We start from the raw sequence: 144,179 nt of genomic DNA, 5'->3' as shown, positions 1-144,179 counted from the left end.
TTCACATTTACATCAAACCAGTAATGGCTGTAAGTGATAAACTGCTTTAAAATAAAATGCAACAATGAATATAAGCAAACATCTAGAGAATCTATATTGCAACCAAACATACCAGAGTATAAAGCAATCCGGGTTCTCTATGGGGTCTAGATATGAGCATGAACCTGAGAACAACACAGAACCCCATCAGACCTTATAAAGAGTTACTTCATGATACAGTAGAATAGAAAAAGATGAAAAATGAGTATGTTACCCTCTGCGTTTCCCTGTTGACTGGTCAATGCTGTCCATGGCTTCCCAAAGAAGTTTAAGAGGAACCCAATGAGGAGGATACTTGAAACGGGCAACATCAAGAATCAAAGCCATGTCTCTTTCAGCGTTATAGCCACCAATTGGTGAAAAGTGACCAGACCCAGTCTGCAATAAGAGTTTGTTACAATCCTGATCAACACGGTAGGATCGCTAAAGAAACTAACGTTTCACAGCTATGCTTCAGAAGTTACCTGCTTAAATACTCCTCTGTCATATGATGAGATCAAATGGCAATTCTCAGAAGAAGAGCATTTGATAACGAAGTTGCGGAAATCGGCAATGGTGGTCTGATTTGTGCGGAAAGCTTCCACTTTGGCTCCAGTACAATGGGCCAAACAGACAACTTTTCCAAAGGAAATGCCCTTGGCCTTGACTACTTCCAGGGGCTCGCAGCAGTCCAGCATCGATTCATCAAACCACCTCCAAGGCCCTATTGGAAGAAACAAACCTCAAAACTCTCATGTAGACAAGGAAGTATTTGCTACTCTTATGATACTAAAAATAGTATACCTTTCCATTTACGTCCAGGATCAATAGAAAGAGCGTTCAAGACAACTGAAAGGCTAGCCAAGCCACAATACGCAGGTTCGGACTGCGTCTGGAAATAAGAAATCAACCTGAAAAATCCTTCCATTGTGCCTTTCTGAAGCGCTTCACTGAATATTTTCTGCACAGATCAGATGAAACAGAACAGAACAGAACATATGTTTTTAGTAACTAAAGCAACACATATAGCAAGAACAAAGACTATCCCTCTGTAATGAAAGTATAAAACCAACAAGGCGACTACTTCTGAACAAACAGTAAGATCTCACTGCTCATAAACCTAGAAGACCTAATTTTTCATTGGAATCCATGGATCAAAAACTTGATCCGTACGACCGTACCTTGCCTTCGGCAGAAGAAAAGTCAATGGCCGGAGGAGAAGGAAGAGATCTCCGGTAGAGACCCGCCGTAGCCATTACCACAGGTTTCTTTCTTTCGTATAAGTAAACTTTGAACTTTGGGCGTGATGAGATTTGAATATGTGAAGGCGATATGTATTATAGTAGAGACTCTCACAGGTCAACGCTCTCGCTTTTTCTCTCTCTCCTCTCTCTTCCTCGCTCAAGTCAAACGTGTAAACCACGACGAAACGCCGTTAATTACATCCGGCCCGGTTCGTCTTCGATTTGTTTTACTACAAATATGGTTCTGTTACGGTTTAGAATTGGGATGAGCAAACGGAACTGACGTCGTGTGGACACCGTTAGTCTTTGGTCAAAGTTGGCGTGATATTCTTCTTAAACCACTTGGGTCCTCTATCAGGTCAACGGTGCAGTGCAGCTCCTGCATAGACCGTGGTATACGATACTGAAAGTGAATTTCAACTTTCAAAAATTCTTGAATGATAATATTGAAATACTAGGGGGTGTCCGCGCGGAATATTGTTTTATTGTTAATAAGTATGAGTTTTCTGGATGATATAATTATGTAGCCGTCTTTATTTGTTAAAAGTATTATTTGTATTTTTACTGTATTATGTAGTAGTAAGTGATATGTTAATATATTTTGTGTTTGTTTTTTCAATAATGTGTTGTCGTGTATATAATAGTATTTGTTAGTTGTGACGTGAGCCTCTCATATAAAGCATATTTAATTTTAATAACTTTGTATTTATATATTTGTTGATTCTAAGATTAGCCATTTCAAAGTCAAAATTATATTTTATTGTATTTTCAAAATTTTGAACATTATTTTTTTAAGATGTTTTTAGCCATATCTCTATATTTTGACCTTACCTATCACCATCTTTGTATTTCGTTTACCTCACCGGTGCTTCTCCGAGGAATGATTGTTATGTTTTGGAGTAGAGTTCTTATTGTCCTTCTTGTCCTGTGAGATTATCTCATATTTGTTGTGGGTCGGATATATGAGTTACAAGTTGTGCGGTTGTTTCTCACTGCATTGTAGGTTGTTTCGATCAATATTGATTGCTCCTCTTCTTCCTTAAATTTTGGCTGATGTTGGAGACTGCATCTTCTTGGGTTGGGTCAGAGTTTAGGCGTCGTTGATGTTTTTTCCTTGTCGTTGGATTGACGTCGATGGTCCCTGCTCGTCTTGGTTTTAAAATTTTGTTTTTTCGTGATCTAACTTCTTTTATCTCTTTCATAGCTTGAGTACGGCTCTACGGTTTGCTAATTTCATTTTGTTTTCCATTCCCTCGCTGTTCTCTCATCTCGTTGCAGTTTTCATTGCTGCTCGCATCTCTAGTAGCTCTCATTTCTGCCATGTTTGCCACTCTAGGTTTGGATAGTGTTTTCCTCCGTGTATGCTCGGTGGGCTTGGAAGGTTGTTTATGGTATCAAGCTTGAGCTCTGGTTTCTTGATGGTTGGCTTCCATTCTCGCTCCCTCAGGTTGTTTCTTTTCTTTCCATGTTTCCCATGGTATAGGCGTACGGAGTTAATCTCATGGAGATTTGGTCTTTTTTATCTAGAGTTTTGTGGTTCTTCGCCGGCATGGACGTCTTGCTTTAGTTTGTGAGGTGCTTCTTACCTCTTAGCTGGTGGCTGAACTTTTGGGGCTTTAGGCATGTGCCTTCCTACTTCGTGCTGACTTTGGCAATTTGGTCATTATTTTTCTTCTGACTTGCTTTTTTGTTCTTTGCGTTGGTACTCTATCACACACATTTGTGTTCGGAGGATTGTTTTGTCTCAGATTTTATTTTTTTGCTTTTTTTCTGACTTCTGATTATTTTAGCTAAAACACTCTGTAGTAAGATGAGGTAATTTAGTCTTCATTCTTAATCTCTTTTCAGTTTCGGACCTTTATTGAGTTAGTATTATTATGGAATTTTATCTTTTTTTTGTGGTTGCGGAGGTTTTAGGTTTAGACCATATGTTGTGCTCTAGTTTCTTCTTTTTAGTTTAGTTATTTTATGATTTTTAATATTGAAATAAATATTTAATTTATAAATTAAAAAAATAGAAAATAGTAAAAATTAATAAATAGTGAAAGTTAATATTATTTTTACTTGTTCATAAATTAAATATTTAAAATTATTTATATTATTTTACTTATTTCTTTATTCATCTTGAATTTTAATGACCAATAAAATAATTATCAAATTTCATATAATGATTCTTTGTGCGAGAATGATTAGATAACTAAAATTCTCAGAAATTCTATCAGAATCGAAAATTTCTCTTTCTTTTGTTATTTGTTTATTTATTCTAATTTTCTTAGTTTTTACATTATTCAAGTTCCATCGGTAATTTTTTAATATAACAAACATTTGAATTTTGATGAAAAAATAAAAGAGGACACATGGCAGCAAACCCCCCTGCCACTTGTCAGAAGAAGGAAAAATGTCTACTTTATATATATAGATAGATTGTATTTTCTACGTGGATTCAATAACCGTCCTAAGGTTTAGACTGGTCAAAAACAATTTTTGTGGCCCAGCAGTGCCAAAAATGTCACTTCACGATTGGACAAAAAAATATTCATTGGCTAGGCATATTTCTTTTGATTTTAATTTTCATCCAATAATTCGAAAGAATTTATTAAATGATAAAACTTTTTTAAAAAAATATCAAAATTATATTAAAAAATTAAGATTTTTTAATCTATAAATAGAGACTACACTCATTTTATGTGTCATTTTCATTATAATCAACTATTTTAATATTTTAAACTTTTTCTGTACCAGATTGTTTTCAATTAGTGAAGATGGTATCAGAAATATAAGAATAACCATCTTTTACGAGTTATTTGGAAGATCACAAGATCCTGAAAGAAAGTTTCCTCAGCTCGGAGATCATTCATTTATGCAAAATTCAAAGGCGGACAGTCTAGCACGCAGTGTTAGGAAACAATCGTCTTTCGTCGTTCACATGGATGTGGAGCTCCCATTTTGGTTTACAGAGTAAGTATGAATCTGTTAAGTTGATGACAAAAAAAACTTTTTTTTTTGTTAAATAGATCTCAATAATAATCCTTATATGTTATTTTAGTTTTCAAGTTAATTACAATCAAATTATTAATATATAATGATTATGTTCTAAAAAAATAAATATATAAGTTAAAAATGATGGGGTAGGGTGTTGAAATTTTTTAAACAAACCATTGTAAAGGGTTAACATGATGTAGAAGTTGAATAAACGAGGTGGAAGAAAGAGAAGATGATGTGAAATGTTAATAAGAGAAAAAGAGGGTATTGATAATGAAATGAGTGTTGAACCATTATACATGGTCGTGTATAAAACAATATGTACAAATGTCAGAATTTTTCAACACCCTTAAATTACACTTTTCATATTCCACTTCATCTATTTTTCCATATAATAATTCAACAACTATCTAATTTTTTTTTACCTAGATTGGTTTTATTTAATAAAATTCGACACTCTATCCCACTATTTTATTACATATTTTTATCTTCTTTTAATTGTTAACAACAACATATTAAAATATATTTAAAATTTAATATTTTAAAATTAAAATTTTAAATTATTTGAGTATTTTATATTTTAAAACAATAAATAAAATTTTAAAAATAACTTAAAATAATATTTTCGATTATGATTAAATTTACAAAAAAAATTACATAGCTTTAAATAATTTTTGTTTATTTCGTATTTATATTCTTAACTATTTTTATATAATACAAAACTAATATTGCTAAAAAATTAAGAAACTTTAAGTAAATGATGCAACGCAGAAAAACAAAAAATAAAAAAAAACACATAACTTAATTAGTACAATAGACTCAACTCACAATTAAATAAATTAAAATCAATAGAAATTAAGTACTTTTTAAAATAAGTTTAAATAATAATTCAAAATGTTTAAAAGTTTAAATAAAAGTTCATTGGTATGATTATTGGAAAATTATTTTGAGAAAAAGATTTTTTCCTATATGCAAATCAAATGAAACAAATGTCTATTTATAGAGTATAAGAATTTATGAATTTTGATCTAAAAATCTTAAAATAAGAAATTAATTTATTATAAATATTTTATGTTAAAAAAAATTAGGGTGAAATAAGAAAATTAAAATTCTCAAACATCCAATACAAAATAGACGCCTAATTTTGTAGGACCCATTTATTTTGGTTTCAACATGCTAATACATTCAACTAGCTAATACATTAAACTAGCCAAATGTCATGTCATTGTTTAATTTTATTCAACACTCTTATTGTAAAGATTAAAGGGTTTTTTTCAAAAATAACCTAAAATTTGTAGTTAAACAAAAAAATGACCTATGTTTTTTTTGAAACTTTCTCTTGCCCTATTCATCCTAGAAGTTCGATTTATTCACGAAATGCCGTTAACATTTTTTTTTTTTGAAAATGTCTTACTTTATTATCATCTTCATCTTCACCAAGTATTTACAATATTGTCATTGTCATCAATACACCAACCACCATGAACAACCATTTTGAAAGTGTTAATGCACTAAAGTTTCAAACTTTTCTCATTCTGTCTCATTTCTTATGCACACAAATCACATCTCTTTCACTATCTCTCCAAATTCGTCCAAGAAACTGAAGATTTTGATTCCAAATTGTGCAAGGTTCATAGAGACATTGAAGGTCATGATTCTTGGTCATTCACGAGTTGGTAGCTTTTGTGGTGAAGTTTTGGATGATTGGAGAAACCAAGTAAGTCATCTCACGGGTTGAAGGTATGAAATTGTTATTTTTTCAGATCATCTAGAAGTCTTCTTCGTCGAGAAGTCTTCTTGTCAATGCTTAGGTAAGTTTTACAATTGACCTTTTGTGTATTTTTCAAAGAAGTACTCCCTAGAAGTCTTCTAACTTTCCTTTGTTAAAATTTTTTTTTCGAAAATCCCAGAGAAGACTTCTCGAGAAGTCTTCTCGGCTAAACAAGTTAGTTTTGCAATTGACCGTAGTTCGTCAGAAATTTGACTTTTTATAGAAGATTTCTCCGGAAGTCTTCTTGGAGAAAACTTTTAAAGAAGTCTTTTGAACGTCTTCTCGAAGTCTTCTCGCTGTCAAAAGAACTCTGCGTGAGCTACTTCTGGACGTTCTTTAGAAGTTTTCTCAAATTTTATTCCGCGTTTTGGTCAAACCTTTGGCTGGGAGAGAAGACTTCTTTTGAAGTCTTCCGACAGGGAGATACTTTTGAAGTCTCCTCTGGAAAAGTCAAATATAGACAATTGCAAAAGTAACGCAGTAGACTTCGTGCAACACTGAGTAGACTTCAGAAAGACTTTGAGAAGACTTATATAGAAAGTCAAATTTCTAACAAACTTCGGTCAATTGCAAAACTAACATGTTTATCCGAGAAAACTTCCTTGGAAGTCATCCCTAACATTTTCGAAAAAAATTCTAATTCAAAAGTAATCCAATATTTGCAAAGGAAGACTTATCAAGATGTCTTCTGTAGAGTAGATTCTTTAGAAAGACTTTTTTCGTAAATTTGCAATTGCAAAAATGACCTAAATGGAAGACTTCTTAAGCAGTCTTCTACGTAAATATTTATTAAACTTCAATTTTCTCCTAACTTAAAATGAATTTTTAATATTTTCTTGTTAATTCATGTTAATTAGTCAATATTGTGACTCCCGAGTGGAATTCATAACTTAATTGGTGGTAATTATGAGGTTACAAACATTTATGTTTAATATTGTTCTTAAGAAGTCTTCCATGAGAAGACTTACAGAAGAGAGTCTTCTGCGATTTTTTATTTATTTATCAGATGTTCTATATTTGCTAATGTGTTTTAATCAGATTGTTTTTTGCAGATTATTTGTCAGTTACCTATAGTCTATGTAGAATGGTTGTTCATAGATAATTTTTGGGATTTTGTGGTGGATAATATCAAGGGAGCGAGAATGTTCTTTTTGAGTGATAGTTCTACACATGCCGAACTTGTTGAAATGGCTCAAGAAGCTTACAACCTTGACATGAACAGAGAGGTTATGAATTTAATTTACTTGTTACCAGACGAAATGATGCAATAGATGGCTCATGATACTCTTTCTATTCATGTTACAAGTGATAGACAAGTTTGAAACTTGATCGAGATAAGTAAAACACATGTTGTACATCTTTGTGTATCAAGCCGAGGCAGGACGAGGATTATTGGTGATGCCAACATTGATGGAAACCAAGACGGTGAAGATGTTGATGAAGTTTCATATGAAGAGGAAGAACAAGATTACGAAGATGTTAATGAAGTTAAAAATGAAGGGGAGGAGGATGCTAATTTCTCCGATGCTGCTGAAGTAGATGATGAGTTTGCATATTACAATGTGTATGGAAATGTTAAAGATGAGGATAAGGATGAGGAAGAGGCAGATGATATTTGTTTTGAGGGTTTCAAAGAGACATATGCTAGTGAAGGAGGAAGCTCAAATGGGACATCATTTGACTATATATATGTCAACTAGAGTTTTGTTAATAGAGATGCACTGGTTTCAGAGCTGCGGTTGTCAGCGGTGAAGCGAAAATTCTCCTTCAAAATATACAAGGCTACTAAAACTCTACTTGTGGCAAGATGTCGTGTTGCAAGGTGTGGATGGAAGGTTAGAGCGAGTGTGAAACATGGAACAAACACGTTTTAGGTAACCAAGTATCTGAAAACATATACATGTTCTGTGTTTGACCGATTGGCACAACGGAAACATTGTACTCCGAAGTATGTTGGGAAGCTTTTCATAGATCGCGTTGGAATCATTGATGGGTTAAATTTGAAGCATATCCAAGATGCAACGAAGAACATGTTTGGCATGAAGCTAGATTACACCACTTCATACAGAGCATTGTTATATGCACAAGAATTGGTAAGAAGAACAACAGAAGATGGGTATGAAAGGCTGTCTTCATATTTGGAGCAAATCAAGTTGGCAAATCCGGATTCTATCACTAGTATAGAACTTGATGATAAGGATAGCTTTAAGTATCTATTTCTATCAGTTGGAGCTTCTATTGCTGGTTTTCAGTATTAGAGAAGGGTCATCGTGGTGGATGGGACTCACCTAAGCGAGAAGTATGGAGGTGTTATGTTAGTTGTAGCTGCACAAGATGGTAATTTTTAGATATTTACATTGGCTTTTGGAATTGTATATGGTGAAAATGATCATTCTTATGAATGGTTTTTCAAAAAATTGAGAAGATGTGTCTCTGATCAGCATGCTTTGGTGATAGTCTCCGACCGGCACACATCCATTAAAAGTGCATGTGATAAAATGTTTCCTTGGGAAACCCGAGGTATATGCTATTATCACCTACAACAGAACATTGTCCAAAAGTATAAATGGAAACATCTCTTGTACTTGGTTAAAAGCGCTGCTTATGCTCATACAGATTACAACTTTGACTAGTACATGGACGAGATTTAGAGTGCTAACCCGGAGCTTGCAACATATTTTAAGGAAGCAGGCATGAGACTATGGTCACGGGTTCATTGTCATGGAGAAATGTACAATCTGAAAACAAGCAACATATCTGAATCTATTAACTCCGCACTGAAGCCAGCAAGAGGATTTCCCATAACATTTCTTTTGGAGTTCATAAGAGAGAAGCTGGGAAGATGGTATTGGAAAAGGCGAGAAGATGATATGAATCTCACAACTGAACATAGTCGGGGAGTTGAATACTTATTGGAGATCCGTTCAGAGATAGCAGATACGATGAGTGTCCAACCAATTGATGGATGTCGATTCTTTGTAACAAGTGGCAGACAGGACAGTGTTGTTGATTTGGAACATGTCAAGTGTGATTGTGGTGTCTATGGAATCGAGAAAATACCTTGCTCACATGCTATAGCAGCTGGATCATTTGCTAATTTGAATATCGCCACACTTGTGTTCCCACTATACTCAACGGCGTATTTGTATGTAGGATACTCATAGAATATATATATCCTTTTGTTGGAGTAGTTGAGGCACACAAATGTCTTTCTCCGGAAGAAAAGCGAGGTCCGGGGCGACAAAAGAAGTCAAGATGGCAATCTTGGTTGGAGCTGTCCAGGATGAGAGGACACAAACCGCGGAAGCTACACACGGATTATAGCTGCTCAAACTGCAGACAACCTGGTCAGACACGTCCAAACTGCAACCAACCTGATATGTAAGTCTTCAGTAAGACTTCTATAAGTCTTCCAAAGGTCTTCTATACATCTTCTAAGTCTTTTGTAAGTCTTTTGCAAGTCGATTTCTCTTAGTAAGTCTTCAGTAAGTCTTCTGGAGGTCTTCTGTACGTCTTCTAAGTCTTCTTCTCTGTGAGTTTTCAGTAAGTCTTCTGGAGGTCTCATGTACGTCTTGTGAAAGTCTACTTCTCTAGGAAGTCTTCCACCTATCTATCTATCTATTGTGTTATGACTTCTCTATTGTGTTATGAATTATCTATTGTCTTATGACTTCTCTATTGTCTTATGAATTATCTATTGTGTTATGACTTCTCTATTTTGTTATGAATGATCTATTGTGTTATGAATTATCTACTGTGTTATGATTTATGAATTAGTCTCAGACATTAGAAAAAAAAAGTTAATCCTACCAAACCAGTTGTACAAGGCTAGTTTGGTACGAGGATAGGTTACAAAAAGGTCAATCTTATCCTCTACCCTTTTAACGTACTTCATGGTTACAAAAGCGGACAAAAGCATCAAGGTTCTTGTACAAACTACAAAAGCGGACAAAAGCATCATTGTGGTTCGTACATATTTTGGAGCTAGGCATGAATAAAGATTATACGACCCGACAGGGAGCCTTCTTCCTAAACCGTTGTAACCTGGCTCTGAGGTCTTAAATTCTCCATACTTGTTAACCCACATCTATCCAAAATGATGATCAAGCAAGCAAAGCCTATCGGTCCTAAAATGCTTTGGATTTTTGGAAAACCGAAGCCTCGGTAAATTGATAAAACAAATCAACATGCTGCATTGAAAACATAACAAGTCAGACAGATTCTTCAAAAGAAATTGGGAAGACTTCCATAAGACTACGTGAAGGACCCTAAGATCGGCTCACTCGAATGGATCAGATCTGGATATGAACTCTGAATGGAGAACTAGATGGATTGAAGGGTCGCACGAAGGTTGCGGAATGGCCTTCGATATTCCCGACTTCAGATGGTGCTTGATATGACTCACAAGTCCACCTAAAGAAGAATCTCGAACCGTTGCTTGATATGACTCACAAGACCAACGAGTTTGAGAGATATTTGCTTGGATATGACTCACCAAGTAACAAGACAAGTTCTAAACAAAGAACAAAGAGTTTAACTCAAAAGCTTTAGACAAAAATCGATTATCCTTATTTCATAGAAGAGTTTTCATACTTATAGAGTTTTGTAGATCTAGAGATTAAATAGAAATGTAGGAAAACAAGGAAAAACATTAAATAAACTTGACTAGATCTGGTCAAGGCACGAAAATAAAGAGAAGACTAGTCAAACGGACCGATCGGCTTCCGTCCAAATGCATCCGAACCTGCCAAGTCCAAAGCGGTAAGGATCAGCACATAGGCGGGACGATCATCAAGGGCCGCGGGACGTTCTGATCGGAAAAGTTGCGCTCCAACAAAGCCCAAGTCTTCTGATAGCTTAAGGATCCTTGCCTTAGAGAAATATCCAAAGGAAATGTCCATGATCGGATCGAACAAGGTAGAAAGATCATCAGCACGGTCGTCGGTACATGCGGTACGAGCCAATCGAGCCAAAAGAGAGAAGCCATGGTCTGAATCGGAATTGGGTCGAGCTAAGTTGGTTCTGGCTTGACCATCAGTCTTGGCTTGACGAATTGGCCGGGAGAGACGGGCTTCAGTTCGGTCAATTCGAGCATCTGATCGAGGATCTAGACGAAGCTCCAATCTGGACGTTCGCGGGTCGAGCCGATACATGGCCCGGTCAGTCTGTCTGATCTGATCGGTAGGATGAACCTAAACTGGAACGTCTGGAACGTTCTGATCAATCTGGTCCGTGGACCGGGGCACATCATTCCCTCCTTCTTTGGATTTGTCGACAAATCTGGATCATCTACAAGAAAAGGAGAAAGATCAAACACATTAAAGCTTGAAGAAATATCATACTTACCTTGCAAATCAAGCTGATAGGCATTGTCATTGATCTTTCTAAGGATCTGAAATGGACCATCGACCCGAGGTCTAAGTTTAGACTTTCTTTCTTCTGAAACCATTCTTTCCTCAAGTGAACCCAAACAAGATCACCCTCTTTAAAGATCACCTCCTTTCTCTTCTTGTTGGCATATCTTTTGTACCCTTCGGTTTTGGCTTCAATGTTTGCACGAATCTTCTCATGTAACTTCTTGATAGTGTCTGCTTTCCTTTTGCCATCTGTGCTAACTCTTTCACTCAAAGGCAAAGGCAAAAGATCAAGTGGAGATAAAGGATTAAAGCCATAAACGACTTCAAAAGGTGAAAACTTAGTAGCAGAATGCATAGCATGATTATAAGCAAACTCAACATGAGGCAAGCATTCGTCCCAAAGTTTAAGGTTCTTCTTAACCAATGATCTAAACAATACGGATAAAGTTCTATTCACTACTTCAGTTTGACCATCAATTTGTTGGTGACAAGTTGGAGAGAACATCAATCTTGTTCCTAATTTAGACCACAAAGTTTTCCAGAAATAGCTAAGGAACTTAGCATCACGATCAGAGACAATGGTCTTAGGCATTCCATGCAATCTAACAATTTCTCTAAAGGACAATTCAGCAACTTGCACAGCATCATCAGTTTTATGACATGGAATGAAATGAGCCATTTTCGAAAATCTATCAACAACCACAAAGATGGAGTCTCAGCCAGATTTAGTCCTAGGCAAACCAAGAACAAAATCCATAGAAATATCTACCCAAGGATGAGAAGGAATGGGTAGAGCCGAATACAAACCGTGATTGGACGCCTTGGTTTTGGACTTCTTGCAAACCACACATCGGCCACAAATCCTCTCAACGTCCTTCATCAAGCTTGGCCAGTAGAAGTGATCATAAACCGTCTTGTATGTCTTCTTGACTCTAAAATGTCTCATAAGACCTCCTCCATGAGATTCCCTGAGAAACAACTCCCTCAAAGAACATTGGGGCACACACAAACGGTTATCAAAGAATATAAATCCAGAATTTTGAAAATACTTTCCGTAAGCCACTTTGGAACACTTCTGAAATATTTCTTTGAAATCCGGATCAGTCACATACAAGTCCTTAATAAATTCAAAACCAAGTAGTTTTGTTTCAAGGGCTGAAAGAAGGGTGTACCTTCGGGACAAGGCATCAGTTACAATATTTTCTTTACCTTGCTTGTACTTGATGACATAAGGAAATGTCTCAATGAACTCAACCCAACGTGCGTGTCTCTTGTTCAGCTTCTGTTGACCCTTAAGATGTCTCAAAGACTGGTGGTCCGTGTGGATAACAAACTCCTTAGGCCAAAGATAGTGTTGCCACGTTTGGAGAGCTCTCACCAAAGCATATAGCTCCTGGTCGTAGGTGGGGTAGTTGAGTGTGGCGCCTCCAAGCTTCTCACTAAAGTAAGCAATGGGTTTCCTATCCTGCATTAAGACAGCACCAATCCCAACTCCGGAAGCATCACATTCAATCTCAAAGGTTTTAGAAAAATCAGGAAGTACAAGTAAAGGAGCATGAGTCAACTTCAATTTTAACATCTGAAAAGCTTCTTCTTGGGCTTGTTCCCATTTGAAACCGGCATTCTTCTTGATCACTTCAGTCAACGGAGCAGCAATGGAAATGAAGTCTGGAACAAACCGTCTATAGAAACTGGCCAGACCATGAAAGCTCCGTACCTCGCCCACAGTCGATGGACTCGGCCAGTCTCGGATGGCTTTGATCTTCTCCTCGTCTACTCCAAGCCCATCAGCACCTACAACAAAACCTAAGAACACCACGTGATCTGTTCCAAAAGAGTATTTACCAAGATTGGTAAAGAGTTTTTCTTTTCTAAGAACTTTAAGAACAGATTTTAGATGCATCCTATGATCTTCAATGTTTTTGCTATAGACAAGAATGTCATCAAAGTAGACAACAACAAAATGACCAATGAAAGACCTCAAGACATGATTCATCAAACGCATGAAAGTGCTAGGTGCATTAGGAAGACCAAATGGCATAACAAGCCATTCATACAATCCTAACTTGGTTTTAAATGCGGTTTTCCACTCATCACCTTCTTTCATCCTAATCTGGTGAGAGCCACTTTTCAAATCAATTTTAGAAAAGACACATGATCCATGCAACTCATTAAGCATGTCGTCTAGCCTAGGGATGGGATGCCTATACTTTACCGTGATGTTGTTGATGGCACGGCAGTCCACACACATGCGCCAAGAACCATCCTTTTTGGGCACGAGAAGGACAGTAACAACACAAGGACTGAGGCTTTCCCGGATGTAGCCTTTCTCAAGAAGGTCACCAATCTGCTTCTGAAGATCCTTGGTCTCCACCGGATTGGTACAGTAAGCTGGCTGGTTTGGTAGAGACGCGCCTGGAACAAGGTCTATCTGATGTTCAATGCCTCGTACTGGTGGCAATCCCTTAGAATTCTCATCTGGGAAAAACATCAGCATACTTCTGCAAAACATCTAAAAGTTCACTCGGAATCTCCGGTGCAAGGTCAGAAGAAGAAGCCATAAGAGATTCTTTGTACACAAGTAAAAGAAATGGCTTTTCAGAGTAAAGAGATCTCTTGACCTGACTTTGCTTGATATAGAAATTGGAGTTCCGTTGGGATGATTCAGGCACATCTTGCTTGGGTTCTTTGTCACGGCTCCTCTTGAGCTGGATCTGATCTTGATGAACCTCCAAAGGTGTCAAAGGAACAAGCGTGATCTTCTTTCCTTTATGATCAAAAGAGTGTCGGTTTGTGAAGCCATCATGCACGGCTCTCTTATCAAATTGCCATGGCCGGCCCAATAGAATGTGGCATGCGTCCATAGGAAGGACGTTGCAAACGACCTCGTCCTCATATCGGGCAATGGTAATAGGGACAGTAACTTGCTCTTTCACATACTGTTCTCCAACCTCGTTTAGCCATTCCAACCTGAAAGGACGAGAGAGAGGCCGAGTAGCAAGTCCTCGTTTCCTGACAAGAGTGTCACTAGCAACATTAGTACAACTCCCACCATCAATAATCAAAGAACGAACCTTATCAGAAACTAAGCAACGAGAATGAATTCTCCCTTTGTTCATTTTAATTGGTTTTGGGTTGGACACTCAGAGATCTTCTTGTGACAAGTAGAGGACCATGAACTGGATAGTCGAAGCAAGCCTCCTCATCATAGATCGGATCGGACTTATCATAAAAGGCTGGATCGGAAACATCGACCAAGCGGCCGTCCATTTCATCGAAGATAGACTCGACCATGCCTTTCCTAGCAACAAGTAGTGGCCCGTGATGTGGATATCCAAAGGATTCGTCCTCTTCATCAAGGATCGGACCAAGATCTTCTTTGTCCTCCAGTTCAACCTCAGATTCAACTTCTCCATTCTCCATGAGAATCATCACTCGTTGGTTCGGACAATTTTTGGCAAAATGTCCTAGACCTTGACATTTGAAACACCTAATGTCTCTTGCTCGGCCAGAAGCCTCCACTGTCTTTCCTTTGTCATCATGAGCAGGAACATCAGTCTTAAAAGTATTATGTGTTGTGGAAGAAGACTTACCTTTGTCTTGGTAGTTTGGCTTAGGAGCAAAGGCCGGTTTAGGAGAGTACGCCGGTTTAGAGGTAATGGCAGGTTTTCAGAAACTCTTCCTTTTAAGTTGTTGCTCGATCAAGATGGCCTTGTGTAGCATCTGTTCTACACTACCATTCTCTTGAAGCTCCATACGGTCTTGGATGTTACGGTTGAGGCCTGAAAGAAAGCGAGCCATGGTGGCGTCCAAAGGCTCATCTGTGTCCGTTTTGGTCATCAAGACCTCCATCTCTTGGTAATAATCTTCCACAGACTTGGTTCCCTGAAGCAAGCGTCTTAGCTTCTGGTGGAGATCGCGGTGATAGTGGGCTGGCACGAAACGTTTCCTCATCAACACAGTAAGCTCATCCCATGTCTCAATCGGCCGTTCACCTGTTCTCCTCATGTAGGTAAACACTTGATAATACCAATTAATAGCATAGCCAGAGAATTCAGTGGCAGAAAGCCTTACTTTTCTAAGTTCAGAATAGTTTTGACAATCAAATACATGCTCAATTTTCCTTTCCCACTCAAGAAAAGCATCAGGATCATTTTTACCATCAAAAGGTGGAATTTTCAGTTTCAATCCGTTCAAACTATCATCAGTACGACCAGTTCTAGCAAATGGATTGACATCACCTAGATCTCGGGTTCTAGGACCTCTTCTTGAACGGAATGCAGATCTGGCTTCGTCCTCTTGGTCGTCCTCCTCTCGGTTCTCATCATCGGACCGGTTGTTCCTACGCGGACGGTCTCTTCTTGCTCCGGCTCTAGGAGGAGCTTGGCTGGCCTGAAGCTCATCAAGCCTCTGATGGATCTGATCTAAACATGCGTTCAACATATTAGACATAGAATCATTCAAGGCACGCATTTGAAGGTTAGACAATCCAGCAACTGAGTTTCCGGGACGGTTCCGTTCATCATCACTACTCATGGCTCCTGAAATTTCTTAAACACAAAACGTTAGATAAAAATCCTCACTCTCTAAAGTGTTTGATCCTCACCCACACACGTGTTTCTCTCGGAATTTGGATGGTCACACAACAAGTTTTCACTCAAAGTTCTAAGAAGAACAAATCAAGAAACTCAATGGACAAAATCCAAGCAAACACAAGGGAAGCTTTTAAAGAGAGAAAGATATGAGATTTTGGTTTTGGGAATCCGTTTTAACCACCTCAAAGGCTGGATTTCTCCTCAGCCAGCAGGTTTTCTCTTCCACCACCAATCCCCCAAATGAAATCTTTTCGAATTCCTTTTTTTTTTATAGATCGATTTTTTTTTATATAGGTAGAGGTTGGTAATGAGGGGCCCGGATTCAAGATAGATAGAAAAGAAGTGTTTATGATTTAGAAATGGAAGATGAGAAAGATGAAATGATTTAGAAGATACTAAACGAGTGGCTCTGATACCACTTGAAGGACCCTAAGATCGGCTCACTCGAATGGATCAGATCTGGATATGAACTCCGAATGGAGAACTAGATGGATTGAAGGATAGCACAAAGGTTGCGGAATGGCCTTCGATATTCCCGACTTCAGATGGTGCTTGATATGACTCACAAGTCCACCAAAAGAAGAATCTTGAACCGTTGCTTGATATGACTCACAAGACCAACGAGTTTGAGAGATGTTTGCTTGGATATGACTCACCAAGAAACAAGACAAGTTCTAAACAAAGAACAAAGAGTTTAACTCAAAAGCTTTAGACAAAAATCGATTATCCTTATTCCATAGAAGACTTTTCATACTTATAGAGTTTTGTACATCTAGACATTAAATAGAAATGTAGGAAAACAAGGCAAAACATTAAATAAACTTGAGTAGATCTGGTCAAGGCACGAAATAAAGAGAAGACTAGTCAAAGGGACCGATCGGCTTCCGTCCAGATGCATCCGAACCGGCTAAGTCGAAAGTGGTAAGGATCAGCACATAGGCGGGACGATCAGCAAGGGCCGCGGGACGTTCTGATCGGACAAGTTGCGCTCCAACAAAGCCCAAGTCTTCTGATAGCTTAAGGATCCTTGCCTTAGAGAAATATCCAAAGGAAAATTCCATGATCGGATCGAACAAGGTAGAAAGATCATCAGCACGGTCGTCGGTACATGCGGTACGAGCCAATCGAGCCAAAAGAAAGAAGCCATGGTCTGAATCGGAATTGGGTCGAGCTAAGTTGGTTATGGCTTGACCATCAGTCTTGGGTTGACGAGTAACGATGGCTCCATGGACATCAGCTACGATGGATACGGTGGTGATCGGTTGGTAATGAACATAGAAGATAAAGAGAACGCCTCTTCCCTTCACACACGGTCATAGAAAGCATGAAGGAATGAAGCAATGGAAAAGAAGATAATGATAATAGAGGAGGAAGAATGAGAACGTAAGAAGAAGGAATGGAGTGAGAGATAAATAAATTAATGGAGGGCTATCGTTCTTTTGACGAAGGAGGAGATACACATATATATAATTAGGTATAGAAATCTATATACATGATTATTAATAAAAATAAATATAACTCGGCTTGGTTTTATAGATAATTAATTATAATTTGAATTAAACCAATACCGGTTTAAAGAGAAGCCGAGTCACGGTCGTTACAATTCTTCTCCACTAAACCGGAATTTGTCCTGAATTTTAAAAAGAAATCGAAAAGAACTTCAACGACTACGAAAGAAAGAAGAACACAAGATAAATCAAACAATGGAAACAAATTGAAACATGGTCTTCTCCTACAAAAATTAAGGAGTTAGAGACACTATCAAAGATACTGGACATAAGGGTATCATTTTTTTTAACTCCCAATCACGAAACCTTGAAAATAATTGTAATCCAAGTCCCATAAATCGCCGTCCCGGGTCAGAGCCGGGACAGAACCACGCTCTGATACCAAATTGTAACACCCGTCTCCTCCTCTCTCGAGAACGACGTATTACTACCGGTAAAATATCGAATTAAACGAGCTATTTGAAACCGAATAAAATATCAAACCTTTTAATAAAATAAATCTAAAATAAAACGAGTTTATCATTTAAAATCAAATACATTGAATCGAAAATTCATGTCAACATTAATAAAAATCGAAATAAAATACGATGATCCCAAGACACTAAACCGTCCAGATATCCAACTACTCGTCATGCTCACCTGCAAGGAAATAGGAGGGGTGAGTAACAGAGGAGTCGTTCAGTGAGGTATGGGATGCTAAACACGCAAACCACTGACTTGAGTGAATAACTCCCACTATGGAAATTTAACTCTAACATGAACAAACAAGACGCCTAAAGCATCACACATAACAACCAATGCGCTGATAGTGCATAGCTAAACCACACATCCCGCATCTCCTCATACGGATATATATACATGGTGTCGCTAGTACAGTCTGTCTCTGTACTCCCGCCCTCCAAAGCTTCGTCGCATGCAAACGTCTCTGCACCACGCCCCACTTAATATGCGTTGATAGCCCAGATGTCTTTGAGTCCCCGCACTCTATAGTAGCATCGCTAGTTCAGACATCTCTGAACCCCCGCCCTCGCACATAGTCTCTACTCATAACTATGTATACATATATATAATATATAGCATCTCTTAACATCACACAACTCAATCAACAGGTGAATCTTCTAGGCCTCTAGTTTCAGTTTACAATGAATGAAATAGCTAACAATCAAGACTCAAACAGACGGATCATGATGCGAAATCTAAACTAACATAGGGAAAATTCTACACTGATACGGGTTTTACTGAATAGACTCTCACCTTTGCTACGGGAACCGGAAAGGGATTAGAGAATAAACCAACGGGTCTCGGCTTCTCACCATCATCACGTGAGGAACATAATAAAAATGTGCATGCATAATAATAAACACTAGATTAAGACCCGCGCAATTGCGCAGAATGAAAGTTATATATATAAATAATTTTTTATCTATTATTATTTATTTTTGTTCATTTAGGTATTATATATATTTGATTAAGCACATAAATCATAACAATACATCTTTTTTATTTACGATATTTTTTGGTAAATAAATTAATACAATTTTTTTATTTATTTAATACAGTATATAACTAAGTTTCAATGATATGGACGATATATACATCGTATATTTGAATATAAATATTTATTATTGAGAATTCATACTCATATGATAAACAAAAAATTTCTAATGTGCGATTTTTCAATGAAAATTTCAAAATTAAAATACTAAGGTTTCAATACTTTTTCAGTACAAATTTATAAATTTAACATATTTATGTATTTTTTATGTTATATAGTTTAATTTTAAACTATATTAATATATAATATGAATTTCTATTATATGAGATTTTATATTCATACGATTTATGATCATTTGTATCTTGCTATTACAAAAAAAAATTAAATCATTGATCACAAAATTTTAGTATGAAACATTTAACGTTTTTACTTTTTAGTAATTTATAGTCATTTTAAAAATTCAAAATATAACATATAAGAAAAAAAATAATTTTTATTATATAGTTAATGTGATTGTTTAATATATTTTAATAACATAAAATTAAACAAAAAACTAAGATACAAAAATTGTTATCAAATATATATTATTCATAATCATTAATGTCATATATACGTTATTCATATTAGGTAATTACGTAGCTTTTATTTAACGAAAATGTGAGAATATTGTTTTATATACTATTTATTAATTTAATAAAAAATATAATATAAGTTAAGATGGACCAACTTTATTTTCGAATAATTCTGAATTTCATTATATGGTAACACGTGTCTACAGAATAATGTTGTAATGTTTCTCAATTAATATATAAGGGTTGTAATGTTTATCAATTAATATATAAGGGATAAACATAAAGTAAGTTCACGGTTGAGAACTCAGGTGGCAGGCGATTAATCAAAAGGAAGAGAGGAACATTGGAACGCAAGAAAGAGGTAAATCTTACCCTAAATCTCACGCTTCTCCTTGGTTAACCACACGACGTAATCTTCGACAACACGGCAACGTCTCCGGTGACATGGGATGCACCACCGGTGGGCCACAACTGATGGTCATGTGGATCAGTGACGGTGAGACACGGCGTCGGTGGTGATGAGATGCGGTAGCTCCGTCGCTCGTCTCTACTCCACGTCTCAGCTCAACTCCGCTACACAACACCAACAAGAGCAACGATGGCTCCATGGACATCAGCTACGATGGATACGGTGGTGATCGATTGGTAATGAACAGGAAGATAAAGAGAACGCCTCTTCCCTTCACACACGGTCATAGAAAGCATGAAGGAATGAAGCAATGGAAAAGAAGAGAATGATAATAGAAGAGGAAGAATGAGAACGTAAGAAGAAGGTATGGAGTGAGAGATAAATAAATTAATGGAGGCGCGGCTCACGTTCTTTTGACGAAGGAGGAGATACACAAATATATATAATTAAGTAGAGAAACCTATTTTACCAAAAAAAGTATAGAAACCTATATATAATTTTCAACTGAGTTTGTTTCGGGTAACTAAGTATTTAACGAAAAAACCCTCAAACTAATTTTATTTAATGAATTAAATCCTAACATGTCATAATTAACATTATTACAGGTAAATCTTTAGTTTAAGAATTTTTATATTAAGTAAACATAAGTAAGGAGTTTTACCATTAAAAAAATATATCAAAATTTATAATATTATCTAAAAAGTTGTAACTTAAATTTTCAAAATTAGCATTTTTAATGTAACATTATATATGTATAAATTAAAAATGTAAAAACCCATAAAATATAATAAAAACTATCTAAAGATCTTCTGTCAGTACTGATCCTAGATCCATCTGATCTCTTTGCCCCATTCAGTCTTCTCTTCGTATCCACAGCTAATGACATATATTGCTTCTTTGATCAGTGAGCTCGTGTTCGTCGCCTCTGGCAACCCTCGCTTCTCCATCAACGTCGATGAAATGAACACATGGGACATCCCAAATCTCTTCTCGAAGTTTTTCTAGCGACATGAGAGACGATTTATCGTGCTCGTCGTACCCTTCAAGCCCTTCTTCGATGTCTTCCAGATAGAAAATTGCTTCCGTCGTCGATCGTTTTCCCCAACACTTCAAATCAAATCACACAGAAGCTAGTCTCAAATTTTTTCTCTTAGTTTTATATGCATGTATAAATCACGAATAATATACAGTATAACCTCTTTAAATTAATAATGTTGGGACTTTGAAATTTTATTAATTTATAGAGATATTAATTTACAAAAGTTTTCATATTTAGATTTATTATTTTAAGATATATTTATTCCAAGATAAAAAAAATATTTGATTTTTGTGTATACACATTAATTGTTATTTTTTGAAATTTGACATTTATATTAATTTTCTTATATTATTTGGTGTATATAATATATATCGCATAGAACTTAAATGTGATTTTAAATATAATATTACTAAATCTCATCAAAAATATATTAAGTGTTAAGAAAATATAAAGATACTTTCATTGTGAATATAGAACAATCAATATAATAATATGTTCTCACTTATATAAAATATGTATACATATAAATTATTAATTTATAATTTTAATGGGACCATAAATTTTCATACAATTTTCTAAAAAATTATTATCTTATTATTTTATTGATTTGTGTCATATTTTGAACCGACCTAAGTTGGGACCGGCAAAATTTATTAATTTATAGAGATTATTAATTTATAGGGGTTATACTGTATATGTGTATGTCTACCACTTCCGGTGGAAGAAAAGGCTCGGCCATTTTGACGTCGTTGCTGCTTACTTTTTTTTTTTTTTTTTTTTGTTAACCAGGATGGGTTCGGGCATTCGGCCTTAATCCCCCCTGAACTCGGAACCAGCCTGCGTCTATACCCACCAGGGGGCCTAAGTCATTCCGTGGCTGAGTCTCGAACTCGTGATGGCGGGCACCTCAGCCGAGGTTCCTATACCACTAGACCACGAGGCCCGGTTTGCTGCTTAGTATTGTAGTCTCCATTTTCCTACAATAGCCAGAAAATATTCAGAATATTGATTCGAGATGGGGGAAGACAGCCAATGACCAAGTAGAGGAGGTCCTATATTTTATTTTATGTTTGGAAAGAGTCATAAACAAGTAGCATTGTATTTTCTTTTGAATCAAATTTAACATTTTTCAAAAAAAAAAGAAAGATAGTTAATGAAGACTAAACATCGAACAGTCATAAGTTACCGATCCATAGGCAAAATTCTGGTGAATGGAGGAAGCATCCTTGCGATTCTTGATATCCAATTCACCATCTGAATCAACCGGACCATTGTTTTCTTCTTCTTCATCTCCTGAAATTCTTGGAGAGCCGTTTTAAAAAAAAAAACAAATAACAAACGTAAGTGGCAAGCTAGGTAAGGATTTGTTAGACCAAAACAGAGGTCTAGTTAAGTTTACCTTTGTTGGGTTTGTAGGGAGTGTTGCATTGAGGGCAACAATTTTCACCGTTGCGACGCTCGTACTCATAACAAGGTTTGCAAACGGGGAATGCACACACGTGGCACGCCACGAATGTCTGGCCATTGTCCCCGTCTTTGACCTCATAGCTACAGATTCTACAGATCTTTGACGAGAAGGAGGAATGACGATGCTGCATCAGCAAAAAAGTAATTATTTTGAGGTTTCTACGCAAACCCATATGAAAAATAAAACGCAGGAAACAAGTGTCCATATTTGTTACTCTTATTACCCTATCGTCGAAGCTGGTCATGGTGTTTGGTTCCATGGTGACGCAAGCTAAGCTCGAAAGCAGAGCAGGAGAGATAGAGGAATGTATGAGACTATGTGTTTTGATATTTGCCAGTAAGATAAGGGGAAATTTTTAGAAATTGCTGTGGAGGAAACGAAGGTTGTACCAAACTGTAAGGTGAGGTTTGTGTCATAAGAAAGCTTCAAGAGACAGCAAAAATATTTGGTGGAAGGAGACACTTCAGTTTAGTTAGATTTTATTTTATATTTTTTTTTTGTTTGAGAGCTTCCAACTTCTTCTTCCTCTTAATTCTTTAGAGTTTGTATAACTTAGCTTACCTTTCAAGTTATTATGTTTCTAGCTCAAGTCTTGCTGACTACTTTTTTTGTCTTGCTGAATACTTGGTATCTGAAATTCACCGAATCATTCTTGAATCTCATCAGATAGAGAGAGGGAGGATTTATTCAACAAAAGCCCAAAGTCAATTTCACAAAGGCCCAAAATGGTAATACAAAAAAAAAACAGTGAATTCAACAGAAACAAAGATGATCATGGTTCATATATCACTCATCATAAGCATTTGAGTTGGTTACATAAACCAGGTGCACAAAAAAAAAGAGTTGGTTATAATAACCAGAAATGGGAAAACAAAAAGAGGATACCATCAAACGACTCAAGAATCAGATCTGAAACTCTGATCTTATTTTCTTTGGTTAGATCAGTAATATATGATTTGATCAAGCGATATAGTAGATGGAGTTAGGGAGCTTGAAGGTTCTCTTGGGAACTGGACAGCCTGCGAAGCTGTTCCATTGTGCACCCATAACTCCCCAAACTTTGTATCCAAGACTTGTAAGCCATGTCCTTACATCTGCCTTGTATTGGGTCACACTCTTCTTCTCTTCCTCTTCTCCCCTGCAATTTTTAGGTTTGACAATTTTATTATATCCAGATCAAACTATAATACTTTGAGAGCTCAAAATGTTGGTTGCTCATATATTTATATGGATTAGGACATATAATCTAGCTAGTGGTTTGTACTAGTGTTGTTCTAAGACAACTGTTGAGACTTGAGACTCGAAGGAACAGAGGAACAATATATACCTGAGGAGGAGGTTAGACCAGCCGTGGTAACCGGCTTCAATAAGGTTCTCGACGGTGGCGGACCTGAGGTACTCTTTTCGAGAAGAAACCAAAAAGATCTTGAAACCTCTCTCTCTGATTTCATGGAACAGCTTCACCATGTTTGGAACCGCTGGTGCCTTTCCCCAACTTTGCCATTCCTCAAACTTGGTCGTGTTTAGTTGCTCACCACTGATTCAAATCAATGTAAAATTATAATCCCAAAATGTAATTATTTATATGAAGCTAATATATTGTAACTAACTCATATTACTTTTCACTGGAAACCAACCAAATTTAAGACAAAATTAATGTAACCGAGCTGAGAAAATAAATAAATAACTATATATATAAATGGGTTAAATATAAATTACTGATATTTAACTAATATTATATAAATGTAAAATTATTAAAAATAAAAATCATTATCTCCACCAAAAAAAACTAAAATTGTGACAATTCGAACCAAACATAATCAACATGGTTAACTCAATTTCTTACCCGAAGCAGCCGTTGCTCTTGTGGTAAGGAATGGTGGAGAGAAGAGTGTCATCAATGTCAAAGATCCAAGCATCCATGCCATCACATTTCTTCTTCTCGCAACAAGTTTTTCCGAGGTAGAGGATAGCTTCATCAACGGCTCTCTCCACGTCATCCTCGTACTAAGATGATGTCATGTACTTTTGGACGAACCACACGCACTCCTGTGGCACCACCGTGAAGTCTCTGATGTTGTGAAGCTCCACGTTGATTCTCCAGCTCTCGCAGTATCCGGTTAGGTTTGGATCTTTCAATGTGGCGACCCCCTTTTGGCTGGTGGTGGTTTTGGTAGGCTTGAGTCCTTTGAACTGGTTTAGGATGTTCCAGTCACGAGCTGAGACCATTCCGATGAAAAGGAATGCGAGTGTTAGCGAGAGCACCAAGGATTTAGCCATACTGTCGATGATGGAATCAAAAGATGAAGAAGATTACTTGTGTTTGGAGATCTCTCTGTAATATGGTAATGTGTATAAATAGATGTAGAAGTATAGATGTCAACATTACAAGAAAAAAAGAAGTTGATAATTGTTTTTAGATATAGCACTGATTTGTCTTAAGTGATGTTACCGTGACATTTTCAAATCGAACTTCTTATTTAATTTTCTTATGTAAAGATGATTTTAACTTTTCGTTACACTATGTCAGTTTGTGTATATTCGAGTCGGTTTCATTTTATCAATAAAAACAAAAGAAAGAGTTAGAATATATTATAGTTATACATTTTGTGTCCAAGTGTTGTTCAATATATACAGTCTTACAGATTAAATTTATCATGTTGACGTGATCATATACATACAGTATATACATTAAATTATTTTTTGGGATGAATGTAAACGACAGCACATTTTTACATAGATAATATTATCGCTATACATATAATATAGTGGAAGGAAAGTGGGCACCATGTCTTGATGTGAAATAGGCAACTTGAAGAAAATAAAGTGAAAAACATCTATCCAGCTCATGCAATTTAATATAATCAACCGTCGTGGTCGTCTGAATAAATGTGTTCTTACTAATATATTTTCAGGATATAATCGAAAAGGTTGCACCTATACGTAATCAACTGATCCGAACTCCGAACACAAAACGCAATATTCGCACTGCTGTTGTATCGTAATCGGGATATAAATCCGATGGTACGTATGTAAGTTGCAAACACACAAAAAATAAGCATACCTATACAGATAATAAACCGACCAAAGTTGTAGAGCATGAGGTCCATGACCATTATAAGAAAATGTCTCACCATTATACGTACTTGGTCCCACATTTTTATCGTAGTATGTTATTTGATTTTTTTTTTGAGAAAGGGCTGTGTTTAATTAATTTGATACAAGCTGGAACCATTTAGATTTAAATCGTGAACTATATGCATCTTTTAATATATTAAATAGTATTTAAAACAAGTTCACATGATGAACTATTGTTTTGCACTATAAGATTTGTTAATGATCCTAGTGTCTAATTTGGAATTTTATGTTGTGAAGTTTACAGATCGAATGATTATTACGTTGAACTTTTATGAAAGACGTGTTACACTCTACATTTTCTTTTCAAAATTTTAAAATTGTCTTCACAAATTTTCTTTAAAAATTTGTAATAGATTTCTAGTGATACAGTTTTATGTTATCCTAATTTAAAACTACACCATACTCGGTATAAATGCATTCAAGTCTCTTAATATGTCAAGAAGATCGATGAAAAGGGTTTCGAGAACATCTAGTGCTAAAATTACCTACAGTATACGTTGATTGTCTTATTCTTTTGTTTTTTTACACGAACGAACAACTATTACATTATTCAAACTTGAAGTGGTCTATGTAACAATAACATAACAACCAATAAAACCAATTTTCTTACTCTTTTGTCAACCACTTTTATTATTGTTTAACCATATTTTGGTTGTATAAACGGGTCTATATTGCTAAAAGCCTAATCCTCACACGTGCAGTCGTGTCGGATATAGTTATAATTGGTATGTAACTTTTCATTTTACACTATTTGATTTTTTATCCATGTTTTTTCAAAAGTTTTTTCTTAATAACCAGGAGCTGTCCGGACCTTTGGCCAAATAATCTTCCCAGGTTTGGGACTCAGCCAGCGCTAATACTAATTATGGCGCAAAGCATCCTTCCCACGGTGCACTGAACCCAAGAATACAAGAACACCGACACTTGCGCTTAAACCAACTGATGGCACATCCGTGGTATTTTTTTCCAAGTTGTACTATAGTGTAGCATATTTGATCGAGTATGGTCATGCTGATACTCGGATTGAATATTCGTTGATAGTAGTTTTTTGTTACAACAATCTTTATATATCTAATCTTTTTCTAGCAGATTAAGGCGAACATCTGCACAAATCTTTTTGTGTATGCTGAACAAGTCTTATAGGTATATCTTCCACGTCCTTAATTAAGCTAATCACTGAAATCAAGTTTGTAAATAGCTGAAGAATTCATGCGTAATTGTTGACCTAACCCTTTTATTTGTTCTCATTATTACAATATCTCACACGTTCTCATTTTTTTTTTCTATTTAATATGACCCTCCTTCATCGAGAGATTTATTAGTTTGTACAATATAAAATTCTTGACAAGTCATTCAGTTCTTGATCAGTCTGGATTCACATACTTTATATAGGCGATAGGAATGCTTTTCTTGAACTACTGTTTTTCAACTTTCTGTTTAAAATTATCAAAAATGTTAGAGATGGATTGCATCCCTCCACGCAAAACCTATAAAATAGAGGATTTGGTCCGACAAGCCGGCCAAGGACATCAGCTCCGCTAAGCGGTCCCCAGTTAGGACTGCTTTATTTGACTACACAAAGCAAGCACGCCAGCTCGGCTCAAAAGCCTGATTGCTTGGCCCAGTTGCTCGGCCTGATCAAGACCAAGCTCATTATGGCAAGACGACTTAGGGTGAAGGTAAAGTGAGGTTATCTATATAAGGAGGAGGAGGACCAACGAAGGGGATCCCGCACATTTACACTCACACTTGGTGGCTAGAAACTAGGGTTTTACTCACTGTATTCTTGCCAACTTGTACTTTCCTATCCAGATCTCCGAGCATCGGCTTTCTTTTATGTTCACTCTTTCCAATCTCTAACCATTTACTCTTTTCCGATCTAATAAAACGCCTTTGAACTAACTAACCGACGAGTTATGTCCTACTGTATGAGTCCCGACCAAACTCAGATCAAACAGTTTGCGTCCACCGTGGAGCAGAATGAAGTAGCGTTAACAACGATCATGACTCACGGAAAGTCGAGTTCTGGCGAGGAGCCGGAACCCACCCCAGTGGTAGCAGCACCGACCGTGTCCGACTTCATGGATACCATCATGGCACGCTTCTCTCAACAGAAAGAGGCGCAAAAAGCGACTAACGAACAGCTCACCGCCTGGCCGCTGCTATCACTCTTCCAGCCAGACACACCAGCAACCATCCGACCATTTGAAGACAAAATCGATTTAGTTGAAAACTCTGAGATTTTCTTGGAAATAATCATCTAACTGTTACATCACACCATTATTTGAGTTATTGATTGCAGATTGTACAATATGGAAAAGCCAAGCGTGATTGTTCTGCCAATAACGTCCATGCTTGTGAGGGTGTATTAAGAATCCAAAGCTGACCTCCAACATTAATCTACATGAATCTCTTCTTTTGGGCCTTGGTATACACTTGATCGGATTCCTCGTCCAGGTTTGAAAAGACTAGTCTGTGTAAGTATAATTCTACATAGATAGAGGTAAGAAAGAAGTGAATCAGGTGCTTCATGACAACCATCATTTATGCTTGTATTTCATGGAAGTTTTTCTAATAAACTCAGTCGATAGAAAAAGTAAAATGATACTTTGCAAGATAGGGAAAAATCTACTGGGTGAAGCGAGAAAAGAGAGAGGAAATGAACCAGAGTAAGATTGTCTATGGGGTCAGAAACTTGAATGGGTAAGAGTCCATGTGTATTGTGGCAATTTAGCTTTTAAATGAGGTCAGTGGTGGTGAGTTTGAATATCTCGTATGAACTGTGGGATGAAAATGGTTTGGTTGCTAAGCAGAGATTAAATACATGGAAGTACTTTCTAAGTTTAGTACTAATTAATGTCGCTTGCAACAAGTAGTGGTGAAAGTGGTGTTCTAAAGGATATGTGAGTTCCTACGTTTTCAAACCTTTTTCATAGGTATAGTCCTCTGTTTTGCTTGAGGGCAAACAAAAGTTAAGTTTAAAGGAGTTGATATATCATGGTTTTATGGGGTTTTGACAATGATATAAGTCATGTTTTAGAGTCTTAATTGTATATTTCGAGTTTTATCAACTCATTTTAGGTTCATGTATGTTTTTGACAAGATTGGAGATTCTCGAGCACTTTGGAGCATGGAGAGAGTCACAGATGAAGAGAGCAAGTTGATGACCATAGTTTGGCATGGTGTCGATCGACATCCATCATACACAAATCCCGACGAGTTTTTTTGCAAGTTTCATGAATTGAAGAAAGACCCAAAAGTTTCCAGTATTTGCAAGAAATTTCCTAACATGTTATAGACATATATTTACTCTAAAGCCATTTTTATGCTACACTTCATTTTTTTATCTATGAAAATTTTTTGGAGAGACAGATTAGAACTCATCAGAGAGATGATTTCAAACACTTTTATCTTTTTATTCGATTTATGTATGCAATTTATTTAGAATATGATTTGGGTTCCCTTGATCACATCTGAGTAATTCATATGTTAGATTTAGGGTTCCAAAAAAATTAGATGAATTTTTAGATTGAATTGTTAGAGTTATCTTTTATTCTTCATCTGGAGTGTTTTTAATGCTACTTTTTTTTATTGACAACCTGAAATCTAGATTTTACGATAATTGGTGGACATGAAAGTGTAATTGATTGCCTGAATTAATTTAGATCAATTACCTATCTACAAAAAAATTAATTTAGGGATTTAATGAGCTTATCAAACTTGCTCTTAATGCTTATCTAGAATAATTGAATTTGGAAAGAGATTTGAAATTCTAGGATTTCGACATAGATAATCTCTCGAGTGAAAGTTGTTTGATTTGATTGCTGTGATTTGAGTTCAAGAATTGATTTACTTGCGAATTTCCTGAGTCTATCGTCTTTCACATCGTTTTCAACATCTTAGTTAATGTCTTTTATTAAATAACATCTCTTACTGTTTAGCTTAATTCAAATACTGATATCTATTGAGTGATTAAGAGTTTTGTGGATTCAATCCCTAAATACTGAACTGCACCTCTGAAATTACAAAGTAGCTCATTGGACTAATTTTAGCGTATCAACCTGGTGGTAGATAGTAGCCCATAGGTTCTCGAGGCAGGGGCGGCCGTGGTTCTTTTGGAGGACGAGGATGAGGTTAAGAGAATGTTGCTCAAAGAACGTATTCAAACGCATCACCTTTCCCTGAATTCTCTTCTTATCAATGGACTATTCTGAGCCAGATGATTCATGAAAAAGCTGGAACTAATGCTTCAGACAAGCTTTCTAGTAAAATATTATTTGGCGATGTAATTTTTGATACATGAGTTTCTCACCATGTGACCGGATATTACAAAAAATTGAGAATATATCGCCATGTTCAGTCTCGCTTTTCAGAAGGATATAATCCATTTGCTACATCCATTGGATAGTTACCACTCCCAACAAAAATAACTCTTGAACAAGTTCTTTAGGAGCCAGATATAAATTGCACAATGGTTTCAGTTGAAAAATTATTAAAACAGACAAACTGGATAGCGACTTACAAATATGATTTGCATTTTGAATGACTGCTTCATTAATATGTGTATTACTTCACGGATATAATATCAGCAAGGAATCATCGGACTGTTGGTAGTTTGGATCAGACCTTGTGGCATTGACTTTTGGAATATCCATCTTTTTGAGTACTTTCGGATATTTCTTTTCTTTCTTATGTTTCTAAATCAGCTTGCTCTAGTCCATGCAACATTTGTTTTAGAGTTAAGAAAAATCGTGAAGTTTTTAATTCTCCCTTGGATAAAACAAATGATTGTTTTTCTTTAATTCATGTGGATGTATGTGAACCATATAAAATTTCTTCTTCATGTGGGGATTTTTATTTTCTAACAATCGTGGATGATTTCTCACGAGCCATATGTTTCTCCGACTCAAAAAATCTGAAGTTAAAATTGTTCTGAAAAACTTCATTGTCTACAATGACAAGCAGTTTAACAAGGTAGCCAAGACAGTTTGTAGCGACAACATGGCTTAGTTCATGGTACTTACATTCTTCTTCAAAGAGCACATAATAGTTCATGGTACTTACATTCTTCTTCAAAGAGCACATAATAGTTCACCAGACTTTTTAGACCATCTCCAATGGGGGTTCTTCCCATTGGAGTTCTTAATATATGTATTATGTATATATTATATATGTGTAAATAATTGTGGGGTCCACAATTATTGTGGAAATCCATAAATAAGGGTTCTTAGGGATTCTTAAAACCATGTTTTAAGAACCCTTGCCTATGGGGTTCCACAAAAATTGTGGACCCCACAATTACTTATACATATATAATATATACATACATATATATATATATACATAACACATATATTAAGAACTCCAAGGGAAAGAACCCCCGTTGGAGGTGCTCTTACATAAACAAACCGCATCAGAATGAAAGGGTGGGAAGAAAACACAGAAATATACATAATGTCTCTCAAACTCTTATTTCAAGCATAATTTCCAGTCAAATTTTTGGGAGAAGCAATACTGATAGCTGCTTATTTGATTAATCGTACTCCTATGCAGATTTGTTGTGATCAAAACAGGTCATGGCAAAATCAACAGCTAAAATCCTCCCAGAAATGGTGCCTTAAGCAAATATGAGCTGGAAATTTCAAAGAAATTATATTTCATAAGCCAAACTTATTTGCATAATGATACAAGAACAAACTTCGTATATTTCATCCCGGACAAGAAATGAAAGAGTTTTTATCCAAACATGAAAAGATCGGAAAAACGTTCTTGTTGAAGGTGTTTATGATAAATGACGAATCTGATGAAACAATCTTCCGTTAAACGAAAGATCAGAAAGTTTACACCGAAGAACATCATAGGAAAGTTTGTGAGATAATCTTCCGCAAAACAACTTTCGGGAAATTTTTGCGGAAAACTTGTGTAAACAAACTAAATAGTTCCAAAAGCCTACGGAAGGAATAAGAATGGAAGAAAGGCATCACCACCCCTCATGAACTCAGTGTCACCCAACAGCCTTCTCTCACTCCTCCATCTCACCACACTGCTTCTATCTCTCAACCATCTTGCCACACAGCTTCTCTCTCTATATGTCGCCACACTGCACTCTCCCCGCACCTCCATGTGGCCACACAGCTTCTCTCACTCCTCCATGTCTCCACACAGCTTTCCTCTCTCCTCTATATCGCCTCAAAGCTTATCTCACTCCTCCATGTCGCCACACAGCTTCTCTCACTCCTCCATGTCGCTACACATGGTCCTCTCTCTCTCTCTCTCTCTATGTCGCCAAGCATCTATCTCCTTGGATCCATGTCGCCCAACACTATCTCTCCTTGGTCAATGTTGCCAAACAGGCTTCCTTATCGCCCAATAAGGCCCTCATCATGTTATCCTTTGGATCTCAATCGAATTGTATTTCATTTCGTAGCAATCAGAGTTTAGGTTGAGATTTTACAAAGAAAACAAGCATGATGTTGTTTTCTCGTAAAAAATTAAGTCAAACGTCAAGACGATACTGATTAATTTAGCACCATTGTATCCTTGACTAAATGAATTGATTTTTATCAGTTCATAAGACCAACGACATAAAGAAACATACATAGGAAGAATCAATGTTTTTCGGAGAAAAACCATAAAAACGCACAAGTCGTAAAACAATCCAAAATAACCTAAACCACGACAAAATCTCATTATGGTTTAAAACGAGAACATGCCAATTTGCAATGACGGTTTAATCTACTTGGATAAATAAAAATGGAGAAGATGATAAATGTGAAGTTCCAAGATAAACATGGACTTTGAGAATATAAGGAAATATCTCCGCAAAAGGATAAACTCGAAGCAAGGGCGGAGAAGGAAACATAGGAGACTTTGGAGGCATGTATAAGAACATCCGGGGCAGAGAAGAGAGGGTACGATTCTACGCTTTTAGAGCTCTGTGCACTTATAAACTTTAGGCATTATTCTCGACATGCTTACTTTTCTATGGTTTTCACTCGATTACAAGACGAACTCGCAAAGGAAATTCGATCTCTTGTTCAAACTCTGAACTATGTTCTGCTTGATCCTCGAAATGGGTACGTAGGCAGGCCTTTCATAAGGTTCAGTTCAAAATCTATACAACATTTTTCGCATCTTTCTTTTGTCTTTTTTCTAGACGAGCTGCGGCTAACATAGGTCTTCTAGACATAGGTGGTTATGCTAGTGAACTTATTTAGGTTTTACTGCCTATGTTATTTGATTTCCGTTGTAATCCCATTTTCAGACAAACTTCATGTATGTTTTCGTCTCTGGAACCCTCATACGCGAGTTTGAAGTAAAGATCTACTCTTTTATAAATTCATTTTCATGTCTTCTTTATTTTCTGCATTTATTTGGTCACTTATCGTTGGCTCTCATCGAGAATTCAGACCTTAAGGAAAGCTAAGCTTTCTTCCGCTAACAAATTTTGACAGTGCAAAATTCAGTTCCCACAGTTTGGCGCTAAAATGAAGGAGGGGTCAGATTACTTCTACTCACGGATTACTTAGAGCATTTTCATGTTGTGATGATATTACACTTAGGCTGATACATCAACAAACCATGTTTCTCTCCCACAAATCATAATTCTTGTACTCTCTTGTCGCCAAAATACAACCAAACTTGTCTTGATAAACATGACACGTCGCCTAACTCCTTTAGCTAGGAAGGCTATCGATACCAAATTGTAGTATAATATGTTGCATAACAACATTCAAAGACATACCTCATGAATCATGATGTACAAATGCCTTCAGCTTCTAGACCACAGGATCCTTCTTCAATGTCTGAAGATCTTATTCACTAAGATTCAATTCAGCAGAAAACTCCACGTGTTACATAAAACACAAATCTCCTTAAAACACATGAATTTTCGCTACTTCCGTCTTGTCAAGAGCTTACACTTCTTAAAACAAGACCTTGGACACTTCTTTGTATACACTCAACCTCACAATAGCTAAACATTCAGTGTATCCCCTCTAAAAGATAGCAATGAAAACTGAGTGTTTTACCTTTTCAACAGAACATTTTCGGACCACAACAAAAGCACAATTATCGTTGCATTCCCTCTAAAAATAGCAATGAAAAACTGAGTGTTGCATCTTCTATTCAACAAAACATTTTCAGACCACAACAAAATCACAATTATCATTGTATTCCCTTTGAAAATAGCAAGCTTCAAATTCTATATAACCCACCAATTGTAGACTGTCATATTCACAAGAAACTGATAGCTAACACCCTGAGATAAAACCTGCAGCAAGAAACCCCATCCAACACTCAAAAGCCACTCAAATTTCCACAACTGTTTCTTTCTTTGACAAAACATAAAACATGTCCTACTCCGTAACCATTATGCATACTCATTTAAACTGATCCAAGAATATCTTTATTGATACTTCTACAGCCATAAAAACACTCATCAAATCCAAGGTCTTAACATCCCTGAACTTTATGAGTTTTCGGACTGGAAGAAAATAGCTAAAACACCACTTGCAACTGACTTCTACAAACTGATTCAACAAAAGAATACCTTGAAAAACCATCACTGAATCTTGGTAAATCCAATGCAAAACCATTACAAAATCATTGTGGTCCAACAAGCTTCCAATCCTAATAGAAATGTAGAACTTTAGCAAACTTGGAACTTCAACACAAAGCATCACAAACACCTTGTGACTCCAGCAGAATCAAACATTAAGTCTCCCAAAACTTGAGTCTTGAAGTTAGTGATGAGTCTTTCCATCAATATTCTTATTTCAACTCTTTGAAATTTTGGAAGATGAAGATATCTGATTTTGGACTCCGTGTCTTAGTCTACCAAAAACAATGATCTCCAGCTAAAATCATTAAAAAAAAGCTGCAGATGAAATATTATTGTTCATTGTTGGAAGGTCTCCTTTAAACGAGGTATGCTATATCATGTAGACCATAGTTCAGGCTTTTACTAAAAATTGTCGCACACCTTTTCGGTTTAGTGAAAAAAAAACCATAAATCCTTTACGCACATGTGGTTTACATATCTCTATAATATTATTTTAAAATTCAGCTTCTTATGTGTCGCTCTCATGTTAACTCTTACGATGATTGATTATACTGGTACCCTTAATGAATTAAAAATATTGCATTTAAAATACTATTATTATTTTTATTTAGTTTCCTTTTTAAAATTTTCCAAAAACATTTACATACAATAAAATATTAAATTTTTTATATATTTTAAAAATGAATTGAAAAACAAAAATATATGTATATATAATATGATTTCATAAAAAATGGAAAAGTTCACAAAGTAGAAATATTAAATTTAAAAAAAAAATATTTTTGAATAACATAAATATACTTTTGAAGTGATAAAATACTTTCTTTATATCTATACTTTTTTAGATGAAAAATATAAATTTGTATGTGATTTCATTAAAAATAATTTACACAGATAATCTTAATATTAGAAAAAAAAATATTATTTATTTTAAAACATAATTTTAAAAAATACAAAAAGTTTCAAAGTAATAGAAATATTTTTATATATCTATCTATTTTCTTAGATGATTACATAAATTAATTAAGTAACATAAACTGATATATGTTTAATTGACTAAAAATAGTTTATAATTAGTATTACTGAAATGCTTTATTTATTTTTCATATATTTAGTTGACTATAATATCTTTCAATTACACCAAAAAAAATCGATAAATTATATTTTACTGATATAATATTATTTTCAAATACAATCACAATTTTGTTTACTGTTTATTTTTAAGAGATATTAAAAAATATTAAAATAAACATTGTTTGATCAAATAGTTACAAAATAGTTTAATGAGGTAGATATACTATATTTTATCATTATTACAGTTATTTGTTTTCTTAATATTAAATTTCCTTTTAGATTTTATGTTTTTATGTTTGTGGAACTTAATATAACCATAATCAAAATATCAAAGCAAATCTGAATCTTCATTTTTAAGATTATTTAAGTAAATTTCAGTTTCTATTCAATAAACAAAGGCATATAGTTATTTAGAATTTATAAAAAATATTTAAATTATTATAAATATTGATATGTGTTCATGAGCTTGCAAAAATGTATCAGCTATTTATGCATGTAACTTCTTATTGATCATCGCCTTATTTTCTAATATTTTTTTTAAAAAAACATCAACATATAATTTGATAAATATTATGAACTGCCATTTAAAAGATAAATAAAATTGATATGATTTGACTTAACTATAATAAAAAAAAATTATACTTCATTTTGAATTTGAAAGAATATATATAACTCAATATACTCACAGCATGAGTGACTCGACTAATCCAACTTATATCTAAAATTATAGATTTAACTACAATAAGAATATATAGTTTTATAAGAATGGTAATTTCTTCTATAAATATAAATCATAAGACAACTCAAAACATATTAAAAATTAAAATAAAATGTTAACCAACTGTTACAATTTATTTCTTTTGTAAGATTTATATATATGCATGAGACTTCACAATATTATCGATATATTAATTCATGTAATTTGAAATCAGACACTTTCGTTTATTTTTTATTTCATTCTAAGTACAATATATCTTAAGTTATACATAATTTTCATAAAATATATTTACATATCTAAGATAACAACCACCTAGATGTAAATAAGAAATTAATTAAAATTTTAATATATTTAGAATAAAAAATATTACTGTTGAATTCAAAGATACAATCCAATTTATCCAAATGAAAACTAAATCGACTGTAAAAACAACAAAACCGATTAGATATAACATATATAAAATCATATGTATAATTAAAGTAATATAATATTATTGATATAAATGATACATACAAATTATAAATTAATTTAAAATTAAAAATAAATAGCAATCAGTTATTATAGTATATTTACTTTAAAAATATTTATACCCGTGTATGAGCACGGAAAAATCACCTAGTATATATATATTTATCATATCTGTAGATAGTTGTTGCAATCGAGAAGGAAGCTCTCTCTTTGATATAAGATTTGTCCAAATGTGGATATTTACTCTGGACTAATAATATACATGTTAGTCTTTGAATCTCATATTCAATGTTCATCACTTCCTCTCATCCAAATATGGAGTAACTAAACAGGTAATGAGATTTCCACCCGAATTTTAAATGGTCTTATTTGCTATACCTTGGCTGGATACTTACCGTATTGGAAAGAGATTGGATAAGCCTGAAACCAATATCATGAGATCACGATAAGTTGGTTTATTTCCGGAAAAAAACTCACATTTTTACAGAGAAATGTGTTTGTTTTGAGCAGTTTGAAACATGGATGGCTCATGGATATGGATTGCATGCATGCAGATGTACATTAATGTGTGCTTAAGGCATTACACACCGGTGAAAGAGAGACATGGTATATGAATCGAAGGAGGCATATCAATTTGGTGAATTCAAGTACAACACACCTTAAAGAACAAAAGGGATTGGTCAAAACCAAAGAACGCCTTTATTCTTGACTTTGAATCTACTCTAAATTAAGTTTTTTTTTTTTGTTAAAAAATGTTATTCCCGATTTGATTCTCCTAACTGGTGGAGAAAGAGTTATGTAAAGATTTCAATAAGCAATTATATTTGACCCGATCCATCTTTTTAGGTGAGATAATAAGAAATGTTAATACCCTTTTTCTGCCTTAACATCTTCAGATCTATTAATATCATGCAGCTCCAAAATGACATTAATTTAATCATTAGAGTTTTTATTACAAAGAATCATTAAAACTGCAAACCAACGTAAAGGAAAGAGTAAAGTTTTTGAGACGAGGCCAAAATTTTTAATTTGGATAGTCATTGTTGGTTTGAGTTATTTAAATATTAAGTTTTGGTGATGATTTGCTTAAAAAGTTTGTTATCTAATTTGGTTTGGTCTGTTTTATTTATTTTTTATTTATAATCTGCTTTCATGAACTGGTGCAGAGAATAATATAATTTTAAGTATGGATTGATTTTGATTCAATCTGAGTTAATTGGTTTTGGAACACAATGATTCTACTCAAAACAAAGTTTAGATCAGTTTGTAAATTTTACTATTGCTTTATACAAACCTTAAAAATAAGAAAAAAAATTAAATCATAATTAAGTTTAATTAATTTTTAATCCATCTTTCTTATCATCCTATATATGATTTCCAGAAAAAAAAAATTGTGAGTTCTAATTATTTTTAATTCGTTAGTCACAAGATAACACAAACCATTTTTAATTTTCTACCAAATTGATAGTTTAAAATCGATTGCAATATGTATACACAATTTATATTCATATACAAATGCAAAATATATAAGAGAATCATTTGCAATATGTATACACAATTTATATTCATATATAAATGAAAAAAATATATAAGAACCCGGCCTTAGCCCGGAAAAATCCCTAGTATTTGGAAATGCCTCGTTGTCAGCTTTCCAGATCATCTTTTGAGATCGACAAACCGAGGTACGGTTAAGAGGTTATGGCTATTTTAGTTTTGGATATCAAATCTGAAAATCATAAACCTAGTCTTCTAATTCGGAAAGCATAAGTATAATTTAGGAAAAAAAATTATTTATAAAGTTTCCATTTTGAAATTTCCAATTTTACGAAAGTTTCTATTTCATGAGTTGTTCCAATTATGGAAGTTACCATTTTAGAAAATTTCCATTTTTGGAAACTTTTTTTACGAAACATGGAATCAAAACATTTAGGGGGTTATTGGAACTAGAATTTGGAAAGAATTTAGTGATTTTAAAAGTTGACAGATTTTTAAAAGTTTTGTAGATTTAACAAATATTCTCCACATATCTATCAAATATTTTGTATTGATTTCGGGAGATTGTTATTGAGTATCATGGATTTGCACAATATATTTTTTTGGAAAAAGTTTCTCTTTCTAAGGTAATATACAAAAATATTTCTTGAAATTTCCTAAAAAGAATCTCGATGATAAAAAATATTTCTCGTTCATTATATAAGACACAAATTTTCTCGTCCTGCTACATACATGTACTCTACTTCTTCTTACCATTAGTTTATAGGCTATTTGTATATTCAGTTGCATAAGATTGTTTTCTAGCCACCATTGTTGACCATATACGATAGATTATTATTCTCTATGTTGCTTCATGCTTATGCTTGACTTCTGCTTGATTTCTCTTTATAATTACATTCAGAAAGCATTGAAGGAAGAACCAGAACACTTCTGATCTTTATATCGTATGTATCCAAGCTCATTTCTCAAGCTGTGTGATCTTATTAGGGTGAAAACATGTGTGCGAGATACCCGCAATATATGCATTGAAGAGATGGTGCTACATTTCTCCTAACTATTTGTCAGAGTTTAAAATATTGTTACACAATAGATACGTTCAAGAGATCAGTATTTGCCACTAGTGAGAACTTTCATAAGGTTCTAAAATCACTGAATACTTTAGCGTCTGACCTGATTGCGAAGCCCGGAGTGACAAAATGTGCAAAGATAAGAGAGAGCACAAGGTTTTATCCTTACTTCAAGGTACATAGTTCTGATTTTGTCTACGTATTATAATAAAAAAAATTTCAGTAGGTTTTTTATTTGACATCTTAATTTTTTTATCCTTACAAGATTTCATCGGAAAAATAGATGGCACGCATATATTTTCAATGGTGCCAAAATGTGATGTGCCAAGCTATGGTAATCGTAAAAGATTTGTATCACAAAATGTTCTTGCAACTTGCAATTTTGATCTAGAATTTATGTATGTTATTCGTGGGTGGGAAGGCTCAGCTCATGATTCAAAAATTTAAGTGATGCTCTAACAAGAAGCACATGCAAACTAGAAGATCCAGAAGGTATGGGTGACAAATTAAATTCATATTATGAAAATATTATATGTATATACAACTGATCTTGCGATGTTTAAATTATGCAAGAAATTTTTATTTAGCAGATTGTGGGTTTGCCAACCGTCGAAATTTTTTAGCTCCATTTAGAAGTACTCGTTATCATCTACAAGAATTTATGGGCGAAGGTCGTGATCCCAGCAACCATAACGAGTTATTCAATTTGCGTCATGCGTCTTTAAGAAATGTGATCGAAAGAATATTTGGTATCTTTAAATCTCGGTTTCTAATTTTTAAATCTGTGCCTCCTTTCTCTTTTAAGACACAAGCGGAGTTAGTGTTGGCATGTGCTGGATTGAAGAAGAAGAAGAAGAAGAAGAAGAAGAAGAAGAAGAAGAAGAAGAAGAAGAAGAAGAAGAGTATGCTAATAATTGGAGAAACATGATAGCTTCCAATATGTGGACCGAAGCAGTAGGAAATGGAACTCAGCGGTGATGGTGAGACAGATTACTTATATTTATATTATGGGTTGGTGTGTTCACGTAGACAAATACATTTTATGGCATTAGTTTTTTGTGTACTTTGGTGTGTTCCCGTTCTTTGTGTTTGGTTTCTTCACCATTATTGAGTTTGGTTTGGTGTACTTCGATATCTTTGAAACAACATTCTAGTTATTGAATCAAACGCTTGTTATGATGTGAGTTTGGTTTCTTTACCATTATTGAGTTTGGTTTGGTGTGTTCACGTAAACAAATAGGCAGTACGTATGTTTTATTATTACAAATATTTCAAAAATCTTATGAGTATAGATGATATTTTCAAAGTTCATTCTTATTAGTAAAAACATAAAAAATTCACCTCCCAATAACAATAGAATTTAATAGAATAGTAAAATCAACAATAACTCAACTTTATTTATTGTGTTGCAGTTGACCACTTAATCTGTCAATTATTCCGACCAGTGGCTAAGGTGAGGGCTATTCCGTTTAAATCACATACTAGTTTAGTACTACTATTATGGAAAGTTTAGTTTCGAAACATGTTTTATCTCTATGAGTTGAGACTGACTGGAATCTTGTTTGTATTTATTTTACTTTTGTTTAAATCGGAGATAGGGAATTAGATGATTCAATTGTTTATTGATTTATTTTGACTTTAAAAGACAGTTATATATAAGTGTATGTATAGTATGGATTGGTTACCCGGATACAAGGAAGTACTTATGTATCGGCCGATTTGTGTGGAGATTATGGAGCATCATGGAAGCACTTTGTACGACGTATGAGCTGCGGGAGTACAGAGAAGCATTTATGTACTACGTTACAATTGCTTGTGTGGAAATTGCGGGGCATCCAATCAGGGGCGGTCCTGTGATAAATGGGGTCACAAGCAAAAAAAAATGGAGGCTCTTAAAAAAACAGAAAAACAGAGAAAAATTAGAAGAAATTCGAACGAAGATAGACAAAATTAATTTTTTTTCATGGGTCCCACTAAGATGATGATATTTTTGTTTGGAAAATTTTCCAACTTTCTTCGTTCGGCAACTCTTTTTGTACCATAAAGACTTATTAAAAAAAATTAAAGTGGGGCCCTAAAGACTTGGGGGCCCAAGGCTTATGCTTCAATTTGCTGTGTTCAGGGACGCTTATGCATATAATGAAGCACTTGTGTACGAGCTGCGGAAGTATAAAGTACAGGGAAACACTTTTGTACTGCACTTACTTTTGTTATACATAAATATATATATATATCCACACGAGGAGAATGTCAAGCGTAAAAATATCTATATACTATAAGAAATTTGCATTGGTATATATATATGAATATATATCTGTATCCCCTTTTGGTATACATGAATATATATCTGGTTTGAGAAATTTATTCCATTGCTTTTTAAATAGATTGTATTTGAAATTGAATTCTTTTTATTGTTGTTATCTCTATCGTTGTCTTTTAGGCATGTTTCTTTACTTTTACGTCACGCAAACAAGAAAGCACTTAGCGCGTGGGGTCTGACTTTTATAAAGTTGTAGGCATAATCCTCGTCTTTTTGGTATATTATTTCTTTTGTATCCAAATTAGGATCCTACAAAATCGTCATTGTTTCTGCGATAGACGGTGCATTCTAAATCGGTTTAAAGATTAAAAGAAACAAAAAAAAAACACCGTCAAGTCTCACTTTAAAAGAATCTTTCCAACTCAGACAGAACAACTGAAAACGAGTTAGCATCTAATTCGTTATTTTTTAAATGGTTTTCGAATTAAATTTTTCATTTTTATTAAGCATACAACAGCGAGCAAGAATCTTTCCGTCGTGACGGGCACCACATCCACTGCTACCAATTGCTCACCGGAGAAACGCATACCTCGAACCCAAAACAAAGCGAGCTGCTTCCACCGAAAGAGGAAACCCCAAATCTGTAAACAAATGGGTGAGAAGAATGGCATCGGAGCTGCCAAGATCGTAATCTAGAAAAAAAGGGAGAAAAGCATGAGTTAAGAATAGTTCTACGGTAACAGAACGAGATCGTCGGTTTAGAATATGCTTTTGGATAGGCCTAGGGTACACCCCGTAACCGACTCACCTCCTCCGCCACTGGAAGGTCAGCCTCACATCCTCCGCTCGCCGTCCACGAAGCAAACCATAAGGAAAGAAGAGCCCTTGGACAGTTCTGTTACAAAACAAACCCCTCCACCGCATCTATCTTACTAGTTATAATCACAGTCAACGTGTGGCAATCCATGTGAAATTTGTGGCAAAATGGCACAAATTTTCTACGAACACAGACGGGGCAAAGTATAGCCAAGATTTTGCGACAAAACTATTGTGGCAATTTGCAACGAAAGGAACCAATTTGTGTGAAATTTAGCTACTATTTTCTACGATTTAATCGTGGCCAAAACTATTTGTTTTTAAATTCTATGAACGGTTTATTGCCATAGTAATTTCATTTCTAGTCCAACAAAAAAAAGGATGCCACGAATATAAATCATATCAATTTTGGGGCTATTCCACCGAAAAATGTCCCACCAATCAACTCATGCCAGATGACAGTGATAAAAACAAAAAAAAAGCATGAAATTTTTATGTTGCAAAATTCGTGTCAACCTTCTTAAAGTGCCACCCCGTCCGTCAGACTAAGTTCAGGGAAACAAAGTAATATATTCAAAATTTTAGCACGAAAGCAATCGTGACAAAGTTCATTGTAAAGATCATGGCAAACAATGTTGCAAAAACGTTGCTACTTTTTTCTATAAAAGCAAACGAGCATTCACTCTTGTATTTTAAGATAAGAAGTTGTGTAAGAAACATTAACTTAAGAACAACAAATTTGAGAGTTCCTTTTTGATCAAAAATTTGAGAATTCAATGTTTATGGATCCACATATTAAACTGATCCACAATTCTGTCTTAAGAGAGTTTATGGAAGGTGTTGAAGTATTTATCGAATTTGCTTGTAATCAAAATTCTTTCAAAGAGGAGAAACCCATGTTATGTCTTTGTGCAAGATGTCAAAACCGAAAGCAACGTAATGCGAGAACAATATCTCGCAATCTTTACTGAATCAGCCTCAAAAGAAGAATATATATATGCGGAAGAAGAATCATATCAAAAGAATATAAATGCTAATATGGGAGGAGATATTGGGTGAACCCATATATTGGAGAATGTGATGGAAGCATCCAATGAATAGCAATATGAAAATAGAGTGTTTCAAGCTTTTGAAGCCGCCAATCAACCCCTATAGGATAGATGTGTTGAAAGTATTTCTCAATTATACTTGGCTTCACATTTAATGAAGGTCATGTTTCGATGAGATATCCCACACTTTAGAGATATCCTCTCACAGCTAAATAAATCTCATGTGTCACATTATGAGAAAAAGAAGTTCACAAAGGCGTTTGGTCTCCCTGTTGTCAAGATTGATATTTGGGAGGCGTTTGGTCTCCATGTTGTCAAGATTGATATTTAGGAGATAACTGGGTATTATTTTTGGAAGGAAGATCACGAGCTGTTGGTGTGTCAGTTTTGTGGGAAAGATAGATATCACCAAAAGCATGGGAAGAGAAAAAGCGTTGTAAACCAATAATATTTTATACGCCTACTACGGAAAGGTTAAATTGTTTGTACCAACTAGAGGCGACTGCATCACAAATGCGATGGCACACGAAACATGTGTCTCCTGAAGGAGAGATGCACCACCCTTCTGATAGAGCAGCATGGAAGTATTTTAAAGAGGTATCTTGTAATTTTTCTATTGAAAGTCAAAATAGTTATCTAGGGTAGAAACAAAAGATTTAATCCAGTTGGTATGAATGGTGAATTCCACTCGGTCTGGCCGGTAATCGTTACTCCTTATAACTTACTTCTCGGTATTTGTAAAAATAATATTTCTTTTTATCGGTATTAGTTTCAGGACTGAGACATCCAACGAAGAGCACTGATATCTATTTGTAGACATTTATTGAATAATTGCAGAAATAAGGTCAGTGGAGGGATATGTCAGATTAGGTCTGGTGAGCTGTGGGCTAGATGGTATGGTTGCTAAGCCAAGGCTAACTACATGAAAGTGCCTCTAAAGTTGGTATTGATCTGATGTGACTTGCAACATTGCAGAGGTAATGGTGGTGGTTCTAAAGAATGGTGAGTCTCTATATTTTCAAACCTCATCCACAAATTTGTCATATGTTTTGCTTGAGGACAAGCAAAAGGATAATTTTGGAGGAGTTGATAGGTCCCAATATTTACCTATTTTATGCCATAAATTAGGCCATGTTTAGAGTCTTTATTATGTACTTGGAGTTTGTTTTAGGTCATTTACAGGTTCAGGTGTGTTTTGAAGCACTTTGGAGATTATGGAGCAAAATAGAGTTTAAAGAAAAAAAGAATATGTAGCTGTGCAGAGAGGAGAGTCAAGATACGATGTGAACGTCAACCGATGTTGCCATGGGATCGACGGTAGTGCGAAGTGGAGAGACCGATGAGATTTTCAAGAATTGCATTTTTCTCATAAGTTTCCCTATTTGCAAAGAAGCTCATGGACGTGTTAAACCGATTTATTTTTATTATGCCGCCACTGTTTGAGACTACGCTTACTTTTGGAACAGAAGGATTAGAATTGGACAGAGAGATCTGAACTCCTTCAAAAAGAAGATTTTTAACTCCCTTTATCTCTTGTCTATTCTATTTCATGCAATTTATTCAGATATGTATGATGTTCTCTATGCATATGTCTGAGTAATCATTTGTTAGATTTTAGGGTTCCTCAAGGGGTATCAAATGAATTATTAATCTGATAGAACTTGTAGGGAAATAAATCAGTTCTTCATCTTGTTGATCTTAATGCTATGTTTAGGACAGATCATCTTTAACTTAGATTCTAGGATAATTGGGACATGAGAGAGCATGGTCATTTACTTGAACTGAAACTAGATGAACTAAATGACTAAGCACAGCGCGAGTTTGTTTAGGCGTTTGGTGAACATATCAGCCTGGGTTTAATGCTTGTTTGAATTATTTGTATTCGCAGCGAGAGTTGGGATCTTAGACCACCTCCATCGGTAGCATCTAGAGGAGGTCCTGATATATTAAAGAGAAAAAATTAAATGAAAAAATGAATTTATTAAGCTGAACCGCTCCTTAATTGAGTGATTATAGGAGTGGTAAAGAACTCCTACGTGGCATATTCGTATTGGTTGATTCTTTTTCTACAAAAGGAAAAAACGCGTGGCCTTTTCTCTCTATTGTTGTCTCGGTGGTGCTCTCTTCTAATCTTCGATGTCATCGAAGAATCAGAGATGCTTTTCTGATGAAATCTCCAAAGCTTGATGATGGCTCGGTCTCTCCGTCTCTCCTCTTCGTGATTTAACGCCGACGACGACAAAGAGGAGACAGCAGTGGAGTAACGCGCCGAATCCGATACCAACGATGTCCCAGCCCCAGAATCCGATACTGACGACGCCGTGGCTCCTCCTCTCGTCGATCCTCAAGTTCCTCTCGATCAGCGACTCCAAGCTCTGCAAGTCCTTAGTCAACTCGCTGTGACTCCTCACCATCTCCTCCATCGATTTTATCGGCACCGAGTCGCTGATCTTCCACCGGTGCCTTCGATATCCGTCTGTCTCTTCCAACATAGAGGTAGTGACTCTCGGAACCGATTGATTCAACTCGACAACTCCTCTGACAACTATGAGGTTTATGGTTGTCGAATCCGATGATTTTGGTGTTGTAATTAACCAAGTGTCTTTGGTTTTGATAACAGGACAGTTCGTAGCAGCTTTGGATGGTTTAGCCGTGTGGGAGACAGTAAAGGAGAAGACAGATAACATTGAAGACAAAGATCCTCCAAAGAGCAGCAAGATACAGGAAAGGAGAAGACATCTCACATTGAAGACTCTCTTCATCAAAGATGTCAAACCATCTCTTCAGGTTCAGAGGTAAGCTGTCCATCCTTTAATGCGTGTTAGACATGGTTTAGGTTAGAATTAAATGGACTTTAGGATCATGTAGTTGATGGCAATTGTTTAGGTAGATACATTGACTTTCTTGATTTTTTAGTTTTAAGTACATTGATGACCATTTACACTTAACACCTACTAAACTCTCATTAAGTTTGCTTTAAAAACGACCAAGTATCCCTTTCTCATTTCATATCTCTTCTCCTTTCAAATTGCATTTCATAAAACAGAACAAGCTCTCATTCCCCATTTTTAATTCATTCCCCTTCGCTATGGATCCATTTACGTCACCTTGTAGCTTTCAAAACCTTTTAAACAGTCAACAACCATACCCCTCTGTCTCTGATGCGTCTGCCTATGGTACTGGATGGCCTGAAGAGGAAAATGAAGAAGCAGACATCGTGAGTGACCGTAAAGAAAGGCGGAAATGGTCACCAACTGAGGACAAGGTGCTCATCAGTGCTTGGTTGAATACATCTAAAGACCCTATCGTAAGCAATGACCAGAAAGCAATGGCTTTTTGGAAAAGAATTGCTACATATTTTGGGGCAAGTCCACAGGTTGCTGGTTTGCAGAAGAGAGACTCAACTGGCTGTAAATCGAGGTGGGGGAAGCTTAATGAGGGCGTGTGCAAGTTTGTAGGGTGCTATGATGCAGCAACTAAACAAAAATCTAGTGGGCAAAGTGAGGATGATGTTTTAAAGCTGGCTCATCAGATATTCTTCAATGATTACAAGAGCAAGTTCACACTTGAGCATGCTTGGTTGGAGCTGAGGCATGATGAAAAATGGTGTGGAGATCTGGCGAGTAAAAATGGTGTGACATCTAAGAGAAGAAAGGTTGATAACCAAACAGGACAGTCATCAACGTCAGTTCCATGTAGCCTTGGAGAAGAGGACGCAAATGGTGTGGAGGTCCGGCCTGCGGGTGTCAAAGCTGCAAAGAGACTAAGTAAAGCGGCTGTGAGGAAGGCTAACACTGAAGAAGCAGAAGGGAAGGTGTGTGTGGACCTTGAGAACATGTGGGACATGAGGCAAAAGGACTTTGCATTGAGAGAGAAGGTTAACAATCAAAAATTGCTTCAGAGGCTACGTGGCAAGACTGAGCCATTAACTGAACCAGAGCAAGCTTTGAAAAACAAGCTGATCAATGATCTGTTGGTTTGAGGGCGTGTATGATGTTGTTTCTGATCGATCTTATATGGTATTGTGTCTGAGTTTGTATTGAGTTGTGTCTGAGTTTCTATGATGTTGTCTCTAAGTTTGTATGATATTGTTTCTGATATTGTCGAGTCTGTGATATGCATGTCGAGTCTGTATGATATTGTGTCTCATATTATGTCTGAGTTTGAGTTCTCGAGTCTGTATAATATTGGGTTTCTATCTTTTATGAGATTGAGTTTGAGTTCTCGTGACACAAACAACAAAAGAAATAAAGTGAGTGGCATGTGACGTTTGCTGTGTAACTGATCTATACATATGAATTTTGTAGGTTGATGGTTGAGAGAGATGCATGTGACACAAGCAAACAAGAAAAGGAAAAGAAACAGCAGGGAAGCATGTGACACAAACAAACAATTTTCAAATGTCGTAGCATGTGAATCCTAAAGTTCCATACGTTTCATATTCTTCCTTTATAATGTAGTAGCATGTTTAGAAAATTGTATTCTCCATATTGTGCCAAACGGTTTCTTTCTCTCTTTTTTTGCTGCATTGTAAAATTCAAATTGTGCCAAACGTTTTCTCTAGTTTCATATTCTCTCAAACTATTTCTCTTTTATCATCTCTCTCTTACCATTTCACTTTCAAATGTCTTCTTCTTCTTCTTCTTCACAAAATTTTGAAGATATTTCGGATGAAGCATTTGATCAACTTTGGGACGAATAATTCAAGCAACTTTACACTCACCATGAAAATCGTCAAGCAGCTGCAAAGTCCAAAAACAAAGAGCTTACATTGAAAGACAACGCGAACAAGGACACATGCAGTTGTGGAACGACTATTTTAGTGAAGATGCAACATATCCTTCTCACATGTTTCGACGCCGTTTTAGAATGAACAAGCCTTTGTTCATGCGAATTGTTGATCGACTCTCCGCTGAAATTCCATACTTTCAGCAAAGAAGAGATGCTACTGGAAGGTTCGGTCACTCTCCATTACAAAAGGCAACAACAGCAATTCGTATGATGGCATATGGTTGCCCAGCTGATGCAGTCGACGAATACCTCCGACTTGGTGAGACCACCGCGCTTTTATGCTTGGAACATTTTGTACAAGGAATCATAGATTTATTTGGAGAAGAATATCTAAGAAGACCCACACCAGAAGATCTTCAACGACTCCTTGATACTGGAGAGGAGCGCGGATTTCCCGGGATGATAGGAAGCATCGATTGTATGCATTGGGAGTGGAAGAATTGTCCGACCGCTTGGAAAGGTCAATATACACGTGGATCAGGAAAACCAACTATTGTTTTAGAGGCTGTAGCTTCAGAAGATCTTTGGATTTGGCATGCGTTTTTCGGACCACCAGGTATCTTAAACGATATCAATGTTCTTGATCGATCACCGATTTTGATGATATATTACAAGGTCGAGCTCCAAAAGTCAATTATACTGTTAACGGACATAACTACCGTTTGGCTTACTATCTCACAGATGGTATTTATCCAAATTGGGCTACTTTTGTCCAATCTATTCGAGAACCGCAAGGTCCAAAAGCATCCTTATTTGCTACAAAGCAAGAAGCTGTTCGTAAAGATGTCGAGCGTGCTTTTGGGGTCATGCAAGCTCGATTTGCCATTGTCAAAAATCCAGCTCTTTTGTGGGATAAAATAAAAATTGGAAAGATAATGAGAGCATGTATCATTCTTCATAATATGATCGTGGAAGATGAACGAGACAAGTACACTCTTACTGATGTATCAGTTTTCGAACAACCGGAATCAAGCCGAAGTTCACCTGTCGATTTAAACTTTTCAACACAGATGCCTACAAATCTCCATGATGTTATGGGCATGCTGACCATTCGGAATGAAGTCCGTGATAACCAAATACATCAACGACTGAAAGCTGATTTGGTTGAGAATATATGGCAAAAGTTTGGAACTCCTCAGGATTTCAACTAATCAGTTTTTTCTCGTTCACGATTTGTATTTGTATTATTAATATATTTTGTGTAATATATATTAAAACTTTTATGTATGCTTTTATTTTAAATCATTTTACTTATAAAAAAAAAAAAAAAAAAATTTAAGGAACCTCAATGTGGTTCTACCAATGGAGGATGAAAAATTAAATACACTAACATGAGTCCTTAAGCTATCAAATCACAAAATTAAATACTACTTTAATGTTAAGTACCCATTTGGACTCCTTACTGATGGAGGTGGTCTTAGAGTTTAAGCATTAGAAGATCAGTACAGTGAGAGCTGATTGATCACTACATGAGTCTGAATCCGAGAACGGTTTTATGAATTTTTCCTTGTCAATCTATGAGTTTACATTTCTACCTGCGATTTTCCCTAAGTTTAGCTTCCATCATCCTGATAACTACAATCAATTTAACTCTCATTCCTGTTTACTGTTTTAATCATTACTATCTAGCTTAACTGAGACAACTAAAATCTATTGTGAAATCATAGAGTCCTTGTGGATTCGATCCCAAGTCCTGCAATCGATCTCTTATTTGAGAGAGTTTCTTTATGGTAATTTGAGCATATCACAATATAAAATTCTAAATCAAGGATGGATTTGCCTACTTTGTGCAGAAGGAAAGAGTTACATATTAAAGCAAATGGATTGATGCCGGTCCTGATATTTCGGTTTTCTAAGGAAAGAAAAATAATAATTTTTGCAATGGCGGAAGAATGATATAAAAAAATTGGATAGGTATGCTTGAAACGTTAGTAGATGTATTGATGAGATGAATTTGAAGCTTTTAGTCATGAAAAGTCATGATTGGGATGTCATCATCCAATGATTTTTCTCATTTGCGTTTAGGAAACTACTTCCAAAAAATGTCCACATTACAATTTTAGTAATTAATCTTATAGTAGTTAATCTTAATTATTATTTTATATATGTTATTATCGACTAATTACTATTAATTTTTGTAGAAATAACACTCTTATTTCGGATATCTCTACAAAGATACCAAATAGCGAAGATGTTCTCATTCAAAATTAAAGAAACATTGCGGTAAAGTTTTGCCTAAAGGGGTTTGAGAAACATCTGAAGTTTCTCTTGTTGCGTTCAAAGATGATATACATAACCAAGTTTTTGCATGAAGTAAAATGTTATTCATTGAATCGTTCGTTTTAGAAGATGACGCGGACTAAGATTTGATGTCAGTTGTTCCGCCCAATGATAAATACGTTTCAGAAGATGAGTTAGAAGTATTGTACTGATTCTAATTCTCAATCTGATTCAAGTCCCAATTTAATTTTTCGTAAGTTCTTAAGTTTTAATAAATTAATGTAATAGAAATTAAAATATAAGATCTTGAGTTGTAATAAATTTTAATTATACATATGGTTTTAAGAAGATATACCATAATCAAAACATTAAATTCATCTAAACTCTAAACCACAAAGACATATTTTTCTCTCCATATATTTTTTATCTCTACAAAAAATTGTAATCTCCATAAATACATTTTTCTTAACCCTATCTAAACCCTATATAAACCATAAAGAATCCACAAACCCTAAATATACCCTATAAAAACCCTAAAGAAACCCAACCATAAAAATTGTTTTGCCTTCAACCCATTTACAAAATTTCAGTTTTGGCTCCAAAACCCATTCCCCAAAATTATTCACTTTTCCTCCTAAAACCTATCTCCCAGATTGGCCCAAAACCCATTTTCCCACAGACCCTAATTTCACTAAGTGTCAAACAATTATATTTTCTCTATAATCTCTCGTCTCTCTCATTACTTCTGAGTCTCCATACGAATCTCTTCTCGTCTCATCTCCCTCGTCGCTCTCCTTTCTTTAACAAATCTCATCTTGTCTATCTCTATGCATCTCGTTCTCTCTTCACGACACTCCTCTTTGTTCATTTCTTCCTCGTCAACCACTTAAACGTTTATGGCTCCTTCCACCGAAACCTTTGACCGTCGTTAACCTTGGACCCCAGGCTTGAATCTCCCTTGTGAGTAATGTTTTAGATTGGGTTTTGCATGTTTGGTTAGTGTTAGCGGATTTTTGTGTAGGATCTTTGTGAGTACTACGGAACCATAAATAAGCATGGCGTTTAGTATTGATTTGCAAGTAGTAAGATTGAAGGAGACGTTTTATTAGATCAAAGAGCTCGAACTACAATAGACTGGTGTATAAACCCTAGTTCTAGCCGACTAGCTCTAATCTCTAAGTCTCGAAGTGTAGATCTCTTGTTCTAGGGTTTGGGCTCCCCTTATATAGTCGTCTTGAGGTCGACCTGAGTCGTTTTGAGTAGGTTTAACTCTTCCATATTCAGAAATATGGAAGGTTCTCCATATAGGAAGTTTTCCATTTTCCGGAGGAAGGGGTGGTCCCTGAGACCGGTCCTGGAATGTTTCCTAGCGGGGACCTGGAGCGTTCCCTTGCGGGGACCCGGGGCGTCTTCTAGCGGGGACCCGGAGGCCGATGTCCTGCCTGGGGTATGGAGGAATTCAATACCTGAGTTACGATTTCGATTCACCTTTGATTGCATTTTTACTTCGGTTTTTGATTTATTTAAGATAAGGGTTTTGATTTATTTGGGGTTAGGGTTAGATTTAAACATTGATTTGGCGTTAGGGTTTGATTCGGTTTATGATATCGATTTTCATTTTATTAAGGGTTGTGGTGTTGCTTAATTTTGGGGTTCTAGTTTCAGTTCACTTTGGGCTTTCCATTTAATTTTGTTCGATGTAACTCTCCCAACTAATATAATCTTTCCTCTATAGTCTTTATGTATATATGCAATAGGGGAGACCCCAAATGAGAATCACGTCAATGCATGCTAAGGTGACTCGAGCTTCTACTCAATCATTACCTCCAGGAGCTCTCGGGTCTTACAGTGTAGTCTCGTCAGCTCCTCCTACCTATGTCAAGAGAACCGAAGATGCTTTGCTACATGCTCCCTCCAAACTTAACCAGCCACACCTCCATTCTGAGAAAGCTCAGTGGCGCATTATGGTAAGTGTCTTTATATATTTGATGTCTTATATATGTAATATATTTGATGTCTGATATATGTTTATAGTGTCTGATATGTTTGATATATGTATATGTTTGATGTTTGATATATGTCTAAGGTTGTAGTTTCTGACATATGTCTATATGTTTGATGTCTGACGTTGTAGTGTTTGATATATGTCTCTATATTTTCTATGTGTTAAGCTATTAGGGTCTAATATATGTCTCAATGTTTGTCTATCTGTATGATTCTTAATATGACAATGATTAAAAATGGATTATAGAAAGTGATTATATGTTTGATGCTTCATTGATCAATGTAGTGTCTATATGTCTGATGTTTGTCTGATGCTTGTAGAACTGTGGTTTAAGTGTTAACATTGTCTGATGTTTTTTTATGTTTGATGCTTAACATTATCTCCTTGTAGAGTCTGATGTATCGTTCGATGTTTGATGCTTAATCTTTCTGAATCTGATATGTGTTTCATATTTGATGCTTAACATTGTCTTTTCAGGTTCGGTATTGATCCTAAGTCCACATCTTTATCTGAGCAACGTGTTATAGATACTACTGGGGACCGTACGCCATCTGGAAATTCATTCCATAGAAAAGAAGGATAAATGGTGGCAAACTTTCACTGTAAGTGTTTTTTTCCCTATCATTTTCCTATTCCTAAGTACTTAATTTTCCTAAGTACAATTAACTACTATTATTTCTCTTCTTTTGTAGCGACACTACTACTGGGAGGACAAGTTCCATGATGAAATATACGCCAAATGGAAGCTACAGACACATGTCACAATATGTGGTAAAATTAGCCATAAAAAAACGAAGAAACCTAACATTAGTGATGAAGATGGGGCCACTACTTGCAAATTGGGTGGCAGATGAGGCAAAATCGAAGAGTCAATCAGCAGCTGGATCCCGCACTTCTGCTCTGCCAGAGAAGAAGATGCACAAGCACGATGAAGGACCACAGACCCTTACAAATATTGAGTATTGTATTGTAATCTTTCTATATGTTTTTCACTTTTATGTTACCAACTGAATGTCTAATTTCCTTTTCTTTCCTTTCTTGTAGATGGTTGATGAGTTTTTGGAGTAATCAACTGCATATACTGATCTTGTGAGGAAGACTTACACACGTAAACATGGTTCCTTCATCGACGAACGTGCAGAGGCCCTGGTTGAGGAGGTTGAGCAAGCCGTTGAAGAGCTGACACATGGTAGATATCCACTTGCCAACCGCCAGACTGGATCAACGGCTGCAACACCACATTCAGGGCGCCTGGTACTCAACCAAGAATACCTCAACAATCTCTTCTCACTTGCTTATCAGATTGGTAGATTGCTAAGTATTGAATTTGTGAACATGTGATAGGATAAGATTTCGTTTCTGATTAGGATAAAATTTGGTTTCTGATTGTGAACTTGTTAACTCTTTGAACTTATGCAGGATATGATCGAGTAGATGCTTCAAAGATGTAGGGTTATAGCTTGTTCACATCATTGAGCATTGTAGTTTTATTTAGTGTTTCACTTGACTGACTTCACACTGCTTATGCTCGTTTGATTCTTTGCTTTTTCAGCGTGGGCATACACACAAGGGTAACATTCATGGTCATGGAAGTGTTCAGTTCAAGAACTCCAGTACCTCTGAGTCTGTCTCTATCACGTTGAAGCTTTGACATGAAGATCTACATTAGTGGCTTGGAGACGAACACTGGTGCACTCAAGGCTGATCTCAATACCTTGAAGTCTGACTTCGAGGTTGAGATGGTTGCAACTAGAGCAACTCGCAACATAATTCCGCAAGCTCTCCAGCCTCAAACTTCAGTTCCCACTGTCTCAACTACACTATCAAGTCAGCCTCCGCCTCAACCTCAATATTAATATCAATTTTATTCTCCTGCTAAAGCTCAAGCGCAACATGAATATCTCATCACCACTACCAATCCAATTTAGAACTGTGGTGTAGTGAAGAACTTGGTTTGTAGGTTCAGATGTTGTTGTTGCTTGACAAAAAACAATTCCATGTAATTTATTTTCTTATCTGAACCTGTTTTTTGGAATATAAAATTTTCAAAAAAAAAAATTCAACTCAGTTTTTTCTGCTATTAATTTTTTATAAACTTTTTGAATATATTGCCACAAAATATTCGTATGACATGGCTTACCTTACTAACAACTAACAACATTCATGGGATTATTTCATGATACGGCTTACCTTACTTACTAACCTTACTTACACGGGATTACAGGAAAGCTAACACCTAGGATGTTCCGAGTGAAAGTAGAAGTTTAACTAGAACTGTCGAAAGATTACTAAAAAAACCATCATATGTCTCTTACATATATCGATTTAAACAAGATCTGAAAGATCGAGAGAAGGAAGATAGAGGAAAGCTATGACAAATTGACACCAAAACTATTGTGGCAATTTTGTGGAAAATACCACGAAAAGTATTGTATCATATTAATAGGCTACGAAAGATAATTTGACAATTTTGTAGGAAAATGTAAGAAAAATATTATTGACAATTTCATAGAAAATTGCTACGAAAAAATTGTGGCTATTTCTTGGCAAATTACTGTGAAAATATTTGTGGCTATTCTGTAGCAACTTGCCTTACAAATTTCGTGGCCAAACGTCACAATTTTTTCCATGAATTCATCGTCGTAGTGGCTTTTTACTACGATTTTTCCATTGTTTTGTTTTGCTACAATCGTATAGCCATTTGTGGTGGCATTTCGTGTTTAATTCGTCATATAGTCACGAATTTTGGCTTATAGCCACCAAAACGTGGCTATAACACTTTTTACTAGTGTCTTTCTCACCGACAAGCTTCCTCCACCGCACGGCTTGGATGGAGATACCTCCACTGATGTGGATATATAAGCAAAAAACGCAGCAAAAACCTGAGGATACAAGTTTAGATCTGGTCCTCACACATACAACCCGTGAAGCCATACACCGCAGAGAGCCGCACGATCACGGCTACTCCACCATCGCCGCTAGATCTGACACCAAAGACCGAAAAACCTTAAGAATCTCCGTAGGAAACTGAGATCAAAAGAACGAAAAAAATGGAAAGGCAAGGCTCTATCACGTCATCGGCGGAGAACCCTCGCAGGAGAGGTAAGGAGAAGAAAAATATCGGTGTCCGCAAGATTAGAGAGAAACGAGAGATGAGAGAGAAGTTAAGAAAAAATTTGTCATCTGATGTGTTAAGCTTTTTTGGTTAAATTTTTATTGATATTATTAAGCTTTTTGATAAAGGTTTTTCGAAAGTGATAGTTATCCATACCTATAGATTTTTTTTGCTTCACTGTTGTCCGTTGGTCTATAAAAGGTGGGTAATTTGATTCTCCGCCCTGAAGTGGGACGGGTTTATGACCCATAAGTTAGGCTTTGTGATGTGGAGCTGACACTAACCAAGAATTAAACATATCTCTAGCATTAACTACAAATAATTATAAAGTACAAAAATAATACCACTAAAGACAGAGATTTTAGCATTTGTTTGCATTTTGTAGTCGTCATGTTAGATTTTCAGTGTAAATAATAGTTTGTTTTGCAGTTAAGCTTTTACAGCGAACTTTATGAACACCTTAACTTACAATAAAAGTTACAACTAATCGAAAATTCAGAATTTCTCATCATCTTCTTTCGACTCCCTCTGCTGCTCTCAGTACTATATCATTTTGTTATACTATGAAGCTAAATCTCAATAAATAACCTAAAAGGTGCGTTTTATCAGTGCGTAGAAAAGTGCTAACTTGCATATGAAAACATCACTTTAAAGTTTTTTTTTTGTAACTTAATATATATCCAAGTTCCAATTCTATCTAGTACATATGTCATTGTGTTGGTCCTTTATTTATTAAATGTTTGTGTTTTATGTTCAATGGGTCGTTTAAAAAATTGTAGGCCATGGTTTGCCTATAGATGTTTCGTTTAGCCACTGAAACAGAAAATTAAAGTGCAAACTATGTCACGGGGCAGTCTATTAAAGTGGTAATAGATCAGAGAGAACATAGATTTGAATTATTATTTTTATAATAATCACTTTTTCATATTGCTATTAGACAAAGATTGGGATATATGGTGGAGGATGCTGCACTTTGGACTACTCTTTGACTAGATTATACACTTTTAGACCACGAATTATACATCCACACGTTGCAAGCCCCATAACCTCTCTCTTTCTCTCTTCCTTTCTGTCAACTTTAGCTCTTTAAATATTTCTCTCATTCTTTGCTTCTTCGTTACATTAAACATTTTCTCACTCTCTCAAACCACACAAAGAGACACACAGAGAGTAAACTAACTTAAAGCTATGAACAAGCAAGGTTTCAAGAGACTTCAGTTTAGGAGATGGGGAAAGCGAATCGGAAGCTCAACGACAGCTTCAGCGACGCTACGAAACTCAAAGGAAAGAAGAACGATTGTGGCGTTTGCGTTCTCATGTTGTGGAAAACCACCTCGCGTTCTCCTGAAGCAGTTTGTTTGGAGGTTGAAATCACGTTTAAGGTGGTCGCGGAAGAGTGGTAGTAATAATATCCAGTGTAGCTATGATCTCCGGAGCTATCATCTGAATTTCGATGACTGTTGGTCTCGTCGACGGTGATTTTAAGCAAACAAATTGTTATTATTATCTTTTGAGCCTTTTTTATTTTCATATACGTATATACTTAAAGTCTCAATCTTATATAAAAAGGCATTTCAAGAATATTCGTGTACGTTCTTTTTCATATGGTTAATTTTGTTTCTTACGAAAAGCTTTGTATATATTTGTTGAACAAAATGCTTATCAAATATATAAACAAAATCGTATATCTTAAAAAAAATATCAAAGCTTCTGAGACTAAATATCAACCAACCCGATATGTCAACCTCCATTATCACCAAGACGCTTTGATACAATCAGATCACTGCATAAACCGAGGATGCAATTAGATACTCTCTGTGATTATGCTGTGTTGTTCCTTTACGAGATGTTTTTGTTCTATGTTAAAATGGTCATTTAAAAACCTTGATTTGCCTTTATAGATGATTTTGTTTATCTACTAAAACCAGTGTTTTTAAACCCGTACCGAACCGGCGGTTGGACCGGGTTGAACCATGAACCGAAAATAAACCGGGTTGGGTTAAGGCTAAAACCCAACTAAAATCGAACCAGTTAAAAATCCCTATTGAACCGTCAAAAATCCGGAAACCGGCGACCCAATGAACCGGCCAAACTCCGGTTTGTATATAAGCTAAAATTTTGTTAATGAAACAATTCATTTTTCTTCCTTTTTCGTCTCTCGTCTTTTTCTTTTGTCTTCTCTACAACTCATAAATTACAAGATTCACAAAGTTTAATATTCACGTCAAGATATTGTTTTTGTCTACTTCTCACTTTAAACAAAAAAATATTTCATGATCACTTGTTTTGAAGACCTTAAATCATTGAAACATTTTTATTTCTGAAATTTGTATGTCAAAATATAACTTTTACCTAATGTGTATATACTTTTTTTTAAAAGGTGATGAAGATGTAGAGTGATAAGATCTGCGAATAAAGTTTAAATGTATTTTTCATATTGATTTTAGATTTTAATTGTTATTTTTAAGTTTTTCTACACATTATGGCTATTTAAAAAATTTATTTGATATGATTTATTTTTTGAAAAAATATGCATATTATTTATAAAATATCATTAAATTTAGTTTAATCTAAGTAAATCCGATCAAACTCGGTTCAGACCCGGTCGAACCACAATGATTCATGACCCAAAAAAATTTTGGTTTGCTAGCCGGTCCAGTTTTAAAAACACCCACTAAAACATAAAACTAAAGTGCAAAAACATGTCACGGTGGTAGTCTATTAAAGTGGTAATAGATTATACAGAATTGAATACTTTTTATAATACTAATTTTTTAACAACAAAATTGTCGGCAATTAACTTCTTCATATTAGTACAAAAAAATGGATTAGGGTGGAGGATGATGCAGTTTGGACTATTCTTAGAGTATATACGTGCCCCAACAAAACACAAGTGTGAAGATCCATGCCTATACTTACACTCTACCTAATTATACCTTCACTAATAAATTTTCTAATTTACAAAGTCATCGATTAGGCAAAAAAAAACTACAAATTCGTCGATACTCCTACATTCACACACATGGTGGTATTTGAACCGTTAAAAGTCCCGATATGGATATTGGATTATAAAGTAGATTAAAATGACGCTTTGCTTTTTAAGAAATAAATCATATAAAAATGTTCAAACCTAGCTTGTTTGTTCATGTGCAATTTAAATTTTTACAAGTTTTTATGTTTAGGTACGGTGTGTAAAGATAGGCATGAATCTTCATACTTGTGTTTAGTTGGGGAAAGGATTGGCCGTTCGCCAGTTTATATATATATATTATAAACACGTTATAAACCGCATAATCTATCAACTTTAGCTCTTTAATTATTTCTATCATTTTTTTACTTCGTTACATTTACATTTTCTCACTCTCACAAATCGCACAGAGAGAGACGCAGAGAGTAAACTAAGTTAAAAGCTATGAACAAACTGTGAAGATGAAGCAATAAGAAACAAGATGGTTGGTTAAGGTCTCAAGACAATGGAGATACCACTACAAGAGACAAGCATGCATGGTTGGTTAAGGTCTCAAGACAATGGAGATGCCACTACAAGGGACAAGCATGCATGGTGGGTTAAGGTCTCAAGACAAAGGAGATGCCACTACAAGGGACAAGCATGTATGGTGGGTTAAAGTCTCAAGACAATGGATTATTAGTTTATCATATCTCATCTACCATTTGCCATACTTGTAACCCCTATATATATGGGATGTTCCCATAAGCAAATTAATCAAGCAAATAAGATTCTCCTTATTTACTCTATCTCTCTCTACTTTCTAGATTAAACATCTCTCTCTCTTGTTCTTCACTATGTTCTTCAATTTCTAACATGGTATCAGAGCATCCAAGCTCTTGAACACCAAACTGCTTCCGCAAATTTACTCTATTCACCTTACTCTTTCACTTGTTTGGTTTACTTTCTTCATTTCTAGAGAACATATCTTGGCTTACCTTGTTCTCTCTCTTGCCTAGCCTCAGAAATTCAAATTTCTCCTTGGCAAATTTTTTATTTTTTACCCGCTGGACAATAGCAAGCAAAGATGGAGCAGCACAAGCTAGTTAGGATTCCAGTCATCCTGAAAGGTCCTAACTACATTACCTGGTCGAGATTGACCAGGACAGCTCTTGGAGGAAGAGGTCTATGGGAGCACATCACCACAAGTGAGGCCCCAAGACAAATCACCCAAGGAGAAGATGGCAAGGAGGTTGTAGTGGTAGATGAAGGCAAATGGGGTCAGGAGGATCTCATGGTGCTGTCTATCTTGCAAGGCTCACTTGATACTCCTATCATGGAGTCTTACTCACATTGTGAGACTGCAAAGAAGCTATGGGATACCTTACACAAGGTATATGGCAACACTTCAAACCTCACCAGAATTTTTGAGGTTAAGAGGGCAATCAACAACTTACAGCAAGAGGAGATGGACTTCACCAAGCACCTTGGGAAGTACAGCCAGCTGTGGTCTGAACTTGAGATGCTGAGACCAAGTACCACTGATCCTAGTACACTAGAAGAGAGGCGTGAGCAAGACAAGGTCTTTGGATTGCTTCTCACACTCAACCCAAGCTTCAATGATGTACTTAAACACATATTGAGAGCTAAAGAGCTTCCAAGCTATGATGATGTGTGTGCTCAACTTCGGAAGGAGCTAGGCTCAGATGGTCTCTTTGGTGGAAAAGGGGAACTGTCTATGGCAAACAAAGCTGAGAAGATGGAGAGTGCTTCAGTCAACAAAGCACACTTCAAACCAAGAAGAGGAGGAGACAAGTCTGTGACTTGTGAGCACTGCAAGAATCTAGGCCACTCCAAAACCAATTGTTGGATCCTCCATCCTCACCTCAGACCTGCTTCAACCAACAGATACAACCAGGCCAAAGCACATGAAGCAAGAGCTCATGAAACCACAGTACCAGGCTCCATGCGCATAGGAGAAGATGGAAGAGCTATGATCTCAACCACCCACACTGGTGGATCCACATCCCATGCCATGTCCCAGCCATCCCCTGATGATGCCTTCATCCGCAAGTCAGACATTGAAGCCCTTATCAAAGCTATCAATGCAAACTCTGGTAACATCAGTGTCAATGCTTTAAATTCTATTCACAGTGCTTCACATACTACTAGACCTTTGATCATCGATTCGGGAGCTTCTCATCATATGATTAGGGATGCTAGACTGATTAGTGATGTTAAACCTGCTCTAGGGAGTGTAGTGATTGCTAATGGTGATAGAATTCCAATTGAAGGAGTAGGAAACTTGAAACTGTTTGATAAGGAGTCTCAAGCTTTTTATATGCCTACTTTCACATCCAACTTATTATCTGTTAAGAGAGCAACCAATGATCTAAATTGCAATGTTATTTTCAGTCCTAATGATGTGTGCTTTCAGGATATTAAGACCAGGAAGATGCTGGGAAAGGGTGTGAGCAAGGGAGAGCTTTACTTGCTTGAAAACACCAAGCTTTCAAATTTATCTTGTGCTTTCAATTCTGCTTCTGTGTTAGCTAGTGATGTTTTATGGCATGCTAGATTAGGTCATCCTCATTATCGTGCCTTAGGACTGATGTTACCTAATCTATCTTTAAAGAGTGGAAGTTGTGAGGCTTGTATTCTTGGTAAACATCAGAGATCTGTTTTCCCTAATTCTAAGACTATTTATGAAAATTGCTTTGATCTTGTGCACTCTGATGTTTGGACAGCACCTTGTATGTCTAGGGAGAACCATAAATATTTTGTTACATTCATAGATGAAAAATCAAAATATACATGGCTCACCTTGATTCAAACTAAAGATAGAGTTTTAGAAGCTTTTATTAACTTCCAAAACTATGTATCTAACCATTTCAATTCCAAGATCAAAATTTTTAGGTCTGATAATGGCGGAGAATATACAAGCACTGCTTTCAAACATCACTTAGCAAAACATGGCATAATCCATCAAACAAGTTGCCCATACACACCACAACAAAATGGAGTTGCTGAAAGGAAGAATCGCCATCTTATGGAGGTTGCAAGGAGCATGATGTTCCATACCAATGTTCCAAAGAGGTTCTGGGGAGATGCTGTGGTCTCAGCATGTTATTTGATCAACAGGATCCCCACCAAAGTCCTCCAAGATAACTCTCCCTTTCAGGTATTAAACAAAATAAAACCTCCAATTGATCACTTGCGTGTTTTTGGGTGTGTGTGCTATGTCTTGATACCAGGGGAACAGAGAAACAAGCTTGAAGCCAAGAGTGTCAAAGGCATGTTCATAGGATATACTCATGCGCAGAAGGGGTACAAGTGCTACATACCTGAATCAAGAAGAGTTATGGTCTCAAGGGATGTTAAGTTTGTGGAATCAAAGGGATACTATGATGAGAAGAGTTGGGAAAGCCTTCAGGATCTCTCACAAGGATCTTCAGATAGGGCAAACAACTTGAGAATCATTCTGGAAAACCTAGGCATCAGCCAGCCTCAAACAAGTGGCATACCGAGCACTTCACATATACCTCCAGTTGTGGATGAAGCTACATCAATTGAAGAAGCAGTCCATCCTGATCATGAGGGGGGAAACCAACCTAATTTGCAAGTTATCCATGAGGAAGCTATCCCTGAAGAAGATATCCATGACGAAGCTATCCACGAGGAAGCTATCCAAGAAGAAGCTATCCAAGAAGAAGTTGTTAATGATCAAGATGGAATGCAACAAGAAGTTCAACCATTAAGGAGGAGTACAAGGGTGAAGAAACCATCTCAGTGGATGGACACCAAAGTATACTTCAACAACAATGCAGTAGCTCATCCTATCCAAGCAACATGTTCTTTTGCGAGACTATCTGAAGAGCATGTAGTCTTCATCAGCAACCTAGATCAAGAGTATGTACCAAAGACTTATGAAGAAGCCATGAAGCATGAAGAGTGGAGAGCGTCAGTTGGGGATGAAGTTGGTGCCATGATCAAGAATGATACTTGGTATGAAACTGAGCTCCCCAAAGGAAAGAAAGCTGTTACAAGCCGTCTACTCTTCACCATCAAGTACCTTGCCAATGGGAAACCAGAAAGAAAGAAAACAAGGCTAGTTGCAAGAGGATACACCCAAGTCTATGGAGAAGACTATCTGGATACATTTGCACCAGTAGCTAAACTCCACACCATAAGAATTCTACTCTCATTGGCAGTGAACTTGGAATGGGATTTATGGCAGATGGATGTCAAAAATGCTTTTCTTCAAGGAGAGCTGGAGGATGAGGTTTACATGAGGCCACCTCCGGGTATGGAAGACATGGTCAAGCCAGGGAATGTCCTAAGGTTGAAGAAAGCAATATATGGGTTAAAACAGTCACCAAGGGCTTGGTACCACAAACTGAGTACAACTCTCAATGGAAGAGGGTTTGTAAAGTCAGAAGCTGATCATACACTCTTCACACTCACAAGCAAGCAAGGAATTGTGGTGATTCTTATTTATGTAGATGATATTATCATCACAGGAAGTGACAAGGAAGGTATTATCTCAACCAAAGTCTTTCTTAAGTCTACTTTTGATATTAAAGATTTGGGTGAGCTAAAGTACTTTCTAGGGATAGAAATATGCCGCTCTAAAGAGGGGCTTTTCTTATCTCAAAGGAAGTACACACTTGATCTTTTGAATGAGGCAGGAAATCTTGGAGCGAAAGTAGCCAAGACTCCACTAGAAGATGGGTATAAGGTGCTGCGTGAGGGGGAGATTGAAGACAAGCCCTATACTGACGTTAAACACTATAGAAGAATTGTAGGAAAGCTGATATACCTCACCATCACCAGGCCTGATGTATGCTTTGCAGTTAACCAAGTAAGCCAGAATATGCAAGCTCCCAAGATACACCATTGGAACATGGTTGAAAGGATCCTAAGATACCTAAGAGAGGCGCCAGGGCAAGGAGTGTGGATGGGATGCAACAAAAATACAGAGATAGTTGGGTATTGTGATGCTGATTGGGCAGGAGACAGAGTGGATAGGAGATCCACTACCGGCTATTGTACATTTATTGGAGGCAATCTTGTCACTTGGAAGAGCAAGAAACAGAAGATAGTGTCATGCTCAAGTGCTGAAGCTGAATATAGGGCAATGAGGAAGCTCACTAGTGAGTTGATTTGGATCAGAAACCTACTTCGAGACTTGGGTATAGAGACATCAACTCCAATCACCATGCATTGTGATAATCAAGCAGCAATACACATAGCTTCCAACAGTGTGTTCCATGAGAGGACTAAACACATTGAGGTGGATTGTCATAAAGTTAGGCAAGCAGTGGAACAAAGGATCATCTTACCCTGCTACACAAGAAGTGAGGATCAACTAGCTGACATCTTTACCAAGGCTGCAAGCACCAAGGTTTGCGAGTTCATACATTCCAAGTTAGGACTCGTAGATTTTTCATCACACTAATCCTCTTAGCCATGAAGTGTTCTACTCTTTTTCCTTGGCTTGGTTTTTATCCCATGAGGTTTTTCCAAGCTAAAGGTTTTAATGAGGGAATGCTTCATGGTTTCCAAGTTTGACCAGTCCCTATGGTCAAGCTTGAGGGGGAGTGTGAAGATGAAGCAATAAGAAACAAGATGGTTGGTTAAGGTCTCAAGACAATGGAGATACCACTACAAGAGACAAGCATGCATGGTTGGTTAAGGTCTCAAGACAATGGAGATGCCACTACAAGGGACAAGCATGCATGGTGGGTTAAGGTCTCAAGACAAAGGAGATGCCACTACAAGGGACAAGCATGTATGGTGGGTTAAAGTCTCAAGACAATGGATTATTAGTTTATCATATCTCATCTACCATTTGCCATACTTGTAACCCCTATATATATGGGATGTTCCCATAAGCAAATTAATCAAGCAAATAAGATTCTCCTTATTTACTTTATCTCTCTCTACTTTCTAGATTAAACATCTCTCTCTTGTTCTTCACTATGTTCTTCAATTTCTAACACAAATAAGGTTTGAAGAGACTTCAGTTTCAGAGATTGGGAAAGCGAATTGAAAACTCAACGACGGCTTCAGCGAGGCTAGGAAACTCAGAGGAAAGAACGATCGTGGCGTTTGCGTGCTCATGTTGTGGAAAACCTCCCCGCGTTCTCGTGGAACAGTTTGTTTGGAGGTTGAAAAAGCGTTTTCGGTGGTCGTGGAAGAGTTGTAGTAATAATATTCAGAGTAGCTATGATCTCCGAAGCTATCATCTGAATTTCGACAAGGGTTGGTCTCGTCAACGGTGATTTTGATCAAACCGAAATTATTATTGTCTTTTGAGCCTTTTTATTTTCATTTTTTTGTATATAGTTAAAGTCCCAATCTTATATAAAATAACTTTTGATAATTTTCTTATGAAAAATATCAATGCTTCTAAGACTAAATTCTCTAGTTATTAGAGAAAATAATCTCATGCTTCCTTTGAGATTGACAAAAGAAAAATTCATACTCTCGTGTGTCTTCTTCCAATTAAAAGTTGTAGGTTTTTTTTTTTTTCTTTTTAGTTTCATGTGTTGAAATTTCAATGTAAATTTGATATTTCGTTTCTTAGTTTACAAATACCTGCTAAAATAAATATAGAGGTTATATTTGAACGATGAAAGAAATTAATGGGAATTTCAGTTTTACCACAAATTTGACAGTACTTTTCAAATTTATCCTTATAAGATACCCATTTTCATAAATACCTTCAAGTTGTGATGAAAAAATAAACTAAAACCCTCTTAAATCATTTGTAATATTTAAAACAGTTTATAAACATTTGTAGAAGTTTATAAAACTCAACCATACTCCTTAAATATTAAACCTTAAACAATCTAATTTATTAAAAGGGGAGTACAAAATTAGATTATTCATTAGTTTTACCATTTATTTACAATGACATACCATTGAGATATTTATTAAACCTATATTTAAGTATGATTGTTTTTTCCTAATTTAAATTAAGATTTCCTTAATCGAATCTTTACCAAAATAGATTTTCCAATAGATTTATTCCGATATTAAATTAAATTTATTGGAAAACCATACATGCCATTAATATATTTTGTATTAACATATTAAATTTTTTCCGATATTTATTCATAATAAATAGTAAAGTAAAAACCACATATGATAATCAAATTATATAATATATAAAAAAAATTTAAAATAATTTATGAAACACTATGATATAATAAACGATTAAAATAACAAAAGTATAAATATTCAAAGTAATAAATAAAATTGTTATTTTTTAAAATGTTATACTAACAATTAGTTAATACATTTTAATTTACAAATATATATTATACCATTTAGTACAAAAAATAATTAAAAGTGAAAACAAATATTCAAACGGTCACAGGTCAAACTCTAAGAATAAACTATAACAGCGCAAAATAATTTGTTTTAACTAATTTATTTTAATAGAAATCATAATTCCAAATTTTTTAAAATTATTTTATTTATTTTAAGGGGTGTCAAAATTTTGGAATTAAAAAGATTTATGACCCAACCATATACTGTTTTATATGAATAATTGAAATTTATATCATAATATTTTATTAAAAATTTAATTTTATTTTTTTGTTATAACTGCATATTACTTTTCAATCTAAATTTATGAATAGAATGTGCAATTTTATTTTGTGATATACATTTTTGTTTGTGAAAAATAATTTAAAATATATACTACAAAGCTTTATGGAGTAAGAGCAAACAAATATATGACTTCAAAAATAATGAAATCATCTGCAAAAATGATAGAAGAAGTAAAGGAAGAAGAAGACTATACATGTTGACTATAACATTATTTTGTTCAAAAAAAAACATAAACGTGTGAAAATATGGTTAATGTTAAGAATATTTACCATTAACGATGTAGAAACAAACTCTTACGCATATAAAAATGAAAGCAAACATCTTTGCGGTTGTGTGCGTCAAGGTCTAGTAATCATTAAATATTTAACCCAAATGTTATACTATTTTTTATTGAATATATTTTTGAAAAGTGGTAGTAGGTATTTCTAAAAATTTCGAGAAATAATGAGTGTAGTAGTTTACAAATGAAAAGGTACTAGAGAGGTGTTAAATTTAATATCCACAATTATAACTTTACAACTAGTGTCTGAAAACGTGTAAAAAATCATAAAACATATAACTTCAAGAGAAAGATGGTGTGCAATTTTTTACACCAAAATATGGTGTATAACTAACTGAACTTGTGTTTCAAAAAAAAAACTAACTGAACTTAATTTTGTTATTTCCTACCTGTTTTTTTTTAAGTTAAGATTTTCTGAAAATTGAATATGAAAATAACTACTTTCGAAATTACAATTTTTATTAGATGAAAATCTTGAAATCAAAGTAGAAATCATCACTGTCATGAATTTCCAAAAGTTATAATACAACAAAACACTAATACAAATCTACAATAGCTCTTCTATCATCATCACAATTTAAATGGGCCTGCTTTCCTATCGACATGAAACACATCGTTTTGGGTCGTTCATGTACCGTTACGTTGTTGGGGGATTCAAGGAAGAAGGATGTTCTCTGTGATGAAAGAGCTACGATATCTAGCCTGTTCTTTTTATAAACGCCACAACCAGCGTCAGCGGCAAGAAATAAACCTACAACCAGAGTAACTTTATTGATCTCGAAACTGGCGTCAGTCGCCAAGAAACGATCGAAGACAAATAAACAGAGTTGCCGCTGCCGCTGTGAATTCCAGCGTCGCATGTGACAGTTATTAATTACTGTAGCGGCTGAAAAAAGAAAATTTGATTTGCCGTGACTGTGATGCATTTGCCGTGATCATAGTTGTTTTTTTGAATCGCAGCCGCTGATGCCAGAGTTTATTAAACGAACAGGGCTATCATCGAGCTCTTCAACTCGGGACTCTAAACGAATTGCGATGATACCCTAACTTTGGATCTAACGCCGCCAGAATTGAATGGAAAGATCGAAACTTGGAATCAGACAATGGCTTTAACAGGTAGCTCGTTTGCTCATAGCTTGGCATCTTGATGCTGTATGTTTACTAAAGTTTTTGGCTTTTTGTGGTGCTATGCTAGGTATGTCCCAACATACAGTGTGTTTTGGAAGTGAGTTTCATGTTCTGCGTTTGTTGTTGTTCGAGCAGAGTCCTGGTGTTGTGACCTTCTTACTATAATGGATGGGTACTAAAAAACGTTACTTCCTCTAAATGCAAGTTGAATCCAACTAGACATGGGCATAAAATCCGGAATCCGAAATCCGAACCAAACCCGACCCGAAAAACCCGACCCGAGAGAGTCCTCTTGAGACTTCACAACAGAGACTCGGTGGGTAAAGCCGTTTCAGAACAGCTTGCGGTTTAAAGCGGTGAAAACTGTACATATCTCAAAATGAGAGGATGATGCAGCACAATTTAAAGTATCATTATGTAATGTAAATAAACTCTGATCATGTCTTGAATTTAGATCTTTCTTACCTTCACAGCCATATATATACAGAAAAGATAAGCTTTCCACAAGTAATCTCCTGGGAGGTCTACCTTTAAGTTGAGATCACTTATTTTCTAAATTATGCATATGTAGAGACGGAGAGACATGTTCTATAATGACAAACCAAAGCCATAACCATACATAGATAGAGAGGATTTTAGATGGTCAAACCAAAGCCAGAGCTATTAGAACCTAAGTTACGATATACACTAGAGCTTGTTTGCCTTGATGAATAGACAACAACAGAGTTTTTGGAAAAGTTGGCAATTCATTCACAAAAAGAGTTTGGGACACCAAACATCCTCCAAAAAAACAACACTGTGAGCTCTTACGCTCTCTTCTTTGCCTTCTTGCTTTCTGCACCACCACAGAACTAATGTTAGTTGCAAGAAAAGTAAAAGTCAAGAGTTCATGTATAGAAACTGATAGAAAACTTGTAACAGCCAAAACCAAGGAACGAGACTATTAATTAAAAATGTTTTGATGAGATTACTCACTGCTTATCCGCTTAACATTCCGACAGAACTCGCTACCACATTGACAATGGAACGGAAGCGTGGGATAAACATGATCGTTGAACTCGACGCCATAATCCTGCAGGTTAAGTCTAACACTTCTTAGACCGAAGCACAACAACAAAAACCCTAACTATGAAATTTTCTAAAAGAAACAAATCTGTATAGAAGCAGTTGAAGAAACTTCTAACACACCCATGTTAGTTCTTCCAGAGCCTCGATGTCTCTTGTTGTGAAGAACGCGAGCTGGGAAAAAACACACAGATTAGCTTCCCGTTATATAGAGACTTAGGCAAGCAAGGGATTAGATAATAAACCAGGTTTAGTTTCATTACATGATAGTAGTTAAAGTCCATATTCTCCACATGCACTGGGATGTCAATCAAATTTGCATCTGAGCATCTGAACATACGCATATACATAATATAAAGGTTATAAAGTAATGAAATGAGGGAAAAACAATTTATAAGTCACCAAATGAGATCTTTTAAAGCTAAGCTAGCCGTTTGCAGATTTCTAAAATGGCCAAGACCAAAGAAACTTAAACCCATTTTAAGAGATTGTGCTCGTAGAGGCAGGCCCTTATTACCTGTGATTGATAAACCTGGAAATATTTCCATAATGCATTCCATCAAGGCAAAGAGCTTTGTCGACACCTGAAGCTTTTTCAGAACCCCAGTGTGCATCCAATATTACCGGAAAGGTAAGCTTCTCAGAGCTACGTTTGATCAACTCCGAAATGGTCAATATTTCTCCAGCAAACTCACAGACAAATGCTCCTTTAGGCAGCTTTTGTAGAGTCCTGAGTCCCCAACCTCTCCCATTGGGAGTGAAAAACACCTGATTCAAAGAATAAAAGAAAACCTTATGTCCAGGTTTAACAGATAATAGATATGCACAAAACTTAAGCAACAGAAACTCTCAACCATAACTGAGATGTGTTAAAAAGATATTAAATAGTGAACTTTGGCAAAAATAATTAAGGCAAGAACCTGCAGCTTGTTATGAATGCCATGTTGGACGACTCGGTTGCCACATTTGTTGATACAGCCACAATTGATCCAACATTCTTTAATGGCCTTCCTCTTTAGATGCCCCTTGCACGATTCCAGAATCTCTATGTTTTTAGCCTTCTCCAACGGACATTCTTTGCAAAATTGCAACACATGTTTCTGCGGGTCACGTGCCTCAGAAACACACTCTTCCAGGAAATCATTCTGCAGGAGGCCATCTTTTGTGTATGACGTGAAGCCACTAAGTGCAGTTGCACAGCTGCATGCCACTGAAGGAGCCAAGCAATCTCCACAACAAGAGGAGCAGCGTTGGTCATCCCTGATGTTCCCAACTGAAAACTTCACTGCAGCATCTAGATAGACATAGCTTTGGGGTATGTATCGAAAGGGTGGAGGAACCTTGCTATTGAATTCATTCACCCAGGGAATCTCAAGAGTTTCTTTTCCAAGAGTGACATCATTAATGCTGCTTATCAATCTAAAATCATCCGCAGAGATCTGGCACTCTGGAACTACTACTAAACCCATGGACTCTCCCTTTTCTTCAACATTCGTCGGCAAGTTTTCTGGCGGCTGGTTGGCTGCAGGTTTCTTCAACACACCAATATTCGTGGTGAGAAACGGCAATGTTTCTGGCGAATGGCTGGCTGCGTTTTTTGATAGTTCGAGAAAGCAACTAACGATGTCGCCCATAAAACGACCTACAGAGAAGTTAGGGTCGAGTATTTTGTAAGATCGGAGACACTTATCCTCCATTGCTCTTCGCAGTTCCTCCATAGTGGGTACACGTAGATTGGATCCTCCAGTTGCAGGGGCAAAACTCAGATTAATCTTCACTTCACCCGTCTCAGAAGAAGCTAATTCAAGTGTCGAAGATTCTTCCAGGGTTGTAGCCAGCCTCTGCTCACTGTATCTCTCAATAGTTGTACTTGTACGAGGATCTTCAGCACGAACAGTATTTACTGTTTCGCCATGTCCATTTGTTTCTAAGGAATTCAGAAAAACACACCAAGAGAAGTTACATATCAGTTTTTGAAGTAGGTATTCATCACAACAGAATAAGCAATGCAAGGAAGAGTAAGATAACCAGCATCAGCGTTATTCTCGGTTGGCTGAGGATGAAATGGTAATGAGATAGTAGTGTCTTCGTCATGAGTTGTGTGCTCTTCTAAATTGGGACTTCCCAAGTCGGGATTGTTCGAAGCCGAAGCAGAGACTCCTTCACCTCTGCGTCGCAGCCTCTTTAAAGGGGGCTCAAGCTCATCTTCATCTTCCTCGAGAGACTGATAATAAAACATGAAAGAAACTGAATAAATGCAAGAACTTGAAGAAAATTCACTCTATCAAAACATAGATATTTGGTTGGCATACTTCAAGCGCCTTCTTCTTTCCTCTGTCAACTTCTGCAGCCTGATAATTTTAATCAACAACAAACCTAAGAATGACAGAAAAGCAAAAAAAAAAACAGAAAAGAAAGACTGTGAGGGAAGAACATACGCTGCTTTCAGCTTCATCTCCCTTCTTCTCCTTTCCTTTTACTTCTTCAGTGGTCTACATATGTTTATATCAATACAGAATGTCAAGGCCATAACAAAGCAAGTGATATAAATAAATAAGTAAAAAATGAGTGAATCAATGTGACAAGAAAGGTAGAGATACCTGAGACTCTTGGCTATCGAAGATAGCATCAGCGAGAGCCCTGTAGTTGTCCTCGGCTATCAACTCCCAGTTTTTGTCGTAAAGGGTGAGAAGGTTCTTCAAGACCGGCTTCACTTGCGCATCCGTTATTCCAAGATCATTCATAGCTTTGAACGCTCTTTTGACATGCGTATTTGGTGCCATGGTTTTTATGCTAACAAAGCTCTGCAACAGCAACACACATAATTGAAGAGAAACAACTGTAAAGACATGAACAACAGTTAAGCAAAAGACAGACCCAAGCAGATCAACATTACAAAACCTAGCAAACGCGATTAGCAGCGAAACGCTGAGGATAAAAACACAAAAGGGCATGCAATCACAAACGCACAACGAAACCCTAAAAAAAAGGTTATAATCTCTTCTAGAGAACAAATGGTGTTTTCCGAGACTCAGAGAGAAGACGATCACAGAAAACTGGAAGAGCTTACCAAAGAGTGGTGAGGGTTAGGGTTTAATGAAAGCTCAAAGGAGTCAAGGGGTTTTGACTGCGTAGCTGTAGAATCGTGGCCTACGAAATCCAACGACAACGCCGGAGAGCCAATGTCGGCGTCGGCAGCAGAGTATTGAGTCGGCGCGTGAGAACACGCGAGGACTGTACGACAGGTGCTTCTCCACTTGCTCGTACTGCTAAATCTTGGACTCTCAGACTTTCTGTTCCTGATGACGACTGTTGATATCCCCACTCCTTTATTCTGATTCTCCTCTTGATGGGCCGGGCTAATAGTTGGTTTAACCGGGCCTAGATAAAAATGACCGTCGAGAATCCCTAACGATTCAGTGTTTAATTAGAAAACGGTTTCAATCATCCGTCTGCACTCTGCAGTAACGCTTTTTCTTTAGAGAAAAACAAATTTTAAAAGTCTCCAAATTGAAAAAAAAAAGATATTATTTGTGCGTTAATTTGAGAAAATCTAACTGAAAACTCTTTGTAGTTAAGGAATGTGTTAGTTTTTGGTTTTGGTTTTTGGTTTTTAGATTTTGGTTTTTAACTGTCGGTTTAAATTTTTCCGTAGATTTTAATTTTTGAAAAAAATTGAATGGTGATTTTAGATTTTAAATTTTAGAATGAAAATAGTCAAACATATAAATAAATAGAAAATCATAAATTATATATCCGGCATAGTTATATTACTCATTTAAAACTATTTATTACACCTCCAAAAATATTCATCTACCTTCAATCATATATAACCTACATATCCAAAAATAACTTACTTTCGAAAATAAAAAAGTTGTCCTTTTATTTTATTTAGATATTTAGTTGTATTTATATATTTATAGAGTAATAGTATAATTGTTATTTACATCTTTTATGAAACATCTTTTGGTTATTTTTCTATTTGTGTGATCTGTTGTTTTAAAAACAATTCTAGGTGTTTATGAAATACTTTACCTACAATATATTACAGTTTATTTTTAAAACATAATATTTATTATTATTAACAGTATTTAAAAAAATTATTTTCTATTATATAGATCCAGTTTAATTTAATTTCCATATAAACTTCAAATTTAGAAATAAAACAAAAATTATGTAAATAGTAATGTTGTTACACAATAATTTTTTCAAAATAAATTTTATTAAATAATAACAAATTTCTAAAATGTTATAGTAATAAAAAAAAATTTGATCAAATAGTAATAATAGTATAAACTACATAAACATAGCTATTGTACAGTTAGATAATATATAACACTAAATTACATTAACTTTTTTTGTGGTCAAATCTAAATTACATTACCTATTGATAAATTTTGTTACACAAACTAAAATATTTTAGTATAAAAATAAAAACCCGCACGGATGTGCGGATCAAGATCTATTTTAATTTTATTTTAAAAGAAAAAAAGTCAATCATTTTGTTAACAAAAATTTTATTTACATATGAACATTGGTTTGGCCGGTTCATTGGATCGTCGGTTTTCAGTTTTTAACGGTTTAATATGGGTTTTAAACCGGTTCAACTTTAACTGGGGTTTCCCATTAACCTAACTCGGACTGGTCTCTAGTTCATGGTTTAACCTGGTCCGACCGGCGGTCCGGTCTGGGTTTAATAATATTGGTTTACAGTAATGCTTTTTCTTTATTTGTAAAACAAATTTTAGAAGTCTCCAAATTGGAAAATACTGGGATATTGATATTGCGATATTATTTGTGTGTTAATTTGAGAAAATCTAACTTAATTTTTTTGTAATTAAGGAATGTGAATGTTTGAAACTTTTTATGGTGAATATGTAAAATTGCAAGAAAAAAAAACTCATTTTCAGGTGATGATCGTTTTCCTAGTTTTTAGATTTTGGTTTTTAATTGTCGTTTTAATTTTGCCGCAGATTTTAGGTTTTGAAAAAACTTGAATGGAGATTTTAGATTTTAGTTTTTAGTTTTTTTAATCAAATTAACAAATAAAAATAATTGTCAATAAAATATATCTTCAAATAAAACAAATTAAGATCATACATTTGATGAATTTTGTTTCTAGACCAATTTTGGCATACATGTCTAGGGTTATTCATTTTAATGAGTATTACATATATGGGTAAGAAACTAGTGGTTTTGTCATTTATGACGTTGTGCTAGAAGCTTGATTTATAAATTTACAATTGTATATTTGATGGATCTCAGATCAACTCAGAAATAGGGTACAAAATTTATGATTAAAAGTATAAGAAGGAATCTAAAGAAGCATATAAACTGATAAATACATATGAGAAGATGTTCCTCTCTCTTCTCTCCTCCCCCCCCCCCCTCGACTTCCCTTTGGTAATCTTCAGTCGTCTCCGGTGTATCTCCGGCGCGTGCGCAGTCTAAGCCGCCGCCGGAGGGTTCTCTCTTTACCCTTTCCTCTTTTCCGTTCTTTACCCTGTGTTTCGCTCCCTTCTCTCTAGCCGAGATGAGTTCAACCCTGGAAGAAGAGCCTCGCCGGTGACGTAGTCGCGACTGTACCGGGTGGTTGTGGTTTGGTTCCCTGGTGTTGAAGTGAGGTTAGAGATGAGGTGGTTGAGCCGGGGTCGGCGTTTTAGGGCTTTGCAAGTGGGGGGTTTTCCAGATCTACCCTATCTTGGAGGTGACGGCGCGTGGTGGTAGGAGGCCGACTCCTCTCTTTGTTCCAGTGGTGGATCTACTAGATCTGCTCTGTTCCGGTCTTCGTTGGAGGTGTGGTGTTCATAGTTTGTTTTGTGGTCTTGCCTTGGCGTCTCGGTTGACCACCGACTCTCTTCTGACGCCGTGAGTGCTTCGGAGTGTTGTTTCCTCGTTGGCGTGCTTCTTCCGGTGGCTTGCCTAGCGCGTGCTAGGGTTACTGGTGTTGGCTTGTGGAGATACGCGGATCTGATGTAACGGTGTGGTCGTCTATGGCCATGCTTGGCAGCTCCGTCGTCATCCCGCTCAGCAGTCTCCTCTACCCGGTTCTTCATCCCGTTTCTTCTGTGATGCAGCCGGCCGCAAATCAGAAGACTGCTTCTTGTTTCAGTTTGTGTAGGTTGGTCCGTGTCTCCGTTTCAACCTTAGGCGTGTGAAGAGATTGGTTTCCGGTTCTCAGAATCAGCTTTAGGCGAGGTGCTTAGGCTGTTCGGGTTGTCTCTGGACTTAAGCTCACCTCAGAGACGCCTTGTGGTGACTGGCACTTCCCAGTGTCGATGGTGGTCCCTAGGACTGACTCGACAGTGTTGGTTACACTCTTCTTGTAGGCCTTGTGAGCGTGGTCGGGATGTTGTAACAAGCAGTTCATCGAGCCCGTCTTTTCGCTTTATGTTGGAGAGCCTCCAGGGATGCTTTCGGTCTCAAGCTAGGTAGGTCTACTGCGGGTTCTCCGTTGTGGGTGCGTGAGAGGAGGATAGTCGTCGGATTAGTCAACCGTGACTCTTCTTCTTGGTGGCGTTGCGTACAGAGCAAGTGCGTTGCAGGAACATGATCTGGGCTGTCTCCTGTCCACTATTGCTATGGTATGGTGGTGCTTTCTTTCTCTGCATGCTTGGTGTAGGGCCATGGCGTGTGGCGATCTTAGGAGTTCTCCTTTCTTTCCGAATAAATGCTCTGTCGTGTCGAGTGGGTGTGATTGGCCTTGTGTGTTGCTGTCTGGCCGTGTTGGCTTCTGCTCTGGAGGTCTGCTATGAGCTGTTCTCGGCTAACTAATTCTTAAAGAGCGGTTTATCGGGTACACCAATTTTACCGGGCTCCGTCTCTCGCAATCACCGTGGTTTTTTCTTTTGCGGCAAGCTGTTAGTGCTGATGGAGCAGTGTCCTCTGGTAAGCGGTTTATGATGTTGTGTCAGCCAGCTTTAGACTAGGAAGTGTATTTATTTAGTTGTTTTTCTTCAATTCCTCTGCCTCTCTTTGTCATCTGTGTATTCTGTCAAAAATTTGAAAAACTTAGTAATAATATCCTTACATTTTTACCAAAAAAAAAAATACATATGAGAAATTTATGTTTTATTGATCTTGTGAGTAGAATAGAGTCGTGAATTTCGTCGTGATTTTGGTTCTCGATCTTTATGCTTCTTTTGCTTTAACTATTATTCTTCAAGTCCTTTTTTGATATTGCGCTTGTTAGGATCGTTTTTTCTATTTGAGGTTTACTGTCTTGAGAAGCTGATGTTTTTGGGTTTTCGTGATGTGAGTTACTTGTCTTGGCATTTAATTTTGTTGTTCATCGGTGTTTACATTTTGTAGTTTTATTTGGTGAAGTTTTCATCTTTTGTATCGTCTTTCTCGGTAAGTTTCTTTTTCTCCGCGTTTTCCCTTTGCAATTTTGACCTAACTAGCCTTTGATGTCCTTGTGTTCTAGTTATTCATCATGGTGCGTCCAAATGTTGTTATCCATAATCTTGCTAAGAAGGCAGCCGAGCTTACCAGGAGGGGGGATGAGAAGGCTAAAGTTGCATGTGATGCAGCGTATCGGAGACCGGCTCGCAATGTGACATGTGTTCATGTTTCTTCTCCCGAGGTTGTTGGGCCTAATTCCATGTCAGGCTATGGTTTTCGAGGCTCATGGGGTGAGCATTGGTACTGTTAGAGCTGGTGGTTCTGTTGCGGTTGTTGCAGCCTTAATGCGGCCTTCTCTTCTTCTGACACTTCCTCTGCCTCCTGTGACTTTTGGCGTTTCTTTTCTGAAGTTCGTGGCGACGAAGTTTGCTGAATTGCCTTTGATGCAAAACCATTTACCGATCATGTTAAGCTTCTGATGTCCTGAATTGACTTCTGATGTTCTGGCTGCCCCTTAAGCCTGGAAGAAGAGTGACTCGGGTTGGGGAATAGGAGGCAACTTGTTGCTCGTTAGAAAATCAAGATCATAGACCTTCCTTGGCTTGTCAGTCTTTGCAAGGTTCTCTAAGACCTGTCACCATACCTACATCTTCCGACAAAGAGCTTTGGTCGAGCTCGGAACTTCATTCCAAGAAGCATTATGCTCCTGGTTTTGGGAGCCGAGATCCCTCGAAGAAGCTTAGGGCGGATGATGGGCCGAGTTCTCGTGCCTCTGCATCAGCTTCTACCCGGAAAGGCGAATACGCTATTTCTTTTGATTTTCTAAGCATCACTCTTTTGTCTGATGATGTGAAGACTTGTGCGCTCCTTCACCGCAAGATTCACCTGGCTGGCAGTCTTAATTTCTTGTAGCAGATGTTTTGCTGGGAATGATATCTATGAGGACGCCGACTTGTGCGCTCCTTCACCGCAATATTCACCTGGCTGGCAATCTTAGTTTCTTGGAGCAGATGTTTCGCTGGGAATGATATCTATGAGGATTCCTGTCGATCTACGTTGTGGTAGCTATTTCTTTCTTTACTAGATTATTATTTTCGTAAATTGATTGCTTCTTTGTATTTTTGAGATTGACTTCGCTTTGTTGACAACACATGGGTTGGATGAATAACACCACCTCCTTTTATGAATACAAGATCCGCAAAATTTGGGGCCAGACGGTTGTAGCTGAGAAAGAGGCTCTTCGATCTAAAGATGTCGTGAAGGTGGAGCATGCCGAAAACGAGGATTTATCCGCTTGGATTACTGCTCTTGAAACCAAGCTCAAACATCTAGAAGTGCTTAATTGTTTGTATGTGTTTTTGTCTGAATTCAAATAATCAGGTTTTATCTCTTAAAGTTTATGTATATGTTCTGCATGCTATGCTTGAGGTTATTTCAACTTTTGTTGTGTTTTAACAAACCGCTTGGCAATCACATCAAAACATTTCATAAGGAAACTACCGTCGACTTGTATAAAACTCAAACTCCAAAGATGCAATGCAATATAACTCAGCTACTGAAGTAACATGATCAAGAATGAAAACCATCGAGCTCATTTTTAGATAAACTCCATACGTTTAAAGGGTTCCAGAGAACCAAAACAAGGGGAAAACGGCTTATTCAGGCTTGAACTAGAGATCGATGAGAAAATACATATCCCAACTTTTACTGCATGCCAAAACATACCTTAAGCAATCAAAAATTTGAAATTCACGCCTGAACTAGGGATCGATAAAAAAATACATACCCCAACTCCTATTACATGCCAAAACATACCTTAACTAATAAAAAAAAATTAAAATTTATGTCTAGTCTTTAAAAGTTAACGCTAATCTCAATTTTGACTTAAACTCTGTTAATTAATTGTTAACAACGATGACTAGGATTAGCGTTAGATTAATAATAATTGGACCTAATCGAAAATCAAATTGAAATGGGTCAAAACTGATAATAGTTGGGCTGAAACCCTAAAACAATGGGTCATTATCAATACGATATCGTATGTTCTATGTTTTTATCTTCTCTTCTTTCTTTCTTCTTTTGCGACAAAGTGAAGGATCCCGAACAGGCAGAGTAAAGAGACAAAACACAGAAAAAACGACGTCGTAGAGATAATGGTCCATTATTTTAAGGTTCCTCCCCAACTATCATCAGATGTGACCCATTCCAATTTGATTTTCGATTAGGCTATAATTCATTAGCCAAATAAGTATCCTAGTTAGTCGTTAACAATTAATTAATAGAGTTAAGTGAAAATTGGGATTAGCGTTGACTTCTAAAGATTGGACATAAATTTCAAAAAATTTATTAGTTAAGGTATGTTTTAGCAAGCAATAGGAGTTGGGGTATGTATTTTTTCAATGATCTCTAGTTCAAACATGAATTTCAAAATTTTGATTAATCAAGGTATGTTTTGGCATGCAGTAAAAGTTGGGGTATCTATTTTCTCCTAAAGATCATTTCATTAACTTAATTTATTGCTATATTAAGAACTCCTTATCCATTTAAAGGAGAACTATCTATTGCAAAACCAATCTGAAGATAAAAACCAGCTCGAAACTTTTACGAGAATCCACCGTGTGTAAGAACTCTTATCAGATAAAATCATAACAGAAACATACAAAAAGAACAAAGAGACCACCCTAATTGCAAACGCCTCGAAGTTTGGCTCAATATGGTTCTAGGGTTTTCTACATTCCCCTTTGCACAGGAGACGCCGGAGCTCCGAGAAGGCTTGCCTGCTGAAGATTTATTTCGTTGAGCTGCGCTTCACGATCCATCTCGATGATCAGCGGAACAACAAGGATGAGAAAAGTCGTACCAGCGATCCACGCCGCTTTTCCCGTGCTCCAGATCAGTTTCTTCGCCACCCCCATGGCATCTCCAGCGGCACGTCTTCCTTGAGATACGATTTCGGAATTAGAGATCCGAACCAATATGTTTGAATCTCCGCCGCTTGATTTTCCGGCTCCACCAATTCTCTTCACCATCGATTGATAAATAACTTTTTTTAGCACCTTTTTGCTTCGGAGTTGCTTGGCGGAAAGGAGAAGATAGCAACGAGGGTTTCGGAGTTTTGTTCCCCTTTTATTGGTTGGGACGTTACGGCCCATTGAAATTTGGAAATTTGGCTTAATAACCCAAAAAAAAAATCATAATTAATAATCTAGCTAGAAAATAAAATGCATCACAACATTCCTATAATATATAGTACTGTTATAAAAGGAACTGGAATTTTATTGTATCGCGGGAATTTAAATAAGAGCAAAATTTTATACCTGTAGGAGAAGATAATACTGATAACAAGAGAGGATGTGTTATTAGAAGGAGAAGGAATGGTGTGTTTACAATGATCGAAACGATCGTTTATATAGAAGAGAAATTCACTGTGCAAATAGTGAAGCGGGCCCCACATCTTTTTATATTTTCAACGAAAACGGTAGCTGCTTTTTCTGACTTTCATAACACTCCCCCTTGGGGACCGGTGTCACTATCCACTCTCGCTTAACGTCTTTGTTGCCTCGTTAAAAACCTTTCCAGGAAAACCCAATGGGAAAAACCATAGTAAGGTAAAAAGAGTACAACTACGTAAGCTCCCCCTCAAATGAACAGTCATAGATCCTTCTGATGGCGCATCCCAATGTTATGGATGTGTTTTCTGAATACCGAGGTAGGGAGTGATTTTGTGAAGAGGTCGGCTGCATTGTCGCATGATCGAACATATCTTACTTCAATCTCTTTATTCTTCTCGAGCTCTTGAGTGTATGAGAAGAACTTCGGAGGTATATGTTTGGTTCTATCGCTTTTGATATATCCTTCCTTCGTTTGAGCAACACATGCCGCGTTATCTTCATATAGAATAGTTGGCTCCGTATTTTCGTCAATCCCACTGCTTGAACAGATGTGTCGGCTTATTGATCTTAGCCATACACATTCTCTACTTGCTTCATGGAGTGCAATGATCTCAGCGTGATTTGAAGAAGTAGCAACAAGTGTCTGCTTCTGAGAACGCCAAGATATGGCGGTGCCTCCAATTGTAAAAACATATCCTGTCTGGGATCGAGCTTTGTGTGGATCTGACAAATAACCTGCATCTGCAAAACCAATCATTTGACCTTTTGAACTTTTAGGATAAAACAAGCCTAAATCAGTTGTTCCTTGAAGGTAACGAAAGACATGTTTAATTCCATTCCAATGTCTTCGCGTAGGAGACGAACTGAATCTCGCTAAAAGATTAACGGCAAAAGATATGTCAGGTCGAGTACAATTTGCAAGATACATAAGAGCTCCAATTGCACTTAAGTATGGAGTTTCAGGACCAAGTATTTCTTCATTTTCCTCAGATGGTCGAAACGGATCATTTTCAACATTAAGTGATCTAACGACCATCGGGGTGCTAAGAGGAGTTGCTTTATCCATGTTAAAGCGTTTCAATACTCGTTTGGTATATGTAGACTGGTGTACAAATATACCCTTTCGAGAATGCTCAATTTGTAATCCTAGACAATATTTTGTCTGGCCGAGATCTTTCATCTCAAATTCTCCTTTCAGATAGTTTGATGCCTTTTGGATTTCGTTTTGAGTTCCAATAATATTAAGATCATCAACGTACACCGCGATTATCACAAATCCGGATGTTGTTTTCTTTATGAAAACACAAGGGCATATAGGATCATTCGTGTATCCTTCTTTTGTTAAGTGTTCGCTGAGACGATTATACCACATTCGTCCAGATTGTTTTAACCCATATAATGATCTTTGCAATTTTATTGCACATAACTCTTTAGGTTTGGAACTTAACGTTTCTGGCATTTTAAATCCATCTGGGATTCTCATATAGATATCAGTATCTAATGATCCATATAAATATGCCGTAACGACATCCATGAGACGCATTTCTAAATTTTCATTGGCCGCTAGGCTCATCAGGAATCTAAATGTGATTGCGTCCATGACAGGAGAATAAGTTTCCTCATAATCAATTCCTGGCCTTTGAGAGAAACCTTGGGCTACGAGACGAGCTTTGTATCTTGTAATCTCGTTTTTCTCATTTCTTTTTCGGACAAACACCCATTTGTACCCAACTGGTTTTACATCTTTGGGTGTGAGCACAATAGGTCCGAATACATTTCGTTTGTTAAGCGAATCTAATTCGACTTGAATTGCATCTTTCCATTTTATCCAGTCATGTCTCTTTTGACATTCATATACAGACTTTGGTTCTGGATCTTCGTTTTCTTCATTTATTTCCTTTGCTAAAAGGTATGAGAAAACGTCATCAATATCATCCATCTCATTTCGTTTCCATATCTTTCCATTATGGATGTAATTGATAGAAATCTCATGATTTCCTTCAGATTCAAGATGCTTTATATTGTCGTTAGATTCACAATTTTCTTCGTCCAAAATATTTTCTGTTATTTTGGGAGTATCATGCTTTTCACATTCCTTACGTTTTCTAGGAAGTTTATCCTTTGAACCAATAGGTCTACCGCGCTTTAAACGTGTTCCTGATTCACGTGTATCAACTGCCGTTCCACCATTTTGTGGTATTTCAATACGAGCAGGAGTATTTGCAGCGGGTATATGTGATTTAGTTACCATTTTGGTATCAGCAAATGCATCAGGTAGCTGATTTGCTATATTTTGTAAATGCATGATACGTCGAACTTCTAGTTCTGACTGTTTCGTAGGAGGATCAAGGTGTAATAACGATGGTACACTCCATTTGATCTCTTTTCCTACTTGTTTATTGTCTCCCCCTAGAGTTGGGAATTCTTTCTCATTGAAATGACAATCGGCAAATCGTGCCGTAAACACATCACCAGTTTGTGGTTCTAGGTATCTTATTATTGATGGAGAATCATAGCCAATATATATTCCCAACCGTCTTTGCGGTCCCATCTTTGTACGTTGTGGTGGTGCTATTGGAATATAAACCGCACAACCAAAGATTTTTAGATGAGAGATATTTGGTTCTTTTCCAAATGCTAACTGTAATGGGGAATATCTATGGTATGCACTTGGTCTTATCCGAATTAGTGCTTCTGCATGCAAAATAGCATGTCCCCATACAGAGGTTGGGAGTTTTGATCTCATGATCAATGGCCTTGCAATTAGTTGCAGCCGTTTAATTAATGATTCTGCCAAACCATTTTGTGTATGAACATGAGCAACAGAATGCTCTACTTCAATCCCTGATACCATACAATAATCATTAAAAGCTTGGGATGTGAATTCACCAGCGTTATCTAATCTAACTCTTTTAATTGGATAATCTGAGAACTGTGCTCTTAATTTGATTATCTGAGTTAGAAATCTCGCAAATGCCATATTTCGAGATGATAACAAACAAACATGTGACCATCTACTCGATGCATCGATTAATACCATAAAGTAGTAGAATGGTCCACACGGTGGATGTATTGGTCCACAAATATCACCTTGGATTCTTTCCAAAAACTTTGGTGATTCTTTGTCAACTTTGGTTGGTGATGGTCTTATGATTAATTTCCCAAGAGCACACGCATCACATGTCATTTTATTACTTTGGTATATATCTTGGGTTTTTATTGAATGACCATGTGAGCTTTCAATGATTTTTCGCATCATTGTAGTGCCTGGATGACCAAGGCGATCATGCCATAATGTAACATCTTCTGGATTTCTTTTTATCACAAGATGTGATTCTATAGCATCAATATAAGTGTGATGCAATCCAGAAGGAAGTTCTGGAAATTTTTCCAGTACAAGGCCTTTGCCTGATTTTTCAGAAGTTATATACAAATACTTCTTTCCATTCTCAGTTGCAGACTGAGTGTTATACCCTTGACGGTATATATCTTTGAAACTCAACAAATTTCTCTTAGAATTTGGAGAATATAAGGCATTATCTATGGAAAACTTTGTTCCATTAGGCAACATAAAGTTCGCCTTGCCAATTCCTTCGATCAGGTCTGTAGGACCTGATATTGTGTTTATAGTCATTTTTACTGACTTTAAAGTAGAGAAATATCTCTTATCCTTCAGTATAGTGTGCGTTGTGCCACTATCTGGTATGCAAACTTCTCTACCAATTTGTTTAGTTGTTGTTCCATTTGCTTTCTTATCCATTTCTGTAACACACAGTTAATATCAATAAAGAAAATAAACTTTCATAAGTAAACATATTATGCATCAATAACAAGTACACAATAATTATACATTAGATATTTTGAAATACAACATTATTTTGAAAGTGAAATACATAATATTTTATGGCATCACTAGGCATTATTAAGCTTGATCAGTACAAGCACTTCAATTATTTTGATGAGTGGCCTCGTCGAAATCTCCCATAAAGTCAGAGGATTCGAGGTATGTCGATGTTGTACCCACAAGGTGTTCATTGAGATTTACTTCCTTTGCCTTGCCTTTAATAGATTCTTGGTACAATTGGCATAGATGCCGAGGAGTTCGACATACTTGAGACCAGTGTCCCTTCGATCCACATCTGTAACAGACGTTCTCATTTTTATGAGTAGGGTTTTCTTGGGTTTCTTTTCCTTTTACCCGATCAGATCGATTCCATGTGTTGGATCCCCTTCCTCTTGGGTTGTTACTCCTTTCATGGTTGCGGTTAAATCGATAACCACGACCACGACCAAAACCACGATTGTGACCACGGCCACGACCACGCCCACGATAGGAATAATTTCCTTTTTCCGGATTTTTTATATCCGTTGCATTTACCTCAGGAAATGCTTTGGTTCCCGTGGGTCGGGCATTGTGGTTTTTAATGAGGAGTTCATTATTTCTCTCCGCTATTATAAGCGCCACAGCGAGTTCAGAGAACCTCGTATACCCACAATTTCTATATTGTTCTTGTAGAACATAATGATTTTTGTGGAACGTTTGGTAAGTTTTCTCGAGCATTTCTGCTTCCGAGACAGGCTTACCGCAATAATCTAATTGCGCCGCTATTCTCAATATAGCGGAATTGTACGTTTCCACTTTTTCAAAATCTTGAAATCGTAGATTTTTCCACTCATCGAGTGCATGGGGGAGAGTAATTTTCTTTTGGTTATCAAACCTCTCCTTCAGAGCTTTCCAAAGATCTAAGGGATCTTTGGTTCTCGCATAATCATGCGTAAGATTTTCATCTAGATGCCTTCTCAGAAATATCACGGCCTTAGCCTTTTCATGAGAGGTTGATATATTGCCTTCTTATTGTTTCGAGTATTTTCTCGGAATCTAGATGAAGCTCCATGTTTGTGACCCATGCCGTGTAGTTTGTGCCAGTTACTTCCAATGCCGGAAACTGAAGTTTCTCGATTTTTGCCATTTGAATTTCTAAAGCACATAAATAAAAATTATTAGAATATTATTGATATTAAAAGGAACCGTTTACATTAATCATGCAAGCAATTACAAGGAGAAGCGATGTAAAGAAAATTAAACCGATATTCATCTTAAATTCACTCGGAGTAAATTCTCCAACGAATAAACCATAAATAGAAACACAAATAAAAATGGCACATAAAAACAAAAGTGCGCGAATCATCTTTCTTGAAATAAAAAATCGGAGGAGAGCTATTTGAATATATTTGAGAGAAGATGAAATGTTTTGGATGAGAAAATGGAGTGAAAATGAGTTGTATTTATAGATGAAAATTACTGTTCATGACCGTTGGAGAAAGGGGAAATTTTGAAAAAAAAATTTTGTGACCGTTGGGGTTAAATCGAGTACACTAAAAATCAGTCTGAAAATATCGTATTAAATGGTCAATCAAATCTATAAAATTTCATAAAAGAAAAAATTATGGCAATGAAATATTTATGTTATGACAACAAATCATGCGACGGCTCAGCCGATCAATGCAGAGTAATAAATAAATTATACGGCGGCTCGGCCGACCAATTAATAATAAACAGAATATAAGGCGGCTCGGCCGACCAATAAATAATAAACAGAATATAAGGCGGCTCGGCCGACCAATAAATAATAAACAGAATATAAGGCGGCTCGGCCGACCAATAAATAAATTAAATTACTAGTAAATAATATAGGCGGTATTCCGACCATTATAACATGATATAAATAATAGTAGAGGCGGTATACCGACCATTATAACATGGTATAAATGATACAAATAAATTTTACCGAATCGCAGAGTGATCGTGCTGATAACGTGTTATAAAAGGAACTGGAATTTTATTGTATCGCGGGAATTTAAATAAGAGCAAAATTTTATACCCGTAGGAGAAGATAATACTGATAACAAGAGAGGATGTGTTATTAGAAGGAGAAGGAATGGTGTGTTTACAATGATCGAAACGATCGTTTATATAGAAGAGAAATTCACTGTGCAAATAGTGAAGCGGACCCCACATCTTTTTATATTTTCAACGAAAACGGTAGCTGCTTTTTCTGACTTTCATAACAAGTACTATATTTTCATTCTAGTTTACTTAGTTTTAATTTTTATTTTCATTTCTACCGGTATATCACAAAATTGTTCTTTAACGATCTTTTTCAACAACCACCTACCATCATAATAACAACCAACATCACCATAGTCATCCAACAAACAATTACCATCACGATCATAGTAATTTTTGATATGAAATACTATTTTCTCCTCCATATATATATATTCATTACCGCCACTTCTTCCATGACAATCACCACCATAGTCACCACCACCACAGCTACCCCAACCACCACTGTCAAATCCCTAATTTGTGCATTTCACCACCACATCTTCCATAATTACCACCAACTACCACCACTAACCATCGCCATTGCATCTTTCGCGTCTACCAACGACCATTTATCTGTAACTATAACGGGGTTTTTTAAAAAATTACTAAAAATTTGAAATCAAACACAAAAATAAGATATGTTTTTTTTGATACTTTGTTTTGTCCTATTCACGCTAGAAGTTCTAGTTATTCACGAAAATACTATTACTTTTTTTTTTTAAATAAAGCTTTTACCTTACCATCATCATCTTCACCAAATATTTACAACTTTGCCATTGACATCAATACCTCAACCACTATGAACTACCACATAAACCACATATCTTACACTTTATCTCAAAATTCATCAAAAAAACTGAAGATTTTGATTAGTAAAGTTCATAAGCTCACGATTCTTGGTGATTAACGAGTAGATAGCTGTTGTGGTGAAGTCATCTCACGAGTTCAAAGAATGAAAAAATACACTGACGATTAGATTGGGTAGTGTAGGATCCTTCTACGTGTTCCTAGGCGCTACTAGATCCCGTCGGTTGTATGTTGGGTTTAAACCTCTTGAGGATGTAATCATGTATTCACATTTGCACGTACTAAGCCTATAAAAAAAGGTAGGATTCTTATGCGTCAAGGGTGTGTGTAAGATCGTTGAATACTACTGTGAAAATGTGGGTGTGTTTAATTTTCATTAAAATAAATTTTTTAAAAATATTATTAATTTTTGTGGGGTGAAGAATTATCCGAAAAGTAAATCGAGATTTCTGGATGATTGGGACCCAACAAGCGTTGATATGTGTCGGTTTGATTAGTATGGTTTCCCGAACCATCGGATGATCTCAGCGAGAGAGAGATAGGAATGTTTGGGTGCAAGTGTCTCCATTGGAACACTCTCACAGAATTTCCGTCATTGAAGCAACCCCAAACCTTCTCCCTCCCTGCTTCTCTTCCCCACTGGCCTTCAGGTAATTTCTCAATTGTGATCCCTTCTTTCTTTGAATCTTCTAATTCATGATTTCCCGTTTTACCTTCTTCAATTCCGATCTGGAAACAATTTCTGGATTTCACAACTTTAGTTTAGATATGATTTGATCCAGTCCACGAAGAATTATGAACAATTTTATTTTTTTTATAGAAACATTCCATTTTTTCTCGGTTTTTTATTTCCCCCGTCTTTGATTTTTGCTAGCTGAATGTACTTTATAATGCTTCAATTGATTAGGTCAAGGCTTTGCTTCAGGAAGAATCAATCTTGGAGACTTAGAAGTAGCCGAGATCACATCATTTGAATTGATATGGCGATACGTCTCTCCTCGAGACAAGAACAAGTCTGTCTCATTCTACAGACCCGACAACTTACCCGACAGTTTCCACTGTTTAGGACATTACTGTCAGCCTGATACCCACCTCTTGAGAGGTTTTGTTCTTGTAGCTAGAGACATCGTCAAGTCTGCACTTGCAAAGCCACTTGATTATACATTGGTCTGGAGCTCAAACGACTTATCAGAAGACGAACCTAAAACCGAGGGCTGCGGTTACTTCTGGTTACCGAAGCCTCCTCGAGGGTATAAACCGGTCGGATTCTTGGTTACAACGAGTCCCACGAAACCTGATTTGGATCAAGTTAGATGTGTTCGAGCTGATCAAACCGATAAATGTGAAGCACATAGAGTTATTATCACTGCATTATCGGATTCTTTAAGAGTTCCTTTGTTTATATGGAAAACGAGACCTTCAGACCGCGGAATGTGGGGAAAAGGAGTCTCTGCAGGTACATTCTTCTGTAGAACTCCGTTAATGATCTCCGCGAAGGAGATGGAAGAAGAAGAAGAAGATCATCTCTGTAACAACATCGCTTGTTTGAAAAACCTTGATCCAAGTTTACACGCAATGCCAAACTTAGACCAGATCCATGCTTTGGTTCAACACTATGGTCCGAGAGTCTTCTTTCACCCTGATGAAGTCTATTTACCTTCGTCAGTCTCTTGGTTCTTCAAGAACGGTGCCGTTTTGTGCAGCTCTGATAACCAAGAACCTGTTGATGAAAATGGCTCCAACTTGCCTCATGGTGGAGCCAATGATAAACAGTTCTGGATTGATTTGCCCAATAATTATGAACAGAGAAACAAGTTTCTGAAGCAGGGAAATCTAGAATCCGCCAAGCTCTACGTTCACGTTAAGCCAGCGTTTGGAGGAACGTTTACTGATCTTGTGTTTTGGATTTTCTGTCCTTTTAACGGTCCAGCGACTCTAAAGCTCGGCCTCGTGAACCTCTCATTGGCCAAAACCGGTCAACACGTTTGTGACTGGGAGCATTTCACTCTCCGGATCAGCAACTTCTCCGGCGAGCTTCACGCTGTTTACTTCTCTCAGCATAGCGGCGGGGAGTGGGTCGAAGCTCAAGATCTGGAGTTCGTGGACGGAAGCAATAAAGCTGTGGTTTACTCGTCCAAGCATGGTCACGCGAGCTTTGCTAGGTCCGGGATGTATTTACAGGGGTCAGATTTGCTTGGGATTGGGATAAGGAACGATACAGCAAGAAGCGATTTGTTTGTGGATTCGTGTTCCAAGTACGAGGTTGTTGCGGCAGAGTATCTCGGAGGGGCGGTGGTGGAGCCGCCGTGGCTTGGTTATATGAGAGAGTGGGGACCGAAGATTGTGTATGGATCGAGAACGGAGATTGAGAGGTTGAATGAGAGATTACCATGGAGGCTGAGGTGTTGGGTTGATGCAGTGTTGAAGAAGCTTCCGGTGGAGTTATCAGGCGAAGAAGGACCAACGGGACCCAAGGAGAAGAATAATTGGTTTGGTGATGAGAGATGGTGATTGTTTTCCCGTTGGAACAGAAACCTCTATTTTTGTAATGAGCTAATATGTGTGATATATAGTGTTTTACTTGCCACCAAAATCTGTTAATGGGTCCTTCCTTGTCAAGTGACCAAATAGTAAAATAAAATTTTATATGATACTAGGGTTGGTCCATCCTACGGGCAGACTATATTTTACTTGCGATCTAGATTATTATTTTTGTATGATTTTATGGTTTATATTTTAGGTTTGCATTTGTAAGTGATATATATGATAATGATTTTTGTCTGTTAGAAAATTTTACGTGAGGAGGGATTAAATATAATAAGATATATTTTGCTTGTTCAATAGTTGTTTATGAGTTGTGGCATTGATATGCTTTGAGGGCTTCAAATGGTTTTTATGTTGTTTTCCTTTACAAAAATTTGATCTCATATTCGGTGCATTGTGGTTTGTAATATTTCGGGTTCAGAATGATTGGGTTGTGGAAAACTATTTTGTGTATGTTATAAGAATAATTACTCTTTATGTTGAAATCTTAATCTTTCGACATGCTAATGGAGTGGAAGTGGTGATTATTTGAAGTTGCATTTTTTATTAAACTTAGAATGTTATATTGAATGCGAAGAAGGTAGTAAAGCAACGTTAATCAAATAAGAAAACATTGACACTCAAAATTATAAAGATCATATTAGTTCTATAACATTTCTTTCAATATAGAGACGCCACTTAAGGAACATTTGATCACATTTGATCTATCTCCAGCATTTGTCAGCTCGAGACATGTCGGTTTGCCGTTCATGACAATACATAAATTTCATGCATTCTTCATATTCTCATGTTCATAGAAAAATTATGGCATAGATATAGTTATCTTTACCATAATTGTTGTTTGCATATGTGAAGATATATTATTTCTTATTGCGGTGTTGTTTCAATGTCAAATTTGTTTGTTTGTTTTCCTAATATTAATTCTTGTATAGAATAAGTAAAGATTTTATTATTTAATCTCTCGTACACTGACTTTTACAGTCATCGATCTGAAATGAGTTGAACGGTTTTAGGATATTTTAAATTCTCTATGTTACAATTAAAAAAAGTAAAGAAAAACGCATTGGTTAAAATTTAATCGTATGTTTAAAGAGAATCATGGACAACGTCCGTCTTGGAATATGTGTGCAGAGCCAAAGTAAATTATTAAGTTCTTTGTGAACTTTTATATACTATCATCTCTGTATATTTTATAAAATAAAATTTCTCCAATTACCTCTTTAAATATTTAGCATGCACATTTGGCTACTTTACTATGAAGATTCCATTTCTGACATAAGTTTTTGTTTTAAAAAAAAAAATAATATAGTTTTTTTTTGTCACAAAAAAAAAACAATAATATAGTTATATCATCACAACTACATCATTCACAATTTACATTCGCATCCAGAATGCTCTTGATGACGTGGCACCCTCAGTTTATAATTAATATTTGATTATATTATAAAATTACTTACAAAAGATGAAAATTATTTAATTTCTACAAATTGTTTTTAATTTAACTTAATAGTACAAATACTATGATATTTATTTAACATATATTATACTTCCTTCTGTTTCGAAAATCCACATTATAGAAAAAAAAATTGTTTTATAAATATATATTTTTTTACATTTTCAATTCATTACTAAATGGTTAATTATAAATTTCAAAAAATATAAATGTTTTTCATTAAAATTTTATTGGCTAAAATTACGAAGAATAGTTAGTTTAGAAATTAATCTATCGATAATCAAAATTTCATATGTTTTCTTGATACTGGTAAAAGTTCTAAACCATATATATTTTTGAAATGGAAAGAGTATTAGATTAGATGGTTAGCTAACGTGGGTTATTAAATCTTTAAATATATTGGGATTTATGTTAGTTATCAATTTTTTTTTTTTGCTCGTGACTCGTCACCAACATGTTTTTCGTTTTTGATGTTCAATAATATGTGAAAGTAGGTGTTTTTTTCTTCACATATTTCAACCACACAAATGTGGATCTGTTTCATTTTTGTTATATTTTTTTTTCTATTGTATAGTTGCTTGTATAAAGGTTATGTTCACCTTACCAAATTAAAATATTTCTCTGGTGTATTTGATAAACATCGACAAAACCATAATTTCTCATAACAGCCTCTGTACCCAGTAAAACCTTTAAAACACATCCAAAGCCAGGTAAATAACCGAAACATGAAGCATTAACTTATTTTACAGTAAAGCTTAGAAGAGTCAGATCAAGACAGAAATTAAAGAGTTAACGAAAGTCCAAAACCATCAAAATCCAAAACGTCTACGAAATCAGCTGAAGAACAAATAACAGGCTAAAGTCATTGAGTATCACTGTAAATTTTGGAGGCAAAAACCTACACAGTGCAGGTTTAACGCCTTTTTGTTTTTCAATCTTCATCTGATCCCATCTTTTTTACTCTCTTTGACCCTTTCTTCTTATCTTCCTCTTCCTCACTATATTTGCTTTCATAATTCTCTTCATTCTCATTTTCTTCTTCCTCCTCCATGCCTTCTTCTGTAACCTCAGCCTCCAAATCACTGGTTCTTTTCAAAACCTCAACTTTAAGTAATGTCTTTTGATCACAAATGATCCAAGCATCTCTTACGCCAAACTCATAAGCAAGTCAACTTATTAGTATCCTCTGCAGGTTTTTAGAGTTTCCCCATTTTCAATCTTGATCGGCTTTTAACCTTCTCTAACTTCATTGTTCTCTGTCTCGACGCTTGCTCCTAAACTTTCCAATGTCTAACAAACATCACTTGAAGAAGAGTATAGCTTCAGCTCCATCCATGAAACTAACCTTTTGAAAGAGCCATACATTGTTTGAATCCGCAAGAAGAGCCCATAAGCCTTTCTCTTTGTGGTAAGGAGAGCGAGGAATAGCGCCTAAGAGTCGATTGAAAAGTTTTAGAGTGATCCAAGCTTGAACTATCCGAGATTCGATCCGGATCCGATCCGAAAATCCGGATATCCGGAGGGGCCGAATCCGGATCCGGATAGTAAAATGCTGGATCCGTCAAAGCCGGATCCGGATCCGGATATCTTAATTTTTAAGTCCGGATATCCGGATCCGTAAGTTTTATTAATAAATATTTCAAAAATAGTAATATCTATATATAAAAATTAATTTTATTTAATATATTTTCATTTTTATAATAATATATATAAATTTTATGTAAATTTTGTAATATTGTACATAGAAATAATTAAAGATGTTATATATATATATTTTAAATTATTGTTAATATTTTATATATATATATTAATATTATTTTTTATTTATTTTAAGGATCCAAATCCGGATCCGGATATCCGCCGGATATTACAATTTTTAGGAGGATATCCGACACCCGGATATCCGAGAACCCCGGATCAGGATAAGGATAGTAAAATTATGGATCCGCCGGATAAGGATCCGGATCCGGATACCTTAAAATTGCCCGGATATCCGATCCGTCCCAGGCCTAGTATTTGGTAACAATTTATCTGAAAAATTTGAGTTGTATTATTGGGTGATAGTGGTTTTTTTGTTTGGTGAAATTTGGGTCCATAGTTGTTGTAGGCCTCATTGATTTAAGCCTTTAGAAATGAACATGCTTAGCAATTGTCAGTTTGTTTCTTACTTTTGTTTTAAGTAAGACGATTGGGCCTTCATTATGATATGAACGGCGGTTTATTGTAATTTGGGTTACATGGGTTAGCAAATGAATTAGGGTGATTTACGGGTTTAATGTATTTGGTTTGTCGTAGTTCTTTTTTGTTGGCGTGCATGTCATCCTGGTTTTTAATTAAATATTATATGGATTGGGTTTATTATAATTATTATAGAGAATTTGAACCCAATAGCAAAGATCATCCGCAATGGAACCTCTTGCCAAATTTTTATCTCCAAAACCTAGGTAAAAAATAATAAATAATTTGATGGGTCCCACAATATATTAAGGATTAGCCTCTTCGTATCTTTCTTTAAAAGATCAATTCGCTTGGATTATTGTAACTATTCGCATACTCCGCTGTTAGGTGGTAGCCCGCCATTGGTTATCTTTTTATTTTCTTTTCAGCTGGAAAAAAAAATAATAAAAAAGTAAAAAAAAAATTTTTCTAAAGATTCTTAACCGGGTATCACGGTTGCGGATGGTCTAAGTAACCAAAATTCACAAACTAAACCAAATCCCCTTTTTTCTTTCTATCTCTACCCTCTCTCTTTAAAACTTATTTTGGTTTTTGGTTATTTTACAAATAACCCTTTTATTATACTAATAATGTAAATAGCTGGTTGATTGTTTTATGTTCTTGTTATCTGACATTGGTGGTTGGTCATTTTTTTGGTTCTTGTTATCTGAAGAGCTGGTATGTAAGCTTTATAAACATTGAAACGTATTATTTTTAAAACAGAAACAGAATCAGCAAAAATGAGGGGGTACAACGGAAAGACAAATGGCACTTGGGAGATTTTTTTTTTTTTTATGATAGTTGTGCGGCTACATTGTGGCTCAGAGGAAGCAAATGAATTTCTTCATTTGCTTGTAATGGTAACACTGCTCGCACCGGTTGTCCATGTCGTTGCGATGGCAGCTTTCTGGCGGCATCACACGGGCATCACACGTTGCATGTTGATGCGATATCTTTCCTTGATAACAACAGTGATCTCACTCAGTGATTTCCTTATGTGTTTCCAGCAGGTGTCGGCTCTTTCTGTGTTAGTTTCCCACCCAAGGCTGGCGAGTTTGTTTATGCCTTCCTCTATATTTCCTCTGCACAACAAAAGAAGACCGTAAAAATAAATCCTGTCGTCATACAAACCTTTTGCCGCTTGCTCGAGGTGGAAGAGGCCTTTTCCGGTTCTGTTGCATTGGAAGTATTGTACGATGCCCTCTATATAATGAGCTTGTGGGTTTCCATAGTCTCGGCATTGCTTCATGATGCACCCGTCGTTACTGAGAGTTTTGAGAGGATGGGTGGTGAACATTCGGAGCTTTAGGTGTTTGTATAGCTGACCTAGCTCTTCAGTTGTGATATTACGGCGGCCATCGATGATTTCTAACTGAGAAAGTATTCTTCTCCAATCTCTGTAGTATTGACCAGTCATTTTTAAGCTTAGTAAGTGAAAGTGTGTAATGATAACGATAATCTCTGAGACCCTTATTATATAGGAGCGTCGGGTGTTTTCTGTAATTATTTATTCATACTCATCTTGAATGCGTGTGTGAGGTTTTAATGATTAGAGCCGTTGTTTTGTTTTTAATTAGTGGGACGTTGTGTGTCTCTTGTAGGGGTGTTCAATCCGGATATCGGTTCGGTTTCGGTTCGGTTTTTTCGGTTTTTCGGTATTTCGATTAGTAAAATATAACTACTATTCTAAATCCATATTTACTTCGGTTCGGTTCGGTTTATATACCGTCGGTTTTCGGTTTATTCGGTTTTATACCAAAAAACATAATTCTTTATTTTGGGATCATATTATATGAATTTTAGAGTCTTGCTGTCAACACATTCATTTATTAAAAAATATTATAAGTTTAAATAAAAGAACAAAAATAAAAAATGTTTCTATCATCTAATAAATAATCAAATCTATAATTAAAATCAAAGCTCAAAATTTTGATAATAAAAATAAAAAACAAAAAATAAACAGAAGCACGAAGCACAAAAAATAAATTATTATATTCTTTCATATTTAGCGTTCATCAAAGTCATGTTTCTTCTATTAAACACGAAACTCTATTCGTTTATAGATAAAAAAAATTGTGAAGAATTTTCACTAATTGTTATCATCAAATTTATAATCTTTATTTCAATTTAGTCAATGCTAAATTAAAGCAAAAAGATCAAAAGAAGACTAAGAAAATAAGAAGCATGTTTGCGATGAATTGTTATTTAATTATAGTTCAAGTGTTTTACAAATCAGGACTATTCTATTACTGTAAAAAATCTGGTAATAGTTATTAGCAAAAAAAATAACTTCTGATTTTCATACGTTGTTATAAAATATATACATATTTACATGTTTCTATTTTTTGATCGGTTTTATTCAGTTTATTCGGTTTTATCGGTTATATACCAAACCATATCCAAATCCTACGGTTTTTTAAAAATCATATCTATTCGGTTTGTATGGTATATACCAAATCCAAACCATATTATCTATTTCGGTTTGGTTTGGTTCGGTACGGTTCGATTTTGCCATATTGAACACCCCTAGTCTCTTGTCACTAACGTGTTCCGTTAATCTTCAAAGCTGACGTTACTTTCGAGTTATGGGTGATATTATGATAGGTAGATGCCGGAATTCAATCCAAAATAGTCTCATACTCATTTTATTTTATTTTATGGCAGCTCTGTTGGTTTTTTTCTTTAATTTTAATTGTATATTAGGCTTAATGGTTGGCTGTGGAAATGTATATTAGTAAATATGGGCTGAATTTGTTTATAAGTTGATGTTTTTTTTTAAAAGAAAATATTAATCATGGAAAGTGGCTGAACTTATAAAGTTGTTTAAATATGGTATATTTTTTTGGAAAAATCTAATCTTGGAAAGTAGCTGAAGTTTTTAATTTAATGTTTATATTGATATATTTCCTATAACTTGTAAAGTTGTTTTAGTATGGTAAATAATTATATGATCGGATTATTTAAATATGTTATCTCTATCATGGAAAGTAGCTGTACTTCCAGTTACAAAAAAAAAAAAAAAAGTAGCTGTACTTTTAAATTTAATGATTATAATGATAATTCATACAACTTAAAAAGTTGTTTAAGTATGGTATTTTTTAAGGAAAATCTAATCTTGGAAAGTAGCTGAAGTTTTAAATTTAAATGTTTATATTGATATAATTCCTACAGCTTGTAAAGTTGTTTTAGTATGGTAAAGAATTATATGATTGGATTATTTAAATATGTAATTTTTATCATGGAAATTAGTTGAACTTTTAAATTTAATGATTATAATGGTAAAATCTAATCTTGGAAAGTATTATATGATCGGATTATTTAAATATGTTGGTAGTAGCTATACTTTAAATTGTTTTAAAGTAGCCAACGATAGTCGGATTTTATTTTTTTCTGTTTTGAAAATGGTATTATAAGAAGGGACGTGTCGGTTGTAATTGGTTTAGTTAGACAGTGGACACTCAGATTGGATATAATTGTGGTAGAAGCAATCCCCTATATATTATTTGACAAGCATTGCAACATTTTTTGTAGTCATGTGTCATTACTATAATGATTCTTAGAATCTTTAAAGAAATATGTTGGTCCATTTAAATATATAATAAGCTTTTTATTAAACCACAATAAATACATTATTAATGTGATTCATTATTTCCTTAAATAAGATTACGGAATTACCTAATGTGGCTAAAATATATATGACAATTAATGATTTAGAATAATAAAGATTTGATAAAAATAAGTGTGTATTATAATTATATTTGTTTAATTTTAAGCTATTAAAATAAATTAAACAATCATAGTAACTATATAATAAAAATTAAAAAAAATTATTTATATATTATATTTTTAATTTTTAAAAACGAGTATAAATTACTAAAACTGTTAAAAGTTTTACATTCAAATTTTGTGATCTATGATTTAAAACTTTTGTTATGACATGATACAAATAATTGAAAAATAATATAGGTTGAAAGTCTCATTTAATAAGTATCAAAAATAAAAGATATATAAATATATGTTTCATTTTAAATTAAACTATATTCCATATAAAAATACATAAATATCGTAATTTTGAAATTTACTTTGAACATTTTTTTGATAAATTTTTTGAAAAAATATTGACAACTTAATTTTTTAAAATATTATAAATTACTTAAACCACTATTCCTACAGTGAAAATTTTATTGTCACTAATTTAGACGTTTTCCTATAACAGATACAAATGATAAAAAAAAATATGAACAAAAAATATCATCTAATAAATATTAATATTAACATATACCATACATATGTTACTATCATTTAAATTTAATTATATATCATATCAAATAGAAAAAATATTTTTTCAATTTATTAAATTTATTTATATGTTCACACCAATTTAATTATATAAGTAGTAGATAATGGCTTTTTAATTATTCAATATATATTTATAAAGAGTATTTGTTTGAAATCGTTTTTTGATTTCGTTTTTCGATATTATTGTTGTCGCCGATTTGATTCTACTGTAATCTACGAGGCAGCATAAGGTGGAGAATTGTTGTTGTTTGCTGCTGATAACGGAGGTTAGGACTCTGAGGAAGCATTTGCATTCACTGGGTAGCTGTTTAATTGGTCGTTTGGGATCACCACGGTTTCCCTGTTGTACATCGTCATTGCTACCTGCAAAATTTTTTAAATCTGGTTGTTAATACCGTCAATGTGAGGAGTTGTATTCTGGTTTGCATTTGACACACTTGTTGCAAGTGCTGCGAATATCTCTCTGTTCACAATGTTAGTGACACTCTCTGTGGGACTTTTTTCAGACGATGCGTCTAGGATTTTGAGACCTCCGGGTGTTGTGACCATGGCTAATTTTATTTGTTAGACTAAATTGGAAGAGGAAGTTCATCAGAAGTTGTTCCAAACGTTTTTAAATAAACATAAATGATATATAGAGCAAAGGATTAACAGGCATAACCTTCTCGTCGACAAAGAGTAAATCAATCCACATTAGTTCTCCCCCTTTCTTCACATTACGGGCTTCCCAGGATCGAGCAAACGCATCTCCACTTTGTTAGAGCAGCGGCCGGCTTTCAAATCACTTAGAAGGATACGTGAGATGGCCATTGAAGAAGCTGAGGTTTAAATCAGAAGTTTTGAAGAAATTGTTGTGAGCGAAGATTAACATATCCTACATCCTGCATTATATATAGCCTAAGTTTAATACGTTACCATAGAAATATGTATAATGACATAAATGCGGAGGAGTGAAGAGAGTGTTTTAATGAAGAAGCGTTACTAACCGTTGGCAACAGAGACTTGGAGAGGAAGAAGAGGGACACATAATTAAATTGGGCTTTGAGGAATAACAAAAGCCCAACATCACACAGATGTGGTGTGGAGATAGGGTTCAAAGGCGTGGAGGCAGGGGAAGATATGGTGGAGGCTGAGTAGCCGTGATACCCTAAATTTCAAGTGTCTTCAAGTGTTACTCAGCCAAGCCGTGATTCTGGAGGCCGAATCTTGACCTAATCGGGGAAGCAAAAGAAGAAAAACAGTGAGATGAGAGAATCCGCGATCACAATCAAAGTAATTACCCAGGAGTTAGAATCTCTATCTTTTACCTGATCGGATACAACCGTAATCGGAGAGACAAAGAAGAAGCATGCCTGACATTCACATAAACCTCTCTGATTGAATACAAACCTAATCGGAGAAATGAAGAAGAAGCATGTCTGGCTCGAGATCCCCTTAATCTCCATGTCTCTCGTAAGTGTTTTTTTTAATTCATCACGGTTTGTGAATATCTTGTATTGTATTGTTAACAAATTTTTTAATTCATCACGGTTTGTATTGTATTGTATTATATTTCGTATAATATTATAAACATGTATTTCGTATATATAAAGATGATCGGTTAGAAGTTTAATGATCTTAATTGTTATCTGTTGGTTTGATTTAGACTTTGTTTTACTTTGTGAGAGCATCATTAAAATAGAGTTTCTTGAATGATGTTTGATTCATCACGGTTTGTATTGTATTGTGTACGGTTTGTATTTATTGTATATTGTATAGTATTATAAAGATGTATTTCATATAGTATTATAGTATTCGGTTAGAAGTTTAATGATCTCAATTGTTATCTGTTGGTTTGATTTAGACTTTGTTTTACTTTGTGAGAGCTTAAGTAAAATAGAGTTTCTTGAGTGATGTTTGATAAACCAATTGTGTAAATTGTGTCCCTTAACGTCTTTCTAGGTTTGCTGATTGATATATGTGAATATAAAGATTAATTGTTTGTGCTCTCTTTACATTTTGGATGTTATTTTTTGTAATGACTACGGCAATTGCAATTGAGGATGTTAGAAGAGAATTGTGGAAGTTTTTTTTTGGGACAGGTGTCAAAATTTTCCTCTGCCACTTGTCAAGACTAGGGTCGGTTCGCCCTACGGGCGGGATATACTTTACTTGTGATCTATGTTATTATTTTTTATATAATTTTTTAATTTGTGTTTTAGGTTCACATTTGCAAAAGGTGCGTATGAGATATACTATTTTATTAATTTAAGTTATTGGTTAGTTAATTTGTAAATAATTTTTGTTTGACTTTTTGATTCTATGATATTACCATAATTGAGTTATTATATCATTTTCAGTTGATTTTTTTTTATTAAAGTATTTAAAAAATCACATTTAGTTAATGTCAGTGATTTATTATATATTAACATCTAAATAATATATTTGTTATATCTCAATTTTAGGAAGCTTGAGTCCGTGAATTGATCCTTATATTTTGTCTTTTAAATGCTGTTTGAGTTAATACCAAAATTCTTTTTGGTTTTCGTATGTGGCCCTACAAAATTAATAGTGAGTTTTTAGTGGTGGTATGATAGGTAGACGATTTTGAACTTTTTTGGAATGTTTTTAGTATTGTAAGTATTAATTCGGAGGTTAAATTAACATGAAATTTTTAACTTTATTTGGAAAACCACTTGAGTTCAAAATTAACATGCAATTTAAGTCACAGCCTTAAGTTTCATATTCTTCCAGTGATTTATAAGAAATATTTAACAGCCCTACTTGGAAGCTCACATAAAGATTGCTGGAGACCGTTTGTTCTCTTATTCTTAAAGGGTAACAACCTATTTAGGACCACATAAACTCATAAGTTTGGCGCTAATAGTTTTTTTTGTTTGGAACACAAAAAAAATAGTTTACTTACTAAAGTTGTGTTTAAAAAAAAAATAATGTTTGTGTTTTATTGGAAGAGGTAAGAAAAAAGTAAGAAACGTAAACTATCGCACTTGCACGTGAAAGTCTGGTGCTATTTGAATTGAAACCCAAGTGGCATGTTTTTGTTATTTTCTCTTATTTTTAAGGTTTTAAGGATTTACTAAAAGTTAAATGAATACTGATGTTTTTAAGACAAATTAATGGATCAAAAGTAAGTTTTTTTTGTCACGAAGATTTTCAAAACATTTACAGACCGTATACAGTGTATAGATTAAATGAAAATGCATTATTTAATTTGTTTTTCGTAATAAATACAGAACTTAATAGGAATCTATTGTTCGATTCAGTAAAAAAAAACTATTGTTCAAAAGTAATAATGTTTATTAATAAAAGAAATTTCAAATTACAAAACTGGCATTTACTACTTTGTATTTATATTTCTTTGAATCAGGATTTGATTTAACATTACTAAATAACTCTATTCAATAAAGTTAACAAAAATATATGATCGTCGTAAAGAAGCTATTTACTCTATTTTTTTAATATATATTTTCGTCACCATCATCTTAAAAGAAAGGCCTTGAGAAAAATCAAATGAGTCTTTATCTCTTCAGTTTTTTATTTATTTATTTGAAAGCAGGTATTCAGTTAAAATAAAGAAGTGTAAAATATTACATCCCCAATGGGGCAGATTCGATTGAGACTTCAAATAAAAATCCTAGTATTATAATAGCCCGGAGTTTTATATCAACGAAACCAGTTGCCCATATTAGTAGCCTATTGGATGGAATCACGAAGAGGCCCATCAAAACCCAATCAAGTAGAGGAAAAGTCAATTCTGGAAAATACATGCAGACTTTGGTTTTGTCGAAGATTGACGAATATCCGAGAGATGGAATGCACGAAAGAAATCAACTGCTAAATTGGCAAATCAGGAAGCATCAAGACGTAAAGTACCAAACTTGCATCAACTAAGAGGAGAGATTAGGATTAGAATCCCGAAGACCTGAGATTTTATTCCTGATAGTAGAGTCAATCAATCGCAAGACATGAGAGAATTAAGAACAGAGTCTAGATATGGCATTGCCAGCTAAGGAGGAGTAAACGTCTACGAATTGAATAACCTCGCCAATTAATGAGAGAGTTAAGAACAGAGTCCCAGTCTCTCCAGTTTTCTTAAAGTTATCTAATCTCTCTTTCTTCTCGGCTTTAGAGAGAGAATAAAAATGGCTTCAGGATTCTCCGACGACGGTGGTGGGATGGAGTTTTACGGCGGTGCTGGTAGATCTATCCTTGGCTATATCGGAACTGTCATAAAATCTGATATCAAAATCTTCAACCGACGTTTAAGAACCAGATTCCCAGATTCTCAAAATATTCCTCGATTAGATCGTAGACTGGTTATCTGGTGGGAATAAATCACTGGAAAACAGACTCTAGCTGATTATCAAGCAAATCTACAGCAACATTTGTTTCATAATCAAGCAGCTATCAACACAGAATAATCTGTTGCCGACAATCGAAAAAAGACTGTAGAGATCTACGAAATGATTTAGAAGGAAAAAGTGATGATCTTCACTGAATTGAACTCACTTATTTATAGGTGCACAACAATTTGAGATAAGAGATGTATGGAATGAGACGTCTTGGATGAGTGGGTCGGTGATATTAATAAAAACATTAATTGTATTTAATAAATCTAATAGAGAACAGTAACGCCGCAGTTTTTTCTCAGCTGGAGGAAGAAGAAACATGTCATAACCTAAGTCAAATAATGCTTTTCGTACAGACCAACTTTAAAAAAATAGTCTTGTTGTATGGCCCATCATAAGTCAAACTTCTTGGTTTTTTAGCAAGCCCAAATTAAACTTATTCCATTAATTGAAACGCATCACTTTGGAGTTGACGGACACGTGTCGAGACCAGAACACTCGACTTAATGACGTGGCGCTGAAGTGTCTTCACAGGAGAGAGACCAACATTTTTTTATATATATATATAGATTTGAACATTGAATAATAATTTGTATTATAAAAGTGAATATTAGTGATTAAGAGATGTGAAGTAATCATCATTGTTCTTTTTGTATTATAAAGATGATAAAAGATACATTAAACCGAATTAGTTTTTTTGGAGGTGGGCTTCACAGCCCTATCAATGTCCGGCCTAATCTCAAGAAAACTCCATTCAAGTGAAGAGCCCAACCGACGAAATAGGCCTAGTTCGCCAAGAAAATGGGAAGATAATGAAAGAGATGTGACGAGCTCAAACCCTTACTCGCGACAGGCATGCTGACCGTCATGAAGTATGGATGATACAGTGATTCACATTAAATGTTTTGGGACAAAGCGAGCTGAATCCACATCGCAGTGAATACATGACCTGACTCTGACAAAAACTGAATATGTGATCTCATCACGAAGGATGATGAAGTGCATTTTTTCTTATTCAAACCACCCTTTAGCTATAAAAAGAGGTCTTTGCCAACCGAGCAAATGACCTGCTTTTCTCCCAGCGAACATATAGTAGAATTAACTTAGGGATTAAGAGTGAGCTTGGTTTGAACATCGAACTTGCCTCGCATTTGTAATCTCTTTTTACTTTAATTTAATTCTAATACAAATGAGATTTTTGACCTTCTTTGTCCCTTAATCACAGAGGCGGACCCACGTGTTGGGATGGGGTTGCATCTGCAACAGGTTAAATATAAATGTCAGAGAGTTTTATTCATTGCATGCGAAGAAAATTTAGCTCAGTTGGCGAAAAGCTTCCTCTCTTGACCCCCCTCCCCCTCATTCCCGAGTTCGAAACCATTAGATACCCCTTTTCACTTATTTTTTTATAAAAAATGTTTTATACTGGGCTGAAACCCAAACATTTGACACCCCTAAAAAAAGGCTGGTCTGCCACTGCTTAATTATATTGTAATCTTTTCTTAATCACAACCCAAATGCACAACTCGACATTTGGCGCCGTCTATGGAAACAAATCAGGAATCTCTCAACACAAAGAAGTACCTCAAAACAATGGAAGTGTTATCAAAGTAATGGAAAAGTCTATCTTTATTCATAACATAGAAGTTCCTTATGTAGGAGATTACATCGTCATAGATAAATGGAAAGATTACAAATCATAATCTCTTGGTTATGAGCCATCCACAATCTGGTTCATAACACTCCCCCTTGGATGACATAACCATTTATAGCTTGTAATGTGCTTTAATGTTGTCTCATTAAAACCTTACCAGAAAAACCCAATTGGGACGAAACCATGGTGAAGGAAAAAGAGTACTACACACATTACTCCCCCTGATTTGGACATTACTGAAGGTCCCTTAGACCTCTCCAATTTTCTGCAATCCGTGGGTGATGAAGATCTTGGGCAGAATATGCTTCGTCCTCGATCAAGATAGTTGGTTCTTCTTTACCATCGGCCATGCCACAATCTGATCGAACATATTGAGTCATCGACCTCAAATACACACACACGAAATCTTGGATGATGTTGCTGTGATATGAGTGTACCACCATGTGTAAAACATAACCTGTCTGAAAACAAATCAACAAAACCAAATAACCCATTTTTGGGCTGGTTAGTATAAAATAAATCAAAATCAAAGGCTTCTTCATCGTCCTTCTTATGGACCAATCAGATCAGTGTCTAAAACAAGACTTCTGCATCGTCAATCTCAGGACTAAATGGACTTCTTTATCGTCCACCTTTCGACTGAATGGATCAGTGTCCAGAACAAGTGATCTTACGCCCAAGTACTAGATAATGGGTGAGACTGGTCCATATTAAATCTCTTGAGTACCCTTTTCTGTATATATTATTTGATGCACAAAGATTTCATTGTTAATGTACTCAAGCTGTAATCCCAAACAAAACTTTGTTTTCCAAGATCTTTCATGTCAAACTCTTTCTTGAGATATTCAACTGTTTGAAAAATTGTATATAGAGTTTCCTACGATATTCAGATCATATACTTTGATGATTATCAATATTGTTCTCGAGAACTTGCTGTACTTTCAGCTCCACACCCTCTAGTATTTTCATTATCCAGTGGACCATATAAATATGCAGTCACTACATCAACTTGCTGCAAGTCTAATTTTCTCTCTTATATAGCCAGACTTATGAGAAATCTAAAAGTAGTTGCATCCACCACATGGGAGTATGTCTCCTCATAATCTATTACTGGTCTTTGTGAGAATCCTTGTGCAACATCAGCTTTATATCTCACGATTTATATTCCTCACAAGACTCATTTATATCCACTGGTTTTAACATCATATGGCGTCTTAATCATATGGCCAAATACGCCTTTCTTCTTTAAACTATTTAACCCCACGTTTTCATTCAATTCAATCTGTTCTACGAGTGCGCACTCTTATATTGACGTGGGTTCATGATCCTCGCTTATATTCATAAATTCAAGTGCTACCTTGTATGCAAATAAATCATCTTATATCGACATTCTTTATTGGTTCCATTATGTTCCAGACATGATATAATCGATTGAGATTCATTATTATCAGGACCTTTAATACTTTGTAGCTTGGCGTCCCAAGCTACATTGTTTGGTACCTGTACCTTAGAGCCGGCCGGCCTTATCTCCATGTCTGGGATGGTTTCCTTAGTAACCTCGGATTTGGATTTTGATTATCATTCTCTGTACCTTTCTTTTGTTTCCGAGGATTCTTATCTTTTGGAACCTATTTGGTCTACCACGTTTCATACGTTGTTTAGACTCTGTACCAACTTGACTGTGTCTCTTCTTGGACACCAAATTCGTTGGTGCTTTACAAGCTAGTTTATATATGACTTAGTCATTCTTTTTCGGGTCAGCAAATGTGTCTGGCATTTGATTAGCTAGCTTTGTAAATGTATAATCTTTGGACGTCTATTTCACATTCTTTAGTCCGAGGATCTTGCCAAGACATTGATGGTTGATTCCATTCTATTTCTTTTGCCATTCTTTTATCAGCTTTATCATTTTTTTCTTCTCCTGGTCTTAAAATAATCCGTGTACCTGGCCTCAAATATAATCACCCATAGTTGGCTCAAAGTACTTTATTATTGTGGGAGAATCATATCCAACATATATCCCCATCCTCCTTTTGAGGTCCCATCTTAGTTCTCTGTGGTGGAGCAATTAGTACATAGACAGCACATCCAAATATCTTATGATAGGGTATGTCTGGCTCTTGACCCGTTAATAATTGTGATAGGGGATATCTATGCTCACTAAATGGCCTGATGCATATTAACTTAGGTGCATGTAAATTTCGTGTGGCCCAATCTGTGAATGAGAGTTTTGACCTCATAAGTTATGGTCTATCAATCAGCTATTTGCGATTTAAAAGATTTCGGCCTAGCCGTTCTTGGTATGGACATGTATCACAGAATTGTCCACACTTACCCCCATGGACATGCCATAATCATTTAAACGCTTGAGATATGTATTCACCAGTATTATCTAGACATATAGTCTTTATTTATGAAAAAGAGGCTCATAGCCGTTTTACTGGTGATGGTCTAATGAGTTTCCCTTGTGTACATGCTACACACGGGACATTCTTTAGGATAACTCTTTTTATATTTTAATGTGTGCCTTTTGAATATCAATTTTCGCATCATGTTTGGACCAGGATGGCCAATCCGGTCGTGCCATAAAGTGTATATTTTCGCAGGATTTTAGCCTCTATCATACTGATCTATGCATAGTCTAGGTCTGTAGAGAATGCATGTATAGTCTTTAGGACTTATTATGGCCTTGGGCGATTTTATACATATATCTGAAGAAACTCTTTGTTTTCTTCGCCCATTGTTTCAATATGGAAACCATTCATTCTTATATCTTTAAAACTCAATAGGCTGCTCTTGCTCTTAGAGCTGGGTGAATATAAGGCATCACTGATTTCTAGATGCATACCCTTAGGCAATAATATATTAGCCTAGCCATAGTCTTCTTTCAGACTGACGATACCTGCTTTAGTACTTATATTGGCGTTTTTCAGTGTACTCATATAGAAAAATCATTCATTCATTTAATCTAAGCAGACAATGTAATAGAAATAAATTCAAAGAGATAAAAATCAGAGAAAACATACAAGCAAAGAAATCACACAAGTTTGATGTCGAAATCAGATTATCAACTTGATTCTTTTAAGCAATCATAAGTCTCATATTCCATAAGATCATCTTGATCATGTTCGAAATTATTTTCACCATGTTTATAGACTAAGTGGGTTTCAGGATTCTTCCCTTTCAGACTCTCTTTGATAGAGGTCACAAAAATGTTTGGGAGTCCTTCATATCTTAGCCCAATGGTTTCCCATTCCACATCTATGGCACACTGATTTGGTCGAGCTTTGTGGTTTAAAGGATATACCACGGCCACTGCCTTGACCATGGCTCAAATTGGGTTGATACCCACGGCCTCTGCCATAGTGATTCCCACGGCCAAATGTGTTATAGTGGCCATGGCCACGTCCTTTCCACCCTCCACGGCCATGACCGTGTGGTCTATCATTCTGGACGTGGTTACCTTTTTTTTTTCTTCTGCGGCCTTATTGGTATAAGGTAATGGGGTTAATCCAGGAGGTCTCAATTCACTGTTTCTCATCAGTAATCCATTATTTTGTTCAGCTAGCAATAGACTCATCCACGGACTTATTGTCCTGGATTTCCTGGGATTCCTCCAATCAAATAGGGCCTTTGGTAATAACACCGTTCTTTGGTGATCATATCTCGATTTTTAACTCTGTCCAAAGGTCTAGAGGATTCTCTATAGTCAGATACTGATCTTTTAGACTCTTAATAAGATGATGGCTAATAATTAATATTGCCCTGTATCAATCTTTCTCATTGGCATTATTGCCTTCTATGATACATTCACCAAGTCTTTTTGACTTTATGATAATCTTTGTATCCAATGCCCACCGTCAATAATTATTTCCCGAGAGATTTAGGGCAGCAAAATCCAGGTTTATTTTCGACATCTCAAATCATATATCACTCAATATTTAGGTATAATTTTCATGCGGCCTTACTCTTAAAAACAATCAATTCGGGTTTCAATCTTGTGAGGACAATGTGACTATCAATCTTAAAGACATTTAATCAATCAGTCAATTTCTAGCAAGTCTCAGCAATACTATTTCTATGTGCTCATAATATTATGGTTTATCAAGACTAGCAAAAACAAATTCAATTAATCATGCAATTATGGTTTAACAATCAATGGATTTTAGCAAGACTAGTAAAAAAAATTATTAATCACTCAATCAGTTTCAAGGCTGATTTTAGCAATACTAGAATATAGATTTCAAGAATGAATTTCAATGAATCAGTTTCAAGGCTGATTGGTATTTAGCATAAACCATGTGTAAATAATTTATCTAGTATCCGAATTTATCAAACCTCAAAAACATATAATCAGATCAATCAATTTAATCGAACTTAGCATACAATCTTAAACCTCAAGACATTAGATTTGATCATGAATCTATCAACCTAGCATACGGATTCTCAATTCTCAAAGACATCCAAATCAGATCAATATAACCTCTCATACGGATTATTTAGGGTTTCTATTTAAAACATATCATATTACAAAACTATCAATCCTAGCAGATGATATTAAACCTCAAGAATCATGCAATCAGATCATTCGGATTTTAGACAGGTAAACCTCAATCAATCTATCAACCTATCGGATTATATAAGCAAAGCAAGCTAGCAACCTATCGGATTCAATCAATGTTTTAACAGGCTGGTCGGTTTAAAAAATTTTAAATCAGATGAACAATTAACCAAGCAAGATGAGAAAATAAATCTATCAATTTAACGGTCAAACAATTCTAGCAACATAGCATCAGATTCAATCAGATTTAAAACCTCAATGATCAAAACCGAAAACAGTTTTGATTTCAAAATATTCGATTAGGGTTTTAATATGTGATTTAATAATTATAGTATAATTAATTATGATACTTATATTATTTAGGGTTTAAAGATATAGGGTTAGGGTTTATCGGATTTTAACTTGTAAAAACCGATTTGGGGTTTTAATCATGTAGGAACATGATTTAGGGTTTGGGGTATCGAACTTTAGAGCTTCGATTTACTCATTAGGGTTTGATCTATTATCCTATGGCTTTTATCATAAAGATTAGGTTTTATAGTTTCATTCTTTATCAAACAATCCAAATTTGATTCATATGTTTTTAGATTTCGAATTACCTTTTAGCTTAGTTGATTGTTGAAACCGGACAACCAAAGAATGAACCTCAAGCTGGACTGGACGCGAGCTGGCCTGGACGCGAGCTGACTGCGAACGGATTGAGGCTGAGGTTGCGAGCGGCTGATCGGGGACGCGAGCTGTTTGCTATCGGATCGCGAACGGCTTGATCGTCTGGTGCGAACGTAGATTATTTTTTTTTTCTCAAAAACTCGGAATGTTTTATTTTTATTTGTGAAACTTTGAATATTAATTAATATGATTTTAATTTTAATTTTAATTTCATATTTTCGAATTTAAATTTCAGAAATTTTATTTTTTTAAAAAAATTAATATTTTTTACATTCCGAGGAAATTAATTATATTTTTACGCGATCGATCGATGCGTTTTTGGACATAAATCCATCGATCGATCTGTTTACAAAAAAAACGTTCGAAATATACCGAGGGACATGTTCCTCAGAATATACCGAGGAACTGTTCCCTCGGAATATTCCGAGGAACATGTCCCTCGGTATAATCCGAGGGAACAGTTCCGTCGGTATATTCCTATCGATCGATGTATATATGTCTAAAACGCATCGATCGATGAACGTCCGAGGAAATATCCCGACGAAGTTCTCCCTCGGTATATTCCGAGGACATTTCCGACAAAATAATGGTCCTCGGAATTTCCTCGGAAATTTGTTTCCTCGGAATTCCGTCGGAAAATTCCGAGGGATTTCCGACGAAAGAAGAAATTCCGAGGAATTATTTCCGACGACTTGTTTCGTCGGTATGTCGTCGGAATAACGGTATTCCGACGAAATTCCGACGAATTTCTCCCTCAGAATCTTTGCTGTTTTCTTGTAGTGGCTTGCTGTCCGGGAACGCGAGCTGTCCTGGATGGTAGCTGAGGCTGAGTTCGTCTAGGATCAGGAACGCCTTGGGCTGGAGCTGATCGGGGACGTGAGCTGGAACAAGAGACGCGATCGGATGATTAGGGTTCGTCGGGTCGCGGCTAGGTTTAGAGTTTTGCGATTTTGGTTTTGTCTCAGGGTGTTTAGAGTTTCGTGCTGATAACGTGTTATAAAAGTTATGGAAAATTCTATCTTTATTCGTAACATAAATGTTCTTTATATAGGAGATTACACCGTCATAGATAAATGGAAAGATTACAAATCATAATCTTTTGGTTATGAGCCATCTACGATCTGGTTCAGGAAGCTTATTGTTGGTACGCAAGGATAATATCAACAATAAGCGGACGAGTCAAGAATTCACAACAAACGATGCCAAAGGAAATACGATGAAGACATCTGCATCCAACAATCAACAACAAAATACCCCTCTTCCATGCAAACAAACGAACGCCAGCAGCCATGCGCAAACATGGGAACTCAAGACCCAGCATAGGAAATATGGGAAGTGCACCCCTCTCAAACAAAATAACACAGCATCAAATACGGAAGAACAACACTCCTATCCCGAGTTATTAAGGAGACACAAACCCATGAATCCATGATCCTACCTCTCATCATTTGTACGATCCTTGGAGAAAATAAACGCACAACCACAAACACAGGACACAACCTATCAGAGGCGGAGGCAGCGAAGGAGCGGGGGTCCCCACAATTAAAAAAAAAGATATGTTTTTCCTTTGATAAAAAATCATTGACCCCACTAAAAATAGAAATTTGACCCACAAAAATAATTAGAAAACATTAAAGATGCAAGATTTAATTTAGTTACATATCTAATAAGTTTACATTTTCTATTTTTTAAATTTGGATTTATATTAGTCTCAAAGTTAGTTAATATAACTACAAAACATTAAAGAGAAAAATTATAAAAGCAATAAGTACGTTTTATCTTTCAAACTTTAGTTACACATTAGTTTTAAGCTCAAATTTTATTAAGCCCAAACTGTAAAAATAAAACATAAAAATAAACAAATAAGGAAACTTAAAAAAATACTTGTTCGTCTAACTTGTTCCTCTTTATCGACCAACACAAGAAACTAGAATTTCCACAAACGATATGTTAGACTCTCCGATTAGTTTCTTTATTGTTATGTTATATTTTGGTCGTTGGTTCATATAATATATTATATTTTATTAAATTTGAGATGTCAACTATTCAATGTCTTAAAAGTATTTATGGTTTATGTTTTAGGGCAAATCTCCAAAATAGACATTTCTAAGTTTATGTCACAAAAATAATTCTCAAAAACTAAAATGACCAAAATAACATTTTATTTTTTGAAAAATTTAAATTTTATTTATTTTTCAAAATTTGAAATCTTATCCCAAAACCCCACTCCCCAACTCTAAACCCTAAAACCTAAACTCTAAACCCTAAAACCTAAACTCTAAACCCTAAACTCTAAACCCTAAATCCTAAACCCTAAATCCTAAATCCCACCCCTTAACTCTAAACCGTAAACCCTAAACCTCACCCTGAAACTCTAAACCCTAAACTCTAAACTCTAAACCCTAAATCCTAAACCCTAAACCCTAAATCCTAAACCCCACCCCTTAACTCTAAACCCTAAACCCTAATCCCCACCCATAAACTCTAAACTCTAAACTCTAAACCCTAAACCCCACCCCTAAACTCTAAACCCTAAACTATAAACCCTAAATCCTAAACCCAAAATCCTTAAACCCCACCTCTTAACTCTAAACCCTAATGTCTAAATTAATTTACCATTGGAGTATAAGTGTATATTTATCTCTTTTGATAAAACCTTAAATGCTATTTTGGTCATTTTTATTTTTAGAGACTATATTTATGACAAAAACATTTTTAGTGTTATCCTAGTCATTTTCTCTATGTTTTATATCGTATTATCACAGTGAAAAAAATACTAAAAACATCACCATAATCACTAAAAAAATGAGGTAAAACGCAAGTATATATGTAACTGGGGGGACTGATAAAAAAAATGTATGCTATGAATGATTATAGAGGAAAAATGTATGCTAAAAAAAGTGTTCGGTGATTTATAAATTATGTAATTAAAATTTTGATCCCAGTACAAAATATTTCTGGTTCCGCCACTCCAACCTATTGCGGCCTTTTTTGCCGAATATCTAGAAGGGACGGTTTGTCCACCTCTCACCATGATCCTTTCAAAAGTTTGACCAGCTCCTGACAACATTCCCCGAGCAGTTCAGATTTATTGGACAGCATACCGATAAAGCAACAGAATCTAAGAATATACGAGCCCACGAGTCCCACGACAAATGGTGCGCAGATAAACACCTAGCAGCTGATCAACATCACAAAACGACCGGCCTCTATCTGAGACGCACTCTATATATTCTGACCCTAGAAGAAGAGGTTTAATTATAAAGCAAAGTTCGAACTATAGAGGAAATGATGGAAAAGGCACTTTCTTTTTCCCAGAAACGACAAATTAAAGATCCAAAAATACACACTAGATCCTGGAGGGAATATCCCTAAAACGTGCAACTGTCGCACCAGGGGAAGGAACGCGGTGGCGAAGGGATACATCCAAAGAAGGAAAACAAAGGGGAGGCGAGCCTTCGCCGGAATATATGTCCAATTTTCTACGACGACAAAAGCCGTGACCTGCCATAGAATCTGGTAGCAAACATTAACAGACGATCTATACCAGCTCAGAAATATAATAATAAGAACCGACGAAACATCGCCGTCAAGAAATTTGACATGAATTTGAAGACGAGAAAAATCAAAAAGAGACCAGCCGCAACTTTAATATAAAATATAATCAAAAATATAAGTCCCAAACCAAAAAAGTATGACGCGAGAACCGGAGATCATCGCCACAAAGAAAAACAACAACAAAAACGAAAAAACCAAACATGAAACAACATGAGCATCTCGTCGTCTCCGGAAATCCATCAAGGGAGAGGTGAGCCTCGCCTGAACCGCAAGCCCTCCTCCTTCGAAGCCGAGTAGACCGTCGAGTTGGCGTATCAAACGGAAGATGCGCACCATACCTGGAAAAACGATCCGCAGCCTCTAGTGAACCCTTCCGGTTATGTAACGGCATATGTGGTCGACGAGATGGCGATAAAATACCCCTCCCCGCCAACCACGCTCGCAAACACACACGTGAATAGAAGTGGCCGGCCATCCTTATGGCTTTGATGGGCGGCCACTTCTTACCAACATAAATACTTTCCTTTTTGTTTTTAACAAAGGTTTTTCTATTATATATATAAATTAAGGAAAGTAATTTAAAAAAAAATAAAATACAAAACGGAAAGTAAAATGGTACAAGAAATTTTCTAAACCAGTATTAAACCGGCTATCCAACCAGCTACTACTGTCGACACGAAACTAGCAGAGAGAAGCTACATCGACGGAGCGGAAATAGACCCTATTTTGTCACATCGCAAGACGGCCGGTTCACCATCTGGATAATTGCCTTCCACTGGAGGAGAGAAGTACTCGTCATGCACTGTTGAGCAAGGAGCAGAACATGGTAGCAGCAACTTCACATATGTCGAAAATGCACCGCCTAAAAGATAAACAGATATTCTATCAAATAATCCAAGTAGACCACTGTTCTTGGATGAACTTGACTCTATAGGCGCCGCCAAACGGAAGAGAGAGAAGTTGACTAAACGACCCTAAATTCCCCCGGAAACGCATCCTCGTAGACTACCTGAAAGGGTATCTTGAACCCCTAGATTCGTTACGCAACCATTGGTCACAGAAACCCGATGACGCCAGAGACAGGCCGTGTTTGTCGATGATATGCCATAAACCTTCACTAAGAGTGAGATCGGAAAAGACGAGTATGAGGGGACATCCTTCCACACTGAAGCCCTTAAACAGAAGATCCAAGAGGGAGAAGTGTGCTCGAGACCGGATTTGAAAAGTGGAAAATCGCCGTTTCAAGCATGCAGATTCCTAAAAGCCGATTTTGTCGCTCACACATGATCCTCTAACGTCAACATCCTTCTAGACCACCAATAACGACCCACTACAAGAAAACACACCGAATTCCGACGGAGGTTCCGACGGACACCAAGGTCGTCGGAAATTTGTGACGGAATACTGATAAATTTCAGACCAAATCCAAAAAAATTAAGTCGTCGGAATTCCGTCGGCCATTTCCGACGGAATTCCGACGAAATATGGTTCGTCGGAATTTTCCGACGACTTTTCGACGACATTCCGATAAAAAATGTAACCGTTGTAGTCGTCGGAAGTTCGTCGGTATATTCCGACGAATTTCCGACGACATTCCGATTAACAGCAAAGTCGTCGGAATTCCGTCGGTATTTTCCGACGGAATTCCAACGAACCATGTGACCGTTGCCGACAAATATATATGACCGTTGTATAGCCGTTTGAGATTGGACAATTCCGACGGAATACCGACGGACTGCTTTACATCCGTCGGAATTTCGTCGGAAAGTCGTCGGAGGTCCGTAAGCAATTTCCTATAAATACAACCCCTCCTCATTCAACTCATTCACACTTCATTCTCTCTTCATTCTCTTTAGTCATAACAATTCCGTGAAAATCATGTCTTCAGAAGTTTATTATCGTTCGTGGATGGATAAACCTCATTTGGATCCGAACACCAATTTGCTTACGGAAGAATACGTTCAAGGGATTGGAGAATTCATGAGGCTTGTTCAACAGCAACCGGATGCAAAAAGTGGTATGTTAAGATGTCCCTGCTCTTCTTGCAATAATAATAAGGTTATAAAAGAATTTGATGTTTGGACTCATTTGTATATGAAAGGGTTTTCACGTAATTATAAAGTTTGGTACCTTCATGGGGAAACTGGTTATGAATATGGTAGTACTAGCGAACCTCAGCCTGTTAGTGAACCTCAGCCTGATATTAGGTTAGAAGAATCTAGAACGGATATAGATTATGGTGTAGGTACTGAGCAGATGGTACATGATCATTATAGAGGGGAAGAACCAAACCCCGAGTCTAGGAGATTTTTTGACATGTTGGATGCAGGAAAACAACCTTTGTATCAAAATTGTAGAGATGGTCATTCAGTCTTATCATCTGCAACTAGATTAATGGGTATTAAGACAGACTATAATTTGGCTGAAGAATGTATGGATGCGATTACTGATTTTGTCAAAGGTATTCTACCTGAGGATAACCTTGCACCGGGTTCATACTACGAGGTTCAGAAACTTGTTGCAGGTCTTCAACTACCGTATGAAGTGATAGATGTATGTATTGACAACTGCATGATCTACTGGAGAGCGGATGAGACACGGAATGTATGCAAATTTTGTGGGAAACCTCGTTATCAGGAGACGAGGGGAAGAGTTCCGATCCCATTCAAAAGAATGTGGTATTTGCCTTTGACGGAAAGATTGAAGAGGTTGTATCAGTGTGAGCGCACAGCAAAAGCAATGAGATGGCATGCAGAGCATTCCACAAATGGTGAGATTAGACATCCTTCAGATGCAAAGGCTTGGAAACATTTCCAGTCAACATATCCAGAATTTGCGGAAGAGAGAAGAAATGTTTATCTTGGATTATCTACTGATGGTTTCAGCCCATTTGGAAAGCATGGAAGGCAGTATTCTCTATGGCCAGTTATTGTGACACCGTACAACTTACGGCCGAGCTTGTGCATGCGACGAGAGTTTTTGTTTCTCTCAATTCTCGTCCCCGGGCCAGATCATCCTAAAAGATCACTAGATGTGTTTCTTCAACCACTAATATATGAGTTGCAACAACTATGGGCGCATGGTTTTGAGACATACGATGTTTCGCGCAAAGAAAACTTTCAGATGCGGGCAGTACTTATGTGGACAATAAGTGACTTTCCAGCATATGGTATGTTATCTGGATGGACAACACATGGGAAGCTATCATGTCCATATTGTCAAGATGACACAGATGCTTTCCAACTAAAGAACGGAAGGAAAACGTGTTGGTTTGACTGTCACAGACGATTTCTACCACCTGATCATCCATACCGCAGGAGTAAGACTTCGTTTACGAAGAACAAGCAGGTGTTTGATGGTCCACCTGAGGAAGTTAGTGGGAAAGATTTGTTGAAGCAGTTTAGGTATTTTGATGCAGAAAGGACGCCAGATGTAGGTGGACATGAAAACATTCGAGTCAATGCGGTTGGAGAGCTACATAACTGGCACAAAAAGAGTATTTTCTGGGATCTGCCATATTGGGAGAGTCATCTATTGCGGCATAATTTAGATGTCATGCATATTGAGAAGAACTTCTTCGATAATCTGATGAACACAGTCCTTAACATCCAAGGTAAAACGAAGGATAATTTGAAGTCAAGGTTGGATTTAGTCGATATTTGTGATCGTTCTGAACTTCACGTTGATGAGAACGGTACGGCCCCTTTTCCCATTTATCGGCTAGATGGTGCTAGAAAAGAAGAGTTCTTTGATTGGATTACAGATAAAGTGAAATTTCCTGACGGATATGCATCAAATTTGGGGAACTGCGTTGATAGAAGCGAAGGAAAGTTTACTGGCTTGAAGAGTCATGATTGTCATGTAATTATGCAGCGCCTCCTTCCGTTTGCTTTTTCAGCATTATTGCCACGTAATGTTCATGAAGCAATTGCAGGTATATTATATTTTTACAATTTAATTTATTTTTATATTTAACAATTATGCTTATAAAAACTTAATACTTACGAAAATTATGTCTTTTATCTATGTAGGGATTAGTGTTTTCTTCCGCGACTTATGCAGCAGAGTAGTGACTGAAGAGGGTATTAATAATTTGAAGACAAACGCACCAGTCAGCATGTGCAACCTTGAGAAGATATTTCCTCCATCATTCTTTGATGTAATGGAACATCTTGCTATTCATCTCGCAAGAGAATTGGAACTTGGTGGTCCTGTGCAGTACAGATGGATGTATATTTTTGAGCGTTATATGCATCATCTGAAGAAGATGGTCAAAAATCAAAGCAGGGTGGAAGGATCTATAGTGGCACAGGTGATCAATGAAGAAACTGCAATCTTTGCTGAAAATTATTTTCCACCAGAAGTGCATACAAAACACCGAAGACCTGCTCGGCATGATGATAGAGGGGAGAGAGCAACATATCATGTTACTGTCCCAAGCATGTTCAAGGAAATAGGACGACTTAGTGGAAAATTCACGAAGCGGAGACTTACGGACACTGAGCACGCTCATTTGCAAACATATTTGCTCACCAACTGTGAAGATGTTCTACAATATGAGAGGTAAAAATATTTATTCATTTATTGTTAGATTAATATTCAATAATTTTATTTCATATTGATAATATTTTTGTATATAGTGTATATATGGCGGAGTTGCGTATGACTCACAGGCATGCAACAGAAGATGAGCTTCGACAGCTTAGAGATAAGGATTTGCTGCGTGGCTTCGTAGTTATGTGAGTCATATATCATATTACCCTATGCAAATGATTAGTTTAAATTTAATATATATAAACTAATTAATTTTGCAATCATATATGTTTTTAATTTATAGGTGAATGATGGTTTGGCCAGAGGTCTTGTGTTCGATGATTGGATACGCGAATTTGTGCAGGGACCAAACTATGTGGTCAAATCATATCCTAAATTTTGTACGCGAGGATATGCATTCACAAGGAAAGGTCATTCTAAGACAACATATGATGCTGGTGTTTCATCTTCTTCTGGTGACGATGTCTACTACGGCAACATAAAAGAAATATTGGAAATCCAATTTCCTGGAATGGTTGGATTGCGTTGTGTAGTATTCTATTGTGATTGGTATGACACCACCCCAGATAGAGGAGTGAAGATTGATGCGTTTGGTGTTACATCAGTTCATTCGCGGCGGAAACTTCAATATTATGATCCCTTCATTCTTGGTTCGCAAGCTGATCAGGTATGTCAATCTATTCATAATTTTTTACCAATATAATTAATTAATGTTATATATTTTACTAATACTTGTATAATTGATATGTATAGGTGTGCTACATCAGTTACCCTCGGGTGACGTACAGAGACGATCCATGGGTTACTGTAACGCAAATCAACCCAAGAGGACGAGTGGATGGAACTTCTGATGATGATGAACCATTGCAACCAGAGTCTACCAGCAACGCCCAGGCAGTTGAAGATTTGGAAAATGTTCAACTCGTTGAGAATTTGACTGTGTTTGGACATGATGCTGTCGTACATTCAGAGCCGGAAGCCGAGGTTGGGGAGTTTGATGAAGATTCAGAAGATTCTGATTAGTTTTTTTTTTTTTTTTTTTTTTTTTTTTTTTTTTATGGTCCGTCGGAAATCCCTCGCAATATACCGACGACATAGCGACGACAACGGGTTTCATTAAAATTGGAAAGGTCGTCGGTATTTCGTCGGAAAATACCGACGACATGTTTTTCTATAAAGTTTCAATCATAAAAATCTATAAATTTAGATGCCAAAACTATGAAAATAACACATAATAAGTGTTTAGTATAGTATTAGATCGCAACCGTTCAAATATAACAACTCATTAAAATATTTATGTATGCATATCATTGTTTTCATAACATCTCATCTTAACATTATATACTTATACAATCATATTTATATAAGCTTACACTACAAAAAATGTTGTTGTGTAAAATCGTGTTATAAAACATTTTTATTGTTAAATCTTTATGCAAATACTATATATATTATCAAAGATTTGGATTTTGCATTTAGAAACTTGAAATCAACACCCTAAACACTAAGTCGTCGGAATTCCGTCGGAATATACCGACGGAATGTGTCCGTCGGAAAATACTGACGGACACATTCCGTCGGAATTTCAATTAGCCCGGGAGAACCAAACCGCTTGAAAATTTTCGCGAATCGGCATTTGGTATATTTTAATTATACCGACGGAATACCGACGAACCCGTGTCCGTCGGAATCCTCGGATATAAAAAACCCTTCTTCTTCCTTCTTCGTTATCTCCGCGGCCTCTCTCTCACAAAACGAAAACACTCCGGCGATTTCTCCCCCTCTCCGGCGATTCCGGCCTTTCTCCACCTCTCTTCACCGGCGAATCCTCTCCTCACCCTCATATCTCTTCCCCAAACCCCAAATCATGTAAGAATCATCCCAAACCTTCTTTTTTATCAATTTTTTAGGGTTTTGGAAGTTGATCTCGGATTTTAGGTTGTTTGATTGAAAATTTTAGGATTGAATGGATAGTTTAGGATATATAAGTTAGGATTGTTGTTTGGATTGTTGTTTTAGTTTTTTTTGGAACATTTTTTGATTTTTAAAAACGTTTTTTGATTTTTAAAAACGTTTTTTGATTTTTAAAAACGTTTTGTGATTTTTTAAAACATTTTTTTTTTATTTTTAAAAACGTTTTTCAAGTTTCCAGTAATGAAATATATATAATAAAACGTTTTTTAAATTTTTTAAAAATATTTAACAACATTTTTCTATATTTATTAATTTATTATAATTTTGTATACATATATATATATATATATATGTAAATCATGTATAATAAAAATTTTAAATTTTTTTATAATATTTCATAAGTTTCCACTAATAAACTATGTATAATAAAACGTTTTTAAAAAAAAAATATAAATATTTAACAACATTTTTACTTCATTTATAAATTTTTAACAACATTTTTCTATATTTATAATTTTTTTATAAGTTTGTATAATATATATATATAACAGGTTTAATAGTTTTTTTTTAAAACGTTTATAAAACCTTTTGTAAATATATAAATGAAAACATTAAAAATAGAAATGATTTGAAAATATGTTTGATGGGTTAATTTTTTTTTTAGGGCCGAGGATGAAGCCCGCCCCGCAGCCCGTCTTCGACGTAGTTCGGTGAGCAGTTCCCGTGCATCGGGATCGTCTCATGACTCGGTTCCCGCATATATTCCCGCTCCAGCTCCCTCAGCCCCTCACGCTGCCCCTCACGCTGCTGCTCAACAGGATCCGGGGGTCATGCCGGTTCATCTATTGGTTCAACAACCAGGTCGAGAGCATCTCCCGTTTCTCCAAACCAACCCACGACGAGGCCATAGCACTTGGTTAGTATTTTTTTTATTTGTACCGTTATATTTTTTCCTTTAATTAACTTGCTAACTTGTATTTTTTTTAAAGGTTCACCAAGTCGAAAAATGGCATTAGCCGGAGCATCAACCAGATGATGTACTCCATGCTCCGTTTTGGATATCCAAAGTGGAGTGTGATCCCTTCCGACGAACGAGAGTTGTGGTTTCGTCAGTTCGCGGTATAGTAACTCTTCATTTTTTTAAAGTTTGAACATTTTTTTAAATATATTTACTTATTAAATTGTGTTTGTTTTGTAGCAAGAGTTCAACTGGCACTCCGATCTTACGGAAACAGTCCGTAAGAAATTCAACGAAAAGGCCATGGACTCTTACACAAAGCAGATAAACTCGTGGAAGACAGTTTGGCAGAAGAACAAGAAGCCACGGTTCATCAACGGGTCGGTGTGGGAGCAGTTGATAGCTCATTGGGAGAAGGAAGAAACTGCAGAGACGTCTTCTAGGAACTCCAGGAACCGGAAGAGCGATCGTGGCGGGAAAGGTATGTATGTGCACAACCTCGGCGCTTGCTCTATGTCTACTAAGGAGGATGAACTTGTAAGTTTTTTATTATTATTTATCTTTATATTTTTTAAATAAATATTTAATATATTTCTTGGCTAATAATGGCGGTTTTTTTAGATCGAAGCAAATGACGGTAATCCCGTTGATCGTCTACAACTCAATAACGTGGCTCATACTAACAAGACGACGGGTCAAATTCAGGACCCCGTGATCAAAGGTGTAGTTGATTTGGTGGAAGCTGAAATAGTTTCCCAATCTCAGCCTCTCTCTGATGACGGCGAGACTCCACGGGAGCTTCAACCAACCTGTCTCTATTGCAAATAAATGAGATGGTTGAAAAGGTAATTTTTTTTATTATTATATTTTTTTAATAATGTCGATTACTTACTTGTCCCTATTTACTTACTTTAAATATTTTTGTAGGCGGTTCCTAAAAGGAAAGGAGGCCGTTTAGTTGGGTTGGCCCGTCGTGCTTCTTCGTATCCGGCATCTTCTTCACAAGCTCCGTATGCCGATCCCATGATTCTCGAGGAGCTACATGACAAAGATGAACGGATTGGGGCATAGGAGGAGCAGAACACCACTATCCTTTCCGAGAATGCCACTATCCGTTCGGAGAATGCCACTATCCTTGCTGAGTTGGCATCCCAGAAGAAGTTCAACACCGAGATTATGCAGAAGCTAGATCGTTTGATGTCTTCGAGTTCATCTTAGTTTATTTCGGCTTTTTAAAACTTTCGGAATGTTTTTTTTTATTTCGGTTTGTATGAATTTTAAACTTTATGAACGTTTTTTTTCTATTTCGGTTTTTATGAATTTAAATTTTATAATATTATTAGTTTTAAATTTCTGATTTTTTAAATTTATTAATATCAAAAAATATATAAAAATGCAAAATTAATTTGAAAAAAAAATGGGTATATACCGACGGACAGTGGTCGTCGGAATATACCGACGGACATATATCCGTCGGAATTTACGGACGAACCTCGTTCGTCGGAATTTACCGACGGACAACGGTCGTCGGTATATTCCGACGACCACTGTCCGTCGGTAATCGGAATGCACCGAGGAACACTCTACGTCGGAAGTGTCCGAGGAACGTTCTCCGTCGGTACGTAGTTTTTCCGATGAACTCTGGTCTCGTGTATCCGCATCATAATATCGTCGGAAGTTTGTCAGAATGACGTTTCTCGGTATTCGTCAGAAAGTCGTCGGAAGTTCTGACGAAATTCCGACGATTTTTTTTTTCCGACGAAACCATACTGACGGACGGGTTCGTCAGAAATTCGTCGGAATCGGTCTATTCCGACGAATTTCCGACGATTTCGGCCATCAGAATCCCCCTGTTTTCTTGTAGTGACCGATCCGAAACACCGCATTCAGATTTAAGTTCGGTTTCGCCGAAGAGCTACATAATTTTTTGCAGAGAAAGGAAAAACATGAGTACTGACGAAGCATAAGGAAAAATGAGAAAGGCAAGACTCTGACGCTAGTGGCAGCCAGCGCCAAATGAGAGAGACAAAACTTTTCTTTTTGTTTACTACCTAGAGAGATATTGTAGCATTTACAAAGAGAAAAACGAGACTTTTCAAAAATATTTAAATATCTTATAATTTTCTATTTATTTTTCACTTTGTAATTTTCAAATTTGTAAATTTAAAATGCATCAATTCTGGATAAAATCATTATTTTTTCATTTTATTTTTATAACCTACAGTTTTTTTATCTATTTAAATTATATTTTAAACATTTTCATAACTACTCATTAATGTTTTACTTTAGATTAAAAAAACAATTATGATGACATGTTACTATGTTAGTACGACGACGATAAACGTTGACTGGCCACACAGTTTAAGAATCCTAACTTTGACTAGTTACAAACATTAACCCTCCTTAACGGTCCAATATTCCTTATAATATGTTTCAGTTTTCATGTAACCGGATTCTTATAATCTAATTATTATCATTGTTTTAAAATCGAAATTCCATGTGCCTCATTTGTTTTCTGCTTCTTTTGCCATTCCCTTTTGGTAAACTAATAAGACTAATTATTTCTTGGTCAAGTCCTTGATTAACTAACACAACATTATATTCTTGCTAAATCTTTGATTAACTCACCAAATCCATTTATTCGCAGCATTTAGTCTTTTTATTTTTACAACGAACGGCTGTTATATTACTCAGACTTGAAGTGATCTGGGTAACCATGCCGGAATAGAACAACCAATGTAACAAAGCTCTCTATGAAAAGATCTCGCAATCTTAGCTAAGGAATCCAAAATTTCATTATGTGCCCTTGGGATACGAGATATCTTGAAGTTTGGAAAACATATCTGCAGCGTCTTTATATATAGCCTCTAATTCTATTGCAAAACTTGGTCAAACTTGAGGCTCCTTTAACATCCCAGTCAGATCCTTGCAATCTGTTCTAAAGCACTGACATGATGAACGTTATAGCATGCTCTCCATTACCCATTATAGTGCTATTACTTTCGAATGTAAGGCAGTCTCTCGCCTCCTTAAGTTTCGCGCTCCCATGAGCTGAATCTTTCCAAAACTATCCTTTCAAACCCATCCACAACCACTGAAATGTGCTGTGGAAGTCCATGAACCATCCACATGCAGATATTATCCAGGCTTATGACCTGAAGTTCCTCGCTACTATACTCTTGCGGAGCGGGAGTGACCATCTCATTTGCATTAAACCAGTCTTGGCATTCATCGGACAAGCTCCAAAGGCTCTCTGTCAATTCTCCTAAAAAGGTTATCATTCCGAGCCTTCTAGATATACCAGATAATCCAGAGATATGGATCTCTGACTAGTTCTGGTTCAACAATGTTATTCTTTCTCCAGAAGAGGTAATCCACATTGGCATAAATACTTGGTAACGGAAAAATGTTGGGGCTAGATAGTGTAGCTGATAGGGATCATACTTGTAGAGCTGGAGGGCATTCAAATATGGCATAAGTAACATTTTCTTCTGGTTCCCCACATATTGGACAATAATTATCGCATCTCATATTACTGCAACATGTAGTCAAAATAAGCATCATGTATTGAGATATGTTTTTGTCATATTATCAAAGATTGTGATTCATTCTCTAATTAGAAATATATAATAAATAAATAAGTTTGAATTTCATATATTTCCAAAAGGTGGGTAGATTAGATAAATAGAATTATAACTACTCCCAAAGTCACTAAATCCGATCATTTACCTTAAATTCTGGTTTAAATAGATATTTACATTTACATCGATGCATTCATCTCTCAATATAAATAGTTATGTATCTATATTGTCAAATTCTGGACCCGAGCCCAATACTTAGTAAGTAGGCTCATGACGTTATGGCTTATATAGATAAACTCATATGGTTTTCCCCTTCCTATTCTATAAAAAAAGAGGTCACCTTTAGGTATTTCTCTATAGAGACAAAATGTAGCGAAGTCATGTCTGAATTAATGTGTAGTCTCACAGGAGAGGAGATCTCGCTGGGCGATATTTTAGCTTTTTCTCGTTGTTTTCTTAAGTCTTTTACTCTCTTTCTTATAGATCCAGCTACTGGTGATGGCAAGGAAACTCTATTATCTCTCTATCCGTTATTCCTTACGTTTTTCTTCTTATAGATCTATGATCCAAGGTTTGGGTGGAAACTAACCTTTTTACTTATAGATCTGGTTCGTGAGGAGCCGTAGAACACATATCTACATCCATTCATATCTCATCTCGTATATCTAGGCTAAGGTGGGGCTTGTTTCAATCTCTATCTCCTTCTATAATTCTCTCATCATGGTAGAAGTGTCTAAGTTGATAATTAATACCTACATGTGTCTATAAGCATACATGTAGTTGTTTTACCTAGATCTATATATATAAATATGATATATTTCTTGATGTTTGAAAGACATAGATCTATTGCTAGGTTGTTAAAACATGGTTGAATGATGTTTAAGGATTATATGTGATGAATGAATTGATTAGGGTGATGGCATGTTTGGGCGGTGTATATGAGTTAGAAAAAAGCTTAAGTCATATGTGTGCATGTATAAAGTGGTGGAGGTACATACATCTCGGGCAATGCATCGTTTCTTGTTGGATCATGTGGAGACCACGTGAGGTGGCATGATTCATCACCAGAGTGGGCATGCTTGTGTAAATTTAAGAATGTGGTAGCAAAAATCATGGGGAGACATCATGATGTAGTGTGATCGTGTGAATGTGGTGGCACGGATGCCATAGAAACAACGTGATGTTGCGTGATTGTGTGAAGGCGTGGAACTCACGAAGACCACATGATGTGGTGAGTTAATACACAACAACATAAGAGGCGTGGAGAGAGCGTGATGTGATCTCATGTTGGTTCCGTCGTGGTTTATCCTCGTTTCTTGTTGATTGCTTTTGTTTTTCTGGGTATTCAAGTTAGATACTTATGTTATGTTGTGTGATGATTTTTGGTGATTGATTTCGGGGTTCCTAGAGATTTCCTCACTGAGTAATTTTTGAAATACTTACCTTTTTTTTCTTTTCAGAAGAGTTTGTGGAAGTTCAGGAGTAGTCGTCTCGGTGTGGTGCTGGGTTTTCAGGTTGTTTGTTTTCTAAAAGTTATTTCATTCTAAGACTTGGTACTTTGTTTAAGCATTTCCTATTTGTTTTAGTACGGTTTGTGAAGACTTATGGATTCGATCCTTGAAAATGAGATTTGCATTGGCCTTTTTAAGTGTTTCTTGTGGGTGTATGCAATGTGTATACATGCCGTTTTGGTTAAGTAAGAAGCGGGTGTGACATATATTATGTGTAAACATGCTGATATGTTATGGTTTTAATGGTATTTAGCATCTCATTTAGCTCATTTTGATCATTTTACGTTGTATTTAAAAGTCTTTAGTGCATATATTTGTTTATTTGCCTTTGACAGGGTCTAAATTTTACTTTTGAAGTTTAGGGCTGAAACTAGAGGTTATTTCTTTTAATTTCCAAAGTTTGGGGCTGAAATGAAAATAAACAGAAGTTTTGGGACTGCAAGAGCAATAAAGGAGAAGTTGGTTTGGAGGTGAGTACAGTGGATTGTTTACCGCAGACAAAGCGACACCGCAGAATCAAGGCAAGGGAGAGCTCACCAGGACAAAGACTACGGTTTATCGACAAGAGAAAACCACGGTGGCTTGGCAGGGAAGTCGGGTTCGAGAGGTGACGTTGTGGGATTGTGGCGCGGCTGTGAGTAGACCACGTAAATGACCAATGAATCCAGAGTATAAACCGGGAGACGGCGCCGGGCAGGATGAATCTACGGTAGACACGAGCATCGCCCCAGGTTTGGAACGCAGAGAGGAGCATCCGCAGCTTGGAGATGAAGACCAAATGCGGTGGCCAAACGCGATTTGGTGACCTGCATTTGGTAATTGCGACTAAGTACTTTGTGTTTAGCTATTTTACAATCATATTTTATTTGGTCTAAAATATTGGTTGACCCTTGTCTGATCGACCTGGTTCGATTTTAGATCTTATATATATATATATATATAGATTTTTATGGCCAAAAACCCAAGATTTATCTCATTTTCTCTCAAGAACAATTTGTAATCTTTTAAAGTTTGGATTTCTTTAATCATTACTTCATCTTATCTTGTATTTATTGTGATTATCTTTCAATCTACCATGTTTATTCTTAAATTTAACATGTGTTTAAGGATTTTATGGTGAGTAGTCACTTGTTGGACTTATGATCTAGGTAGATTAGGTTGATAAGTGCTGATTTATAATGCTTAGTGTTAAATTTATATAATTTTTACTTAATTGATGTGTTTTATGCTAGATTAAGATTGAAAAATCATTAATCTAGATTATAGGTTGTTTCATGCTCGAAAGGTGTTGAAATGCTTGAATGAACCACTGAAGTGCTTAGAATGTTAGGCCAATAGGAATTGATGCTTAATGTGATTTGTGGTTGTACTTGTATGGAATTGTGATGAATGCATACTTGAATGTGATTAGCCGATGAAAATTAATGTTAATCTAATTGTATGTTCTAATGGTTAATATAATTGTATCTTTCTAGACCTAAGGATTTGCATTTGAATGTTTAATTAGCATCCTAGATTAGTATTAGATCACCTAATCAATTGCCACGTCCCCTTACTCTACTTGTAAACTTCAATTATATCTCGTTTTTGTTTAGTTGTTGATTGAATTTGAGTTTATTTTGCTTGTTTATTATTTAGTTATTATTTAACTCATCTTGTTAGCTTAGATTAATCATAGAACTTGCATTATCTTTGTTTTGAATTGTTTTAGGTTTTGATTGATTCTTAAATCATTGTTGTTTGCAACTGGAGTGTATTTAGTAAATGGATATGTACATATAAGTAGGAAACAAGTTTGGCTTGTCTGAGACAAAAAAAAAAAGAGGAAGATTGTCTAAGAAGCAAGTTTGACTTATCTAAGACAAAAAAAAAGAAGAAAAATTGTCTAAGATAAAAAGGAAGAAACAAGTTTGACCTTCTCGAGGGAATCTGAGTAGAGCTTTGAGAAAAATTTAAGTTAGATCATGGCACATGCATGATATTGTTCTAGATTTTTTCTTCCAGATTAATTGTACAAATATATAAAATTCCAAAAAATTATAAGCATAATTTATTTTGGATAAAAAATATAGTATTTAAAATATAGAGTAATCTAGCCCTTTTTTAAAAAAAAGATAGAGTAATCTGACCAAAAGCATGCCATATAACAAGTGACCTAGTTTGGGCTAAGAATTCTCTCTCGCTAAGATATCTCATTTAATGGGTGGAACACAGCTGTCATAAAAGAGTGCCATGTCCGCCTCAAAACTTATCCTTTCTGATCGTTTTGCGTTGGAATCTTTAGAGTTTTTAGGGTTTGTTCATAATATCGACGGTGAAGATAAAAATTTTCAGTGAATTCGAATCAACAATCAAGATGTCGCACGCGATGGATAAAGCTATGATGGCGTTATCGTTGGATGAGGAAGATGAACCATTTGATATGCCGAATCTTCCCCAGTACAAATCGTGTGAAAGAAATTTCAGAAGTCTGATTTTAAGAATCTTGAATCCAGACTGTCAAAAGATGTCGGGTCTGATTAGAGATATGCCAAGAAAGTGGCAGAAGCAAGGAAGGGTTAGAGGAATCGCCTTATCAAAAGAACGCTTTCAGTTCATATTTGATCATGAGCATGATCTACTGGAGGTATTAGAAAAAGGGGTTCATACCTTTAATGAGTGGGCGCTTGCAATTGATCAGTGGGTAGAGTATCCCCCTGCAGATTATCTTCAGTTCGTCCCTATCTGGATTCAGATTAGGAATTTGCCGATCAATTACTATACGAGGGAAGCTATTACAGCGCTGGGTGAAAGGATCTTTGGTGATGTGAAAGTGGTAGCCTTTGATCCAGATAAGCCTCAGATTCAAGACTACGTTCGCATTCAGGTTCGATTTGATGTGTCTAGACCTCTGTGGAAATCGAAAATAGTGAACTTGCCGGAGGGGGGTTCCACGGTTGTCTACTTCAACTATGAGAGAGTCAAGAAGCGGTGCTATGAATGTCAACGATTGAATCATGAGAAGGATGTGTGTCCGTTGTTAGTAAGGAAAAGAAGAGATGAGGCAACACAGAGAAGAGAGCGGGCTATTATAGATGTCAATCAAAACAAAGCTCTTCTTGCACCTGATGACCCACTCTTTGGAGTTCTTTCTGAAGAACAAGTGGGTTTTTGTAAGACAACGGGAAGAAGGAAGATATCACCAGAGGTACTGGATGAGATGAGAAGGTACTTACTGATGGCAACAGAGGAAGATAAGGTTATTCGCACTGATCGAGTTAAATCTTCTGTTGCTGAAGCTAAGAAAGATCCTCTCATTCAAAAGACGATGCTGCGACTAGAGTCTGCTCCTATTTTCACTCATCAGGTGGATAGAGGATAGGCATTTTTTTTTATTTTGACCTTAACGCAGCAGCAGAGTTGATGCAGGAAAGACAGGGAGGGGATTTGAAACTGATGGCTTCTGCGTTTAAGACTGGTAACGTGGATAAGGGACTGCAGCATAAGGAATATCTTAAGCAGATTAAGAAGCGGGAAGATCTTATGAGAGATGTTCGTACTGCATCAGCTGATCACCATGGTGCCTCTTCGTCTACGGACTTGATTGGATTAAAGGATTCTCCTTTGCGTTTGGATCATAACTCTACGGAATATGGTCATGGATACTCTGTTTCTAAACCATTCGGGGTTGGCCAGAGAAAATCAAATCAAAGAAGAAGGCCTTATATTAAGAAAAGAAAGGAGCAGAAGAGTGGATCGACGGGTATTCTTCATGAGTTTTATGGAGAAAAGGAAGGAGATAAAAGAGCAGGGTCAAAGAGGTCAGCTTCTGGAGCAGGCTTCGAAGATCACAAAGCTGCGTGGTGCAAAGAATCAAGGGTGATCCCGATTGAGGGATCGCCGAAGTCTCAATGAGCATAATTAGCTGGAATTGTCAGGGTCTGGGGCGGCCTCAGGGCCTGACAATTTCACGCCTGTGGGAGATGCGTAAGAAACATTTTCCGGAGGTGCTTTTGCTCATGGAAACGATGAATTGTAGAAATGTTTTGGTAGATTTGCAAGTCTGGCTGGGGTATGATAGAGTATATATTGTAGACCCTATAGGCCATGGAGGAGGTTTAGCTATTTTTTGGAGGAGACCTGTTAATATTAAGATTTTGAATGTTAGTAAGAGCATGCTGGATTGTATCATACAGTTTGGGAACTCTTCTTTCTTTGCATCGTGTATATATGGGCCCACTGTCTATAAAGAAAGGATTGCGTTATGGGAGAGCCTTAGTAGAATTGGGGTGAATCGAAAAGAAAGCTGGTGTGTATTTGGTGACTTTAATGATATTTTACATAATGGGGAGAAGATTGGAAGGGTGTGGAGAGATGATGAATCCTTTACTCCGTTTAATCAGATGGTGAATGCTTGTAAGCTAGTGGAGCTGCAAAGTCATGGGAATGGTTTTACGTGGAGTGGATTAAGAAGTAAATCTTGGGTGCATACGAGACTGGAAAGATTCTTTGGCAACACGGCTTGGTTCAAGAAGTTCCCGTGTTCTAATCAATCTTTTTTGGATAAGAGAGGATCAGATCACCGCCCTGTTTTGATACATCTCATCGAGCCTCAAGATTCTTATAAAGGATGGTTTCGCTTTGATAGAAGACTTCTGGAGGTCGATGGGGTTAAAGTAAATGTGGAAAATGCGTGGTTTTCTGCTGGCACTAATGGCAATGCGTCACTGTCAAACAGACTAAAGGCATGTAGAAGATCGCTCAGCGGTTTGAAGAAGCAGGTCAACATCAACTCTAGAGATAGGATTTCTCAGACTCAGATTGCTTTGGAACGTGAACAATCAGCCATTGTGCAACCAACAGACCGTATTCGCTTCTTTAAGAAAGAATTGGTTAAGGCTTAGAGAGATGGAGAATTGTATTGGTGGCAGAAGAGTAAAGATAAATGGTTGGCTTGAGGGGATAAAAACTCGAGATTCTTCCACAACTCTGTCAGAGCTTCTCGAGCAAGGAATACAATAGATAATCTTGTAAATCCTTAGGGGGTTGAAGTTTACTCGGAAGCAGATAAAGGAAAAGTTGATGTGGACTTTTATGTTAATCTCTTTCGGTCATCCAATCCAGCTCCGTTTACAGACTGGTTCCAGGATTTACAACCGCGAGTGTCTACCCTTATGAATAGAGAGCTGACCAGACCAGTTTCAGCACTGGAGATCCGGGAGGCGGGGTTCTCTATAAATCCAACAAAGGCCCCTGGGCCTGACGGCATGTCTGGTCTCTTCTTTCAGAGATTTTGAACAACGGTTGAAGCTCAGGTGGTTCAGGAAGTTCAGAGGTTCTTTAACTATGGAGTTCTCCCGAAAGAGTGGAACTATACTCACTTATGCTTGATCCCCAAGACTCCAGAACCAAAGATAGTTGATGATCTTCGTCCGATCAGCCTCTGCTCAGTGATATATAAAGAAAGTGATATCAAAAATCATGGTTAGAAGGCTTCGACCATGGATGCCTGGGCTTATCTCACCAACCCAATATGCCTTCGTCTCTGAAAGGCTATGTCTGATAACATTACTATGGCTCATGAAATGGTCCATTCTCTGGGTGTGGTGGATACTCCAACTTCAAAACATATGGTGGTAAAGACTGACATGTCGAAGGCATATGATCGAGTGGAATGGGGTTACTTGCGGTCTGTTCTGCTGGCGCTTGAATTTGATTTGAGATTGGTGCAATGGGTGATGAAGTGTGTCACCACTGTCACTTACTATGTCCTGATTAATGATCAGCCTCATGGAATGATAGAGCCACAAAGGGGACTTCGCCAAGGAGATCCTATGTCCCCTTTCCTTTTTGTCTTATGCACAGAAGGATTACCTCACCTGCTTTCTAAAGCTGAGAGAGATAGAAGCATTTCTGGGATGAAATTTAGAGTGCAGGGGCCTTCAATTTATCACCTCTTGTTTGCAGATGACTGTCTCTTCTCCTATAAAGCGAATGGGGAGCAGAGTGAAGCTCTGATGAATATTTTGAGAAGGTATGGAGCGGCCACAGGTCAGGTTATCAACCCTCAGAAATCTTCGATTATATTTGGTAAATCAGTGCGGGAAGAGAATAAGATCAGAGTCAAGCATAATCTTGGGATTGAAGTAGAAGGAAGGGAGGCTAAGTACTTAGGATTGCCAGAATGCCTAAATGGATCTAAGGTCAAGCTGTTCTCTTATCTAAAAGACAAACTGGGAAGAAGGATTTCAGGTTGGCATGCGAAAACTCTATCTCAAGCTGGAAAAGAAGTGATGATAAAAGCTGTCGCTTCAGCTTTTCCGGTATCTGCAATGTCAATCTATAAAATCCCGAAAACGGCGATTACGTCTCTCTCAAGTGCTTTGGCCAATTTCTGGTGGAGTGCAGTAGAGCATAAAAGAAAAATCCATTGGATAAGTTGGGAGAAGATGTGTCTACCGAAGGACTTAGGAGGGATGGGATTCAAGGATTTAGAAAGTTTTAATAAGGCTCTCCTAGCCAAACAAGCTTGGAGACTTATTAATCTCGAAGATTGCTTGATGTCGCAGGTTCTTAAAGGGATATATTATGAAGGCACGTGCTTTGTTAAAGTTCAGCTTGGTAAAAGACCGTCTTATGCTTGGAGGAGTGTCCTAGAAGGAAAGGAACTGCTTGTTCAAGGCCTCAAGGTCGCTGTTGGGAATGGATCTTCGCTCAAAGTATGGACTGACCCATGGCTGGAAGATGATGATGGAATTTCCAGACCTCCTCTGCGAAAACAACGGGTTTTAAATGTTAATTTACAAGTGTGAGAACTGATCAATCATCATACAAGAAGATGGAGTAGAAGGAAATTAAGAGAACTCTTTGTCTCCCGAGTTATGGTGACTATGGAGAAGAACCAACCGGTAATCTCTGAACATGATTCTTGGGTATGGAGACATACAAGAAGTGGCTTATACTCAGTAAAGTCTGGTTATGAGCTAGCTTTCTCCATGAAGAATGCGGAATTGATAAGGGATCAGCAAGCGCTTCCCTCCCTTAATCCTCTCAAGGATCATGTTTGGAACCTTATGGCTCCATCAAAGCTTAAAGTGTTCATCTGGAAAGCATTGTCGGGTGCTTTATCAGTGCTGGATGGGCTTAGGGACAGGGGAATGAAGTGTGATCTGGAATGTCAAACATGTGGAGAGAGTGGGGAATCTATTAATCATGTTCTGTTCTCTTGTACTTTTGCAAGACAAGTGTGGGCTATGACACGGTTTCCTTCACCTCCTGGTGGTTTTGATAGCAATTCGATCTTCACGAATGTCAACTACCTCATTTCCTTTTGGAAAGCGAAGAAAGACGTGTCTGAAGTCACCAGAATTTTCCCATGGGTCCTTTGGTATTTGTGGAAAAATTGGAACAACCTGTTGTTTGAAGGGGCTCTTTTTGAAAGTGTACAAGTGTGTGCTAAAGCAGAAGAAGAAGCCTCTCTTTGGTATGCAGCTCAGAGATTGGAGAGGAGGAGTACATATGCTAATAGGGATCTATCGATTCAAGCGTGTCTGGTGCTTGGGAACCGCCTCCGGAGAACTTTGTCAAATGCAATATTGGATTTAAGTGGGAGCAGAAAAAGAAGATTGCAGGAGCTGCATGGGTCGTTAGAGATTCAAGAGGAACAGTTTTACTGCATAGTCGCAGGTTCTTTGGGAATGTGGAATCCAAAGATGATGCCCAATTTCTTAGTGTGGCTTGGGCCATAGAGAGCATGAAGTCTCATCGTTTCAGGATGGTATACTTTGCGGTTGAAGGGAGGATGCTAGTTGAAGCAATTAACAAACCTAGTCATTGGCCTTCTTTCAAGTTTAAATTATTAGAACTCAGACGTATACTAAGGGGTTTTTTGGAGTGGAAGATGATAGCTGAATCGTATGAGGCAAATAGAGGAGCACATCTAATTGCCACTAGTGCTATGATGGATCTCCAGTTCCAATCTTATGTCGCTAGAGGCCAGCCTTTTTGGTGTTCTGATGTTTTTCATAATGACGATAGAAATAGGTTTGATGTCGCTTAGCTCAGATGTTAAAGATGATGTAAGCTCTTGTGACATTTTTTGGTTTCATATATAAAATATCAAAGATGGAAAAAAAAAAAAATCTGACCAAAAGCTTTCGGTTAAAGTTTTCAACGACTCTGTATAAATGAATCTATGCCCGACGCGTGAGTTCTTCTCTCCTAATATATTTTACTAAAGTAAAATTATACTATAATAATTGATTGTATTTACTCTTAATTTTTAAATTAATTTATAATTTTTATGTATCATTTATATAAATAATATTATATTACTTTAATTATTTATATATGTTATATCTAATCGGTTTTGTTGTTTTTATAGTCAATTTAGTTATCATTTGAGTAAATTGGATTGCATCTCTGAATTCAACTGTAATATTCTTTATTCTAAATATATTAAAATTTTGATTAATTTCTTATTTGGATTTAGGTGGTTGTTGTATTAGATATGTAAATTTATTTTATGAAAATTATGTATAACTTAACATATATTGTGCTTCGAATGAAATAAAAAATAAACTAAAGTGTCTGATTCCAAAGTACATAAATTAATATAACGATAATATTCTGAAGTCTCATGCATATATATAAATTTTACTAAAGAACTAAATTGTAATAGTTGGTTAATATTTTATTTTCATTTTAATATGTTTTGAGTTGTCCTATGATTTATATTTATAGAATAAATTACTATTCTTATAAAATTAGATATTCTATCGTAGTTAAATCTATGATTTTAGATATAAGTTGGATTAGTCGAGTCACTCATGTTGTAAATATATTGAATTACATATACTCTTTCAAAATCAAAATAAAGAATAATTATTTTTTATTATAATTAAGTCAATCAAATCAATTTTATTTATCATTTAAACGTGTATGTATTTTTCATAATATTTATCAAATTATATGTTGATATTTTTAAAAAATATTAGAAAATAAAGCGATGATCAATAGGAAGTTATATGCATAAATTGTTGATATATTTTCGGAAGCACATGAATAGATATCAATATTTACAACAATTAAAATATTTTATAAATTCTAAATAAATTTATGTCTTTGATTTATTGAATGAAAACTGAAATTTATTTTAAATAATCTTAAAAATGAAAGTTTGGATTTGCTTTAGTATTTTGATTATGGTTATATTAAGTTTCACAAACATAAAAAATAAAAAAATTTCAATTCGTTTTTTTAGCTTTATAAAAAATTTTACTTTTTTATTATATGTATATATTTTTTGGAAAATTTTAAAAAGAAACAAAATAAAAAATAAATAATAGTATTTAAAATATAATATTTTAATTCATTAAAAGTAGCAACGTAATCAACTATTGTGATAGTTAACATGAGAACGATACATAGGAAATTGACTTTTCAAATAATATTTTAGAGATCGATGTTCTGATATTCTTTTTATATTGACATTTTTCTTTTTTTTTTGGGCTAACTATAAACCCATTTCGAAATTTGCCCCTATAACCAGTGGCAGAGCTAGGATTTGGCTTGACATGGGTCATAATTAGTTTGGATAGGTGAAATGATATAATATTGAGTTTCGAACCCAAAACATGAGGGTCGAAAAGAGAGACATTAACCAATTAACCATAACAATATCACTGTATATAAGCTTAAAAACTAAATTTTATAGATTTAATATTTGCCATTTGGCCCGTAGAGATTATCCCACGCAGAGATTATCTATGTACCAAGAACGCATAACAAGAAGGCGGATAGCTTAGCCCGTAGCGCTAGGAAGGAAACGTCTTTTGTAGTTCACATGGATCAAGATCTCCCAGTTTGGTTCACAGAGTCTATATGAGTCTGTAAAGTTGATGACAAAAAAAAAAAAAAATAATATTTGCCATTTGGCACCCCCTACTCTTAGGTGGCTCCGCCACTGCTTATAATCATTAAAAAAAAAACACAAATATACTATCTAACCAAAACCATTACTATTACATTGGGGAGATACATGTGCATGCATGTAGAAGGACACCGCCACGTATATTTTCTCTTAACATTATTTTTTGAATGAAAGGTTCTCTTAGTAATTGATGCATAATTTTATTTTTCTTCATCCAATGTTTTGTAACATCTGGAATTATGATATATGAAAAAGTTTAACATGATTGATTTGACTATTTATGTCACTAAAATTGACTTACCTTTTCTGTCACACATCTGTTTAAAACTCCAGAGTTAAGCGTGCTTGATCTGAATTAATAGAAGGATGTTTGACCTGTCAGAAATTGATTCGCGATACCGTGTAAATGAGACCAAAGCACGGAAAAAAGTTAGGTGGTGATTGCAGGGTCAATAAAAATGACTATCAAGCCTCCGAAAAATTAACGGACAGACAGTTGGAAACGGAATGAGGCCCACAGACCAAGAGAGCAGACGTGGATGGCCTATTAGCCGTGAAACGGTAGGGGCATTATATATTTATTTAAATTATCATGTAAAGAGTTGAATTTCAGACTCTTCGACTATGGAGTAGGGACCATTTTGACACACGTAAACAGGGGTGTGGAGTAAGAATTTTCCTGAGATCAATATCATAAACTTGGTAGAGGTAGTTTGTTCTCTGCATTTTATAACATATCTAAAATTTTGGGTTACATAATTTGAAAATTAACTAATATCATGGCTTTTTATTTGAAAATATTTGGATGTGTATTGATTTTTTATCCAAATAATGATTTTATATATAACAAAATATCTCTGAAGTTCAGACATCTTTGATAAAATATAAAAGATTAAATATGTAATCGGTAGTCTCTAGAAATTTATGATAATTTTATTTAAGTTTTGAAAAATCTATATAGATTCAAAATTTCATAATTTAGTAGAATGTTATTATTTTTATAACGACCCTTATTAAAATCAAGATATATATATAGTTCATAGGGTTGTGTTAATGAAATTACTATTTTTACTCAGATGTGATAAATATTAATATCTACTCAATTATAAATTTCATTAATTTTTTTAATTTATAAACAAAAGTTTATAGATTTAAGTCTATAATGACATTGTTAATAAAATTCATTAGTACTCCCTTGATTAATTTAATTCTAATAAATTATCTCATTTGTTAAATATTTAACCACACATTGTAACCAAAAAGAAACTTATCTATGTGTGGCTTAAAAGGTTAACTTATCTAAATCTAACACACTTTTTTAAAAAAGTCGTCACAAAATTATAAATTTGATTTCACTATACTGACATCATAGACTATGCACATAGCATTGGTTGACACAGACTAAATTATATAATGGAAAATCAAATGAAAATAGAGTTTTGAGTAATAGAGAAATTTACTATTGTTTTACTAGCAAAACAACTTAATTTAACGGATTCTCTACAAATGTCATGTTTTGATATTTTTAAATTTAAACCTTATAGAACCAATCAATTCATACTTTTATTCATTTTGATTAAATCTGAAGTTGTAAATAGCTAATTTATAAAGTTCGTTCAAAATTTTATTTTTAGATTGAATGAGTTTTTAATAACCTAACTGGTTTAAATGCATTGGTTATATGGTTGGAGATGAAGGACTTTGAAAATGTGGGTAGTGGCTAAAAACATGTGTATTGCAGAATATAAATCACTGGTTGATTAACATATGTGGTAGAAGTTTATAGTAAATTAACAATATTAACAAATTATAGTCATAAAGTATCAAAATTATATTATTATAATAAGATAAAAATCATTAAATTAATATAAGTAACAATAAAATTTAGTTTTTTAGTTTTCCATATTATTATAATAAAATTATAAATTAATATAATTAATTATTATTACTATATTTGTTTTTAGTTTTTGGTTCATATGAAAGTTATAATTTTTACGAAAAAATAGTTTTAATAGTGTTTTACTATATTTAATATGTGTATATATATATATTGTTAGTATTTTTTCGGTTAACTAAGTGAAGGTATTGTTTTTGGGTAAATTCTATGGAGATCTATATTTTTCTTTACAACAATAACTACAACTAAGTAGATGTATCCACCGATTCCGATAACCAAATTGGAGGTACTAAATCAACATATAACATAGCAGAAAAGAAAATTCCTAGAACTGCGTAAAGAGACAGACCTATTTATCATCTAAAAGTATTGTTTACTGGTAAATCAAGTATACTTAAACTTTGTATTCTAATTTATTCTCATATTTTTGTATATGCACATTCTGTGGACACTACTAGTCAATAAGTCATTAATATCTATATGCACATCTAAAGTTAGTCCAAAACTCTGGATTCTTTGAACTACTAACATTCGGCAATTATGGACTCTTATTTCTCATAGGATAAATATATCAACAGGGAAATTATAAGGATATTGTTAAAATTTTCTTCGATTATTTATATAGAACTTATCTAATATATACTCAGCTTTTGGGAAGGAGCCATGTGAAGCAAAATGTATGCATCCTTTCCTATGCATATAATTCTCCATTATTATTTATTACACCTAACGAATAATCTACCGTATAATGAGCCAGTTTCATCACTCCTGATGCGACACGTCAGCAGGTAAGTGGAACCCACTTTTAAAAAGTTTTAAAAAATGTAAAATCTGTGGCTCGAACCCGAGTTATTGTGATATAAACACCAACATTTATACCATTAAACTAAAGGATACTTTGTACATTGATTACCGAAACTAATATATATTTATGAAGGATTTTTTATAGTGGATCCCACATATAACTGTAATGTTTCAATATTCACGTGTAACTTTGATCATCGAAACCTATTTAGTAAAATCCGCATTCTGGCCCAATAAAACTTATAAGTGGGCTAAATCTCTTTTGTATGTATCTAGGATTTTTATAGTACTCGGTCTCCACCAATGAATCTTAGCGTTACCTTTTTAGCTTATCAAAAAAAATTCTGAAACTTTTCATCTTCACCTCTCTATATCTCCAACGATCAGTTATGGTACCGTTTCACCTCTGAAACGATCCGTCTCAGTATATATAATTCCTCAAACAAACCTCGAGACCCATATCTCTTATTAAATTACTCCTAAATTGAACTGTCCCAGCTTTTAGCCAACATTCGAAGATGTCAGCCTCCAGTGTTGTTGTTGCTTAATCGGTCGTTGTCCCCGCCACCTTTCTCCGCCTAGAACATAGTACCCAGGAAAAGGTATTGACAATTTGACTTTCTATGGAATAATATATACCATATTTGTTTAATCAATATTCAAGCTATCAGTTTTAATACTTTAAGCGTATGTTTCTCTGGGCAGAATTCCGAGATCCACGGTTCTATCCTAGTTCGTGTGAATCACTACCATCCATCTCTACGATAGGGGGTCGATCGTGAAAGTTGATTGATCGCTTTGAAGTTGTCCGATTAACTAATATGATGTAAACTCTATTCTGATGGGCTATAACGGAAAGTTATTTGGTTGCTAGGACTAACAGAGGCTGCAAGGCTGGGTACGTCTCAGGCGGAGCTGAAGGACGGTACAACTAGAGCGCCTATTGTCCGGTTTTTGTCGTGCCAACGTGCTATGGAACTTAAGCCTTCCTAGGAGAATCCAGATCACTTCGAAACGTCGGCTGTCATTTTCAACAGGTACCACCAAGATGAAATTTTTTTTATGTTTGTGGTGTGGTTCGACTCAAGATTGAAACTTCTGCTGATGAAATAATGATTTAGTGGATGCATGTCAATTAGATTTACGAGACTACAAACTGTTCACTGTACATTGGCAGGGAAAAAATGGCTATGTATGGTTCAGTTGTAACACCGGTGTGGTGCAATGGGGATGGACATGGGGCTATGTATGGTTCAGTTGTAACACCGGTGTGGTGCAATGGGGATGGACATGGTAACCAAAGGTGTGCATAATGTTATTGAGTTCCTCAGCGATGATTCCCCTGACATGGATGTGATCGGAATCTCTGGTGAGTTCCTTTTGTATGTTATTGGTTTGATTTTAAAACAATGTCTTTTAGCTTAGTGTCATCTTGAGACTTAAAAACTTGAAATTTGGTGGTCAGATAACTTCTTCTCCAACATTAACAAACCTGCTGCGGTGAACTGCATCGAGGGACATGGCAGTAATTAGAAGAGAGATAGGGAACAAGGTGTTGAAAACGAGTGTGTCTGGCTTGGTGGAGCTCAATATACTCAAGAACCTCACCGTCTATGTCGTTGTAAGCTCTCTAGGTCGATTCAAATCACATGCCAGCAACATAGTGTTTGATGTATTCATAGCTACTTGCCAAGATCCAGCCCAAAACATGGAGAGCTCTTAAATTGATGGAAGCCATTAATAGCAATCACCGTACCTTAACTATCTCCACCATCACTGAAGATACCATCATAGAGAACCATGGCAAGGTTGTCTAATTTTACTTGTCATCACGTTCATGTATTTCAGGACCACAGTGAGAACATTCTTCCAAGCAGTGAAGGTGACGTAAGATTGGCAGCATCATCGGGCCCGTCTGTTTTGGGAGACAAGGACGATGAGGAATGTGCTGCAGAAGATCCTCCAGAGATTTCAGACGCTCAAAACAACCGCAAGCGCTGCCGTGAGTGATTGGAAATATCTATTATATTCCTATCAGCCCGTCAACGTCTTTTCTATGCATTTTTAAAAACTGCTATTATCTTTGTTTTCCATCATAAACTTTGGATATTTTTTCCCTTGCATGTTTTCTCTGTTCGGAGATTTTATTTCTATTTTGGATTATTAATGAAACATCGACGGGTTCTAACTCATACAAGATTTGTCAGTGGTGTATTTTTTTGGTTTACCTATTTCTAACATTTTTTTTGTCCACCATAAACTATTTTTAACAAAGTCGAGTAAATTTCTAAAAATAAATAATTTGCAACCGTATAATTTTATAAATTTTTCTAGAGTTAATAATTTTTTTTAAAAAATATTTTATTATAATTCTATATTTTTGAAACTAATTTAGGTAAAATAAGAAAATAATTTAATTTATTGTTCGATAAATTGTTTAATTTTTTGAATTCAAATTTTATATTTTGTTCCTTACACTATTTGGTTTATATACTAACAACTACCTAAGTAAATACTAAACAACTTCATAAACTTTATCTTTTGAACATGAAAGCGCTAATAACACTAATGGTCGATCAAATCATTACGAAAATAATGCATATGAATTCGCCGGTCATTCTTATATCAACTTAATCAAACTGTATGACTTCCAAATGTTATGTTCATCACCGTTACATACAACACGGAAAAACAAAAGTGAAAAAAAAATAAACAACAAAATCCCGTACACAAAACTACACAACGATCAATAACTTATCCGGCTCCGCGCGCTATACCCCTAGTATATATGAAAGAACGTGATCATTGCAAAAGCATTTTAAATAATTCGTAATATCTACGAGAGCTTTTCTGTGGGATGTCACTGAACCTTACCAAAACTAAAAAAGAAATGAATTGTACTATTGGATTTCTGTTAAATCTCCTATATATTATTTGTGAAACATTACAACTTCTTTTTCTAGCAACGTGTCATCACTACGATGATTCTTAGAATTATTAGAGAAATATGTTGGTCCATCTAATTATATTATAAATATTTTATTAAACTAACCATAAATTCATTATTAATATCATTTACTATTTTCTTAAATAAAGATTACAGAAATGACTAATGTGACTAAAGTATATATGACAATTAATGATTTTGAATAATAAAGATCTGATAAAAAATAATGTATCTTCTATCAAATTTGTTTAATTTTAAACTATTAAAATAATTTTAAAAAATCACAATAACCATATTATAAAAATTTAGATTTTTCTGTATATGTTATATTTTGAATTTTAAAAAACAACTATAAATTACTAAAACTGTTAAAAGTCTCACATTCAAATTTTGCGTTCTATGGTTTAAAATTTTTGTTATGACAAAATACAAATGATTACAAAATTATATAAATAAAAGACTAATTTAATTAATCATTAATATTTTAAATATATATGTATATATATCATTCTAAATTAAACTATAAATCATATTGCATAAATAAATATTTTAATTTCAAAATTTACTTTGAATAATTTTTTTTGATAAAAGTTTTGAACTAACATTGATAAATTTTTTAAAATTATAAATTGCTAAAATTATTAATCCCACAATGAAAATTTTGTTATCAGTAATTTAAAGTTTTTGCTATTAAAGATACACATGATAAGAAAAACATATGAGTAGAAAACATCATTTAAAAGACATTAATATTAAAAATATACTATGTACGTTAATATCATTTAAATTTAATTATATATCCTATCAAATTTTTTTAAAAAATTGTTTGGATTAATAAAATTGATTTATACGTTCGTACCAATTTAATTATATATATAATAGTTACTGACTTTTAATTATTCAATATATATTTATTATTTCATAACATGTAAAAACATATAATACATAAAATAATTTATATACATAATTTTTATCCCGCGCAAGGCGTGGATCTTAGTCTAATTATTTTATATACCACCAACCAAACTTAAGTGCCAACGGAGAAAGTCCAACCACAGCCGTTAATGAAATCCAATATAATCTAGCTTCGTTTTTTTTTTTTTTAAAACAACAAAACATTCACGGACTCAACTTGACTCTGTAAACCAAAACGGTAACTCCATATCCATGTGAACGACGAAAGACAGTTGTTTTCTAGCACTGCGTGCTAAGCTAAGCTATCCGCCCTTATATTCTTTGTCCGAGGTACATGAACGATCTCTGAGTTGTAGAAACTTCTTTGTAGGATCTTGATATCTTTCAGATAACTTTCAAATTCTGGTCATTCTTTTGGTTCCGAAACCATCTTCACCAATTGAGAACAATCTGTTGCAAACGTCACCTGAAACTGTCTTAAATTCCTCATATAATTCATTGCCCAGATCAGCGCCTCCACCTCCGAGTGGAGTGGTGAAAGACATGTCCTTACATTCTGTGCCCCAAATAAGCCATTGAAACCCGGTAGGGTACTATACCAGCCCTGTCCTGAAAATAGATCCTTATCTTTCCATGAACCATCAATAAAACACCAGCGTCCTGAAGTTACCAATGTGGGTCTGGTCTGTACCTATAATTCTCGTTTTTGGTCGTTATTCACCTGTGCCTCACCCCAAAGTGTAGATTCCAATTCTGCTAATCTGAAGGTTTCCCTTGGGTCGATATCTAGCTTCATAATCAAATATCACAAGATATAAGATTATTTTACAGCTGATCTACACCGCGGCTAGCCAAATGCCCAAAAAAAATCTCACAAACGAAATTTTTCCATCTTTTTTTAACACCGAAAGATGAATATATTAAACAAACAACATTACATCAAGAGATACAGATATGATAACTAAAGCCGGATGAACCCAAAATTTAAGCCGGCAGAAATAAATTCTCCAGAAATAGAGCCCACCAAGAGAGACAAACATAACCCGAACCTATCTTGCATGATGAAAAAGAGGGTAAAACCAAAAAAACAAGATCAAAACGAAGAGGAGGAAATGCTCCTAAATGACACAACACCAATACTCCATGCGGGTCTTTGAAGAAGAGACTACGAACTAGGAACCTCCCATAGTGAATAAGTGCAAGCAAATAGAAACCAGAGAACCTGAGCTTCAACACCGGAGAACAGAACACTTCGTTCTATAACATTCAACCCGAAACGGCGAAGTCGAGACTACAACGAGAAAGACTAAGAAACGCCAACTGAGAAGCCGTGAAAGATGAGGAATCGATCATACCTTTGGAGAGAAGACATGGAGCGAACCACACCACTCCGACCAAAATCAAACTTGATAAACAAGTGTGACTAGGGATAGAGACGAAGCGAAGCCAAAGACACCAGCAATAGAAAAAAGGAGCATGAAACCTAGAAGACACACCACCAAGTCGTTGATCTTACGGACTGGAAACTCCAATCTCGAAATCAGAACAGATCTAAGGTAGATCTAGATCTTCAGCTTTTCACCTCCAGAATCAAACATGCAAATGATCGTATGAAACACCGAAGATGGAAGAAACAAAAAGCTAAACCCGACTCCAGCCCTATGGAAGCGGCCGAAGTCGGTGAACGGAGGCCAAGAGATGAAGAAGCTTTCTAAGAGAGAAGATGGAGAGTTTATTTACTTCAGCTAACCCAGAAAATACTAAATATTTCCATCTATACGTAAGAATATTTTTTTATATATTCTATCGGCTGATCTGGTTGGTTTCTGAAAAAACACATTTACTGTTGCAGAGTGAATTGACTACAAAAAGGTAGACCGTCGTCTGTTACAATCCATCATGTTAACCACTTGGACATAAATCCAAGTCTATACTGATGAACCAATGATAATTTAGTTAGAATGGAACATAGGATTGATGTGAGTACACACCAAACTCCAAAATTTTACTACTAGACTACCCCCATTTGGTTATATAAGAAATTTCACATTCTTTGATTAGCTCCTCTAGATGAAATATTGATGAGTGTTTCAGCATATAGATAGAATAAGTTGAAACATATAGTAGTATCGAATCACGTGAACTTTCCCACGTCGTATGCCAAAATATTCTCTCCGTTTCTGAATAAGTGTCACTTTGACACTTTTCACACAGACTAAGAAAGTAGCGGAAATATATGTAAGTTGTTATTAATTACATCTTTCTGACCAATAGTATTTGAGATAAATAAAATTATTTATAAATTCAATGCAATTTGCAATTAATTTCCAGCTGAAAGTAAGTATAATTTGCACTGGAATTGTAAAGTGACACTTTTTGTGTAACAAAAAAAAGATAGAATGAAACTTATTATGAAACAGAGGGAGTAATAAATAGAAGGCGCCGGACAAGCATTATATATTATATTTTATATATTGTATATTCTTTTATGTATTCTAAAATAATATCTTATGTTAAATAATAAAAAAATCAGCAACTATTGTGTATATAACTAAATTGGTGCGAATACATAAATAAATTTTATTAATCCAAACAATCACATCTTTTATTTTATACAATATATAGTTAAATTTAAATGATATTAAGACATATATATATAGTATACTTTTAATATTAATATCTATTAAATTATGTTTTTTACTCATATGGTTTTTTGATCATTTGTATTTTTTTTATAGAAAAAACATTAAATCATTAATTACAACATTTTCATTGTGGGACTAATAGTTTTAGTAATTTAATTTTTTTTTAAAAAAAATTCAATGCAATAGGTTTTAAATATTAAGTTGTCAATATTTATTCAAAGCTTTTTATCAAAAAAAAGATGTTAAAGCAAATTTTGAGATTAAAATATTTTGTATTTTTTATATAGTATATAGTTTAATTTAATATATATATATATATATCTTTAAATCTTAATATTTATTAAATGATACTTCCTAATATATATATATATATATATATATATATATATATATATATATATCTTTAAATCTTAGTATTTATTAAATGATACTTCCTACTTATATGATTTTGTAACCATTTGTATTTTTTAGAAACAAAAGTTTTAAGCCATGGATCACAAAAATTTGAATGTGAAACTTTTAAAAATCACAAAAATTTGAATGAACGACCTATTTTTCCAAATATTTTAAGAATCATTTTGGTGATAACACATGAATATCTCAAATATTGTAATGTTTCTCAAATAATATATAAGAGATATACTTTGAACTTTCTCATATATACCACTATAAGTAGTAATACGTATTCTAATGAACTAAAATGTAGATGGAATAATTCATAACGCGCCCATCTTACATCTACTAGGCTCAATAAACTAGTTAGATGGGAAGAACATTTCCAACTTTTCCATTTCTTGTTCAACATTTTGAAAAACCGTGTAATGGAAGATTCACAAAAATAATCCTACTAAATAAGGTATAACAAAGTTGCAATATTGCAAATTGATTTGATGTGGTTTATTAGAAAAAAAAAACGCTCTCTAGAAAAGGCGACGGCGATGGCGATGGCGATGGCGATCTATGTCTAGGGTTTCGATGGATCCGAAGTCGGTTGTTCCTTCCAGATATCTGAACAGATGTTTTATTACGTTCCAGTGCCTAAGTGTCAGACATGAACTGAATCTAGACAGTAAACTCACGGCAAAACTGATGTCCGGTCTAGTATGACTAGCCAAGTACATTAAGGCTCCAATGGCACTTAGGTAAGGCACTTCCGGCCCGAGCATTTCCTCGTCCGGCTTCTTTGGTCCGAATGGATCCTTCTCAAGGTCTAAGGACCTCACGACCATAGGACTCGACAAGGAATGAGCCTTGTCCATATTGAACTGCTTGAGTATCTTTTCTGTATATGTCTTTTGATGCACAAGGATTCCATTATCCACATACTCAAATTGCAGTCCCAAACAGAGCTTAGTTTTTCCTAAGTCTTTCATTTCGAATTCTTTTTTTACACATTCGACTGTTTGAGAAATCTCTCCAGTGGTTCCAATGACATTCAGGTCGTCCACATAGACAGACATAATCACGAAGCCCTTGCTGTCAAATCTCTTTATAAAAATACATGGACTTATTGGATCGTTTTTATAACCCTCT

The 144,179-nt window shown here is 35.7% G+C and overlaps 9 protein-coding genes, 1 long non-coding RNA gene and 1 pseudogene across 15 annotated transcripts in view; 5 read left to right on the top strand and 6 right to left on the bottom strand.

Moving 5' to 3' along the window:
- Positions 1-1,411, bottom strand: part of LOC106387111 (glutathione gamma-glutamylcysteinyltransferase 1) — a 2,977-nt gene extending 1,566 nt beyond the window's left edge. For both annotated transcript variants that reach the window (XM_048747607.1, XM_013826918.3), the window contains exons 1-5: positions 1,200-1,411; positions 823-979; positions 504-742; positions 254-417; positions 113-164 (exon numbers count right to left, since the gene is read on the bottom strand). In XM_048747607.1, coding sequence (XP_048603564.1) covers positions 113-164; positions 254-417; positions 504-742; positions 823-979; positions 1,200-1,274 — 687 coding nt within the window. In that variant the 5' untranslated portion in view covers positions 1,275-1,411. The remainder of the gene's footprint in view (positions 1-112; positions 165-253; positions 418-503; positions 743-822; positions 980-1,199) is intronic.
- A 21,797-nt stretch (positions 1,412-23,208) lies between these two features.
- On the bottom strand, positions 23,209-24,849 carry LOC106385177 (annotated as a pseudogene).
- Positions 24,850-44,855: 20,006 nt separating this feature from the next.
- On the top strand, positions 44,856-47,325 carry LOC106383579 (glutathione S-transferase T3-like). 3 transcript variants are annotated; one of them, XM_022696590.2, is made up of 3 exons: positions 44,856-45,897; positions 46,217-46,409; positions 46,479-47,325. In XM_022696590.2, exons 1-3 carry the CDS (start codon positions 45,650-45,652, stop codon positions 47,082-47,084), a joined length of 1,047 nt encoding a protein of 348 aa, XP_022552311.2. In that variant the 5' UTR covers positions 44,856-45,649; the 3' UTR covers positions 47,085-47,325. The 3 variants fall into 3 exon arrangements, with proteins under 3 accessions (XP_022552311.2, XP_022552314.2, XP_048603561.1); XM_022696593.2 differs by having other exon boundaries at positions 44,871-45,897; positions 46,217-46,367; XM_048747604.1 differs by having other exon boundaries at positions 44,880-45,897; positions 46,217-47,325.
- Positions 47,326-47,576: 251 nt separating this feature from the next.
- Positions 47,577-49,153, top strand: LOC111203417. Its single transcript, XM_048747605.1, has 2 exons — positions 47,577-48,449; positions 48,575-49,153. Exons 1-2 carry the CDS (start codon positions 47,900-47,902, stop codon positions 49,042-49,044), a joined length of 1,020 nt encoding a protein of 339 aa, XP_048603562.1. The 5' UTR covers positions 47,577-47,899; the 3' UTR covers positions 49,045-49,153.
- A 7,101-nt stretch (positions 49,154-56,254) lies between these two features.
- Positions 56,255-56,857, top strand: LOC106385736. The gene has a single exon (XM_013825640.3). The coding sequence runs from the start codon at positions 56,422-56,424 to the stop codon at positions 56,710-56,712; it is 291 nt and encodes a 96-aa protein (XP_013681094.1). The 5' UTR covers positions 56,255-56,421; the 3' UTR covers positions 56,713-56,857.
- A 10,921-nt stretch (positions 56,858-67,778) lies between these two features.
- On the bottom strand, positions 67,779-71,596 carry LOC106387107 (probable inactive histone-lysine N-methyltransferase SUVR2). The gene is made up of 11 exons (XM_013826917.3): positions 71,344-71,596; positions 70,874-71,077; positions 70,712-70,765; positions 70,586-70,624; positions 70,302-70,497; positions 69,194-70,200; positions 68,791-69,041; positions 68,537-68,603; positions 68,397-68,447; positions 68,184-68,280; positions 67,779-68,043 (listed from the first exon to the last, which is right to left on the bottom strand). Exons 2-11 carry the CDS (start codon positions 71,054-71,056, stop codon positions 68,015-68,017), a joined length of 1,974 nt encoding a protein of 657 aa, XP_013682371.1. The 5' UTR covers positions 71,057-71,077; positions 71,344-71,596; the 3' UTR covers positions 67,779-68,014.
- Positions 71,597-78,192: 6,596 nt separating this feature from the next.
- On the bottom strand, positions 78,193-79,245 carry LOC106385830 (mitochondrial import receptor subunit TOM9-2). The gene has a single exon (XM_013825732.3). The coding sequence runs from the start codon at positions 78,767-78,769 to the stop codon at positions 78,347-78,349; it is 423 nt and encodes a 140-aa protein (XP_013681186.2). The 5' UTR covers positions 78,770-79,245; the 3' UTR covers positions 78,193-78,346.
- Positions 79,246-86,113: 6,868 nt separating this feature from the next.
- Positions 86,114-88,426, top strand: LOC106387104. 2 transcript variants are annotated; one of them, XM_048747602.1, is made up of 2 exons: positions 86,114-86,356; positions 86,632-88,426. In XM_048747602.1, exons 1-2 carry the CDS (start codon positions 86,251-86,253, stop codon positions 88,215-88,217), a joined length of 1,692 nt encoding a protein of 563 aa, XP_048603559.1. In that variant the 5' UTR covers positions 86,114-86,250; the 3' UTR covers positions 88,218-88,426. The 2 variants fall into 2 exon arrangements, with proteins under 2 accessions (XP_048603559.1, XP_048603558.1); XM_048747601.1 differs by having other exon boundaries at positions 86,130-86,356; positions 86,614-88,426.
- A 7,823-nt stretch (positions 88,427-96,249) lies between these two features.
- Positions 96,250-98,297, bottom strand: LOC106385173. Of its 2 annotated transcripts, none has more exons than XR_001277115.3 (3): positions 97,206-98,297; positions 96,657-97,100; positions 96,250-96,582 (listed from the first exon to the last, which is right to left on the bottom strand). It is a non-coding gene; the product is annotated as an uncharacterized LOC106385173 (long non-coding RNA). The 2 variants fall into 2 exon arrangements; XR_001277116.3 differs by having other exon boundaries at positions 96,881-97,100; positions 97,206-98,282.
- Positions 98,298-125,884: 27,587 nt separating this feature from the next.
- On the top strand, positions 125,885-126,889 carry LOC106383576. The gene has a single exon (XM_013823655.3). The coding sequence runs from the start codon at positions 125,885-125,887 to the stop codon at positions 126,887-126,889; it is 1,005 nt and encodes a 334-aa protein (XP_013679109.3).
- A 13,840-nt stretch (positions 126,890-140,729) lies between these two features.
- Positions 140,730-144,179, bottom strand: part of LOC106383574 — a 6,528-nt gene continuing 3,078 nt past the window's right edge. Inside the window, exon 2 of the mRNA XM_013823654.2 lies at positions 140,730-140,791. Within this exon, the coding sequence (XP_013679108.2) occupies positions 140,730-140,791 (62 nt within the window). The remainder of the gene's footprint in view (positions 140,792-144,179) is intronic.

Source organism: Brassica napus, chromosome C2 (genome assembly GCF_020379485.1).
Source record: "Brassica napus cultivar Da-Ae chromosome C2, Da-Ae, whole genome shotgun sequence".
Lineage (NCBI taxonomy): Eukaryota > Viridiplantae > Streptophyta > Magnoliopsida > Brassicales > Brassicaceae > Brassica > Brassica napus.
This window is presented reverse-complemented; position numbering and strand designations above follow the sequence as displayed.

Excerpts from the sequence above, each read along its gene's own strand:
- LOC106383579 (XM_048747604.1), top strand. The coding sequence starts at position 45,650 with ATGAGGTTTATGGTTGTCGAATCCGATGATTTTGGTGTTGTAATTAAC. Across the intron at positions 45,898-46,216 it reads CCATCTCTTCAGGTTCAGAG|CTTTCAAAACCTTTTAAACA; the intron begins GTAAGCTGTCCA and ends GTCACCTTGTAG.
- LOC111203417 (XM_048747605.1), top strand. The coding sequence starts at position 47,900 with ATGCAGTTGTGGAACGACTATTTTAGTGAAGATGCAACATATCCTTCT. Across the intron at positions 48,450-48,574 it reads TGCGTTTTTCGGACCACCAG|ATGGTATTTATCCAAATTGG; the intron begins GTATCTTAAACG and ends ACTATCTCACAG.
- LOC106385736 (XM_013825640.3), top strand. The coding sequence starts at position 56,422 with ATGAACAAGCAAGGTTTCAAGAGACTTCAGTTTAGGAGATGGGGAAAG.
- LOC106387107 (XM_013826917.3), bottom strand. The coding sequence starts at position 71,056 with ATGGCACCAAATACGCATGTCAAAAGAGCGTTCAAAGCTATGAATGAT. Across the intron at positions 68,604-68,790 it reads TCCAGGTTTATCAATCACAG|ATGCTCAGATGCAAATTTGA; the intron begins GTAATAAGGGCC and ends GCGTATGTTCAG. Across the intron at positions 68,044-68,183 it reads GAATGTTAAGCGGATAAGCA|AAAGCAAGAAGGCAAAGAAG; the intron begins GTGAGTAATCTC and ends GTGGTGGTGCAG.
- LOC106385830 (XM_013825732.3), bottom strand. The coding sequence starts at position 78,769 with ATGGGCCGTAACGTCCCAACCAATAAAAGGGGAACAAAACTCCGAAAC.
- LOC106387104 (XM_048747601.1), top strand. The coding sequence starts at position 86,251 with ATGTTTGGGTGCAAGTGTCTCCATTGGAACACTCTCACAGAATTTCCG. Across the intron at positions 86,357-86,613 it reads TCTTCCCCACTGGCCTTCAG|GTCAAGGCTTTGCTTCAGGA; the intron begins GTAATTTCTCAA and ends TCAATTGATTAG.
- LOC106383576 (XM_013823655.3), top strand. The coding sequence starts at position 125,885 with ATGTCGCACGCGATGGATAAAGCTATGATGGCGTTATCGTTGGATGAG.